A 142564-nucleotide genomic window follows, 5' to 3' on the forward strand; every position below is an offset into this window, starting at 1 on the left:
AGACAGCATTGAATGTAGATTGTAACAGAGGTGAGCAACTTTACCCTCAAAGTGCAATGCAAACAATTCACAATGGGCTTTCACAGGTTCTAAAACTTCATTTCCTTTAGTAGATGTCAACAGACCCTGGACTAGGGTTGCCAGGTTCTTGGCCTGAGACTGATCCTGTATCTTTAGGAGAAGGTCAGCCAACTGCAGGTGTTCTTGCAACTCTGTAATGAGAAAAACCACAAGGTGGAATTCTCACTTCCCCCTGCCCAGCTTTTAAAGATACAGAAGACCTCTTGGAGACCGGGCCTGGCAACCAAGAGGTCTTCTCTATCTTTAAAAATTGTGGAGGAGGGAGGGAGAATTCCACCTGCGCTTGGCTGACCTTCTCTTCTCCTAAAGATACAGGATCAGGAACAGGCTATGGACCTGGCAACCCTAGTCCACAGATATAAAACCAACCATCCCCCATTCTCTCAGCCAATCAACACACAGCATTCACCAACATTCCATCTCCTTTCCTCCCTCTTCCTTAACAAATGACTTACCATATACAACCTAATTCCAACCTCTACCATAAATATATGTACATTGAAGCATCACAGCAACTACTGTCCAGTTGCAAATACCCCCCTTTTAGGGAAGGTGACTGAGGGGGATGTGGCTCAACAATTGCAAGCACTCTTGGATGAAAGAAATTATCTTGACTCATTTCAGTCTTGGTTCACGCCTGATTATGAGACTGAATCAGCCTTGGTCACCCTAATGGATGATCTTTATCAGGAGAAGGACAGGGGAAGGTGACCCTGTTATTCTTACTTGATCTCTCAGCAGCTGACCATGGTATTCTTCTGAGCCAACTTGGAGAGATGGGTGTCGGAGGCATTGTTTTACCATGTTTTTGATCCTATGTCCAGGGTCAGTTTCAGAGAACAGCATTGGAAGATTGTCTTTCAGTCTCCTGGCAGTTATGCTGTGGAGTGCTGCTCTGAATTCTAGCAAGACAAAGCCATTGTGGGTAGGTGGTTCCTGAGTCTGGATAATTATTCAGTTACCTGCTTTGCATGGGGTTGAACTCACTCTGAAAGAGCCGGTTCATAGTCTGGGGGTGCTCCTGGATCCATCTTTGTCACTTGAGGCCTCAGTGGCTAGGAGTGCCTTTTACTAACTTTGACTTGTAAGACAGCTTCAGTTGTTTCTGGACTGGAATTACCTGACCGCTGTTATTCATGCTCTGGTAACCTCCAGGTTGGATTACTGTAATGCACTACATGTGAGGCTGCCCTTGAGGTTGGTCTGGAGGCTGCAGCTGGTGCAAAATACAGTGGCATGTCTATTTACTGGGGCAGGATATTGCAAAAATGTTGTCCCGCTGCTGAAAGAATTGCACTGGTTGCCAATTTGCTACCAGACTAAATTCAAAGTGCTGGTTTTGGTGTAACTGAAAGATTGTCTCACTCCTCATATACCCAGTCAATCACTGGGCTCTGCAGAGTTTCCTGCAGATACCATCTCATCAGGAGGTATGTTCCACACAACATAGGAAGTGGACCTTTAGTGTGGTGGCACCTACCCTTTGAAATTCCCTCCACTTCAATATTAGACGAGATTTGTCTCTGTTTTTTTGGTGCCTACTGAAGACCTTCTTCTTTCAACGAGCCTTTTAAGTAGAGACCTTATCCTAGTCTATATCTGTATTGTAATTATTTTAAAGATGTTTTTAAAGATGTTTTTAGCATTTTATCACTGTTGTTTGCCACCCTGGGCTCCCTTTGGGAGGAAGAGTGGCCTATAAATGTAATAATGAACAAACAAATAAACAAACAAACTGCCACAATAATTTCACATTGTCCAGTCACAGTTAGCAATCTCACTGCCATATTTTGTACCAGCTAAAGTCTGTGGACCATTTTTAAATGCAGGCACATGTTCAGTAGTTTTGCACTCAACACACTTCCAGAGTGTCACAATTTTCAGGTGGGATTCAGTCACATATCAGCAAATTCAGGTTGTACAATTGAAGCTGCCTTGCACAACAAACCAGATCCCTCCCCCCCAAAAAACGTATTTTTTTTTTGTAAGAAAAGTGAAGGGAAATGCACTGGAAATTGTGGGATAAAGATTGCTTGATGCAACATCATATAATCTCCTCACAAATCAATCAGAAATAACCAACATTGTTTAACTTCCCCGCAAACTTTGTACAAACAAAGCAGGATGAATGCTCAGTAAACAGGTTGTCTGAAAGTGAACTTAGTTAACAACGCTTTTTAAAAAAAATCCTGCTGTTTACATCTTAAAGTGTAAGACAACTTGAACTGGGAATGTTATCACTTTGTGATAAAGTTTGTGACAGGAACTCCTTATATAGTTTTGAGGACAGTTATGAACAAAATGCCACTGACTTTTGGAACACATTATCAGTGCTGGGGATTAGCCATTAGCTACTATGAAGCTCCTGAGGTATATTTTCCGGTGGTAGGTCTTATTCTGAGATGGGGGAAATGAAGTTTTCCTGTTGCTTCTAAAGCTAGCTGACCTTTATTCTCCCTGTCTTATATTGTACTTGCAGAAGGTGTGGGTGTAAGCCTTCAAACAACATCACACTTAACTAATTTATTTACCAGTTCTGAGGGGGGGGGAAGTCAGTAATAATAAGAACATGATGCTACCTTCTGGTAAACATCAGTTTCCACTGGAGCACCAAAGGCTATGAAGTCCATCGGTTCCCACGGTGTGATTTGGTGCAAACAATAGGACTAGAAAATCTGTCTTTGCTTGTTGTTCTCTCAAAAACTCAATAATGTGTGAGAGCAGGGGCACAATGGGTTTTAAGTATGCTAATAAGGCACTGCTGGGGGTACTATTTCACTCATCTCTCTCTTGGTCTGCCCATATCCGCTCTGCAGTATTATCTGCGTCAAATACTTCTAAGGCCATACTACGCTTTTTCTTTACAAAGGGAGGGCGGCTTATCTCTCCGGCAATCCAGGTTTTTCAGGCCAAGATTCTCACTCAACTTCTCTATGGTGCTCCAGTTTGGGTTACAGGTTTTAATGCCAAGGTTGAATCGGTTTTATCCTGTTTTTTTAAGAACTATATTTGGTATGCCTAGATGTGCGTCGACCGCTTGCCTTCGTCTGGAGGCAGGCCTTCCTTCTATTGAATGCACGACCTGGCTATTGGCCTTTAGGTTTTGGATTAAGGTGGCCTATGCCGATCCATCTATGGGATATTTGCATTTAATCTGGAAAGATTCGTTTACGAGTTCTTGGTCCAAGACTTTCCAGGAAAAATTAAAACTCCTCGGCCTCTCTCTAGATCTCTTGGCCTCTTTGGGACTGGATTCAGCTAAACTGGCTATTGAGCAACGGATTAAAGACATGGACCTACAATACTCCAACTCCAAAGCAAACTCTGCTTGCTCCCCTTTGTCCCTCAGTTTGAAATTTTCATTTCCTGCTCATGCGGCTTACCTGACAACTCCGAAATTCCGTTTACTATTCACTAGAGCAGATTTAACTGTTTTCCGCCAAAAAGTTTAGAGGGCCGTTTTCAAGGAATCCCCTTAGCAAATTGCCTATAGCCATGCCCTCTTAACGAAGTTGAATCTTTGGCCCATGTATTTTTTGTTTGTAAATTCTATTGTTCTGAACGTGATAGTTTAATTTATCCTATAATTAATCGTTTCCCCGGCAGGTCTTTGGACTGGTATGTGCAATTATTGCTGTCTGATTCTGATAAGTTCATGATCGAATCTGTTGACAAGTTCCTTAACCTTGTCCAGATTAGGTGCTTAAACTCCTCCTCCTCTACTGCATCATATCCCGGTTTTTTAGACTTTTAAGGTTTTAACTATTGTTTTACCTATTGTATGTTTTACCTGTTTTATATCTGCTGTTGCTTTGTTGCGTCTATGACCGAAATAAAATTTGATTGATTGAATAAGGCACTGCTCATTCAGTTCTCTGGAGTTTGTTCTCTGCTTCTAAAATGTTATGTGTGCTTTAGCTCAGGGGTACAGATCCCCCAGCCCAGTGGCTAGATGTAGCCTATGGGCCTCCCAATTCAGCCACAGAGTCCCCTCCTTGGCCTGCCCCCTGCACAGCATTAGGCTCTCCCACTAAAAAAAAGCTTCCATTGGTCACAGTGGAAGTTTATATTGAGCCTAATTGCCACACAAGACAATTGGGTGGGGTCACCCTCCTCTGATAATCAACCCAATGTGGCAGTTAGGCTTGAAAAAGGTGTTCCAATTGTTTTCAGATTTAATTGCCACACCAGGGAGGGAAGAGCTCTGTAGAGATTGCAACTAAGAGGAAGGAATTAACCATTTCTTTTCCATATGCTGTGATCTCCACAAAGCTGGGGATCTGGATATTTTGGTTCATCCAGGGAGGATGGAGAAACTCTTTGCTTGCCCCCTGTGGACACCCATGGAAGTGCTACTCTCTCTCACACACACACTCTCTCTCCTGGCATGTCACTCAGCGAAAGCCCCTGGGTTTCAAAAATTCCCAAACCCTGATTTAGCTGATTTAGTGTGAAACATATTTTACCAATGATGTTCCTGGATTTACACTGAACCCTTACAATGTTGGAGTATATATTTACTTTCTTGATTATAAAATAATAATAAATTTTATTTTTCAGCCGCCTATCTGTCCGGGTTAGGGACACTCTAGGCGATGAACAACAAAAATAAAAACAATACATATAGATCAACATAATCAAATTTTAAGCTAAAAAACCATTCATTAATTCAATTGTAACATAAGTTAATCTGTCCCAATCTTGTAGGCCTGCCTGAACAGCCAGGTCTTCAAGGCTCGGCGATAGCTGGACAGGGAGGAAGCATGTCTGAGATCGAAAGGGAGAGAGTTCCAGAGGGTGGGGGCCACAACAGAGAATGCCCTCTCTCTGGTCCGTACCAGCCTAGCTGTTCTCACTGGTGGGACCGAGAGAAGGTCTTGCGAGGCTGATCTCGTCAGGCAGCACAATCGGTGATTCTGCAGGCGTTCCTTCAGATATACTGGGCCGAAACCATATAGGGTTTTAAAGGTCAACACCAATTGGAAATTCATCTTTCCTTCATTAGGTTACCAGGTCAGAAGTGTCCCAAACCCTGAGATTTCAGGAGCAGGCCCTAGAGATGTCAGGGGGGAGGACCCTAGTGATGTCATGTGGTGGGCCTGAGTGATGTCACAGGGGCAGGCCCGAGTGATGTCATTACCCATGATACATTAAGCATTAACCACAGTTGCTTGGAGCATACTATTCAAACAAAAACATTTCTCTGATTGGAAATTAAGAAATCTTGGCTGAAAGATGGAGCCTGGTTAATCTAGCCTACTTGCTTCAGGCAAAAAAGGTTTAAGTGCCCTCAGGCCAAGCCAGTCACCAGAAGGCCATTGTAGAAAGAAAGGAGCTTAGTATTGTGGAGATGTTAGATGGGAGCACTCAGGAGTAAAGATAGATACCCCTGAAGGCTGCAATTCTAAACACACTTACAAAGGGACTAAGCCCCATATAACTCAATAGGACTTACTTTGGAGTCGATATAATTTGGATTGTGCTGTTGGTAAAGCGTGACTAGGGATCCTCTGCAAAGATATCCATATCCAAGCAGGGTTCGCAACCCCCTGCATGTAATGCCCTGCCCCTACCTTTTAACATCCAAATTTCTTTACCCTTTTCTCTACCCTTTTCTGTCTCTCCTGTGGGCTGCTATAAACTCACTTCATCAGCCAACCCAATTCCAGTGAATATAATTTACAGCTTAGCAGATGCAGGGCATTGTGGTACACACAGCTTGGACCACTCCCTGCCCCATCAGCATCTACCACCTGAGGCTTCTCCCTCACTGTGCCCAATGGTAGGGCTGGCCCTAGTCAGGAAGACTCATACAGGCCATAAGTGCATGGCCTGAGTTTTGGAACACAATTGTCCTGGGTCCCTTAGGTCATTGGGTGTCAACATAGGAAAGCACTAATATTTGTTTCTTTAGTTTATATCCCACCTTTCCTCCAAGGAGCTCAAGGTGACATACATGGTTCTCTTCCCTCTCCATTTTATCCAGCAACCACCCTGTGAAGTAGGTTAAGCTGAGAGACTGTGAGTAGTTCAAGGTTACCCAGCAAGCTTCATGAATGAGTCAGGATTTGAACCCTGGTCTTATTTATTTATTTATTAAATTTATTTATTCAATTTATACCCACCCTTCCTCCCAATAGGAGTCCAGGGCAGTAAACAAATAACACTAAAAACACTCTAAAATATCTTAAAAACAGAGTTTAAAATATATTAAAACAAACCATCTTTAAAAACATTTTAAACCAAACCATCTTTAAAAACATCTTTTTTTAAAAAAAGCTTTGAAAACACCTTAAAAAGCAATTCCAACACTGACACAGGTCCTAGTCTGACACTCTAACCCCTACACCACGCTGTTGGTAGTTAATGCAGCTCCTTGATCTGGATCATCCTCATCTCCTTGGTCATCCTACTCAGAGCATGCATATTGTAGTTGCTTGCAGGACTTGCCATGAAATCCTGATTCAAATCTCACCTCAGCAGATGGTTTCATAAAATGGTTTAATAAGGCAGCTTCAGCCTCCCATATATAATGGAGATAGTCATAAAAAAGTTGTTGCCAGGATTACTAATGAATGTATGTGAAAGGTTTTGAGAAGTGCCAAGTATTATTATTCTCTGCCCTACACCTGTGTCTAAGCCCTTATCCAAGCTCACCGATTCCATCATGTCTATCTTGAACCTCAGTAATGGTGTGCCTATTGGTGTATACTGTCATTAAACTGCTCTCTCCCCCTTCTCAGCACATTTCACCAAGCAAGCCTTACGTCAGGAATAATTTGTTCTCCTGCTGGCTTGTAGTTAATTACATCTGGGACTAATTGGACTGTTCTGGTATCATTGGCCCTGGACTCCCAGTAGCTCTTGTAAAAGGACACCGGAAGGTGTAGCTGGTAGTTTGGTCAAGGTTAGTCTCGCTGAGGCTTCCTCACATGCATCCTTGGAAGCAAGTCCCATTGACATCAAGCCAAGTTGCTTCCCAGGGAACAGTGTAACACAACGTTGTATTTCTGAAACAGCTTCCTTTCCCCTCCTGAGGTTTGCTGTCGGGAATTTCCTTGTCTAGTCTGGAATATAAGAAGCAGCCTTAATCTGTGTCACTCCATTGGTCCATCAAGCTCAGTATTGTCCTCACCAGCCAGCATCAGCTCTCCAAGAAGTCAAGCAGTAAATGCCCAGCCACACCTGGAGTCACCAGGGATTGAACCTGGGACTTTCTACATACAAGGCAGATGCTCTGCCACTGAGCTAAGGCCCCTCTCCAAGGGAAGTTGCCCATACCTAGCCATTTACCCTGGTAGGGCCCGTTGCAGATCTGAGGGGGCCCTGGGTACAAAGTCCTCTGATGGACCCTCTTCTCTGTCAGTGAACCCAGGTGAGATTATCTGGCTCAGTGGCATTACTCCAAGAATCACCCTTTTCATTTATCACAATACCCCATATCAGTGTTAGGTCTGGAGCACTGTGGGAAATGAAAAGATCAACAGCTGTCTGGCAATGCTCGGAGTTATTTATTTATTTTTTAAAGGGGGAGCTGGGACATGCTCCAGCAGTGGGCCTGGGCAGGAGGCAGGGGCCTTGGCCAGTAGCGTAGTGGCAAATTCAGAAGTGAAGGATCCCTTCATGATAATCAGAGCCATACCCTCTTCTAAGATCATACAATCTTCTAAGATTATAGAATAATCTGGCTAGGCTTGAATACCAATTTCTGCTTATCTATCACTGTCACCATTTGACTGTCCTTTCTCACTGTCAGACATATTGCTTGAATTACTCAATTCAGTGTCTACATATTTATGTCCTGCTGCTACCAAACTGCTTGATAATGTAGATGGGATGCTATCATCAGGATTTGCCATCTGTTCTTCTGCAGTTTACAGAATTCTCACTCTCCACAACGTGTCTTGGCTTTCTGAAGTAGGAACTAATAAAGGCTTGCATGCAATTGACACTCCTTGGGGCTCTTCTCAGTGGCTAACACACTCCCCTTTTATGCTAATTGACTCATAGGACGCTGGAAACATAAGGACCCTGCTCCCAAAAACATAATGGGTCTAAGACCCCTGTGGGATCTCAGATGACTATACCTCTGGCCCTGGCAGCTGCCTAAGGATACCAAGGGCTGACACTGGCCCTGTAGCCTTGTCTTGATCCTGCCCTGCTCCCAGTGAATGATTCCCACATCCCTGTGTAACACATTCCAAATCACAATGCATGTGCTAGGTAGGAAAGCTCATAATGATGAAAACATTTCCTCTCAAAGAGACCTTTGTCCACACGTTGCCACTTAAGATGAAAACAAAGCTTTCCAACATCTCCTAAAAGCATTTAAGATTACACCATACTTCACTGGATGTTTAGAAACAGGAAAAATACAGTTCCTGTCCAAAATCCATGGGATCCACCCAACCCAAGGAACTTAAAAATAAAAGTTAGAAAAAAATAGAATATTGTATTTGTAGCCTGGGCTGCAGACAGACATATTGCCCACTTATGGTGGAGTAAGACTCCGCTGATTGTAAGGCAGCTCATTTCTGAGTAAACATACATGCACTTCATGATTATGAACTAGAACAGCCTTCCCCAACTTGGTGTCCTCTTGTGTTTTGGACTACAACTCCTATCAGCCCCAGCCAACATGGGTTGGCCATGCTGAATGGTGCTTATAGGAGTTGCAGTCCAAAACGTCTGGACAGCGCTGGATACAGGAAGAGTTAACTAGAAAGTCCCTAATTCAGATAGCAGTTCAACCACAGACTCCAGTGTTCTTGTAGGCCTTACGGAGATAATGTCTATGAAATTCTTTCAAACCTTGCAATGTGCTACATAAATGCCACACGTTATTTTGATTATAGTTGCCAGAATTTTGATCGCAGATGTGTCAACTGAACTCTTTCATACTAGTTCCCTTTGGTAAATAGTTATGAGTTTTTAAAAGTCTTACACTTTTAGCTATTGCATCATAGGTTTGCCTATTCCTTTTATTTAAAAATTACATACTGATTTTCTATTAAAACATGGTATCTTTAAGTGGCTCACAGCAAAATTCACAGTAAAACAATTAACAGCAGCAAGGACACATGCAAAAAAAATCATAAAAAAGCAGAGAAAGCAATGGAATAAAACAGCATCCACCAATCACCCATGAGAATCCTTGGAGATTAAAAACCATCAACAAACCAGATGTGACGCCACTCACACAAATAGCAATCTTGTCAATGAATGCTTTTTTTTAAAAAAGCAAATAGTTGGAGTAGGGGCCTGATCCAGATTGGCAGGTGATAGGGAGCTTTAGCAATTTGGTCCCAATCTAGATTGGGGGCCCTGTACCTCATTGAAGGAAAGCTTCCATTCACTGGCATGAAGGTTTCCTTTTAATGCAAAAAAATAGGCATGGGGGAAGGAATCTGGATGAGAACTGCAGCAGGGGGACAAAGTCTTAAGACCTCCCTTATTATCCCCCCCAAATGTTTGAGATTCAGATTGCACTCCTCCCACCTGCTTTTTACTTTAAAATATGTACACAATTGCTCATTGGGTGATATATGACATCAATCTAGTTTGGCCCTTAAAAGGACTTGCCGTCACCCAAAGAATATGAGTTGGTCCTGGTTAAACTCGCCTAGGGAGGGCATTCCATAGTTGGGATAGTACTAGTGAAACAATTTTGCCTGACCTCTGAAGGTAGTGATCTCTGAAGAGGTTCTCCAAGCTGTATATTGCATTCCAGGTAGGTTCATGTGCAAGAAAAAATGGGGTATCAGTAACCCAGTTCCCAAGCTGTTTAGGGATTTAAAGATAAGAATTTAAGGTATGCCAAACAGACATCCCCCTTTTCCTGCCCAGGACCATTTATTCCCTCACAAAAATGGGAAAATACTTTTGGGTGGTTTTGGAGGAAGGGTAAATTTCCCACACATTTTCAGAGGGGTGGTTCCCCAGAGGTTTAGTCAACAACTCGGACAAAGGGATTTATTTTTTAAACCAACTACAAGGTCTTCTAACCTGTTAAGAATTACCAGTAAATGTCCACATTCACTGAGTTCATTTACTGTAACATACAGTACAGTAGGGCCCCATTCATACGTTCCAGACCCCCGTTGAAAAGCAAAACCCACCAAAAAGCAGAACTCCTTCAATAAAATGGCGCCCGATACCTGAAAATTTTCATAAAAGCAGAACAAGCACTGTATGAGTGGGGCCTTACTCTAATTTTAGCCACCGTATTAGCAGACCGCCAAAAAGCAGGACCCTACTGTATATAAAATATTTGCACATAGGAATGAGGATTGGAAGGCTAACAGAGTAACTTAAACTCTCTTCTGCCCACTGAATGGGCAGGCAGACGGAAATGCATTCTGGGACCAGAGAGGGGAGGAACTGAACTGGCCTGGGATCCATTGACTCCTGAGCTGGTCACACTGCCATCACATGAGAGCACTGGGCCTATACAGGCCTGATCGCTACTACAGCTTCAGGCTGGCACAGCTATGTGCCTGCTTCCTGGCTCTGTTAGCTATTCTGCTTTCAGTGCTGAAATAAGATTCAGCTTCCAGTCTCATCAGCTTCCATACATGGGATGATGAGAGGGTGTCATCTTTTCCTTTGTCTCAATCAGCAGAATGTCTTAGGCTGGCTCTGTGGAAATAGGTAGAAGTAATGGTCACCTTTTAGGTTACAATCCACTAGGACAGTCGACAATGAATTGGAACTAGGCAAAAGTAGGGATGGAGGGAGGGAGAAATTCAATTCAATATGCATTTAAAGCTGAATCTATCAAATCCACACTTTTCAAAACCATATGAAAACTGAAACATAGCCATCCTTAAAAATTCACATATCTGAATTTTGCGATGCAGTTCTTCAAACAATCAGTGTTTACAAAAAATGCATATATTAGGGGAAAGTGTGCATAAACGCTAATGTAGTCATGAAAATAACATACAATGCATTATATTAGGAGAAAATGCTTGCAAAATGTGTATATTAGTCAAAACTGCCTATAAAATGTGTTTATTAGGAGAAATTCAAACGAAAATGCAAGAAAAAAATTGATGAGGATTTTTAAAAGCACAACAGCCACAAATTGCTGTAGAAATGTGGAGAACTGAATTTAAGATAGGAAAAATGAGAAACAGAGAACCGAAATTGGCAGATCTTTCTATCCCTGCTCAAGACCATAGTTGTGCCTATCCATTCCAAACAGGCTCGTGGAACAGAATGACCTAGGATGTGCCCATGGTCAATAAGTTGTGTCTCATATTAAGGTAAGTTTAAAATGCTACAGAATAAGCACTCTGTAAAAGAGAACAAAACCTTAATTTTTGCTCTATGTTTTATTTCTATTTATAAATAAAAGTAATCAAATAACAAGAAAATAAACATGTTAAACCCAGCCTATTCATGGGACCTTCAATATCATGATAATACCTACATATGAACTGCAGATATCCACTGGGCTTTATCATACTAATTTTCCTGAGAAGGAGAAATGATCGTTGTCCCACAGAAAACAATTCAGGCATCCAAGACTTTAGTGTAGTTGTGGCTGGGAGTAGTGTGTCAGTTCAAAAACAAAATGTAGCAATAAATACAGGAGTGTAATGAGTAATTTTCTTCTAATGTAAACATTTTAAAACGACTCTGTTAATGCCAATGCAAATAAAATTCATAATTATTATATTTATATTACAGGGGATAGGACTATGATTGAGAGAGTGTGGCTAGCCTTGCAAAGCAGCCCAATGTCTGTAATACCTATTTTGCCAAAGTGAGTGGGGAGGTAGTTTGAGACAACTTTGAAATGTATTGCAAATTGTATTGTTTTTATTGTTTTATTGATGTATTACTGATGTTCTATTGATGTATTATTGATGTTTTATTGGTGTATCTTTACATTGTTGCTCTTTTGTAAGCCGCCTTGAGGGCCTTTCGGCCGAAAGGCGGGGTAGAAATATTAAAATCAAATCAAATCAAGTATTGTACATCTTATACATAGTATTTGCACATTTTAGCAAATACCAGCAGGAATATTATATGCTGTTCAATAAGCATTTGGTTCCTACTAATAATGTTGTGTTCACTTTTCTTCTGACTATAGTAAATGCATTTCAGACTCGGAGTCATTTGACTACATTTTCTCCATGGTTCCGCTAGCCAATTTTTCCTTTGGCTGGGCCTCTCTGTTGCCAAGTGTCAAATATGGGGTGTTGCCATAACCTAGTCCCCAAATCCAAGCAGCTTTATTTGCATAATATGCCATCAATGTCTAACTATGCAAATCAAACACATCATTTTATACCCAAATAATGTTAGGGGTGGCCACACATTACATTCAATCTGCATACCTATCTGTACAAATAGCTGAGCTGCACACTCATGCCGTTATTCACATTTAATATTCAGTGAGTGCAGTCTGTGTAGCTGTACTCACAACTGAGCTGTACCAATCAACAAGTGTACAAGCTTTCACACAAACAGTTGCACATGTGTAAAGACTCCTTGTACACGCATTCAGTGTGATGTATGAAGAAGCCTTCTGTGTTTGCTCCTAGGATGTAGTAAAGAAGGTGCAGTGGAAAGCTATCTTTCGTCATCTGTTCCAGTTGCCTTCCTCCTCTGAGCCTGAGCTCAGAGCTAAACATGTTGCGGCCAGATGTTGCTAGATTCTGTGACCCAGTTCCACCCAGTATGTGGTTCTGCACCTGCTCCTCAATTATACAAACAAAGAAATTGCAGGTATGAGGTCCTTATTTTTCAACTTACAAACCTTTGGCAGATTTGTTCTAGTAACAAAGCACCTTGCTTTGGCTCATAAAACTGGACTTCGTTTAGAAGCAAATGGGGTGTCCTAATAATCAGCAGGGAGGAAAATAGGTTGTGGTCCTGCATTGACCTACTTTAAAGCAATTTACACTGATTTCAGTGGGGTTTCAATATAATGTTATGTTATGTTACGTTTTATTTCTAGGCCGCCTTTCGGCCAAATAGGCCCCCAAGGCGGCTTACACACAAATAAATATACAAAATGCAAATAAAAACAATACAATTTACAATAAAAAAAAATCAAACTAACAAAGTCCTAACATCTCTAAAAAAAAAGGAGCAGCAAACCAAAAGCATTAATCTTCCTGGTATAGGGCAGTCCCCAGAAAAATGTCACTAAGAGCAGGGGTGGGGGGCAAAGCAGGTGGAAAAGCATGCCCCTTGATGGTCCCAGCACAGTCCCATCCCTGCAGCAGCATGTCTCAGTCTGCAGCTCTTCCTGATAAGGCCCACGCAGAGGGGTGGGGCAAGACAGATGGAAATGCTTGCCCCTTGATGGTCCCAGCAGTGTCACCCCAACAGCAGTACCTTTCAGTCTGCAGCTCCTCCTGATATGGCCCAGGCAGAGGGGTGGGGCAAGACAGATAGAAATGCTTGGCCCTTGATGGTCCCAGCAGTCTCACCCCAGCAGCAGTACCTCTCAGTCTGCAGCTCCTGATAAGGCCCAGGCAGAGGGGTGGGGCAAGACAGATAGAAATGCTTGCCCCTTGATGGTCCCAGCACAGTCCCATCCCTGCAGCAGCACGTCTCAGTCTGCAGCTCTTCCTGATAAGGCCCACGCAGAGGGGTGGGGCAAGGCAGATGGAAATGCTTGCCCCTTGATGGTCCCAGCAGTCTCACCCCAGCAGCAGTACCTTTCCGTCTGCAGCTTCTCCTGATATGGCCCAGGCAGAGGGGTGGGGCAAGACAGATAATGACAAACCATTCTTCTTGACACCATTGTTTCTAGCTCCAGCCACACTGATGCATTCCCAGACACAGGTACAACAAATAACCAGGCTCACTATGCCATTGTGCATCCCAGATGACTACTCTAAATACAACAGTACTGCAGTAGATAATTTCAATAGACAAGACAGTACATACTGTCCATCCATATACCAGATAGCCACGTCTCATAAGCAATACAAAACTACAAGAACGTTAGGAAGAGCCATGCTGGATCAGGGCAAAGTCCCATCTAGTCCAGCATCCTGTTCTCACAGTGGCCAACCAGAAGTCTGCAAGCAGGACCTGAACACAAGAGCACTCCTCCTGCAGTTTCCAGCAACCAATATTCAGAGGTATACTGCCTCCAACAGTGGAGGTAGCAAGCAATATCTCACTGGAAACTTCTACAGATATACTCTTTTCACAGAGAGTTGACAAATGACTTTCGGACAGGCCTCCTGGACATTTAACAGTTTTCTCACAGAAGTTTAGCATGGCACAAAGATGATATGGACAGCCTGACCTACTTCTGCATGCCAGGTGATTATTATTAAATCACCAGGAAAAAAAGTTGATATCCTTTGAGAATTTCTAGGACAGAGGTGGCCAGAAAATTGACTATGTTTTCACCAGTGGATCACTGCCCATTTTCTGGCAGACCATCTAGATGGCCATTGGTCTCATGCAGCAAACCTCTTGAGCAAGGGTATTAAGTCATATTCAGTTAATACAGATTAATTATTCCTTCTGTTAAGAAACCCTGGGTATCCTGGGAAGGCTAGCAAAAAATGCCAAAGGGTAGTTGTCTTAGACATGTCCAATACATGTCTACTCAGAAGTAAGTTCCATTGGGTTCAATGGGACTTTCTCCCAGGTAAGTGGGATTGTAGCCTTAAAAACAAAGGGTGCTTCTGGATAGAGGGTTAATTTGCAAACAAGTAATTGGCACAAGGCTTTTTTTACTTAACAGATTTTCCCCAGAAAGGGTAAATCCAGATTAAATGGAGGGGGGAAAACAGACTGGCATTTTGATGCCAATGACATTACGTGGAGAATGCAAAAAGCATGTTGACATGAGGACCACTGATCTGACAATAGTACGTGTTTCAAAACACCCAGAGACTCTAGTCTAAAACTATATTGTGGCATAAGCTTTTGTAGGGCAGAGCCAACATTGTCTAATGAAAAGCTTTCTGCAGTTGGCAGATCAATTGATCCATAGATAGAGGTATGGCATTACAAAGTGAGACCAGGTAACTCAGCAATTCAAGATACAGGTGTGTCAAGTTACAATGCAAAAAAAAAGTTCCAGTTCAAATAATAAAAGATCAAATCAGAGTGGGTGTCACACACTCCCAACAGTAATGCATTAGCAAAATAAGATGTGTAGTGTACATCAACATATAAAGGTTAATTACTGTCTGTAGTTAATCAGTTCCTCCCACTCTCAACTGAATCCAAATCTGATAGAGTAAAATCTGTAAATCAGGGGTGAGGAACCTGATGTTTTTAGACTCCAACTCCCATGAGCCGCAACCGGCATGGCCAGCGGTCAGGGATGATGGGAGTTGTAGGTCAACAATATCTGGAGAGCCACAGGTTGTAAATGAATTCAACTCAGCTTCTTCATACTGGAGTTTCCCTTTAAGGTTTTTGCTTCTCTAATGTTTCCAGAACTACATGGGCCATTGTTCTTCTAATACCCTAAACTTGCACTTGTGGCATGCTTAGAATCATGTCATGACTATCTGGGCAATATGACCCCAGACCAGAGACAGCCTACATGGTGCCCTTCAAATGTTGTTGGACTCCAGCTCCCATCAGCCCCAATCAGCATGGCCAATGATGGGAGTTGAAGTCCAACAACATCTGGAGGGCACCCCATTGGCTACCGTTGCCCTAAACATAGAATTTAGGTTATAATCCTATACCTATTTACACAGGAGTAACCCCCTTGAACTCAATGAGACTTACTTTTGAGTAGGCATGTATATCAGGGATGGGGAACCTGTGGCCTTCCAGATATTGCTGTACTACAGTTCCCATAAGCCCTGACAATTGGCCATTGTGGCTGGGCCGGAAGGGAATTGGGAGTACAAGAACATCTAGAAGGCCACAAGTTTCTCAACCTTGATTTATAGACCTACACTGTTATTTTACTTTTAATTATTGTAGGCAGACTATAGGGCCAACTTCAGGAAGGCTGGAATCAGAAGGATGTTTTTACAATTGGCTCAGGTCAAAGGCAGGTCAAAGGCAGGAGACATTTCCAGCTTGGCTGGGCTCCACCGAGAATGAAAGTAACAATGGTGTGGTACTGTGATTCAATGGGCTGCTTAGTGAATCTGACCCCAGTGATAACCTGACCTCACTGACCACAAGTGCCAGCCATGGATCTTCCTGGAAGATGCCATTTAACTGGATGCTTATTAATCTGTCTTCTGACTGGATTTGGGATGGACATAACCTATGCCAGGAATACAACTCTGTAAATTCTCTTGGATCACTTAATGACTTTTGATACCACTGACCAAGGTATCCTTCTGGTTATGTGAACACCTTGCTGGCTTCAATTTTTAATTTGAGGTCCAGAAGGGGACTGGGCAACTACTGCTTCCATTCCCTGCCCCCGGCCTTTGGTACTGCCTCTGGATTAACAGGTAGCAGCAGCAACCACATCCAGAACGACTTTTCAGCATTTTAGAAACTTTAGGTGGGATGCCTGTTGTATCCCTTCCTGGAAAAGTCAGATCTGGCCAAAGTCATTCATGTCCTTGTTACATCCAGGTTGGTCTACAGCAACACAGCCTACTTGGGGCTGTGTTTGAAAAGCGATCAGAATCTTCAGCTAGTTCAAAAAAATCTGCCTTTTTTTTGGTCTGCCGTGAGATATTCTGATCACATCATTCAAGTTCCAGACTTTATTTTCTTCTGTGCTCAATTTTCTTTTAACCCCCCCCCCCCAGATCTTAACACTTAGGGCTCTAAACAGTTTAAAGCAGGGATATCCAATGTGGCACCCTCCAGATGTCATTAGACTCTAGCTCCCATAACCCCTGAATACTGGCCATACCAGATGGGGCTAATGGGAGTTGGAATCCAATAACATCTGGAGGACACTGCATTGGCTAATCCTGGTCTAAAGCCATGATATCGTATGGACTACCTCCTTCCTTATAAGCCTGATAAAGTTAAGTTCTTGATTCTGGAGTTAGTTCCATGCATATGCTAAGCCTGTGGAGGTGGACTAGAACCATATCTGCTGGTTCTGCTGCTACATGTTCCATCACCCCACCTCAGCTATGCACATGTTTGGCATGACGCCTGGCAAGGAGAGTCGACAGTTGTTCACACAAAGACTCCCTTTTGCAGACACTGCACCAAATACATAGATGTGGGGCATAGACAAGACAGGTGGGGCATGCAATGTTGGGGCCAGAGATAGGGGGAGGTTCTCGCTTCCTCCTCCACATGTTTAGCATACACATGGAGGCAAGCACCTGAATGGGGATAAGGATGATACAACTTCACATAAAAAGGACATCTGGTCACATATAAATCAGAGTATTTCTTGCCAAGATGGAAAAATAGCCGGGTTACCTTATGATCTCTGGGGAGTTGGACATGCATTCGTACAAAGTGGACAGAATGGAAGATCAGCCATTTGAGCAGCCATTTGAGCAGCCCAGTTAGAAATAATCAGATATGGTTCTGGTGCTATAACATGGCAGTGTTATCACTGAACACTGAAGGGTTTATTTCCCAGTAAATGTGCATGTTTAAAACGTTATCATGAATAAATAGAGCATTATATTTATTAGATCACAGACCTTCCAGGAACTGTATCCCATTGTTCCAAGATAAACTCAAGCTTGTTCCATTTTGTTTGTCTACTACAGTCAAGATTTTGATGGTGTTTTCCAGAGTTCCTGCACTCTGACACACATGATAGGGTGGAAGTAACTTTTGTTCTATAAAGTGTGGGGGCTGTTTCCTCAGTATTCATACCACAGTAGCACAATCTGTAACCTGAGCTAATTGCCTAACCATTGTCATTGCTTCCTTTAAATATATATACACACAGAAACACACACACACAAATATAAAAAGAAGAATGCTTACTGACAAAGGTGGGTGGTGGCTCATCAAGTGAAGATGCGTGGTGCCTGCTTACATTAAGACAATGTGATTATGAGTATCACAATATATCATACTTCCTGTACAATATTATGGTCATTTTTCACAACAGCTAGCCTGTCATGGAGAAGTAGGCAGTCTACCTTCTTCCAGATGTGTTCCTTCTTTGTTTTGGTATGCAGGAATTTTATTTTTATGGAACAGCATTCAGACAAGTAAATTATCACTTACAACCTGGAGAGATCTAGTCCAGGAGCAGTTCTATAATGAAAGTTTTTCACATCACACATTCCATAGGCTCTCTCACACATGAGCTGTGGGAGAACTCCCCTCAGCTTAATTCTGAACTGGGATCAGCAAACTGAAGTACCCACACCCCCAAAATAGCTATATATATATTCTTATGAACCCAGTTCAAAAATCTGGAAACTCTTGGGCCCTGTCCTCTGTTGTATGATGGAGGCCTACTGGACAGCACACCATAGCTGAGCCTACATAGACTACTATACCAGCAAAATGACACCACAGAGGCCTTCCCTGGATCCCACAGGGTTCCCTTGCCCCCTGAAATTAGACTTAAATGAAGCATTCCAGTGCAGCCAATAGAATAGGTTGTGGGGTGTGTCTGGTCACAGTGGGTGGGTAGGTGGTGCTCACCCCAGTTTTTCCTGTTTGCAAATGTGCCCACATTCCCCAAAAGGTTGGTGACCTCCCTGTTGTGAAGATGACTACTAGATAATGCATGGGAAGAGCTTTGAACACTTGGAAGAACAAAGGAAATGACAATTGTTATTGTTGCTCTCCCTGCAGAGGTTTTTAGGAGTCGGCTCAGTACTGCACAATCCAGCAAGGAGATTAGCCATTGTTAAAATGCAGCTCCCCTCCTTTTCCTCAGGCCAGAATGGGAACTTCATTTAAAGAGAAGCTTAGCTCTTCCATAGCTTACAGAAGTTGGGAGGCTACTCCTAGAAATCTGTGGGTTGGGAAAAGGGGAAAGTGAACTACCAGAAAGTGATCAAGGGTAAGAGCCAACTGAGACTGTGCCAGCTTTCAAAGGTACATAAGGCACTACTGTATATCAAGTCAGGCCATTGGTCCATCCAGCTCAGGATTGTTTACAGTGACTAGCAATGTCTTTCCAGGGTTTCAGGTGGGGGTCTCTCCCAGCCCTACCTGGAGACAAAACCTAAGACCTTTTTACATGCAAAATATGTGCTCTGTCATTGAGCTATAGACCTTCAGCCGACTCAGAAAGGCAACATTCTGTTATGCAGCCACACACCCTGCTCACAGGTGCACTAAAGGAAGGCATCTCAGAATAGGTTCAAACATCAGCAGTGGGAGGTGAGAAATAGAATAGGGCTGCTTGTAAACGTCAGCACTGAGGCTCATAAGCACAGAATGCCGGTGTGGTCCAGACACAGGGTGGAGAGGCGTTCACTCCACCTGAACATGAAAGCACACGCTGACAGAGTCTGCATATCATCCACTGACAGTTTTGTGCTCAAAGAAGCTCCTTTTGATCTGGCCAATAGAAACAGAATCAGCTGATTTGGCCCGTGGATCAAACGTCAAAATATCCCCCTGGCAAGGCTTTGAAGTTTGTGGTGGCTGCTTGAAGGGGCCAAGTTCTTTTCCAAGTAAAGCAACCTGGTATGCATGTATTCCAGGAAGCATAATTATTATTATTAGTAGTAGTAATAACTGAGTAGCGATTATTATTATTATTATTATTATTATTAATCATCATCATCATCAATGTATATCCCACCCTTCCTCTCAAAGGAACCTAGAGCAGCAATAATAAAGTTATGCAACTAAAGATCCAGGGTGGTAGTCAGTGTTAGTCCTACTCAGAGTAGACCCATTGAAGTTAATAGACATGACTAACTTAGGTTCATTAATTTCAATTGCTCTACTATTAGTAGGCCTTAGTTGAATACAACCCCATTTTAAAGCATATTACAAATAAAATAAAAATATATTAAACATTTAAAAACATATAAAATGTTCTAAAAAACAAAAACATCTACAAACAATTTAAAACCACATCTAAAAACAATCATATGCTCTCACAGCTAACACTTTTAAAGTTGCAAGGAACAGTATCTTTCAGACATCAAATGCCTGGGGAATGTTTTAAAAGTTCTCCTGAAACTAAATAATGAGGGAGACTGGTGCACCTCACCAGGGAGGGCATTCCATAAATGGGGAACCACCACTGAGAAGCCCTGTTATGGGTCAATGCCAACTGGGCAGCAGCAAGAAAAGGCACCACCTAGAGGATCTCTGCTGCTGATCATAGGGTCTGCAATGGGTGATATTGGGAGAGCCGTTCTTTTAGGTACTTGGGTCGCAAGTGATTTAGGGCTTTGTATGCCAGTACTAACATCCTAAATTGGGCTGATGGCTTGCTGTCAGCCTCTGCAATGCTTTCAGGATTGGTGACACATGGTCCCAACTTACCAACCAAGCAGCCACATTCTGCACATCCTCCAGACTGTCTTCAAAGGCAGCCCCATATAGACTGCATTACATTAGTCCAGACAAAAGCATGGACAACTAAGGCCAGACTGTCATCACCTATCCTGAACCACCTTAAGGTGGGCATAAGCACTCCTAACCACAGAAGCCAACCGAAACTCAAGTGAAAAGTTAGAATTCATCTAGTTCTCAAACATGGAAATTACTCCACCATAGCACCTTCATTTTATTAGGATTCAGCCCATCTGGTCCATCATTGCTTCCACACACGTCTCCAAATCTCCATAGCCTCTCCAGATTCAGGTGAAATGGAATGATAGAGCTGCAGGTCTTAACATTTTCCCTAGAAAAAACGTAGAGAAAAATAATAATAAACCAGTGCTGAAGCCAATTGTTAGGAAGCTTCCAATCGTATTCAGCCAACACACTTAGAAAACCCCTTCAGATTTTCCTGCTCAGTGCTCAAAGATCAGACTTTGAGCAGATGCATCTAGCACAGGTAAGGACATTGTGGGTGGCGTAGGAGCTCTCCCAACAGACTTTGTTTACATGCAATCTTTTGAATGCATGGAGAAGTCTTCTCTTGTAGCACAATCCTATGTGAAGCAAATCCTATTATATTCTATGGAGCTTATGCTCCAGGTAAATATATACAGCAGGTGTGAGGAACCTTTGGCCATCCAGATGTTCTTGACTCCTATCATCCCTGGCCATTGGCCAGATTTCCTGGGGCTGATGGGAACTGTAGTTCAGCAACATCTGGAGACCAAAAGCTTCCCATTCCTGGTATACAGAGTTGTAGCCCTAGCCCAGCCTTTCCCAACCATTGGGTCCCCAGATGTTGCTGGACTACAGTTCCCATAATTCTTGACTATTAGTCATGCTGGCAGAGGCTGATGGGAGTTGTAGTCCAACAACATCTGGGGACCCAAAGGTTGGGAAAGGCTGCCCTAGCCACTATGCTACATTAGCTCTCTTGTGGCACAGTATGCATTTCTACTCAGAGGTAAGTCCCATTGTATTAAATAGGAATTATTCTCAAGTAAGTGTCTACAGGACTGTAGCCTGACGCTGCAAAGGATTGCACTGCATAGTCTACGTTTTTAAAGTGTGTGCCTAGTAGGGTTGCCAGGTCCAGGGCCTGAGACTGATCCTATATCTTTAGGAGAAGAGAAAGTCAGCCAAGTGCAGGTGTTCTTGCAACACTGTAATGGGAAAAACCACAAGGTGGAATTCTTCCTCCCCCCCCCCCCCCCGGCACAACTTTTAAAGATACAGAAGACCTCTTGGACTGGAGGCTGGGCCTGGCAACCAAGAGGTCTTCTGTATCTTTAAAAATTGTGGAGGGGGAAGTGAGAATTCCACCTTGTGGTTTTCCCCATTACAGTGTTGCAAGAACACCTGCACTTGGCTGACTTTCTCTTCTCCTAAAGATACAGGATCAGTCTCAGGCCCTGAACCTGGCAACCCTAGCACCTAGGGTGATGAGATGCAAAAGAGGACAGGGCTCCCACACCTTTAATAGCTGCATAGAAGATGACGTTTCAGCAGATGTCGCTTGTCATGCTGTCCTCCTTGTCCCTGCCCTCTTTTACATCTCAACCACCCTATGTGCACCTAAAACAGAGATAGCCAATGGGATAAACTCCAGGTGTCGCTAGACTACAACTCCCATCTGCCCGCAGAGAGCATGACCAATGGTTAGGAATTATGGGAGTTATAGTCCATCAATGCATAGAGGGCACCCCATTGGTTATTCTGGACCTAAAATTACAATATGTAATTGAGACAAACATATCTGGAAACACATGTTATGTTACCATTTATTCATATGCTGTTTTTTGACCGAAGGTCCTCCAAGTGCTATACAAAATGTAAAGAAAACAAAAGCAATATAACAACATTCCATAACAGAACACACATTTTTCAAGTACACCCAGTTCTAGAATTGGCTGTAGCATGCTGTCAAGTATACACATTCACACACACAGTTGCAAACCCAGGTTTGCTGCCATGTAATGTGTGAAAAGATCCTTACACTGACATCCTCTTTTCATGTGTATGTATTCGTGGGATCAGGGCAAAAAGCTGTCTAATTCTGGCTGCCAGCCATTACTACAGAAATGGCCCAGTGCACAATGATCTGCCATTTAGGTATATGAAATCATTTTGGATGGTCAACCATGGTGAAGGAGAGAAGAGTACATCAAGGAGAAAGGCACCTGGAATAGCAACATGATGTCATGCTAATTATATGCAATAAACCAGGCCTGGCCCTACCATTAGGCTGAGTGAGACAACTGCCCTTGGCACCTGAGTTTGACCAATATAAAAGGGCAATTAATGGACAGTTATTTGATTTATTATTATTGTATTTTTTATTGCCAGGCAGAGGGAGAGGCACTTGTGGAGTTTTCTGCCTGAGGTATCAATACAGCTTAGGAATGATGCACCTTAACTTGGAGTGGGGGCATTTGTTGCTCTGCCTCATGCATCAAAATGTCTTGACTGGCCACGGGTGTAATAGTTGAGAAAGGATATCTGGAAGCTAACTGGGCCCCTTAAAAACAAACAAACAAAAATACTGCAAAAGGGCTATTGGTACCCTGTACATGCACTCAAAACTCTGACAATGACTGGCTGGAGAAACAAGGGAACAGAAGGGGTTCTCTCAGGCAGAGAACGGTTCTCAGTCCAAACACATCCTGTCATTGGTGTGGCTGGGAAAAAGCATAGTCACCATCCCCCAAAACAGTGACATGCCATGAATCGTGTAGGACAATCCACTACCAATTTGCTACAGAAAACATGGGAACAACCAGCAGCTACAGCTCTGCAAAAGGTACAACTGAAAGGACCCTGTGGCTCTCTCATGAGCTACCAGTCCCAGAGTTCCTTGTGCATAGAGAGAAGGAAGGGACAGCTGGTGGGAGGAATAAAGTACCGTGTTCATCATTCAGAGTCATTGCAAGTCACCACTTGATCCTGAAGTCATCAAGTGACTAACATGCAGAAGCACATCATGCTTAAGAGTTGCACAGAAGGGAAAATTTCACCAGGTGTGGATTTGTTTGTTCTCCAAAAGTTGAATGTAAAAGCTGCAGCTGGAGCAATTCTACTTCCTATGGGTGGTTTTCAACACTACTCCTACTTAGAGTATACCAACTGAAGCTGAAAGACACAACTAATTTAGGTTCATTAATTTCAATGGCTCTACTTTGAATAGGACTTAGTTGAATACAACCCTGTAATATTTGGGGTTCTGGACCCGGCAATTCTTTATTTCCCTACTCATGCTTTACAAGATTACGCTGTAATCCTAACCATGTCTACTCAGAAGTAACTCCAATTGAATTCAACAAGGATTACTCCCAGGCAGGTGGGGTTAGGATTGCAGCCTTAAAAATTTATTTTAAGCAGCAAAAACATAAAAGCACATTGATGTTATTAAGTTACTGCAGAGTTTGATCTTTTTGTAGATTCCTTGTAAATGCAGCTGAGTAAGTTTAATTAGCATTTTACCCAGATGTGGGAGGTTAAGTATGTGATATACAGACTTTTCCAATGTAGCAGACTTCTCTAGGAGAGCTGTAGTGCTATGATGTTTGAAGGAGTGGTACAGTATGTGTATTTGATGTCCTACTAGGCCTAAAAGAAGGTAGGTGTTGTGATACAATGTCTAAAAGACCATATCTGTCTATGTAATGGGAAATAGTATTTGAGGTCTATGACAACTGTTAGCACACTTGAACAGATGGTATTTGGTGCATGGCTTTGAAATTCCTTCATAGGTTGGCTAAAGTAATTGGTTTCTTTCCATGGATTTTTATCTTTTAGCAAACATCTGTCAGAAATAGAGCATAATGAAAATAGTCTCTTCAAGCTCTCTTCCTATTTATGAGTAGTAAAATTGGGGAGCTATTTTACTAACCATTTTCCAGTTTTCTAACCATTTTTCTCCAGGGTAGTTGTCCCCAATGGAAGTGCTAATAATATAGCCTTTTGGTTTTTTCCCTACCCTGTCATACATTTAAAGCACTATTATGCCACTTTAAGAGCCATCGTTTCCACCAAAGAGAATTGCAGTTTGTTAAAAGTGCTGAGACCAAGGTGTCCTATTCCCCTTGTAGAGTTATAGACCCCAAAGTGGCTTAATAATCAATCCTTCTTCCCAGGGAACTCTGTGTGGTACAGATGTGACCTAACCTTTGTTCCAGTTTTGTTGCCACTGTGTTGGTAACCTGGCTGGCTGCATACAGTTTCTATAATGACTCCAGGCCTAGTATTGTGGGTTTGCAATGGTGGTTGATGTACCCATGTGAGGAATCCTGAAGAGAGTTTGTCAAAATATTTCTTCTTTTTCTCAGAGTAAGTAGAAAAAGTGAATATCTCAAATTTTACTGGAAAAAATCTATCCTGAGGCAGTTCAGCATTTTTTCTAATTGAAAGGTAGAAGGTGGGTGGAGAGCAATTTTACAAACATCATGATTTTGAGATACCTATCAAAGATAAGTTTAAGGATTGTATCCAAATAAGTTTTACTCAGAGTACTCATTGAAATTAATGGACCTAAATGAGTTGTATCCATTAATTTCAATTGGTCTACTCTGAATAGAATGTAGTTAGATACAACATTAAGTGCATACCTTCAATATAAGCTTTGAATGCAACAAACATAGGCATTGTAGAGATATACTGATTAGGAAGACCTGACTGAATGTAGCTGTTCATGATAAACCAAGAGCTACATCTAGGACTGCATAAAACAGGTTGGAGTAACAGGGGCAAATAGCACTAAAAGCTAGTTTTGAAGGGATAACTAGGGTCACATTCATACCATACATTTATACTACTACTATTTTAGTAGTTTAATAAATCCAGAGCTTGGAAAAGTTACTTTTTTGAACTACAACTCCCATCAGCCCAATCCAGTGGCCATACTGGCTGGGGCTGATGGGAGTTGTAGTTCAAAAAAGTAACTTTTCCAAGCTCTGAATAAATCAATTGCTCTTCATAGAGAACTCTGACATTTGTACCTCTGTGCGAAGAAAAGGGTGTCTCCTAACAACTCTCAGCACCCTTTACAAACTACACTTCCCAGGATTCCTTGGGGGAACCCAGGATAGCTTAAGGTGGAATATATGTATAGTGTGAATTATATGGATTAGAGCTGTCTAATTGCCACTAGAGGCTGGGGGAGAAGTTCAATTCAGTTTACCTTTTAATGCACACCCACCTACCTAATTCACACTTCCTGAAACAATAAGTGACCTGAAATGCAAATAGCTCTTGAAATGTGAACTTCAGAGTTCTCCAAACAAAAAATGTGTATATAAATGTGAATATTTGGGGAAATGGTGCATAAAAATGCATAGATGTGTGAAAATGACATACATTATATTAGGGGAAATTGGTTATAAACATTTGTGTACTAGGCAAAAATGTGCCTTTCATGAGAAATGCATATGAATTTTCATGTAGACTTTTTTGCAAGCTGCTGCAGAAATGTGACAAACTCAATTTAAGAGTAGAAAAATTAGGAATCCAGTGTAACTGAAATCGACAGATTCATCCATCTCTAACCTCTGCCTTTTTTCCATTAGCAAAGCTCATTTAGGGAGGGAACAGTTTAGAGTGAAGTTGTAAGAGGAATGTAACCTTCTCCACCTTCTCTTTTCCTGTTCCACCAGCATATCTTCTCTACAAAATAATATTAAGTTCTATAACATTCTAAATGTCATGGTTTCCCCCAAAGAATCATGGGAGCTGTAGACTGGTGGGAATTGGGGAGATTGGAGGTCCTCTTTCACCTCCAAACCTTCAATTTTTAATGCAGACGGAATGATTTTTAACAATGGACTGAGTCTGTAGTGTGAACATGTGCCAAAGTGTACACCAATGGATTTTAGCCACATGGCATTTTAGTGAGTCAAAACCTGGATGGGATGTATGTGTAGGCTGAAGTGCTCCCTCTCTTGCTATTTCTTTGCCCTTAATTCTTCTTTCCTGAATAGGCTTCTATAGTCTGGTGGAAGAAAAGCATTGGTACTCTTAATATGGTTGACAGTATATGCTCTTCAGAACTAACACGTACAGTATCTGTATCTTCTGATGCCCTGGTGGTGGGAAGGGAGAGAAACACTGAAGTTTACCAACTGCCTTATGGCTGTTTGATCAGGGCACAAGCTGTGCTGCCACCACGGTGGTAGGAGAAAAACTGTTCCATATTAAAATTGTACACAATGTGTTTTGGGTACTGTGAACTCATTAAAGACAGTGGCTGCTGATGTGCTTTAAATATTATATGCAGGAGACTCTTAAATACACAACAGGATGTGTCTGTATTGTGCCTCTCCCCTGTCCCTGAGTTACCCTAACCATATCTCTAGTTACAGAAAGGGCTAAGAAAATGTATGTTATTATGTAGCTAGGTGACCAAGAGGAAGGAAACATGAGGGTTTTAAAGCTGCAATGGGGAAAAAAAGGAAATAAGTGCAGTGGATGCAATTAAGGCTTTAACTTATGAGCTTGAGTCATCCTTATTTTAGGCTTTCTTGTGCTTCTTGTGGTTATCATACAATGAACCAGGGTGAACTTCCATTCTAAGGGATTGCAGCTTTGCCCCAAAAGTAGTTTCTGCTGGAAAAGCATTTTCAGATGTACTCATCGATTTTACTGAAATTTATAGATTTGTGAAAATGAAGTTCAATTCAGTTTACCTTTTAATGCACACCCACCTACCTAATTCACACTTCCTGAAACAATAAGTGACCTGAAATGCAACTAGCTCTTGAAATGTGAACTTCAGAGTTCTCCAAACAAAAAATGTGTATATAAATGTGAATATTTGGGGAAATGGTGCATAAAAATGCATAGATGTGACTGAAATTTATAGATTTGTGAAAATGAAGTTCAATTCAGTTTACCTTTTAATGCACACCCACCTACCTAATTCACACTTCCTGAAATTTATATGGTTTAGAAGGTGATTGGACAAATTCATGAAGATAGTGCTGTCAAAGACTATTAGATTTTCTGTATGAGACCTTGTCTATCTTAGACCAAATTTTGCAATTCTACTTCTGGGGGCGAGTCTGTGAATTCTAAGCATGTAGCTCAGCTTTGACTGCTATTGCACTTTTTCACACACAATAAAATTGAGAACATAATCAGTATAGGTAGTACTAGTGACCGAGGAGGTATGAGATGCCAATGGTGTACTGGATATCCCTCTCCAGTTGTGTTTATTTGGATGGGGAAACTGTGTCCCTTAGATGTTGGACTCCTAACTTCCATTAATTCTATCCAGAACAGTCAGTGGTCAGAGAGGTGGGAGCTATAGCTACAAACATCCTCATCGCTGTCCTAGATGTCATATCGCACAACACTGTAAAGTTTATGTTCTCTCATATTTTGTACCTAGCAACTAGGGATGGAGGGGAAATTCAATTTTGTTTGCATTTTACTACCTAATTCACACTTTTCAAAATAATATCAAAACACAGTTATCCTTCGAAATTTGCACTGATCCAAATTTGCAATGCAGTTCTCAAACCACACAATGTTCACAAAACTGCATGTATTGGGGGGAAATGTGCATAATAATAAATGCATTAGTGAAAATAGCATATAAAATACATTATAGTAAGGGAACCTGTTTAGCAAAAATACATACAAAAACTACATATGAGGAGAAATTCTCACTCAAATGCAGATGAATTTTCATGAAGTTTTTTTTTTAAGAAAATTCACAAATTGATGTAGAAATGTGGAGGACGGAACTTAAGATAGGAAAAATGAGAATCTGTGAGAACCAAAATTGACATTCGTGTCCATTCACACTAGGGATGTTTGAGAATTTTTCAAATTTTGAACTTTACACTGATTTTTCCCCAGTCCACACATTTACAAGCTTAAGTGATTGACCTTGTTGCCTGTGACCTTCAGCTGATTTTTCCAGCACCAGATTTTGAACCATCACTTTGAATATTACGCCAGTAAGCAGGCTCTCCCTTTCTCTGATTGCTGCATCTGCTGCTGAATCCAGCCTTGCAACAGAAGCTGCTCTCCTCCCTTGCAATCTTACACATGAAGTCCCATGCACCTCACTGCTGCTCTGCTTCAGATCCCAGGCCAGGGATCAACAAAGCTGTGAGATGCATTGCAAACAATGGAAACAACAGCAGCCACAGGCATCAGGTGAATTAGAGATTTAGTTTCGCAGTGCAAGGCACAAAGACTGAGAAGTCGAAAGGGGGGGAGAACCCTTGTTGTGCAGGGTTGTAATCCTAGACAGATGCCACTCAACCTGCGAGGACCGATTTCTGAGTGAATGCGCAGTGGTTTCGTCTGCACTGCTGTAATCCTGTGCACACTTAACTCAGAAAGGAGTCATATCGAAATCACAGGGAGCTGTTTACTTATCGATGAATAGAAAAAGGAGGGGGCTGCCCCCGCCAAGGGTCTGATGAGAGAGGCACCCAGTAGTGTAGTGGCAATTTCAGAAGTGCAGGGTCCCTTCATGAGAGTCATGCCACACCCCCTGACAGCTACACACCCCTTTCCACTATCCCTTGTCTCTCTCGCTCTCCCTGTAATCTTGCAAGTCTACAGTCCACTACAAAAGATGTCCCTAGGAGCCAATGAAATGGGAGGCTGTGTGTTAGCCACTGAGAAGAATCTTCTCAGTGGCTGACTCGCCTCATCTCACTCTGACTGGCTACAATCAGCACGAAAGGGCAATGACTTCTTTCAGCGGCTAACACATTCCCTTTTCATGCTGATTGGCTCACACATAAGGACCTGGCTGGGACCTCGCTCTCAAAAAAGTTCCAGGTCTACAACCCCCCCACCCGTGACCCTGAACAGCTGCATCCCTGGAGGAAACCAAAGAAACAAGACCACTCTAGGGGATTTGCAGCCCCAAGTGACCAGTTTGACACTTCAAATTCAAGGACAGGCAGGCTGGAAATCAGCTGCTTGCAAAGAGGCCGCATATCTCCCTCCCTCTCCCCTTCTTTTTCTTTGCTCTACTCACCCTCTTCCCTCCCCTTTCTTGTGATTGTGTGTAAGGATTTTTTTTCTCTGCAGAGCCTCCAAACAGTGGAAGGAGGGGATGGAAAGGGGAGGGATAAGTCTGTTGCACACACATACTTTCTCTCCCCCACACGTACATGGAGGGGGAGACAAGGAAATTAAAAGGGCAGAAAACATGGTGGAGGTTGCAGATGGGAAGGAGGCAGGTGGGGGAGAGAAGGGGAAAATGGGGGAAGGAAGAGGAAGAAAGGAACTCATAAGTGAGAGGCGCTTGGGTTGCTCCTGCTTTCTCCTGGGCATTTCAATAAAGGAACAATAGGAGCATTGTTATTTCTGGGAAGGGGAAAATGAATAAATAAAAGGGAAGAAAAGTGAAAATGAATATGATCCATGGCCGCCTGCAAGGTGGGCAGAATAAGATCTGAATCAGAGCAGCAGATGCGCTCCATCCCTAATCCCCACGTGACTAATTCATGCTTAGAAACCCTAACCTTAGGAACAAATATGTTAAATGTGTTGCTGCTCTTCAAGATCATCTGAATGTTGTCTCGGGGATCCAAAATCTGACTCGGGCAATCTACATTCTGTAGTCAAATCGTGAACAACTTAAGGTCCTTGTTTGGGTTTATGCAAATCCCATTCCTTTTGTTGGACGTCATAGCTTAAAGGGTGGTGTCCAATGGACTGGCAACATTATTTGTGAACAGTGCTTGAATGCAGCTGGCTGGCTGTGCCATAACTGTGGAGTTCTTTTTATCAGTGGCTAAGTGCTCATCAGTGTTTTGTGCAAAAAGGCTTTGCTATGGCTTCACCATATTCTTTCTTTCTACTGTCCTTTGGACCTTTGCTTAAGGTTGAACTCATCTTAGAGGTTGCATCTGTCTTCTCTAGCTCTTGGTAGGTTGCTTTAGAGCTCTTTCATAATGGACATGATATAATCTCTGAGGCTTGGACAGGGTGAGCAAGATATATACTTAAAAGGCTTTGATTGAAGAATATTCTGAACCCAGTATTTTGCAACTCAGGGGTGGTTAATACATGCACATATATTATTGATTTCTATACATTTTGTTTACTGTACAGCTGATCATGTGAACAGATTTGAATGGAAAGCTTTGTGGGTGTATGGTGACATGTAACTTCTACACAATGTGGTTCATTCATTCAACATACATGTCACTATGGATATTTCAGTCTCCAGAAGATGGAATGTGTGAACCAACTCTAATCTGGGTGTTGTTCATCTATATCTTATATGTTGCTTTCATGAATTTGGAAAGTGATGACATTTCTGCTAGTTTTCCAGTCTGTTGAACTGAGCTTGTAGTTGTAGCTAAGCTACTTCTAAAGAACTGCTAACAAATCTGAACGATGCTCCTGTCATGAGTTCCAGTATGATTCATCAAGGGAGGTCAGGGAAGTTGTCTTTCTCCTCTGCATTCTGAGAAAGTAGTGCTAGGTATGTATATTGACAGTGAATGGCATATATGTGTAGGAAACCACACCAGGTGGTGGTGGTGTTGAGATGGACGCCACCCACAAAGCGGCTTGAAAACAACCTGGTCCGTGCTGCCACTCCTTTGGAAAACACATTGCAGCGTGTGATAGTAGAAAATCCTTGACTAAGGCATGAATGCTGAGATTTTAGTGGAGAGGCCTGATATTCTGAATCCTGAAATGAACTTCTGTTTGAAATGTCTGTGGGCAGAAATGCGGGGGGGGGAGAGATAAGCTTATGCAGGAGATCATACTGTGTGAGTCAGGCAAGCTCTCCTTTGGCCAGATGCAACACATTAGCATATTGGTTCATGTTGTTAAATGACAGGGCAACAAATAGCAATGAAAATGCTTGTTAGCTTTTGCAAATGCTGCCTTGGAAAAAATAACGTGGAGGCACTTTGTATGTGGGATGGTTTTCTCAGTGCATGAACAAACATGAACTTCCTAACTGCTAAAACCTTTTAAAGCCCTGTTTTCCCAAAAAGCAACCTTGAAAGACTCTTCATTCTCATGGTCGACTGTGCACAATCTGCACAGGACAACTCTGCCTCTCTTTGGCCTTCATTCTGGAACGGAAGGGTGAAAGGGAGCTTTTGAAGCACAACTGCTGATTCCTTGCTGTATGAAGAGAGGTAATCTTGAAGGGGGTGATCTAGAAGGGGTGTGCTGCAGGGCAAACCAAATATGACTTCAAGTGTCGTTTTAAACAGAGTCCTTAAGACCGGGCACACTTATTTGTTCTTTTTTAAAAAAAAAATAGTTATGGGATTGGGAATATGGAATGAGAGAAAACTCTTTCCCTCCCAACTACCATTTTCCTGCTAAAATTTGCCTCTGAACCTTATTTGACCCAGTATTTAAACATTAGGGTGCTTTAGTTCAGAATGTTGTAGAAAGGGCTTCAGAAATGCATCATTGCGAAAGGGAGCTGGAATAGCCTTGGACAAGAACTTCCTTTCTGAATTAGGTCAAAGGTCTGTCTTGTTCAGTATTCTGGTTCTAACAGTTGCCAAACAAGTGCTTTCTGGTACATGCAAAGAAAACATGTGAAAATGACAGTCCTACTTTTTTTACTTCCATAGAGGTATACTGCCTTTGTGCATGGAGATACCATTCGTTGGTTGTGGCCCACCGATATGCCTAGTCTCCATGAAATTCTTTTAAAAAGCTTCTCTGAAAACAGCCATCCCTGTATCTTGTGGCAGGGAATTCCATACATAAATGACACATTTTTTAAAAAAGTACTTTTCTGCCTTGAAATCTGCAACAAATCAGCTCTGCTAGGTAAGCCTGAATATAACCAGAAAGAGAATCTTTCCCCATGTTTTCACCAACTTACCTGCCATGTATTCTTTTCCTTTCAGGTGTGTTTCATTTTCTAAACAAAGTCTAAAATGGTTTACCCTTTCCTCATGGATGTGCTGGCAGTAACTCTCCAATCATTTTAGTTTCCCTTCTTTCAATTCTTTCCAGATGCATAATATCCTCTAGCAATTTGAGCAACCAGAATTATAAAAGTATTCTTACTACAATCCTATGCATGCCTACTGAGAAGTAAGTCCCAGTGAATTCAATGGGACCCCAGGTAAATGTGTATAGGATTGCATTCTCCTTGAGTTAAAGGACTAAATGCACATGCTTCCTCTAAGTATTTAGAGCAGGTATGGGGCACTTGTAGCCCTCTGGATGTTGCTGGACTATAGGTTACATTATTCCTGACCATTGCTTAGGGTTTCAGGCCTGGTTTTGGCACACAAACAGCCTTGGTCGCCCTGTATGATGACCTTTGTTGGAAGAGAGACAGGGAGAATGTGACTCCGTTGATTCTCATTGATCTCTTGGCAGCTTTCGATACCATCGACCATGGTATCCTTTTGGAACGACTGCCTGAGTTGGGAGTGGGAGGTACTGCATGGCAGTGGTTCTGCTCCTACTTGGCGGGTCAGCTCCAGAAGGTGGTGCTTGGGGAACATTGCTCAACCCTGTGGATTCTCCAGTACGGGGTTCCACAGGGGTCAGTTCCGTCCCCCATGCTCTTCAACATCTACATGAAACCTTTGGGTGTGATCATCTGGAGTTTTGGAGTGCATTGCCATCAGTACACTGATGACACGCAGCTCTATTTCTCCTTCTTACCTTCTTCAGGTGAGGCTGCCAATGTGCTGAACCGGTGCCTGGCTGCGACAATGGACTGGATGAGGGCTAATAATCTGAGGCTCAATCCAGACAAGACTGAGATGCTGCTAGTGGGTGGTTCTTCTGACCAGATGGTGAATGTCCAACCTGTTCTGGATGGGGTTGCACTCCCCCTGAAGGAGCAGGTTCATAGCTTGGGGGTTCTCCTACAGCCATCTCTGTCACTTGAGGCTCAGGTAGCCTTGGTGGCACGGAGTGCCTTCTACCAACTTCGGTTGGTGGCCCAGCTATGCCCCTCTCTGGACAGGGATAACCTGGCTTCAGTTGACCATGCTCTGGTAACCTCCAAGTTAGATTACTGCAATGCTCTCTATATGGGGCTACCTTTGAAGACAGTTTGGAAACTGCAGCTTGTGTAAAATGCAGCGGCCAGATTGGTAACAGGGACCAGACAGTTCGAACATATAAAACCGATTCTGGCCCGCTTGCATTAGCTGCCTATATGTTTCCAAGCTCAATTCAAGGTGCTGGTTTTAACCTATAAAGCCTTACACAGCTTAGGACCACAATACCTGATGGAACACCTCTCCCGATACAAACCCACCCGTACACTATGCTCAGCATCCAAGGCCCTCCTCCAGGTGCCTACTCGGAGGGAAGCCTGGAGTCTGGCAACAAGGGAGAGGGCCTTCTCAGTGGTGGCCCCCAAATTATGGAATGATTTTGTTGACGAGGTGCACCTGGTGCCAACACTGTTATCTTTTCGGCGCCAGGTCAAGACTTTCCTCTTCTCCCAGGCATTTTAACAGCATTTGAATAACATGTGTTTTTAACTTGCTTATCAGTTTTTATGGGTTTTAATGGTGTAAATTTGTATACTTGTTTTTAATTTGTTGTAAACAGCCCAGAGAGCTTCGGCTATGGGGCGGTAAATCAATCAATCAACCAATAGTCCTTTCTCCCTTTGAGGAATTTCACTAATTTTGCCAAAATGTCTTGTTCATCCCAATTTTTAATATGCATCACTGAAATTTGAACCTCCAAATGTGCCTTGGACAAAACTGAATTAACAGCTCTAAATGATGTCCTTTTTACTATCTGAACAAGGTAAGAGAGATAGTTTCAAAGATGCAGCAGATGCCACTTCCTGCTGACTTAAAGATGACACAGCACAGTATGTTTTGCTTGTCTTTAGCCTATGGGTTCCTGATAATCAGCAAGATCACTTGTGTTTTTGTTTGACGTTCGGACTGCGTTCATTCGTTAGTTTTGTTGTGCATACTAGTTTGAAAACAGGCCACCAAATAGCTAGAGAAATTGGAACAAGACACCGCCTTATCATTCATTAAACTTAAATGTTATAATCCATTGGTATGCTGTTAAGGTGTCAAATGGATGAGCTGCTGCAACTCTGAGTAAAGGGAGAGCTGCTTAAATGGACCAAATCTGGAAAGCAGGCGTCCATTCTCCTTGTCTACAGCAGTGATGCCTGGCCACTAAACTTGAGAGTGTGAAGAATGCAGAGCACATGCACTTTCCCACTTCTTGCTTCCCTAGCCAAGCAGCTGTTCTGTATTGTGTGGCAGGAGCATGTTGTGCCCCCTGTAGCGATTGGAATAACACAGCCAGACACAGGTTTTTGGGTGAAGTAGGGCCACAACTTTATTGATTAGAGCAAGTAAAGTGGGGCTGTCATGGCAGTAGGGAAGGATCTGCTTCATTCTGGCAGCCCTTGCTGCAGGAATGCAGAGTCAACCCAACAAACAGTTAGGAATTACCCTCGGGAGTTGGCCCACTTTAGACCCAAGTGGGGTGTGAACCCAAGGAACCCATGGTCCCGCTGACCAACCAGTGGGAGGGGTTGTGAGCTGGATGAGGCAATGCCCCTCCTGAGCTAGGGGTGTGGCCATCATGTACTCCACTGGATTCCTTATGGAAGTCCCCCTTATGACTGATGCTGCCCATTGCCATTTCTGCCTAAAGTGGTGACAGAGGTGAATGAATGCCTAACAACTGTTCAGTGAACCACTGAAGGAAAGGTGAAAAATCTGCTCAATAATGGGGCCATATTCATTGAAAGGGAAAATGGCCTCATCAACCAGCAACCCAGTTAAACACAGCTCAGTGATGCCCTGAGAGAGGGTGGGAGGGAAAGCCAGAGTGCAAAGAGAGATGCCGGTTCTTAGCAGATTGGGGCCTTTAAAGGCCCAGGTCTGGCTGCGCCCCTTAGCTACTCCTGTGAGACTGCCTGGGATTGTGGGCAATCCCACAAGAGCAGGGCACAGACGGGAATATACTATCTCCTCCCTCCCATCGCTGTCCCACAAGTAGTGCCCCAAGGCTCGGCTTATGCAAGTTGGATTATAGAGCGCACTCTTGACTCACCGGGTAACTCTCTCTTGAGCGCAAGGTGCTCTGGCTCATAGTTTTCTGGTCCTCCTATTTTAGGTTGGGCCAAGAAAGAATCCAATGGTCACAAGATGTGCTTCTGATTGATTTGATTGGTATAGCTACTGCCATTAGTGCCATCTGGTATTTTCTCAAGGGAAAGTGTAGATCAGGAAGCAATTATGGGGTGAAATTTTAGCCTTAAGCTTGTCTGAAAGGCAATATCAACAGTGGCACCCAGCAAGGGAATGTCAGCTTATCTAGGACACATGCATGTCTCAGCTCTCCATGGTAAAGGAATGTAGCTGACAAAGCCAACGTGGTATTCGCTAGCTTAATGACAAAAAAGGAAGCGTAGAGTATAAACAGGAGGAGGAAGCTGTAAGGGTGTGTAATGGAAGCATCTGGTATGGAAACTTTTATTTCTTTTTCCACCTGTGTGTATTTAAAGCTGCATTCACTACCGGCACCTTAATTCTCATGCTGCCATTGTTTCCCATTGATTTCATTGGAAGCCTGTTTCTTGGATGCCTGTAACTTTGGGTTTTCTCCTCTAAATGACTTGGAATTTGCAGGCATTCTATTCCCTCGGGCATCAGAACTGCTACTTCCAGACAAACACAATCAATATGAAGGAGTTTTTGTTTGAATGTAAGGGGGGCGGAAAAGCTTGAGTGTGCATTCATTTTGTTTTTTACTTATTTCAAAATGAATGTGCATCCCTAAAAACACTTGGCTATTACGGCAGGGTTTCAAAGTGGGTTCCAGGTACATCAAGCTACTTTGAGATCAGTAATTGCAAATAAACTTGTCCGCTGCTACAAACGTTGACCTACAGTGAGCAGCTGTACCAGGAGCACTGGGTGTCCTCCATGCTGCATTATTGATTCACACAGGGCAATGGTGAAATTAACAAGCCTGTCTTGTGCTCTGTAGGAATGTACATCCTAGAACGTGACCTAGAATGTATGCAAAGCGACTAATGTGAAGACTGATTAGTATCTAAGATAAAAAGTGTTCCTTGATGGTAGAAAGAACCTTAAAAAAATCAGTGCCTTGGTACACTACTGCTGTCTATTCCATGACAAATGGCAGGAGAGCAATTACTGTTAAGCTCTTCCCAGTCTTAATACTGGGGGCTTCCTTGGGACAGCCTTTGTACTATGAAAAATCTGGCTGCTTAGTCTGCCTTATAGCACAAACAGTGGTGGATGGTGCTCATTGGACTGGTAGGGCAGAGCAGCAGTACCAACAGACATGTAGAAAGGGTCCATTTCTGTTGGTCACAGGGCAAGCAGGGGTCCAGGACTCTTGGCTTCCATTTTTTAAAAAAGTAAGTTTCTAAATGCTCTAGGAGAAAAACATTATAGACCAAAATGTGAGCTGACCCCTTCCCACAGTTTCTGTGAAATGAGCTAGCCAGCTGCTCCAATCCCTGCCCCTTCACGTTTTTAGCCAATGAGTGAAGTCAGAGCTGTAATTTACAAGGGATTTGTTTAACACCAGATAACAGTAACTCCAGAAAAGAGCTGCCTTTTCCTGTTTTTCTACATATTGGTTGATTGTGCATGCACATCACGTGAGTTAAGGAAGCTTATAGTTTTTAGCTGCAGGACGTTTGCCTGCCTGGCCACTTTACTCTCTTTGTGCGTATCCAGCATGAGATCCAGAAGATCAAAGAAGCACACACAGCAGAGCAGGTTCTTGGAAGGCATGCACAGTAAACAGTTTCAGTGATGATGATAATAAAAACTTTGCAAGCAGTTTTTTAATTATTTGCAAAAAATAGGATATTATACATTTTAGCTATCAAATTTTCCCCTCACTGCATGATTTGTGAATATGACATGATATATTTGTACTTTGCATTTCTTCCTGGTCCTCCCTCCCCATTTTATCTTTGCAACCACCTGTGAGGTAGGTTAGGCTGAGAGTTAGGCTGCTCCTATCTTTTTTATGTTTAAAAGCTATCTAATAATTATATGAAAACAATGCCTTGTAAGGGTAGAAACTCTGAAAGTTAAAAATCTGTTAAATTAGTAATTCTCAAATCAAGACTTTGGATTCAAAACAACTGTTAATATTGGTAATATATGTACATAAGTAGCAGCTATTGCTAATAGTTTACTGGGAGATGGGGTGTGGGTGGGAATAAGAACATAAGAGCCTGCTGGATCAGACCAACAGCCCATCTAGTCCAGCATCCTGTACTCGCAACCAGATGCCCATGGGAAGCCTGCAAGCAGGGCCTGAGTGCAAGAGCACTCTCCTCTCCTGTGGTTTCCAGCAACTGGTTTTCAGAAGTATATTGCCTCTGACTATGGTGGCAGAGCACAGCCATCATGGCTAGTAGCCATTGATAACCTTATCCTCTATGAATTTGTCTAATCTTTTTTTTAAAGCCATCCAAGTTGGTGGCCATCACTGCCTCTTGTGGGAGTGAATTCCACAGTTTAACTATGCATGGAGAAGTACTTGCTTCTGTCTGTCCTGAATCTTCCAACATTCAGCTTCATTGAATGACCACGAGTTCTAGTGTTATGAGAGAGGGAGAAAAACTTTTCTCTATCCACTTTTTCCATGCCTTGCATAATTTTATACACATCTGTCATGTCGCCTCTGACTTGCCTTTTCTCTAAACTAAAAAGCCCCAAAGGTTGCAATGTTTCCTCATAGGGGAATCGCTCCATCCCCTTGATCAGAAAAAGTTGCCCTTTTCTGAACCTTTCCAACTCTACAACATACTCTTTGAGGTGAATCAACCAGAACTGTACAGAGTGTTCCAAATGTGACCACACCATAGATATATACAACGGCATTATGATAGCAGTTTTATTTTCAATACCTTTCCTAATGATCCCTAGCATGGAATTTGCCTTTTTCACAGCTGCTGCACACTGGGTCAACATCTTCATCAAGCTGCCAACTAATTCCCCAAGGCCTCATTCCTGGTCAGTCAGTGCCAGCTCAGACCCCATGAGCGTATATGTAAAATTAAGATTTTTTGCTCTAATATGCATAACTTTACAAAGAGTGTACCGGGCCCAGGAAATCCTATTGGCATCCCTGGGGCAGAGAGGTGGAGCCAGAGCCACTGACAGGCAGACCCAACTAATTCTAGTTTTGTCCCCATCCTCCTCCCTGCTGAGTTCTACAGGGGCAATATTGAGACAAAGGAGGAGGAAGCTCACAGCCAGTGTTGCCACTCCCATGGACTGGATGCAAGAAGGGAGGCAGCTGGTGGCTGGCTGAGGACAGACTGAGGTTGCAACAGTGCCTCATTCACCGTAAGGACCAGTCTCCACTGAGCAGAAACATCTGCTGTAGGTGCTTGTAGCAATTTCCAAAACCTTCCTCTCCAAAAGTCTCTTACGCCAACTTTGCTGTAATAAGTCATGATCTTGAACAAGGCTAACACAATGTGCTTCACACACTTAATGCCAACAGTTTTCTCCAGCAGTTCTGTTTACGCATTGTGGAGATAAGTGCAACTTTATAGCAGTACCCCTTTTTATTTTTTTGCTGCTTGTAACTTAGGGCTCATCTACATGGTGGTTTACTTTGTATTTGGTGTTCCTCCCATCTCCTTTAAATTTGCACGGTTCACATGACATTACCAGCAAAAAGAAGCTATCAACACAGATTCCCCCCTGTAAATCCGTACTAACCCAACCCTCTGATAATATGAAAAGGGAAGGGGGGAAAAAAGTCTTCCCTCCCTTTCTCTGTGAAGCCAATAATTTCTTTCTTGCAAACACATTTTTTGAACAACCGAAAAGACTGTACACATGGACATCACCAAATGGTCAATATAGGAATCAAATTGATTATATAATTGGTAGCAGAAGATGGAGAAGTTCCATACTTCCTGCAAAAACAAGACCAGGAGCAGACTGTGGTACAGATCATGAACTGGTAGTATCAAAAATCAGAGTAAAGCTAAAGAACAACAACAAAGCAATCATCATACCAAAACACAATTTAAATAACATCCCAGAAGAATATAAAGATCAAATAAGGAACAGATTTGAGGCTTTAAACTTAGTAGGCAGAGAACCAGAAGAACTATGGAATGAAGTCAGAGACATTATCAGAGAAGAATGCAAAAAGACAATACCTCTTTGGGGGCCACCACTGAAAAGGCCCTCTCCCTTGTTGCCATCCTTCGAGCTTCTCTTGGAGTAGGCACCCTGAGGAGGACCTTTGATGTTGAGCATAGCGTACGGGTGGGTTCATGTCAGTAGAGGCGTTTCATCAGATATTGTGGTACCAAGCCATGTAAGGCTTTACAGGTTAAAACCAACACCTTGAATCGGGCTTGGAAACATACAGGCAGCCAATGCAAGCGGGCCAGGATCGGTTTATATGATCTCTGTTACCGATCTGGCTGCTGCATTTTGCACAAGCTGCAGTTTCTGAACTGTCTTCAAAGGCAGCCCCATGCAGAGCACATTGCAGTGACTAAAAAGGTGAAAATCAAATTCTACATGGTTAATTCTCATCAGGGATGGGAGAGAATATCCGCTAAATTGGACTCTGTACTGGATTATGTCTGTTTGAACGGGCATTGACTTCTTGCAGCAGGTTGCAGCTGTTATAGGCATTTTCTTAAAAATCTACACTGAATTTTACGTTACTGTCTTCGTAATTGGCTTTCCTCTAAGCTGGTGCATTCTTAACTGCTGTCAAGGTGTTTGTACTGCTGCCAGACTCTGCCAGCCAGTGGTGTCTGCCTGCCCTAGGCTATATGTCATTGTCAAATTATGCTGCCTGCAATTTCCTGCGTCAACAAGGCAGCTCTGTAGAGCATACAGAATCTGCCCCATCTTCTTGCAGGGGAAACAGCCCATTACACAACATCTGATTGTATTTATGATTGATGATATGACTGACCCACCACGACCCACCCATGCACCCCGCTTCTGAATAAATGCTGTCATTGCTGTGCTCATCATGGATTGTCTCTCTCCATGTGGTAAATGTGAGTGCTAACTGATGTGCTGTTTAATGATACCCCTCCTTTCACTATTCTTGTTGGAGGGAGTGACAGCAGGCACTCACATTTAATAAGTAAATGTGTAGAAATTGACCATTCTTGATCACTAGCCTTCAAGCCTTCTAGCCCTGAATTCTGCCAAGTCTTCAGTCTACCCCAACTTGAACGTTGTGATGCACCAATTTTTAAGCACTGCCAGGTGCTTGCAAAATGACCACAACATGAATTGCAGGTGTAAGTGCTTAGCAGATCATACAGTGCATGGCTGGTGGGCTGTCTTCAGCTTGGTGAACCATATAACTTGTGAGTTGCTAGGGAATAACAGTGGAAGAGGGCTATTCTGTTCCAGCCCTGTCTTAGGGACCTCCTGGAGGCATTTGGTTGGCCACTGTGGGAAACAGGATGTGGGACTAAATGGGCCTTTTGTCTGATCCAGCAGACCTCTTGTGTTCTATATTTAACACAGTTATGTAAGAATATGCAAAAATGTTTTCTGGGGTTACTTAATTCCACTTTCCTAAACTCTGGCACTATGTGTGTTTTCAACACTTGGAACACGGATTTCACAATGCAGATCTGTATAAGGGTTGCACATGTGTCTGTTATAGTGTCAGACCTGGCTAAATAGCAAATCCCGTTCTGTTTGAAAGCTTGGCTATTAGAGAAGGTGATAATTACTCGTATTTTGCCATCAGAGAAGCTGATCAGAAGTTCAACTGAAGGTGTTGGACTTGCAAGCATAGAAGGAAAGAGAGAGAACCAACTCTCAGCTTTGTTGGGGGTAACCTGAGATGTTTCTGCCGCTCCAGGCACCTGCACCACCCTGTATTTTCATTGGAAGTTGTAATCACTGGTTTTTTAATAATGTTATTTATTTAATTTTTGTAAATTGTATTGTTTTATTGATGTATTTCTATACTTGGGTTTTTCTTGTAAGCTGCCTTGAAGGCCTTTTGGCCATCAGGCAGGGTATAAATATTATTATTATTATTATTATTATTATTATTATTATTAATATGCAGTTTGTGAGGAATTGGTTAATTGTGGGATGGCTTAGTTATCTTGTTACCACAATGATGTCTTTCCTGGTACAAATCCAGTGATACCGTAGCATTCTAGATAAGAATGAGACCCACCCCCAGCAAATAAATGGTGTATTATGGTAAGCATCTTGCAAGTGATCACCACCTAGGGTTGAATTCAACTAAGTCCTACTTGGAGTAGACCCGTTAAAATGAATAACCTAAGTTGGTCATGTCTACAAACTTCAGTGGGTCTAGTATGAATAGGGCTAGCACTGAATACCATCCCTAATGCCCCACAATGTGAAGGGCCAATGAATATAAGGATAGAGATAACAAAACATAATATGCTTTGGAATGTGCTGTGGAGAGGATATTGCCTACTGCCATCTCAAAAGTGTGGCTGTAACCACTGCTTCCTGGCAGGGTGTGTCTATTTGGGATCAAGGATATAATTACAGGGAGTGGCAGCTTGTCACCACAAGCCAGCTACAAGATCTTAATGTCTGGAATAGCCAGTATATTGTGCTTTCATTTCCTCCTTTCTCTACCATACAGTTTCAAAAATGGTAAGCTGAATAATAATTTAAAAATTCTCAAACAGTCCCTTTCCCTTTTGAACTGCATGCTCAAAGGACAAAGGAACCTGCCTGCACCCTAGTCAGGCTGAGAGAGGATCACATAGTACCTTCACTAAGGCAATCTTCATGCTGCTGTGTCTTCCTTCCTTCTGTTTCCTCGTATGGGGGATTCTTAGGTCCTATCGGAACTCATCATCAGTAGGAACCTCTTTCTTTATCAGCTGTTCAGCAGGTTGGTGAGTGGCTAGCAAGTGTGCTGCTTCATCCAGCTCATCTGGTCTGAGCAGATCTCTCTCCTCTTGCTGTGTTGCCTCAGAACTCTAGTGGACTCCTACAGTCTCTGGGCACAACTGAATCAGTCTCCTTGAAAGAAGAAGCAGCTCCACAGGTCTCCACCAGTGCTGAGTTGGGGGGATGGAAAGGAAGAGGACTGGAAGTGATCTTGCTGGTGGGTGCTTAAGAGGCTAGTACAAAGAAGAGAAGGAAGTGGTGTGTATATGTGATCATTTTAAATTAGTACTTAAATAGGAGCTGGGAAAGGATGAATGATGACGTGAAGTGTGTGCAATGATGTGTCCCTTAGCTAAATGCAAAGTGAGATGAATGGCAATCTAAAGTTAGAGTGCAGACAATGAAGTTAGGTGGACTAGAGGGTTTTGAACCTGGTCCCCCTGGCTTGGGACAAGGTACCTGAAAGTTTGGCACCTCCTGTGTAAAGCTGCCTGGACCTTGATAGCTTCTGCTGTTGCCTTCCTCAGGATGCCCTCACAAAATGAGGTGTGGACCGTGGAAATGCGAGATGAGGGCCTTTTCAGTGGTGGCACCTGGAGCTGCAATGCCTTTCCAAGAGGGCTCACCAGGCACCTATGGTGAAGACCTTTTTATTTTTCCAGGCATTTCAATCTTACAACCTTTTTAGTATTTTATCTTTTGGATATTCTTGTGGCTTCTAAGATCAATGATGTTTTGGTGTTCCTGTAAACTTTATACTGATTTTATTTTTCACTGCTGGTTTTCTGCCTTTGAATAGTATTATGATCTTATGCTGTGTTAATCCTTATTGGAAGCTGCCCAGCTTGGGTGGCAAGTAAATACTGGGGTCTGTTCAATGAAGTCATCCCATTTACATAAGATCTTCTGCAACAGAACATCCCATCCCTCCTCCATCCCGTTACTTCCCCCAAATCTGCTCTAGAGAGTTGGGAGAAGTCTCAGAGCAGATTTGAGGGACCCACAAGTAAGAAGGAGGGGAAGTTCTGTTACACAAGCTCAAGTCCTTGTGCAAGCAAGATGACTTTATCCAATACAGCAGATTGTAATTAAACAAAATGGAAATTGGAGATAAATATAAAAAAGGCTCTCTGGTTAATTGAGCACCTGGAAGGGACCAGTGGGTGTCATAAAGGAAGTTCAGAAAAATGTATATTGATTGTTGATAGACCTGACAAACTGTTCTGATACTAGACAATATTTAAGACCTAGGGCTCTTGAAAAAGAAAATTCTGTAACTTTCCAATGCCTTCGAAAATGAAAAATGGTGAGTTTTGCAACTGTGAGCACTCATGACATATTATTGCTGATGCTCCTTCTTGTCTTTAAAGTATCTCCATTTCCTCCCCTTCCCCTACTTAGAAAAAATATGAAGCTTTGCTAGAACTGTTTAAAGGGCTCGTCTCTGCAAACTGTTTCAGAGCAGGATGCACTGTCTCTTGGCTCAAGGTTAGCAGGAAAATATTACTGAATGATGTCCATGGTTGCCTTAACTGTTTGTCTACCTGTATAATATGCTTTTGCTCTGTTTATCTTATGGCAGGGTAGGGGATTGGATTTGGTCAGCAGGCCAGATCCTTATCTTCCCTACCCCCATGGGCCAAGATTGCCAGGTGAGTGGGGTCTCTCTACCTGATGTCCCAGAGATGTCAGGCGGCTTGTTACCCACATGGTTTCAAATTAAAGTATGCAGGGTGTGTGGAGCTTTGAAGGCCGAACAATCTGCTGATCGTAGGGCTTCAAGACACCGTGCAGGCTCTGTGCAAGCACTGACAATCACCTGATTTTTTCAGGGATTGCAAAGAGCCACATAGGGCGCTATGCACAGGGTTTTCCAGGTGGCACAGATCAGCTGGTCAGCAGTGCTTGCAACCCCCTGTGTGCCCCTTTCCTGATGTCATATATGACATCAAGCATAGGACAGGTTGATGTGTCCAAAACTCTCAGTTGTCCAAAATCATCTCATGGGCCAAAAGGGGGGGGGAGCCTGGAGGACCTAATTAGGTCCATGGCTCAGAGGTTCCAAACTGCTGTTTTATGGCAAATGGACAATCACCTGAAGAATAAAATGAGAAGAAAAAGGAATAAATCTTCTGCCAAGTATCTGTCATGCTCAGTATCTCTGGAGGGTAGGTCTTTTCCTTTAATTCCTGTCTTGTATCTTATCCTTTTGCTTTCCATAGTTAGTTTTGGAGCATGTTCATTTTGACAAGGGATTCAAATGGTTTCCTGCAGCACTACGGAGCTACAAAATGTGGCAGTACTCAATTGCTTAGTTATCGCTAAACTGATTTTCAAATTTAATTTACCAAGTGGCATACAATAAATACACAACTAAAAATAAACAGAAGCATTCGAAAAATTAAGCAAGCTGCCCCAAAAGACAGGACAAAAGACAAACTTTATCCCATTTCTGGGAAGCACTCACTGATGAGGTTAATCACTTTGTCCATGGCAGAGTGACTACTGAGAAGGTCCTGTGCCTAGTAGATGTGTTATCACTAAAGTATAAAACAGTCTAGATAGGGTCCGTTTGGGAGATCTTGAAAGCATATGGAGGGATTCATATGAGAAGGCATTCCTTCATCTACTTCAGGTCCAGATTCTGTTGAAGGCTTTCTGTCAAAACCAGTACCTTGAATTCAGCTGATGAATGCTGGAACTCAGTGCAATCGCTGGAGAGAACAAATTTGTTCCCATTACCACTCAGAAGATGGTCACCTTCTGAACCGTCCTGAAGGGGAGTCCCACACAGAATGCACTGCAATAGCCTAATCTTCAGATCACCAAGGCATGAATTGCAGTGGCCAAGTGTTTGCAGCATACCTGGAAAATCAGCCACAGCTGAAAATGGCATTCTGAGTCACTGCATTTCTAGAGGCCTAATTGAAAGTAGACATCTCCTAATCCAGCAGGAGAGACTTGACATGGCCTCAATCGTTTCATCTGAGTTTAAGTCTTATTCACTGTCATCCCAGGCACTAGCGATTGTAGGTGCCTGTCAGAAGTTTTACTGCTCCATCCAGATTGCTTTACCCAGATCCAATGAAAAGGAGAGACAGAGTTAGGTATTGCCAGCGTGCTGATGAATAGGACACTTGAAATCACCTAGAGCAGAGGAGAGGAATCTCAGACCCAGGGACTGGAAGAGGCCTGGAGAGTTGCAGTTTGACTCTTGGAACTCTCCCCTCACTAGTCCTACTTTGCACCCCAAGTATATTTGCCTGCTGGAATCTGTCCTTGAACTCTGATGCCTCTTGTTTATGTAGAGATAGAGAGCAGGTTGTGAGTATGGAGACACTACCCTACTGTACAAAGGTGAAAGCTTCATTTGTTTCTCCACCCGCTTTGCCTCTGGCCCCACCTGCCACTGGCATGTGACCCCAGAAGGCTGCTCAGAAGGGGATGCAGCCCTCAGGCTGAAAATGGTTCCCCATTATCATGCGAGAAAGCATAGGAGAAAAAATTGAGCCCTGAGGAATGTCAAATGGACACCTCCTACAGGGTGTAAAAATAGTCTCCCAGTACTGCCTTTTGAGATTTATTCTCTGAAGAAGAACTGGAGTTGCTACAAAGCAGGGCCCTCAGCCATGTCTCCAACAGAGTCTTCCAGAACAACCCCGTAGTCTGTACTATTGAAAGGCAATGAAAGGTCCAGGAGAATCAGTAGGGTAATAGAATCATAGGATTGTGGAGTTGGAAGGGGCCTATGAGGCTATTGAGTCCAACCCCCGGCTCAATGCAGGAATCCAAGTTAAAGCATACCTGACAGGTAGCTGTCCAGCACCTCTTGAATGCCTCCAGTGTTGGAGAGCCTACCACCTCCATTGTCATACTGCTCTAACAGTTTTTCCTGATGTTCAGCCAAAATCTGAGCCCGTTATTCTGTGTCCTACACTCTGGGATGATCAAGAAAAGATCCTGGCCCTTCTCTGTGTGACAACCTTTCAAGTACTTGGAGTGCTATCATATCTCTCCTCAGTCTTCCCTTCTCAAGGTTACACATGCCAAAAAATTTTGTCTCTCCTCATAGGGCTTTGTTTCCAGTTCCCTGATCATACTTGTTGCCCTCCTTATGCTGTTCTTGGATTCCTGCATTGAGCAGGTGGTTGGACTCAATGGTCTTATAGGCCCCTTCCAACTCTATTATTCTATTATTCATTGATGTGGCTCCAGATAACTGGCAGCATCCAGAGGTCCCTGGAGTATCCTTGACTTGGTGGTGCTTCCCAATATTTGTGAAAGTCCATTTGCAAATGCTGTTGCTGCTAGAGGAGAGACTCCTTTGAACCAAACAACTTAGAGTTCCTGAGTTGTTCCTACTATCTTGGTTCTTGTGATCACATGCTGAGAGTTGTGACAAAAATGTCACTGCAAAGGGAACATCTACGTGCATTGGGTGGTTCCCTCCAGTGAAATATCTGAGACATTTCAAAGGACCCCAGAGTTATAGGGCCAGCTAAATTTCTTAGCAGCTGTGGGGAGAGGTCATTTTTTCCTTGCTGGGATGGAGGGAGCTTGAAAGAGAATAATGTGGTCTAGTGCTGGTAGCTTTTGGGGATGAGGGCTCTCTGGGTAGAAGTAAGAATTATAGGCTAATATGAAGGAAGACCAACTGGGTGGGGAAAAGCCTTGACTCTGCTGGTGATGGACATGAGAGAACTAGGAAAATGGAAGGATGGCAGCCATATTAATTTGGTGTGCTGTTCTTGAGCTTCGACCCCATTACCAAGCCAACCTTTCAGTATAGCAGTAATGTTTCCCTGTGTGTCTTCTGTTGCTGGTCTTTCTCTCTCTCTCAAGTGGTGACCTGACCCAGGTTCTGCATCCTCAGGGTGAAAATCAATACTGTACCCTCCCTCTTTGTTTACCTCCCATGTATGTTGGTGAGGATGAGGTAAGTATGACTGTTTATATTTGCAAAGTGCTGTTTAGACCAAAAGTGCCACATAATTAAGTGCGATAAGCAGTTTCTTCACCCATTCAAACCTGTTCTCCTGGATTGTCCAATCAAATATATACTTAATACCTTGCCTTCTGATTCAAAGCGACTGTACTGTGGGGTGAGAGGACTAGATGCTGGCTTAGTTTGTCTCACTCTGCCATCACCCCTGCTCTGGTTGGTGCTGCGTGTGAAAAGTTGAGGAAAGGATTGCTTGTCCTGAGTTATGACAGTTCTTCCTGATCCCTTGAGGCCTTTAAGCCACTGAGGCATTTAAGTCTCTGCAACTTGCCTCTCTTTTTTTTTTTTGTCCCTGCTGAGGCTGATGAAAGATCAATGGACTTCTGGTGAACTGGGCAGTCTTGTGGTGCCCTAGGTTGCTATAGGGTCGCTACAGCAACCTAATTTCTCTGCAAATAAGGACTCAGCAAGCTTTTCTGCAACTCTACAATTCCTGTTGGTAGGGCTGTTGAGAGAGAGAGAGAGTTCATCCATCCTTCCAGGTTTGTTGGTATCTTCAGGCAGTGATGGTGCAGGCCCTCTACTAGTGGATCAGTTTGTAGGGATCTGACATGCTAGTGAGCTATGTTGACTGGAAAATGGATGTAAAAGCTGATCTAGAATGTTAGATTTCAAAATGCAAGGAGGCTTCTCTTGTGATAACTTGTTTGCATGTGGACTTGGTTTAATTTTCTGTACGTTTATTGGTATTTGGGGGAAGGTGTCTATTTTAACATCAAAATAATGCTTGGGTCTGGACTTATAGCTAATCATATATACAGTATGCATTTGTGCTTTTTAAAGTAAAGCAACTGTAAAGAGTTTGAGAAGTGTCAATATCCTCATCCAAATGATGTATTTTCACTTTTTTCTAATTCTCTATTTGTGTAGCAACGTTGTCAACTTCTCTTTTAGAGCTAAATGGTTTCATCTGATTAGTTTCTAAAGCTAAGAGGTACATAATGCAATTGACACTATTGTCTATCTTTATAACTCTTGTATGCTGCAATTCTAAATATGCTTGCTACGGAGTTAGTCCCATTGTATAATCTATGGGACTCTTTTTCCCCTCTTGTGTAAACTTGGATAGGGTTGTGCAACACAAGGCTTTCCCCCTTGCTTCTAGCTTTATTCTCTCCCCTCCTCGCCCCACTTTCTCCATTATAATGTGGACATACTAAATTAAAAGCATGAATAATAGTCCAGTATTTTGAAATATACAGCTAGATTACCAGGTGAAATAAACAGCATGTATGGACTCATCCTCTTGCTCAACCTTAAAGGGGTGTCAACATTGTGCTTTCCAGATGCTATGGATTTAGGGTAGCCAGGTGTCCAGTTTTTGCCTGGAGAGTCTGGATTTTTGGGGTCCTCTCTGGGTAAATTACCTTAATCTCTGGACTCTCAGCTTTCATTTTTTTAAAAATTAAGTTTCGGTGGTCTGGTTCTCGAGATATACACCAAAACATCAGCTGCCCCCCACAATGTCTGTTAAATGAGCTCGTAGCTGGCTTCTCTAAACCCGCCATTTCAGGTTTGTGGCCAATAAGTGTTGACCTCCAGGCAATACCAAGATCACATTGTAAGGCCTGAAAACTGTTGTTCCATAAATTGAGTAAGTATATAGTTTTCAGTCTTTTTCTCTCTTGTGTGCAGAAGTCAAACAAGTTTAAGTTTTCCTGGGCTGTTGAAGAGGGCAGTGTTTTGAAAACCTTCCCAATATGAAGCTTTAATCCAATACTCGCTTTTCTGGGAGTAAACCTGCAATGCTAATCCCACATACCCAGAGTAAACCCCATTGAATTCAATAGGACTTACTTTTGAGTAGACATGGTTAGGATTGTGCTATAAATTAATGGGACGTTTGAGTGAACATAGCAAAAAATTATCTTTATGTTGTAAATTTGTCTCCCCCAATCTTATTTTTTTAAGTAATTAGACAGGGCTTACATAGGTATCACTGCTTTTATTATGTAGGTAACTTAATACTGATTTTTTTAAAAAAATAGTTCTTCAATGACCAACTGGTTTTTACAATAAACTATTTTATGGGGTCTATGTATTTTTACATCTCCAGCGTGTGTGTGTATATGGAATCTTCCCAACAACCCTGTGAGGTAGGGTTGGTGATTGGAAACCAAGGCAGCTCTCAACAAGAAATATATCCCTTTAAAATTAAATAACCATAACAAGCATAAACAGTTCCAACACAGCTTAAAGTGGCATGATTCTGAATTTTGAGACAGGTGAGTGAAGTTTATCACTTGAGACTGCAGTTCTGTGCATGCTTCCCTGTTTGAGTAAGCCCCACTGAATACACTGGGACTTGCTTCTGAGTAAGCAAACATTTACAGGTTGTGTAAATAATAAACATATTTGACAGTCATGCTTATATAAACATTCCTTCATTTAAAGCACATGACTTCCCCTAAAGAATCCTGGGAAGTGTAGTTTCCCCTCACAGTTATAGTTCCCACCACCCTTAACAAACTACATTTTCCATGATTCTGTGCTGGGATTCATGTGCTTCAAATGTGTGCTGATGTGCTTTAAATGAATGGTGTGTATCTGCCCAGGTATGAAGTGCATTCATTAGTGAATTGAAAAGAATTATTTTAAAATATACTTTTTTAAAACAGGGAAGGGCTGTAGCTCAGTGGTAGGGCATACGCTTTTCATGCAAAGGTCCAAAAATCAATTTCTGGAGAAGACTATTGCCTGGAATCCTGGAGAGCCAATGCTAGTCCATGTCATCAGTACTCAGCTAGATGGCACCAAATGGCCTGAATCGGTATAAGGGAGATTCTTTTGTTCCTAAAAGAGGAAAAAGACCCAAGGGCCACAGTAACTCCAACATTTATTTATCTATTTTATTTACAACATTTATATACCACTTTATTGTAAAAAATCTCAAAGCGATTTACAGAACAAATTAATAAAATTATTGGCAGAAACAGTTAAAGACAGGTATGTGGTGTAGTGGTTAAGGTGTTGGACTACAACCTGGGAGACCAGGGTTCGAATCCCCACACAGCCATGAAGCTCACTGGGTGACCTTGGGCCAGTCACTGTTTCTCAGCCTCAGAGGGAGGCAACCCCCTCTGAATATCACTTACCATGAAATCCCTATTCATAGGGTCACCATAAGTCAGAATTGACTTGAAGGCAGTCCATTTAAAAACACTAAAAATAAGAAAACCAACGAGTTAAAAACAGATGATAAAAACACAAGAGCCTGGGTAGACTTTCTGGGTAGATTTCCCTAAACAAAAAAGTTTTTAGCAGATGCTGAAAATAGTACAATGAAAGTGTCTGCCTAATGTCAATAGGCAGGGAGTTCCAAAGTGTAGGTGCTGCCACACTGAAGGACTGATTTCTTAGAAGAGCAGATCAAGTACTGTGCGGCACCCATAACATGGAAAGCAAACCTTGAACTTGGCCTGGTAGCAAATTGGCAACCATTGTTCTAATTGATGGCTGGGAACCAGGTACATCTTTTCAGCATACTCCATCACTGTTTAGTTAACAGTCCTCTTATTAGAGGGATGGCAAAACTTAGTAGCGGTGCGAGAAAACCCCCAGACTGTTTGACTATTTGTTTCTTCCTTTTTATGGAGACCCTTTTGTTGCTGAGGCTTTTGATAAGGCTGCATTTTTTTCTTAATATACGCACCTGGCAGGGAGACAGAGGAATATTGCCTTTTAAAGTATTGAGGGCTATCTCTGAGATTGCAGCAATGAGATCATCTGATGCTGCACATAAAATGGCTTTCCTCTGATGTGGAGGAGCCTTAATAAGAAGATTTAAGAGAGGGAGGTTTCTTTTTACGCGGCTGGACATGTTGACCAACTGGCTAACGAGACTCAAAGAACACAGAGCGGTTAAGCTACCGCCTTTTGTAACCACGAGTGGCCTTTTTCATAGTGTATACAACAGGCCAGTCTGGAGGGAAGAGCCCTGATCTTAATCTGTAAGATTCTGGTGTGGAGGCATTTAAATCAACAACCAGGTAACCATAAGGTTTTTGTGTTGCATCTGCAAAAGCTTCCATGAAGAACTGTGCATTTCTAGGGTACATCTGCCGTGCTAAAGTTGCAATCTGTAATTTATCTCTGGGATTCTTAAACACCATATATTTAGCGTTTAGGCTGATGGTGCGGTTGCTTTTTCCCTTGCAGAAAATATTCTGCGTAATGAAAAAAATACTCAGATTTCTATGATGTACGTACTGTGACGCACAATTCATCAGATCATCAATAATAACATAATTTGTTTTATTAGGAGGCAGCAAATTGTCATCATCAAATTTCTCAGGCAAGCCCTTCACAAAATTAATAAAAGGGTATTTACATAGTAATTCCTGATACAACGGTTGCCAGACATTGTAAAACCATACAACATTATCAGGCATAGCTGCAAGTACGCTGTGAGCATTGTCCATCATGTTTTTTATAAAAAAACTTTTACCGCAGTTACTAGGACCTGCTAGAATGGCCGAGAAGGGGTGGTGCCACCGTGTATCCATTTTAAAACCTGTAAGGAATGGTTTTAAACCCTTTGGTAATCACTCTCTTGTCATAGACAACCTTCTGGGTTTTCTTGAGAGTTTTAGTTTCAAGAGTCCAGGACCTTTTGTTTCGAACAATACCCTGTTGCTGCACTACTATCTCACGCTGTGGCAGCTCTTTACTGTCTGAGACGTGGGCAAAAACTAAGTCCTTCAGACTATCGAAATTAATTTTTGTACAGTTATCAGCCGTTAAGGTTATTCCTTTGACCTTCAGGCATGCAGTCCCTCCTGACAATTTGTAACCATACGTTTTAGGACCTGCTGAGACATACTCTGTGATATATTGACCTGCAGGGATTTCACTTGTGAGTTCCCCTAAAAAATCACCTAGAGGTGGAACCCATTGTCCCTTCTGGCTCACAAATATAACAGAGTCTGTGTCATGATACAAACAACGCTCCTGCAACTTGTCAAGCAGGCTGTAGAGCTCTAGGCGAGCATAGGCAGTTGTAAAACATGCTATGAACACATTCTTCCCACCTGAGACTGTCATACGATCTTTTGAATTTTTCCAAGTCACACAGGCAGCATCATCAATAAATTCACACATCGAAACCTCAAAAGCATCAGAAAACAGAATGTTAAACAAGTCATCAGGATCTCTCAACACCTGGGTGTTAGCCAGATTGGGTTTCTGAGCAAATTTCCCCCACAAACAGTAGTTCCATGCACTCAATTCATCCCCCTTAAACCCACTGATGATTTACCTTGTTGGTTACATGATGGTTTGTTTCTTGCCCAATAGTGGTAAAAGAGAATTCACGTACTGGGAAGTGTAGCTGCAATTGCTGTTGTTCCCAAGCTGCTGCTGTGAAGGTAGACCAAACCATGTGTATTTTCTCTCTGTCAATTATTACTCACTGGAATTGGGTTGGCTATCAAAGTGAGTTTATAGCAGCCCACAGGGTAGACAGAAAAGGGTGGAGAATTTTCTTACTCTTACTCATTCAAATCAAATATTTTAGTCCGGAGGAACATGGGTGATGCCACCCCAATATCAGTGATCATGGGTAGAGGGAAATATAGCCATTGGGATGTGGTGAATTACCGTAGAAGACGAGAGCAAGGCTATCTGCTCCTTGTTCCTTGATGCCACTCCTCTCATGGATGGGTTCCACATTGCTCATCTGCTGTGCCCACTGACCTGTGCGTGTTGTTGTTTAATGCCAGATCGGTACACAATAAGACCACTCTCATCCATGATTTGATTGTTGATGAAGGTGCCAGTTTGGTGTGCATTACTGAGACCTGCGTGGGTGAGCTGGGAGGAATTGCTCTGACTCAGCTCTGCCCACCTGGATACTCAGTGCAACACCAGCACAGGCTACAGGGACAGGGGGGAGGAGTTGCTGTGGTCTACAGAACTTCCATCTCTGTCACCAGGAAACCACTCGGTCTTGGAGCTGGCTGTGAGGGCCTGCAGCTGGTGTCGGGCCGAGGAGACAGTAAACTGGGGTTGCTGCTGGTGCACCATCCACCCTGCTGCCCAGCAGCTTCTCTGACTGAGCTGGTGGAGGCCGTCTCAGCTGTGGTGTTGGAGGAGCCCAGGACAATAGTGCTGGGTGACTTCAGTGTCCATGCTGAGGCTGCCTCTAGTGTTCCGGCTCGAGACTTCATGGCTTCCATGATGACCTTGGAGTTGTCTCAAGTTGTCACTGGCCCAACTCATAGGGCAGGACACACTATCGACTTGGTTTTTGCTCCAGATGGAGGAAGGGGTGGTCTGGAGATGGGTGGTGGTGGATGTCACCACATTATCATGGTCAGACTACTTCCTGGTGATGTTCAGACTTATGGCTCTGATCCTTCCCTGCATGGGTTGGTGGACAGATTAAGATGGTCCACCCCAGAGCCTAATGGAATCCACTGGATTCCTGAATATCCTGGGGGAGTTCCCAGTAGATAGAGCAGGTGACCCTGTTGAAGCCCTTGTCATGCTGTGGAACAGTGAGGCGCATCGGGCTCTTGACATGGTTGCCCCCGAGCGCCCTCTCCGGCATTGTGGAGCCCGGTCTGCACCTTGGGATACCGGTGAGCTAAGGGCAATGAAACAGGCTGAACGACGGCTAGAGCGCAAGTGGCAAAAGACGTGCTGTGAGGCTGATCGGGCACGAGTAAAACATTATAACTGTAACTACTGTGTGGTGGTGAGGGTGGCGAAGAAGGCCCACTTCTCTGCCTCCATCACATCCTCAAGTAGCCGTCCGGTGGAGCTTTTCCATATTGTCAGGAGTCTGTTGACATCAACTCCAGGAAATGGAGTTTTAGACCCTTCGGAGACCCACTGTGAATTGTTTGCTAGGCACTTTGAGGGTAAAGTTGCTCGCCTCTGTAGCAGTCTTGATGCCCCCTCCACATCTACTGTAGTCCCCAGTGAAGTGTCCAGTGCAAAGGCTGCTGCAACATCTTGGGAACGGTTTCAGTTGATGCGGCCTGATGACGTGGACAAGGTGCTTGCAATGATGCAGCCTCTCGACCCTTGCCCTTCTTGGCTTATTAAAGCTTGCTGAGGGGGGTTGACTGAGTGGATCCAGAGTGTGATCAATGCATCATTGTTGGAGGGAGTGGTTCCGGGCATCTTGAAGGAGGTGGTGATCCAACCACTCCTGGACCCATTGGTTTATGACAACTACTGACTGGTTGTAAATACCCCCTTTTTAGGGAAGGTGATTGAGAGGGTTGTGACGTAGCAATTGCAAGTACTCTTGGATGAAACAGATTATCTTGACCCATCCCAGTCTGGGTTGAGGCCTGGTTATGGGACTAAATTGGCCTTGGTTGCGCTGATGGATGACCTTTATCAGGAGAAGATCAGGGGGAGTGTGACCCTGTTATTCTTACTTGATCTCTCAGCGCCTTTTAATACCATTGACCATGGTATCCTCCTGGGCCGACTTGGTGAGCTGGGTATTGGAGGAACTGTGTTACAGTGGTTCCGATCCTTTCTCCAAGGTCGCTCTCAGAGAATAGAATTGGGTGACTGTCTTTCGGCCCCCTGGCAGTTGTGCTGTGGGGTGCCGCAGCGTACCATCTTGTCCCCCATGCTGTTTAACATCTATATGAAGCCCTTGGGAGCAGTCATCAGGAGATTTGGGACAAGGTGTCAGCAGTATGCTGATGACACCCAGCTCTATTTCTCCATAACATCTGAATCAGGAGAGGCCATGCAAGCCCTGGACCAGTGCTTGGATTCGGTGGTGGGCTGGATGAGGGCCAATAAACTGAGTCTGAATCCTAGCAAGACGGAGGCGCTGTGGGTTGGTGGTTCCCAAGTTCGGATAATTGGTCAGTTGCCTGCTTTGGATGGGGTTGTACTCCCTGTGAAAGAGCAGGTCCGTAATCTGGGGATGCCCTGGATCCATCTTTGTCGCTAGAGGCCCAGGTGACCTCTGTGGCTAGGAGTGCCTTTTACCAGCTTCAACTGATAATACAGCTGTGGCCATTTCTGCACCGGGATAGCCTGACTACTGTTGTCCACGCACTGGTAATCTCTAGGCTGGATTACTGTAATGCACTCTATGTGGGGATGCTCTTGAGGTTGGTCCGGAAGCTGCAGCTGGTGCAAAATGCAGTGGCGAGACTGCTCACTGGGGCAGGGTATTGCCAACATGTCACCCTGCTGCTGAAAGAACTGCACTGGCTGCCCATTTGCTACCAGGCCTAATTCAAGGTTCTAGTTTTGGTGTACAAAGCCCTCTACAGTTCGGGCCCAGGATACCTGAAAGATCATCTTACCCCTTATATACCCAGCCGATGACTGCGCTCTGCCGGTGAGGGCCTCCTGCAGATGCCATCTTATCACGAGGTTTGTTCTGTACAATATAGGAAATGGACCTTTAGTGTGGCGGCACCTACCCTGTGGAATTCCCTCCTCTTAAATATTAGGCAGGCGCCATCTCTGCTATCTTTTCGGCGCCTTTTGAAGACTTTTCTTTTTCAACAAGCCTTTTAAATTGAGACCTATCCCAGTCTGCGTCTGTGTTAGAATTGCTTTTAATATGTCTTTTAATAACTTTAAACCTTTTTTTAAAAATATGTTTTTAAAGTTGTTTTGTTTTAATGTATTTTAAGGTCTTTTAATGAAGTTTTAAAGTGTTTTTAGTGTTTTTGCTTGCTGCCCTGGGCTCCTGCTGGAAGGAAGGGCAGGGTATAAATAAAATAATAATAAATAAATAATAAAATAAATATTTTATTTGCATTAGCCATGAGCCATTGCAGTTGGAATATATACAGTAAAAAAAAAAAAGTGGATATACAGCTTAATCAAATTATCCTGCTAAAATTCTAGCATTTATATAGGATACCTACCGGCCTATAAAAGTGATATATATACAAAATCCATCATTGTAAGAGAAATGGACAAGTAAAACTATCAACTAAAAAAGAAATGGTATCAGATTAAAACTCAAGGTGCCATTGTAGATCTTGTTCTAATGGCACCGGCTAAAAATTTTGCAGACATTTCTGTCACCCTCTGCTCTTGCTCTGCAAGAGGGAAAACCGTACAGAAGTTAGTTGAATGCCCTGGGAAAGATGACAGCAGTCGGGTCATCAGCTCACTTTTCAAATCTCTATAGAAAGAGCAGAATAGCATAACATGGGCTCCTGTTTCAACACTACCATCTGTGCATGGGCATACAGGATTTTGTAGCGGAATTCTTTTAAAACTCCTTTCTAATATGGCTGATGGTAGTATGTTCCATCCTGGAGTTAAAGCTGTTACTAGTACATTCATGTTAGCTGGAAAAAAACAAGCTGACCCTCCTCTGGTCCTCCTACCCTTAACGGAAGGAGTGGCTGCCAGAGAATAACATCTGTAACCAATATAGTTTCATTATATCATTTCTTGTAAAAGTATAACATCAAAACAGTTTATAACATCCAAAAATTGTTTGTCATGCTGTTTTGAACGACATCCTGCTATGTTCCATCACAATGGTTTAAATCCTAGATCGTTTAAGGTCTGACCTGCACCTTGCTTAGAAATCCTGTCTTGTCTAAAAAAAAATATCCATTCTTTATAATAGGAACTTTCCTTTCCAAGGTATCTATGCCGTTTCCAATTTCTAATGGAGGATTGCGTAGCTCAGATGGAGTTAGAGCTCGATAACTCAACCAATGGTTAGAGGTCACGCTAACTGACTGGACCTAATTCCAAAGAAGGTTGAGTTTGCAAATCTGCATCTATAAATCTGAATTTCCCAGGATTAACTTCTTTTTTAACTATGCATTTTGGTGAGATGACTTTAGCATGAATAGCTTGAAAAGCAGCTGTTCCCCCTATAGTTTGTGGACTATGCTGCTGCGTTTGGCTTGGCTTTTGCTGTAGCTTAGCTAATTTATTTGTAATTTTACATTTGTAATTTGCTTGTGAAGTTTGGAGAGAGAGGATAACAGTTCATCTTCTGCTGGCTCAGGTCAGTCCAATGCATCCAAATCAGAGCTCCTAAGGGCTGCCTTACTGGAGTGTAAATCTAATTGAGTAGCCAATTTAGAATGTTTCTGAGTGGCCTGTGCACCTCCAATAGCTGCTGTGTAAGTGGTTCATCCCACTGAATGGGATTTTGAGTTCCATCACAACAAGTGGTAGGTTTGGGTAGAGAAATCTTCTTCCCCATGACCCCCTTTTTAGAAAGAAGTAGAGGTCTTACTGCTGTAGCCTCAAAATGTTGGTAAGGGACCACCCCTTTTTGGACTAACTGGACTTTCCTTTTCATAAACAAAGCTGGGACTCATTGAGTACTAAAAGAAAAAGAATTTTCAGAAATTGTTCATTGGTAGAAAGTCTCTTGATTGATTTTAAGTCTGTTTTCAGAGGTAAGACCTAGTAATAATTTCAGATGTCATTTCACCCAGAAGATGGAACCCCAGTTAGGGAGTGGCCCCCTATAAGCATAGTTCCCCAAACAGTTCATCTTTCCTATCCGGTAGCCTCTGTTCAACAATTGGGGTGGGGGGGGGAAGACGTATTGCCTATTTTCCCTTCCTCTTCAGCTCTGGGGGATATGTGTTCAGTCACTTGTTGCACAAAGAATCAAAGCGATTCTGAACTGGAATTGTAAATTTGCCAGAACCTGACATAACTTCGGTTGATGAAAATTTTTTATCCAGTCTGCTCTGCTTGATGTTTGGTAACACAGAATTTTCAACTTTATCTGAGCTCCTAGGTCTTTTAAGTTTCCTCATACTTCTGTTCCTTTTACTGCTGCCAGATACTGTGGAGCTCAGGACGAAGCATGTCACCATCTTAGAATTATCCACTCTTACTCATTTCTCAAACCTCTTTCTGAAGTGAAGGGTCAAATCGGTAAAGAGGTTTGGAGCAGCCATGTTAAAAGGTAGGGCAAGGTATTCCAGGCAGTGGGTTGCCAACCCTACTTTGATATGGATATCTTTGCAGAGGATCCCTAGTCAAGCTTTATCAACAGCACAAATCTAACCATATCTACTCAGAAGTAAGTCCTATTGAGTTCTATGGGCTTAGTGTGTTTAGAATTGCAGCCTTCAGGGGCATCCATCTTTACTCTTTGAGTAATCCCATCTAACACCTCCATGACACTAAGTTCCTTTCTTCCTACAGTGGCCTTCTGGTGACTGGGCTGGCCTGTGGGCACTTAAACCCTTCTTGCCAGAAGCAATAGACTAGATTAAATGTCTCCTATCCAGGCTCCATCTTTTAGATTTTAAGATTTCTTAATTTCCAATCAGAGAATTGTTTTTGTTTGAATTGTGTACACCAAGCAACTGTGCTTAATGTATCATGCTTAATGACATTACTCGGGCCTCGCCCTGCGACATCACTAGGGCCCACCCCTGAAATCACAGGCTTTGGGATGATTCTGACCTAACAACCCTATGTGGACGACAACTCCAATAATATCTGACTCGGCTGGCTGTGGCTAGGAATGGAAAGATTTGTCAGTTTAATTTCTCTGTTTTTCATTTTTCCAGTCTTAAATCCAGTTATCCACAATTCTGCAGCAATAAGTGGTATGTATGTCAGCCTAAAGCACTTTGACTTGGGCTCAGAAGTAAATGGGCCACAAGGGCAGATCTTTCAACTCCAGTGGAGTGTGACTTTGACCAGTTGTGCCCAGGAGCACTCTGGCTGCTGCGTTCTGCACTAGCAGCACCTTGTGGAGAGTGTTCAAGGGCAGCTTCATGTAAACCACGTTGGAATGATCCAGTCTGAAGTCATCCAAATATTTGAAATAAGTCATAGCACAAGCACATTCTGGAGGAGAGGGCAGGTGGAATAAACATTTTCAAAGTCCAAATTGCTTTCTCTCGTTTGTGTGCATATAAAAATCCAAGTATCCAATGCTGCTCCCTTGCAAACAACTAGCCTGGCAAATGACACTTCAGTCATTATAGAAGTCGAGAAGCTGGTTCCCTGCTTTGCCTTCTAGAAAACCTTGGTCTTCTCCTTGGCTCTGATTTTCCCATTTCCCCCCTTGCCTTTTTTGACATATTATCATATTAACTTGCTAAATTGTTTCCCGCTCACAATGGGAAATAATTCATTGGACTTTGAACAGCTGTGTACACGTCTACAGAGCGACAATAGCCTATTTCCTTTTGGCACTTTCATTCCAGAGGTGTGTGATTACAAGCCTATGACAAGGCAAGGGCTTGACAGAGCCCTGGCTGGAACGGTCTGCAAGGATGCCTTGTTTATGTAGCAAAACAATGGCCTTGCACGCATGTTTACAAAGCTACTGAAACTGTCCAACTGGAACACAAACTTGGAACATCTTATTATGCTGTGCATGAGGGAGAAGCAGCACTGGGTGTGACTCTTATTAAAGGGGCAGCTGATCTACTAAGGAGTTTCCCTTCCCTCTTCCTGGCCCTTGCCTTACTTGGATCAGCCATTCAACTCCCTTCTTGCAAAAAAAGCGACTGTGTTGGTACAAGGTTATTTGGTGGTATAAATAGCCATGAAATAGCAATGCAAATCCACTGAGTTTTCTGACAATATATGGAGAAGTGAAATAAACTCCCACCCTATGGCTTATGGATTTTGTTTGTCAGTAGAAGGGTGTATTCATTTGTCCTATTGACAACATTAGACTATGTCTTCAACCTGTCTCTCTCCACCTCTTGTAAATAAGTGTTTCTCCTCTCTCTAGAGGTAAGGCATTTCTAATGTTTGTATTTTGGATCTGTTCAAACATATTCAATATTAGTGAATGATAACTTGTGAGGCTCTTTGGAACAAATTCTTTTTGTTATGTGGAAGATTTCTGGCTATTTAAGCAGCTTCAGTAGGCTTGCTCTGGCTTTTTGTTTGGTTCTGTGATGATTTTAGACAATTGGAGAAAGTAGGTTGAAGCCTTTTTTTTAATAAAAAAAAATTCTTTTCTGACTTTTGACCTCCCCCCGAATACTCTTTTTTTGGGGGGGTGGCAAATCTTTCTTGGGTTCTTGTATTTAACTTTGAGTGAAATTTGGGTTCAATATTGGACAGCTTCTGTTTAATGGTTGATACTTTATTACTGACAATTTGGCAAATGAGACGGCATATCTGTCTGCTAGAGCAAGATGTGCCCAGAAGTCAAGAGCCTTTTAATTTTGAATCCAAAGCTTCATTCCTGTCAGCAATCTGGCTGTAGCATTCTGCACTAATTGCGGTTTCCAAGTCAAGTGCAAGGGAAGCCTCATGTAGAGTGCATTGCAGTAATCCGGTCATGAGGTTTTCAGTGCCAGTACCTTGGTTAGAGTGTTGGACAACGACCTGGGAGACCAGGGTTCGAATCCCCACACAGCCATAAAGCTCACTGGGTGACCTTGGGCCAGTCACTGCCTCTCAGCCTCAGAGGAAGGCAATGGCAAACCACCTCTGACTACCGCTTACCATGAAAACCCTATTCATAGGGTCACCATAAGTCGGAATCGACTTGAAGGCAGTCCCCCTTGAAATGAACCTTGAAAGGTGCATACTTGTGAATTTTTCTCTCTTGGTGTAACAGTAGTCGGCATTCTCATATGACCTTCAACTGCAGTTATCAATAACCTTGTTGCTGTCTGAAATGATACATTGAACAGTTGTGTAATGACAATCTACATTGCATAAACCTGAAGGATAAGCCTAGATTGACTTTTTTTTTTACACAGTTACAACAGCAGGGAATAGGAGTTTAAATAGCTGGAAAACTTTCCTAATAACTCATTGCAAAAACTTGACAGTAGTTAGGAGCACTGCCTTATGTTAATGATATAGTAGCTGAAAACTGGATGTTATTTTGGAACAAGCTAGTTGCATCTTGCTTTAGGATGAACAAAGGGATTCTATATTGCTGCCATTCAGTAAGGTTGTCTTGATTATGTCTTGAAGAGGATAGCTAAAATTGGATACATCTCTTGGCATACAGCAGCAGTATTTCAAACTTTTGTTCTGGGAAACACAAGGTTCCTCAGTGAGAAGATCAGTACTGTCTTTCAAGAGGTTGGTTGCCACTATATTCCCCTGCAAGTGTGCAGCCTCAAGGAAGTATTGGACACATACTAGGAGGGAATGCCTTCTTCATGGAACCCTGAGCCCCAATTGATGTAGCTAGTGGTTAGCGCTCTCCATGTCAATTGGCCAGGCATCCTAGAGCATACCCTTAAAGCAGCAGCCTTTTTGACTCACTAGATTGGGAGGGGAGAAACAAGCCTGCATTTTATAAGCCTCAGCAGCAAGAGGAATTTCTTCTGCTTGCAGCTGAGCCTTGCGAAACGCAGCTTTCTTTCCCCTTATCACTTGATTTGGAGGGGGGAAGGAAGCGCTTTGCCAGCCCTATACTTGGTGTTTTCTAAAGCGCCGAGTAGAGAGCTGGCAAAGCCTTCTTTCTAAAGAAGCCTGCATTTTGCAAGCATTGGTGGAGTTTGGGAAAAGTCTCTCTTGCAGCCAATTCCTGCAAAAAAAGGGGGGTTGCTTGCCTTGGCCAGTAGGGATCAGGCATATGCAGCCCACTGAGCAGGATTTAACCCCCACTGGTCTGATGAGAGGGGGGTGTTAAATCTTGTTTTCTTTGTGCGCACATGTTTCCTCTTGGCAGAATTGAGTGATGTCATCTGGTTGACAGGTGAATGTAGTTATGGGGGGGGAATGGCCTCATCACTAAACCTGAAACTACACTCAAATATCTCACTTCTCTGCTACATGCAACATGGCAGGGTAGTAAGATAACTAGATTCTGGATTGTCTTGATGCTATCCTTTATATTCCTTTTTAAATAGAAGCTTTCCAAAGAGGACACCATGTATGTAATATTCCATTACATTCAACAGTTAGATAGGGCTACTGTACAACATGCTCTGGGAACTTCCAGATTGGATAATTGCAATGCACTCTATGTGGGGATGCCCTTGAAGATGACTTGGAAACTTCAGTTGGTACAAAATGAAGTGGCCGGATTCTTGGCTGGGATTCTATCTAGAGGTGATATGAGCCGTGTTTTTAAATAAGTGCATTGGCTCCTGGTTCACTTCCAGGCCCAGTTCTGAAGGTGATCGCATTACTGTTTAACACCCTGAACAACTTAGGTGTCAAATAACTGAAAGGCTGCCTGCTTCCCTGCAGACCCTGTCAGGTGTAAAGATCAGCAGGGTGGGCTTCTTGGTAGTTCCACCACCCTCAGAAGTTCAGATGGTGGCAGTCTAGGAGAGGCATTTTCTGTGTCAGTCCCTAAGTTATAGCACTCTCTCCCTGCAGAGGTGTGTCTGGCACCTTTGCTTTACAGTTTTTATTGAATGCTGAATACATAGCTCTTTACCCAGCTACTGGCTTTTGTTCTGTATATTTTTAGGACCCATCCTATTGTTGTGACTGTAATTTATTTCAAACTACTTTTAATGTATTTTAATTGTGGGGCCCACCCTGTGAAGTTAGGGTGAAGGGTAGGTAATAATAATTATTAATACTTACTAATATATTCATTAGGGATAGAAGATCTTGGTTTCTCATTTTTACAATTGTAAACTCAGTTCTCCATATTTCTGCAGCAATTTGGGGATTTTTTCTAAAAAAAAATCCTTATGAAAATTCTTAAGCATTTTAGTGCAAATTTAATTCTAACATACACATTTTTGTATGCAGTTCTGACTAATATACATGTTTTTGCAAGCAATTTCTCTCAATCAGATGTGGTTTTGTATGTTATCTTCACTTTTTTTGCACATTTCCCCCTAGTATATACATTTTTGTAAACACTGGTTGGAGAACTGCAACACAAAATTCAGAGACGTGTGAATTTTGAAGGATGGCTGTGTTTCAGTTCTTGTTGTTTCAGAAAGGGTGGATTTGATAGATTCAGCCGTAAATGTGAACTGAGTCAAATCTCTTCCCTATCCTATATTTTGATTTGATGGGGAAGGAGTACGTGGCTAGTGCAGCAAACACTTTAGAGGCAGTATGCTTCTGAATACCAGCTGCTAGGGATCCTGATTGAGAGGGAACTAGCACACTCAGGTCCTGCTTGTGGGCTTTCCATAAGTATCTGGTGGGCCACAGTGGGAACAGAATACTACACAAAATGAACATGAGGGCAAGTCCTGCTGGATCAGACCAATGTTGCTACGGTAGGGATATGGGGGGGGAACTGATGTAGTCTTTCAGGGTCTCGGGCTGTTAGACCCTTACATTTTTGGGAGCAGGGTCCCAACCTCTCCAGCATCCTATGAACCAATCAGCATGAAAGGGGAGTGTGGTAGCCACTGAGAAGAGTCTTTTAACTTGTGTTGTTGTTGTTTTCTTCTTATTTGAGCCAACTTATTTATTTTTATTTATTATTTGATTTATATCCCACCCATCCTCCCAGGGCAGCAAACAGAAGCGCTAAAAACATTTCAAAACATCATAAAAACAGACCTTAAAATACATTAAAACAAAACGTTAAAAACATTTTTAAAAGCTTTAGAAACATCTTTTTAAAAAGGGTTAAAACATTATTTTAAAAACACATATTAACAAGCAATTCTAACACAGACACAGACTGGGATAGGTCGCAACTTAAAAGGCTTGTTGAAAGAGGAAAGTCAATCAGAATGAAAAGAGTTCCTATTAGTTCCTACTTTAAAAAGCCAAGTTGCAGAGGGTGACAATTCGGTAACTGCAAAAGTGACAGTGAATCCTAACAATAGTATGCCATCTAGATCATCAAGCAGTTTGGATGCAGCAGGAGATAAACTTGTAGACACTGAATTCAGTAATTCAGGCAGTATCTCTGACAGTGAGAAAATGGAAATGGACTGCCTTCAAGTTGATCCTGACTTATGGCAACCCTATGAATAGGATTTTCATGGTAAGCGGTATTCAGAGGGAGTTTACCATTGCCTCCCTCTGAGGCTAGTCCTCCCCAGCTAGCTAGGGCTTGCTCGGCTTGCCACAGCTGCACAAGCCAGCCCCTTCCTTGTCTGCAAGTGCCAGCTGGGAGGCAACTGGGCTCCTTGGGACTATGTAGCTTGTCCACAGCTGCACAGGTGGCAGGGCACATAACCCCTGAGCCACTCACTGTGGGTGTGATCTTTAGCTGGCCCTTAAATTGGTTTTATACTGGATTTTATTGTATATGTAAGTCGCCTAGAGTGGCCGTTAATTCGGCCAGATAGGTGACTCACAAATAAAATTTTATTTTATTATTATTAACACCCAGGAGACACGAACGGGGATTTGAACTCACAGACTCTGGACTCCCAGCCAGGCTCTCCTCCCCACTGTGCTATACCAGCTGAGAAAGGACAGTCAAATGTGACAGTGATAGAGAAGCAGTAATTGGTATTCAAGCCTTGCCAGATTATATTATAATCTTAGAAGGTTGTATAATCTTGGAAGGGGACACGGCTGTGAGGGGCCATGGGTGTGACTCTCATGAAGGGACCCTTCACTTCTAAATTTGCCACTACGAAACTGGTGGGAGATTATATTCAGTTCACATTTAAAGATGATCCTAGGTACACATTCTGAAACAATATGCTAACTATATGCTTTTTAATATATTTTTAAACCTTTTTTAAAAAAAATGTTTTTAAAGCTTTTAAAAATGTTTTTAAAGATATTTTGTTTTAATATATTTTAAAGTCTGTTATGATGTTTTAAAGTGTTTTTAGTACTTGCAGCCCTTGGCTCCTGCTGGGAGGAAGTGCAGGATATAAATCAAATAAATAAATATATTTTTTAAAGAACTAGCAAATTGATGTGTGAAACTGAAGACCGGAAAAACTAGAAATTGACACTGGCGTTGAAATTGAATAGATTTGGCCATCCCCGCCTTCGTGTGTGTGTGTGTGTGTGTGTGTGTGTGTGTCAGTCAGGTGTGTGTGTGTGTGTGTGTGTGTGTGTCAGTCAGTGTGTGTGTGTGTGTGTGTGTGTGTGTCAGTCAGTGTGTGTGTGTGTGTGTGTGTGTGTGTCAGTCAGTGTGTGTGTGTGTGTGTGTGTGTGTGTGTGTGTGTGTCAGTCAGTGTGTGTGTGTGTGTGTGTGTGTGTCAGTCAGTGTGTGTGTGTGTGTCAGTCAGTGTGTGTGTGTGTGTGTGTGTGTGTGAGTCAGTCAGTGTGTGTGTGTGTGTGTGTGTGTGTGTCAGTCAGTGTGTGTGTGTGTGTGTGTGTGTGTGTCAGTCAGTGTGTGTGTGTGTGTGTGTGTGTGTCAGTCAGTGTGTGTGTGTGTGTGTGTCAGTGTCAGTCAGTGTGTGTGTGTGTGTGTGTCAGTCAGTGTGTGTGTGTGTGTGTGTGTCAGTCAGTGTGTGTGTGTGTGTGTGTGTGTGTCAGTCAGTGTGTGTGTGTGTGTGTGTGTGTGTGTCAGTCAGTGTGTGTGTGTGTGTGTGTGTGTGTGTCAGTCAGTGTGTGTGTGTGTGTGTGTGTGTGTGTCAGTCAGTGTGTGTGTGTGTGTGTGTGTGTGTGTCAGTCAGTGTGTGTGTGTGTGTGTGTGTGTGTGTGTGTCAGTCAGTGTGTGTGTGTGTGTGTGTGTGTGTGTGTGTGTGTCAGTCAGTCAGTGTGTGTGTGTGTGTGTGTGTGTGTGTGTCAGTCAGTCAGTGTGTGTGTGTGTGTGTGTGTGTGTGTCAGTCAGTCAGTCAGTCAGGCGCACATACATACACATTTACCAGCTGGGCTTGAATTGTATGAAGCAGGACTTTGGATTCTATTAAAAGGCATGTTTATGCCTTGTTATCAACATGTGCACAAATCATGTGCAAATATAATAAAATAGCTATTTCAATCATTAAAATGGTGAACAAAAGACCTGGAAGAAATGGGTTGTGTTCTTCCAGTGTTATATAATGAGGACGTCCTGTCTGTCTGTTCTGGCAAATCAGAGTTCTGTTCTGTGCCTCTGAATTCAACAGGATTTCATTTATCCTTTTAATGCTCAGATAATGTTAAACTTCCAAGTCAGGATAAAGATGAGTGGTTTGGAACAAGTCTGTTATAGACTAAATTTGCTGAATGCTTGAACTTATGATATATGCATATATAACAGGAGAGTATTAGAAGATGTTGTAAGGCTGGGCTAAACTAAGCTTTTTAGAAATTTGCTGTTGACTCCAAATTAGCGGCTACACCTCTAGCTGGTTCTAATGGAGCTGGATTTCACACATGGTAGCAAATTCAGTGGATTGTATTCGACTAAGTCCTACTCAGATTAGACCCAGGGTTTATTCTAAGCTTTTTCCCAATACTGCCCACTCCCAAGCTAGTCAAGTAATTAGTCCCATAATATACTATTGACTGGAAGTGTTCAATATACATCCCAATTCCAAAGAAAGGGGATCCCAGAGAATGCAGTAATTACTGAACTATAGCCTTAATACCCCATGCAAGTAAAGTAATGCTCAAGATTCTACAACAAAGGCTCCTACCATATATGGTAGATGTCCAAGCTGAATTTAGAAAGGGAAGAGGCACCAGAGATCATATTACAAACATGCGTTGGGTAATGGAATGGGAGGTAGGTAGAGAGTGGATGTCATTCAATGAAACAGTTGAATGGAGGGGGGTAACCCAGAATGACGAAAAAGCGTAAGTAAAAAGTCAGTTTTATTCCATTTGTGTAAATTAAAATTGTATAAAAAAAGCCCACCGCGTTTCGGCTAATCTTATATAGCCTTCATTCACCCTGTGCTTTATAGATTACAGCAAAGCCTTTTACTGTGTAGATCATGAAAAACTATGGAATGCTTTAAAAGAAATGGGGGTGCCACAGCATCTGATTGTCCTGATGCACAACCTTTACTCTGGACAAGAGGCTACTGTAAGGACAGAATATGGAGAAACCGATTGGTTCCCATGGGAAAGGGTGTGAAACAGGGTGTATTTTATCACCCTATATATTTAATCTATGCACAGAACAGAAAGCGGCATTGGAGCAAGATGAAGGAGGTGTGAAAATTGGAGGGAGAAATATCAATCAATCAATGAATAAAGAGAGCTTTGGCTATGGGGCGATATATAAATACAATAAATAAATAAATAAATAAATAATTTAAGATATGCAGATGATACCATACTACTAGTAGAAACCAGTAATGATTTGAAACGAATGCTGATGAAAGTTAAAGAGGAAATCACAAAAGCAGGACTATAGTTGAACATCAGAGAGACTAAAGTAATCACAACAGAAGATTTATGTAACTTTAAAATTGACAATGAGGACATTGAACTTGTCAAGAATTATCAATACCTTGGCACAGTCATTAACCAAAATGGAGACAATAGTCAAGAAATCAGAAGAAGGCTAGGACTGGAGAGGACAGCTGTGAGAGAACTAGAAAAGGTTCTCAAATGCAAAGATGTATCACTGAACACCAAAGTCAGGATCATTCAAACTATGGTATTTCCGATCTCTATGTATGAATGTGAAAGTTGGACAGTGAAAAAAACGGATAAGAGACATATCAACTCATTTGAAATGTGGAGTTGGAGGAAAGCTTTGTACAAACCATGGACTGTGAAAAAGTCTAATAATTGGGTGTTAGAACAAATTAAACCACAACTATCATTAGAAGCTAAAATGATGAAACTGTGGTTATCATACTTTGGACACATCATGAGAAGACATGATTCACTAAAAAAGATAATAATGCTGGGGGGAAAAAGAGGAAGGCCAAACAAGAGATGGATTGATTCCATAAAGAAAGTCACAGAACTGAATTTACAAGATCTTAACAGGGTGGTTCACGACAGATGCTGTTGGAGGTCACTGCTTCATAGGGTCGCCAAAAGTCGTAGTCTGCTTGAAGACACATAACAATATAATATTAAAATAAGATTATCAATATTTTAAAGGAACCAATATTTATCTTCATTTACTATTTACAATTTCTCATCTATTTCTTTTTAGAAACTACCTAGCTGCTTATTAAATCCCAACTGCACAGTTTTTGACATTGCAGAAAATGCATCTAGCTGCTCATTAGAATAAACCCTGAGTTAGACCCATTTGAAATTAATAAACTGAACTTAATCATGTCAGTTAAATGGGTCTACTCTGAGTAGGACTAGTGTTGAATACCACCTAGTGGAATATATCAAGCATCTTTGTAGAAGCATATGGCTGCCTAAAGTAACTGCTCTCATGGTATACAAAAGTACAGTTTGGAGTGTGTATAGTCATAATCTCCAGTATGGTATTTGAATCTTGAAATTAACTTTAAAAATAGATTTTAACTTCTTCAGCTCCTTCACAAGAATTGGCAGGAGACATTTGGCAACCCACACTGGTCTGGAAGCAACTTTATACTTGTGATAGGCTTCTGTGGAAACCATTTCAACAGTGATCTTGAAAATAAGTATGCAATTATCAGTGTGTGTCAGGGTGTTCCTCGGTGTGTATCCAGGGAAACTTCATAATCAGTGCTTCAATATTTTTCATTTTACCCTTATTAGTAGTAAAGCTGTAGTATATAGCAGCCTTCCCCAACCTTTGTTGGACTAAAAGTCCCATTATCCCTGCTATTGGCCATTCTGGCTGTGGCTGATGGAAGCAGTGGTTTTAAATATCTGGAGAGCACCAGGTTGGATATGGTTCAAACTGGTAAGTGCCAAATATCCAGGTCATCATGATAAGAACCCATTAATATGTATGTATGATTGATCTGCTGAGGAGCATAGCAATAGATAAGGAAAGGCGTGTGCAGATTATATTACCGTAGTTCAGAACTGCACAGGCAGGACTTTAAATCATTACTTAGGCACAATGCATTTTCAGTGGAGTTGATCTGCGTGTTTAGCTGCCAGCCAGGCGTTGAGTGGCTGTGTGAGGTCCGGTATGTGAACCTGCCCCTCTGAGAATAATGTTTAGATAAATTTTCTATCTGATGCTTCTTGACCAAATCTTGGGAATAGGACACCTTGTAAAGGGAGAATCAGGCAACCAGTTTAGTCCTAAAGAGTCAGTGATTAGCCTTTGATTTCTGGAAATGCTGTACCTAACTATGCCTGAATATTTGCTGTGCTTGAGTACTTACTTTGCTCTTATTATGAAATAGAGTGAAAGTAATTAAACCAGAACTATCACTAGAAGCTAAAATGATGAAACTGAGGTTATCGTGCTTTGGACACATAATGAGAAGACATGATTCACTTAGAAAAGACAATAATGCTGGGAAAAACAGAAGGGAGTAGAAAAAGAGGAAGACCAAAGAAGAGATGGATTGATTCCATAAAGGAAGCCACAGACCTGAACTTACAAGATCTGAACAGGGTGGTTTATAACAGATGCTATTGGAGGTCGCTGATTCATAGGGTCGCCATAGGTTGTAATCAACTTGAAGGCATATAACAACAATATATAATTGAAATCTCTGGTATAAATTGCAAGCAATAGACTAAGTGTCTGTGCGTGTGCTAAACATGTTTTTTTAGATGATGTTAAATGATATTCCCAGCCGTTGTTCATACTGTACTTCGTACTTTGATCTCTTTTGAAAGTGTGTTTAGGTCCCTGCTACATTTGAGGCTCCTGCGGGCAAGAGTGGTGTATGTGTGCCGTGACGACAAAGCTGTAAGGGGCCCCAGAGGCAGAAGAAACTGCAAGCCTTCCCTGACCTGCATATTTCCATAAAGAAGAATGGGTTGTAACCAGAACTATTGCCTGCTGAGTGGTGCAATTATAGGTGCAGTTCTAGCCATCTTTGGAGGTGCTCTGATCCCCGTTGGAAACTATCTTATTGAGAAGACAATAAAAAAGGTAATGAGCTTCTATAAAACCTGTATCTTTGGGTATTGTTTTAATGACCACCTTGGTCTCTTTTTAATATGGTTACAATGTAATCCAAAACCACATCTAACCCTTCTAGTGATTGTAAAAAATGGCTAGGCTCACATTAGGCATTTTAAAAACAGTACATCTAACTCCCATTTGAATGTAAAATTGTATGAAATTGTATTAAGAATAGTGATTAAGAAAGAGGTACAGCATAGGTGGGCAGACAGTAATTAAGGATCTATTGGGTGATCAACTGACAATCAACCAGAGATCTACAAGGATTGCTGACTTCCAGTTGTTTTACAATAGCAGCAATTACTCCCACCTTCCTTCAAAAACCAGGCTGATAAAATGAAGAAAGCTTTGGGGAAAATGAAAGTGAATTTTTGTGTGAAAAGACTAAATTCTATTCTGATACTAAAAATGAACTCCTGGGCTGAGATGTGTGCAGAGATGCTCTTAATTCTTAGTATACGTCCTCCCTTCTTCCTGGACCACTTCTGTGCACTTAGCTTGAGCTGGCAGACTTTGGGGTTCTAGGAAAGAACAATGATCCCACAAGCTTGAAGTCATCTAAGCCCTGCTGTCTGGAGATGGTATTGGGCAAGGGTCTATAACAACACCCCATCTAACTTTTGTGTGGTCTCAGATCCCTAACACATGGATAAAATAACTTTTACCAAATTAATCTACACATATGAATAATGAAGGGATAAATTGCAAATACTGCCTTCTTTAAAAAGGACTCCACCACACAGGAATCAATTAGGTCTTGTATTTTTTGGGTGTGCTGCAGTTTAAACTTTGGTTTACTTGCCTTACTTCAGCTGTATTTGCCCCCTGAGCTGCCACCACCATAATAATGCATAATAAATAATAGATATGTGATACACCAAAGACAATAAAGATCCCTTTGTTGAGACAATACATGTAAACTTAAATAATATAAGATGTGCATGTGTGTGACATATTTTTGTACCCTTTGAGGCATGTGTGTATAATCCCCAAAGCAGCATAGGAGAGTGAAAGTGATTATGCACAGATTAAAGAATTTCATGTGGTAAGAATTTAGTCTTAAGTGAAGGCTGCGTTGTGTATAGCACTTTGGATTCAGTAAAAAAAAAAGTGAGGGATAATTGATGTCTATTTTTGAAAAAGGAGCTGTGTACAAATTGCTAGTTTGCACCCTTCTTCCTACTGCAACAGCTTCTGATGTGTGTTCTGGGTTGTCTCTGTGCATTGCTGATTTTATAGATGCTGGAGGTGATACTTGAAAAGTGGCTTGCTTGAAATCTTTAAACTTGGTAAAATGAGACATTTGAGAGGTTGAACGGTGGAGTATATAAATCACTTTACATACATTTTTAAAAACTGCTAAACACATGTTTATATACTGCTGACTGTTGTGTGTTGAATTTGTCTGGTGTGTTGGCCGAGATCCAAAACTGCATAATGCCACATAACTTTATTAGTAGCTAATATTTAAGATGACATACTCTTTGGTCAGCTGTAAGACTCAATAAAAACTATGTAGCTTGATTTTAAATATAGCTTAAATGGGTAAACCTTGCATTTGATTTGGGTGGCTTGGTTTGGGTAGGAGAAGATGGAATCAGTTGCTGAAATACTGTGTAAAGTGAGATCTTGCTAAATATTAGCTGTGGCAGGATCATTACATGTGTTTTTCCCAAAAAGTACATTTTTACTTCAAGGACTGTGCTTTTAGAACAGCATATATTTGAATGTACTAGATTTTTAAACCGTTGAGAAACTTTTAGACTTTAAAGTCAGCCCAGAATCTATAATATTGCTGCTATTAATAGATAGCCATGTTTGTCTTCCTGCTGTGGAATATTCATTTCCAAACTGTGTCCCAAGAAAGCCTGGACTTATTCATCCCTTTTGGGGTTCCTCCAATGATAAGATCAAACGAGCTTGCCTGCTATTACTAGTCGTCTTCTCTAGAGGATTCTGGGATGTATTCTCAGTTTATGTAGAAGTTAGGCTCAGTTCTCCACATGAAATGTGTGTGTCACCCAGATCGCTTGCTGGGGGTTTCCACAGCAAAGCTAACTACAAAAATGTTATTGTGGAAATATATTTTGGAAGGTAGAACACCTAGAGTGCTCCCAGATTGTGGGGTGGAGTGGGAATGGTGCTCCTAATGCATTCAAGTTTTTTAAGCATCCCTACAATATTGTATCCCTCAACCACCACCACCCCATTTGAATATGTATTTAGTATTTGTGGGAAATCTGATAAGTAACCCAAGCACACAGACAAAAAACACATGTTGCCAATGACTCATTTGTGATATGTCAATCTCAGTGACCCATTTAGAAATTTAAGTCCACGTTTAGAAGCACCTACTACTTTAAAGAGGCTTTAACTTGGTTAACTGCATCTGTACCCTGGCGTCACTAGCTTTGCTATTCCTAGGATGTAAGGGGCTGCAAGCTGTCATAGTGACGTGTGCTGTTGGAAGCCTATGCAATATTGCCACTGCACAGTCTTCCAATGCTGTTGCTGATCAGCATTCTATCTATTCTGCATGTTACCATGATAATACTCTCAAGGTGTGGAGTGGTCCACTTCAGATTTATGCCATTGCTGGACCAAGAACTACTACATATTTGTTCCACATTTGGATATGGACTTCTGGTTCTGCATGTGGCAAATGGAGTTGGGGCCAACTCAATACAATGAGACAGAAGACACAATGGGTGGCAACCACATCCACAAGGAGTGAATGCTTGGGGAGCAGGATCAGTGGCAGGCTCAATCTCAAACTCCATGATTTTTTTATAAGACTGAACAGATCTTCTGTGCATGTGTACATAAAGAGTCAGTATATGCAAGATGCAGAAGCCTCAGTCTTGCCTACATGCATACAGTTGCCTTTGTGTTTAGCAGGATGTGTAAAACAGTACGTCTTAAGTGGGCCATCCCTAGATGTGTTGTATGAAAAGGACTAATGCCTAATATATTTGGTTATATCAGCTCTAAAACTCCGGGCTGGCTCACGTTTTTCTACTGATCAGAAAATGTGAGTTGTCTGGGAACTAGAGAAATAAAAAGTGAGCATTCCTTCACTATATATTGCTGTAATGAGTTTCATTATTGTGTGATTTTTAAAAAGGCAATATTCCTGAATGGTGCTCAAATTTCTTGGCACTTTAAAAATATTTACTGTGGCCCACATGAAGAGCAATCTTTCACTGTTGGAAACCCCCCCATTTCTTCAAATGTGGATTGACAGCATTGTTCAGATCTTTTTTGCTGATTATGTTCGTGCTCTTGAACAGTCACTCAGTGAATGCTTTTGAAGTGTTGCCAAAATACTGATGAAACCGAGTTCTTTGGGGACCAACTTGTAATCTTTGCAACTTAAATTACTTTTTATAAGTTTAATATTTGTAGGGTAATGTATTTGAAAACTGTTTGCATGACATGAGCTTGCCTACCAGTGCAAGCCAGGGCCTGTTTAGCATGGGATAGAGAACAACGTTTGAGGGAATTAGGGTCCAGTTTTGGAGCCCATTGTTTCTATTCAGAATTATTCAGAATTCCTCTGGGACATCTGTTTTGTCTTTCCCCTTCTCTGTTGAATGTCCTTAACTGTTCTGTTGGTCTGCTGCTATATTCGTTCTTTTTCACAACACCGTCCCTAAGTGACCTCCCCATAACTTTTGCTGATGTGCCAGGATGCCTTCACTCATTCTACCCAGTCCTGCATCTTCAACTGCCTCTCTGAGATTTCTGCTTGGATGTTCAGTTGCATCTTGAACTGTCTAAATGTAGATTATAAGTTCCACAGAGCAGGAATGAGACTCTTTGCTTAGGTATGCAAATTCTCTAAAGCACTGTGTATTCTGATTAGTGCCACATACATCGTATTCTGCATTCATTCTTCTGAGAATCATCTTTGGTAAATCCAGGCAACACAATCTTCTGAGACTTTGCAAGACTTGACTGTGTTTGAACAAATTCAATATGGCAAGCTAGAATAGAAGCTTCTGTCTAAACCAGGACCCAGGGGCAACTAGGGTAGGGTAAAACTAATTTTCCAGGTAACTATGTTAGCAGTATAGAGTATGTACACTCCAAGAATGCAAGGTATGTCTGTGTCTCCATTGTTTCAAGAGGCTGAACTGCAATTAACCTTCCCAATAAGAGGTAATTTTCATCAGCCAGCCTAGGTTTTGGATGCTGGTGACAGAGAATGTATAGGGAACTGGAAGTGGTTAATTTTGGAAGTATGGAAAGAGACCGCCAAGCGGAAATGCCATAAAGGTTTGAGCTAGATGAACAGAGATCCTGGGCTCTGTTCTACAAATGGTTTGACAAAAAGGGCTTTTTAACGTTGCATTTCTGCCATACTGCCAAGTGCTAAGTCCAGAATGAACACTTGGTGCTTGGGCTCCAGAGAGCCCAAGTTCCTATCCTTGATCTTGGTCATTCTTTAACAGTACTGGAAGGCATGCCAATAGCATTGGAGAGGAGGTGATGCAATTGTATCAGTTTCAGCACCCCTTTTTATTTTAAATAGTGGCTTACTTAGACTTGATTATCTTCTTTTGTAGATGACCAGGGGCAGCATGGTTCATGTACTTTAGTTGCTATACTAATACTACTATTTTAAGAGCCGCACTCTAAAGTACATGAGACACAATGAGAGATATTATCCATGGTAATCTTGGATCAACTTCTTGATTCTCTTATCTGATAGGCATTGTCTTCTTTTTTGCAAAGAAAGCAGCTCTTTAGAAAAGTTTCTTCCCCACACTGATACCTGCTGCTTTGAAAAGTGACCTGACTGTGCCCTTAGCTAGAATAAATAAAATGACTGCAAGGCATTCTGGAACAGAGACTTACATTGTGTAATCAGAGGAGCTACTCAGTTGGACTTTAAAATAATGTAGTTGAGACAGCCCTGGCAAACCTTGTAACGGTCACTTGTGCTCACACTTTAGAACAGATTCAACTGGTAGTTGCAGCTAATGAGAATCCTGCATCAGACTTCAGATGCCAGAAATATTGTTGTGTGTATTGTTATGGAAACAAAAATGGTCAGCATCCAAAGAACCACAAAGAAAAAGAAAAAAAATCTCCAAATGCTGAGAGAATTTCTTAGGAAAGCCCAACGCGTTTCAGCCTCTAGTATGTTGGGCCTTCTTCAGGGCATACGATTATCTGTAGAGATTTCTAATAGCAAAACTGCTTAAATTTTTAATGGTAATTGCCATTATTCCTAAGAAATTAATTTTCTCTCAGTGTTTTGGGATTCCCCCCCCCTTTTTATACATAATTCTACGTAATAGAATTGTGGATGATCTCCCTGCTATTTCATCTCCAGTCATCCCTTATGCTAGGATTGTGCTTAATGTATCCGGAGCCAGGCCAGGGGTTGGGCAGGAGAGCTGTTTGGCCTGGGCCTGAAGCTCCAAGGGGATCTCAGATTTAGACACTTGTGAAACTTAGCAAATGCCAACCAAATTAACAACTTCTTTTTATGAGCACTGGACTAAACAGTGACATACACATACACGTTGAGCTTAGAGCTATAGGCAAATGAAAAATGTTATTTGGTAAATGATAGGTCTGACTCCTTTTCTTTTTTGGTGCCTTTGAGTCATCATTTTGAATGTTTGTTGTGGCTAGGTGTCTCAAAAGTTGGAATTGGCCCAGGGCTCTCTGGTCCTGGGCCTGAATGCATCTGTTAGATCATTGGCCCAAGTTACTATCTTACCCAGTTCACACATTACATTAAACCATTGTTTAAAACAAGTTGTGGTTTACTGTGAACAATGCTGGTGCGTGATGCTCAAAAATTCTCATACTGTTTCTCCTCCTGTCATGCTATGGACAAAACAACCCAGAGTCTGGTTTGTGTCTGAAGCTGAGTTTCTTTCTCTCCAAGTCATGAGCAGGAAACCGAAGTTTGTTCTTGGCTTACTACTCATGGCATGTTTTGGGGATCAGGTTCAGATGACATGATAAACCAGGCTCTGGCTTGCTTCATCTGCAGCATGGCAGGAGTGCTGTGGGGATTTTTGAGCAGCATGCAACAGTATGCTGCTGCTTCACATTAAACTATAGTTTGTTTAAAAACAAACATGCACCACTTTTATGTGATCTGCAAACCAGGCTGCTATACTCATTTCCCATACTGTGTTTGTCTGAGTCGAACTTGCAGGGCTGTACCAAATATTCTAACTCAAACAGTGTATTTGGAAAGTGTGTGCATGGAAACTTGCCACCACTGGTACTTAAACCGTGCAAACGCTCACTTAAAGACCTATGTGTTGTCATGGTGGCAGCCCACTGCTACATCGGCAGTTTGACCCAACTATGTGACGATGCTGATGCTGAAGCCAAGTGAGGACGAATGATTAAGTTAATGGCTAAATGTACATTTTTACAAGACGCATCACAGCATTGCTGTTTTGGGCATTGCTAAAAAGGTTTGAAAAAAAGTTTTTGAGCTGACTCTTCCCCTTTGAAGACTAGATGGCTATGTTGTAGAAATAAGTCAGGTGAAAAAAATTGCTGAACCGTTGCATGATCAATATGCCCGAAATAAACATTGTCTTTATCACCTTCCTAGAGCAGCCATTTCAATGGCCTGCTGTTAATTTGACAGGAACATGGGAAGCTCCCTTGCAGTGAGTCAGACAATTTAGACCATCTAGCACAGTATTGTCTACACTGATTGGCAGCAACTCTCCAGGGTTTCAGGCAGGGGAGTCTTTTCCAGTCCTACCTGGAGATGCTGGGAACTGAACCTGGGATCTTCTGCATGCAAAGTAGATGCTGTACCACTGAGCTACGGCCCTCTGTCCCCCCCCCAAAAAAATTCCTTATGACCACTTGGCTTAAACAGCAAATTAGAATTATTTTGGCATGGTGGGGTACTTTTCAAAATAACCTAGTCTACAGCCATGCTGTCGGTAATACAATATCACTTCCCAGTGCAAGAGTACGTAGAGCTGAAAGGAAGGGCAAATCCAGTTTGACTGCACTTCTCACAAAGTCAAGCTGCATAAACCACAGCATGCCTCAATCAGAGAACAAGGAGCGAATAAGGAGAACCCCAGAGGCTCTCTTGATAGAGGGTGACTCTCCTTGAGCCATACACTGTAAGGCTTTTGGAGTTTGGCTAGAAAAAAGAACAGCTGCATTGCTCTTAGTGAGTTTTGTTGCATGTGAAGCACTGAAGTGGGTCATGAACAGGGATGGGGGGAAATCTACTTTGGTTTGTGATTTAATGTACAAACTGAAAGGCAGGGATCCGTCACAATTCCCGCGTCTGAGTTTGGCAATGCTGTTATCCAACAAAAAACACAGGTACAAAAATGTACGTGTATTAGAAGAAAGTTTGCATAAAGAATAAAAATGTGTAAACTAGTGAAAATAACATACAAAATATCAGGGAAATTGCTTGCAAAATAGGTGCATTAGGCAAAAGTGCATACAAAAATGTGTATAAAGAGAAACGCACACTAAAATGCTGGCAATTTTCATGAGCATTTTTTTTAAAAATTGTGGTCTGATGCAGAAACTTGGTGAACTAAACATAAGTCAGGAAAAATTGAAACTGAAACTGAAATGTATAGATTCATCCATCCCTATAATGAGATCCAGTTCATGAAATGGCAATATTCAGTTCTGTCTCAACAGATTCTAGTGAAGCCAATTGTTATCTTTTGCCTGACAATACTTTTCAGGGCGACTTAGCTTCTTGCATCAACTTGGACGACCTCCAAAGCTTTTCTTGAAAGTCTGTATATGATTTGATGTGGCTGAATACAGGAAACAAAGGTGTGCATCCAAGGGAAAAGGGAAATGCTATTGCAGCGGTTTCCTTAGATGTGTGAACAGGAAACATCTCGTCTGTAGCTGCTTTGATGCCTATTGTACTGTGGCAATGGCTCTGCCTCAGAAGACCAGGAAATGCTCTTTTCCAAGTGTAGAAAGTGGGAGGAATCTGGGTATAGTTCTGGACAGTGGTGGCTGATGGGACCCGTAGAGCGGAAGGCAGGGAGAGACCTACAGTAGGAGGAGCCAGAGCCAATGACTGGCAGAGCTACCCCTGGTGTTAAGTAAGAAGGAGGCAGGTGGAGGCTGGCTGAAAGCAGTCTGAGGTTGGTGGGGCAGTGCCCGTTCACCTAATAGACCAGCCTTTTCTACTTCTGGATCTGGCCCTTCTCAGGTGGGGTATATAGCCAGGAGCACTTTAAAAAACAACACACAACAACAATATCCAATATCTTCTTGTTGGTGTGGAGTTCCACCACTTTCTTGCATGTGCTGGGTACTGCTCATCTTGACTGCTGTAATACACATTGTGTGGGGCTTCTCTTGAAGACCTTTCAGAAGCTTCACCTTCTACAAAATGCATAAGTATGGCAATAAATAGTTCCACAATAATAAATAATAATAATAAAATTTTATTTGTTAGTCGCCCATCTCTCTGACTTAACAGACACTCTGGGCGACTTACACAATATAAAATACAATTTAAAACATATTCATAAAACAGTCACCATATTAAACAACAATACATCTAAACCACCCGTTAGTAATACAACATAATAGCCTAACCCACCCCAGAAATCCCATAGGCCTGCCTGAATAACAAGATCTTTAAGGCTCGACGAAAAGCCATCAGGGAGGAGGCATGTTGAAGGTCAAAAGGAAGCAAGTTCCAGAGGGTGGGGGCCACGACCGAGAAGGCCCTCTCTCTGGTCCGCACCAGCTAGCTGTTTTCACCGGTGGGGCCGAGAGAAGGTCTTGTGAGGCTGATCTTGTTTGGCGGCATATTTGGTGATACTGGAGGCGTTCCTTCAGATAAACTGGGCCAAAACCGTTTAGGGTTTTAAAGGTTAATACCAACACCTTGAATTGGGCCCGGTATACAACTGGCAACCAGTGTAGCTCCATCAACACTGGGGTGACATGATTCCGGCGACGGCTTTGCTTTATTAAGCGTGCCGCCGCATTCTGTACCAGCTGCAATTTCCGGACCGTCTTCAAGGGTATCCCCATGTAGAGCGCATTACAGTAGTCTAATCGAGAGGAGACCAGGGCATGTATCACTCGTGGAAGCAGATGTATAGGAAGGTAGGGTCGCAGCCTCTGTACCAGATGAAGTTGGTACCAGGCTGCCTGACTTACTGCAGATACCTGGGGCTCCATGGACAATTGAGAGTCCAAAATGACCCCCAGGCTGCGGACCTGGTCCTTTAGGGGCAATCTCACCCCATTAAACACCAGGTCAAAGTTTCCCAACCTTCCCTTATCCCCCACCAGTAACACCTCGGTCTTGTCGGGGTTCAGCTTCAGCCTGTTCTCTCCCATCCATCCACTTACGGACTCCAGGCAATTGGACAAGGTTTCCACAGCCAACTCTGGTGAGGATTTAAACGAGAGATAGAGCTGCGTGTCATCCGCATACTGGTGACACTGCAGCCCAAAACTCCTGATGATAGCTCCCAGCAGTTTCATATAAATGTTGAATAGCATGGGGGCGAGGATAGAGCCCTGTGGCACACCACAATTAAGGGGCCAAGGGTCTGAAACCTCATCCCCCAACGCTACTCGTTGATATCTGTTGGAGAGATAGGAACGGAACCACCGTAAAACAGTGCCTCCCATTCCCAATCCCTTCAAGCAATTTAACAGGATACCGTGGTCAATAGAATGGCATTGCTTCTGATTGGCAGTGCTGTTTATTTATTTATTAAATTTATTAGTCGCCCATCTGGCTGGTTGTCCAGCCACTCTGGGCGACGTACAAGATAAAAAACAATACATTAAAACGTTAAAATTTAAAACCATAACAGTAAAAACCTAACCCACCCCAAAAGCCTGCCTGAAGAGCCAGGTCTTCAAGGCCCGGCGGAAGCTCATCATAGAAGGGGCATGGCGGAGATCATTTGGGAGAGAGTTCCACAGGGTGGGGGCCACTATTGAAAAAGCTCTCTCTCTAGTCCTCACCAGTCTAGCTGTTTTAACCGGTGGGATCGAGAGAAGGTCTTCTGAGGCTGATCTTGTTGAGCGGCATCCCTGACGATGCTGGAGGTGCTCCTTCAGATAGACTGGGCTAAAACCGTGTGGAGTTTTAAAGGTCAAAACCAACACCTAGAATTGGGCCCGGTAAACAACCGGTAGCCAGTGCAACTCCTTCAGCACTGGAGTGATGTGATCTTGCCGGCGGCTGCCTTTAATCAGACAAGCCGCTGCATTCTGTACCAGTTGCAGCTTCCGGACTGTTTTCAAGGGTAACCCCACATAGAGCACATTACAGTAGTCTAGGCGAGAGGTGACCAGGGCATGTACCACCGGTGGGAGCAGATGGTTGGGAAGGTAGGGGCGCAGCCTCCGTATCAGATAGAGTTGATACAGCACCGCCCGGCTCACAGCCAAGATTTGAGCCTCCATGGACAGCTGGGAGTCAAGAATGACCCCCAGGCTGCAGACCTGGTCTTTCAGGGGCAATCGTACCCCATTGAGCACCAGGTCCACATCCCCCAGCCTTCCCTTGTCTCCCACAAACAGTACCTCGGTTTTGTCAGGGTTCAGCTTCAGCTTATTCCTTCCCATCCAGCCACTCACCGACTCCAGGCACTTGGACAGGGTTTCTACAGCCAACCTCAGTGAAGATTTAAATGAGAGATAGAGCTGTGTGTCATCCGCATACTGATGACATTGCAGCCCAAATCTCCTGATGATTGCCCCCAGCGGCTTTATATAGATGTTGAACAGCATCGGGGAGAGGATAGAACCCTGTGGCACCCCACAAGTGAGAGGCCAAGGATCCGAGACCTCATCCTCCAATGCCACTCTTTGGTACCTACCAGAGAGGAAGGAATGGAACCACTGCAATACAGTGCCCCCCATGCCTAACCTCTACAGGTGGTCCAGGAGGATAACGTGGTCAACGGTATCGAAAGCCGCTGAGAGATCAAGGAGGACAAGGAAGGTGCATTCACCCCTATCCCACGCCCTCCTCATATCATCTACCAAGGCGACCAAGGCTGTTTCAGTCCCATGTCCAGGCCTGAAGCCCGGTTGAAATGGATCCAGATAATCTGCTTCCTCCAAGTGCGCTTGCAACTGCTTTGCTACCACCCGCTCAACCGCCTTGCCTAAGAATGGCAAATTTGAGACTGGGCGAAAGTTGTTCAGATCTGGGGATCCAAGGAGGGCTTCTTTAAGATTGGTTTTATTACTGCCTCCTTGAGCGCTGATGGCATTACTCCCTCTTCAAGAGATGTATTTACCACCATCTTGATCCCCTCACCCAGTCTATCTTTGCAGCTCATAATGAGCCACGATGGGCAAGGATCGAGTAAGCAAGTGGTTGGCTTTAAGGTTGAAAGCACCTTGTCCACTTCATCAGATGGAAGAAGCTGGAACCGATCCCACACCACCAGAGCACCACTGGTCACCTCTGGCTCGCTCACTGTGTCCACAGCGCACGGAATAACACTCTTAATACGATTGATTTTCTCCGCAAAGTGTTTAGCAAACTCGTCACAGGAGGCCTTAGCATGTTCCATTGGTTCCGGAGCAACTGGACCAACCAGGCTCCAGACCACTTGGAACAGTCTCCTGGGACAGCATTCTGCAGATGCAATAGAGGCAGCATAAAAATCTTTTTTTGCTGCCCTTATTGCCACATGATAGGCTGCCGCAGCAGCTCTAACGTGTCCGATTGTCGTCAGAGCGAGATTTCCGCCACCGGCGCTCTAGCCGTCTCACCTCCCGCCTCAGAATTTGCAACCGTGGGGTGAACCGTCAGGGGGAGAGGGCATTTCGGAGCCACCTGGTCTAATGCCCCGGCGATTGCGGCATTCCACCCTTCCACCAGGGTCTCAGCTGAGTGGCTGTGTGCATGCTCCAGAGAGTCCCCAAGCGCATTCAGGAATCCATCAGGATCCATCAGACGCCTGGGGCGGACCATCTTAATAAGTCCTCCACCCCCACAGAGGGTTTGTGGCACCAAAACGTCCATCCTCACCAAGTAGTGGTCTGACCATAACAAGGGGGTGATGGATGTACCCCCAATTTTCAGATCACTCCCCTCCTCTCCCGAGACAAACACAAGGTCGAGTGCATGACCGGCTACATGGGTGGGCCCCATTGTAATAAGGTGCAGCTCCCAGGAAGCCATGGTTTCCATGAAGTCCCGAGGCGCCCCAGTAAGGATGGCCTCTGAATGTACATTGAAGTCCCCCAATACCAGCAGGTTTGGGGACTGTACACGCACAGCCGAGACCACCTCCAGCACCTCGGCCAGGGAGTCCGTTGTGTAGCGGGGTGGACGGTACACAAGCAGAATCCCTAGACTGCCCTTTGGGCCCAACCTCCAGTACATGCAGTCTGCCACCTTGGTCTCACAGAGAGGAGGTCTGGTGAGAACCAGGGACCTTCGGTAAATAACCGCCACTCCCCCTCCCCGACTACCGACCCTCGGCTGCTGTGCATACGAGAACCCAGCTGGACACATGGCCGCAAGGATAGGAGCAGCAGCCTCATCCAGCCAGGTTTCCATAATACATGCCAGGTCCGCGCCCTCATCCAATATGATATCATGAATGAGGGATGTTTTTTGGGCAACAGACCTGGCATTGCACAGCAGCAGTCGAAGGCCAGAGTATGGAGTCAAGCATCCCCCAGCTGTCTGTTGGCTCTGGACAGGCCCTGGACAGGCCCGGAACAGGGGACAGATATTATGCATCTCTCCCTAGTTCCTCTTACCTGACATGACCTGCCCCTAGCTTTCCACCAGCATCTGCCGCCCAGCCTCGGTATACATTGGCCTCCCACCCTTCCCCCATCACTCCCCTGTGATTGACACATGCCCCGATGTAAGCTTCCACCACTCAGGCAGGCACCCAACCTTAAAACAACCCCCCCAAAAGAAAAGAAAAAGAAAAAAAAAAGGATGACCCACAACCAGCACACAAAAAACCCAGGCCACCTCAGCCAGCCGGCTTATGTATCCCTCCAAAGAGGGACAGGTGGTGGAAATCAGTCACAGCTGGCTGGGTACCTGGGGCCTGGTCCTGCAAGATGGATGTCTGCCAGGCAGAAGTCCCACAGGGAAGGGTGGTGGAGGTGGTGATCCAACAGCAGCAGCAGGCTCTCCTTCCCTGGGCAGCGATGTTCTCCTCTTCCTGCAGGCACTGGGTCTGGTTTAAATAAAGAACAGCCCTGAAGTGCTCTTTTAAATTTTAAAATGAGCCTACTCTCTGGCATTGTGTAATTTTAGTTCAGGGATGGAGAATCTATGGCTCTCCAGGTGTTGGTGGACTTCCGTTCCCATCAACCCTGACCATTAGCTATGCTGGCTGGAGTTGGAGTTCAACAGCATGTGGAGAGCCACAGGTTCCCCATCCCTGTTTGAACCTAACAAGGGCTGTAGAAAATAATGGTCCTAGTTTGTTTCTCTTTGAGAATTCCATTGCCTGTAAAGCATTTTTGTGCAAGAGGCTGGCAGCATTTAACCTAACCACAGGAATGCAAGCCTCAAAATGTTTGAAACAGTAGCAACCATTACTGGCACTATATTTTAGAGTGGTGTATAAGTAACTTCCAAGTAGAGTATAACATTATTTTTACTGTTCTGTCTTACTACATAGAAGTGCTTCATCTTGCAGAATATGAAAAGCTCCTTTGCCAGGAATTGCAAGGCCACACAATTTCCCCCTTCCCTCTTTTTCTTGCACTGTGGCTGATGGGGATGCATAGGAACTGCAAACGCATGTGCACGCACAGAAGGATGCCTTGGATATGATCCAACCTTTTTATCTATCTGGAGTTAAGATGAGGATTCATGAGTGTGTTGCTGACTTGACCAATTCATTCATGCCCCAATGGCAGGGCGGATGTCTTATTGAGCACTGGTGGTCTCAGGGTCAAGCTGAGTGCGACTCATGTCTGAAATACTGACTCAGTAGGGTTGCCAGGTCGGAACCATCCAAAAACCTGAGAAAACAGGGGCGGGCCCTAGTAATGTCACGGGGTGGGCCCTAGTGACATCACAGGGTGGGCTCTAGTGACATCACGGGGTGGGCCCTAGTGATGTCATGGGTGGGCGCTAATTATGTCATTAAGCATGATACATTAAGTATCAACCACAGTTGCTTGGAGCATACAATTAAAAAAAAATTCTCTGATTGGAAATTAAAATAGAAATCTTACCTAAAAGAGGGTGTTCCCAAGTCCAGCTGAAGTGACAAGGTCATTCCTTCTCACAAGCTTAGGGAGCATGGATGCAAAATGGAAATGGACTGCCTTCGTCGGTCCCGAATAGGGTTTTCATGGTAAGCGGTATTCAGAGGTGGTTTACTATTGCCTTCCTCTGAGGCTGAGAGGCAGTGACTGGTCCAAGGTCACCCAGTCAGCTTCATGGCTGTCTGAGGATTCAAACCCTGGTCTGCCAAGTCATAGTTCAACACTTTTAGGGAACATTTAATCTAGCTTACTTGCTTCTGGCAAGAAGGGTTTACGTGCCCTCAGGCCAGGCCATTATAGGAAGAAAGGAGCTTAGTGTTGCAGAGATGTTAGATGGGAGCACAGATGGATGCTGTAGTTTGTCATGGGTGGCGGGAACTCTAACTGCGAGGGGAAACTACACTTCCAAGGATTCTTTGGGGGAAGTCATGCACTTTAAATGTGAGTTGGATGTGCATTATTTCTTGCTGTGAGCTGCTTTAGTTTCCTCTAGAAGCTAACAAGTAGGGCCCCAATACCAAAACAAAAAAATAAAAATTAACACATGGAAGGAATACACCAGGCATAGGGAACCATAGGACTTCCAGTTATGCCTCTGGTCCTGGGGAGTTGCAATTCAGAGCCATCCAGAAGGCCTAAAAAAAAAAAACAAGCAAAGCCCCCCCCTTTTTTTAAAAAAAATTGAAATAAAAGAACATAAGGTTGCCAGTGGTAAACTTACCAGAGCCAAACCCACAACATTTTAAAGGAATTTATACACCTACACACCTGATCATGTGTAAACAATTAAATAGCTGAAGTTAGTTCAAAGCTTGTAACTAAGCTACAATCCAATACACACTTACCTGGGAGTAAGTACCATTGAACCCAATGGAGCTTACTTCTGAGTAGACATGTATTGGTTTGTAGTAAGAAGTGGGGGATGATTATATTGGATGGCAGTGGTGAAAACAACCCTTAATCCTCTGCTGAATTTTCCTCTGAGTAGCTGCTTTTTGTGTTTATTTATTTAAGGCATTTATACCCCACCCTTTAGCCAAAAGGGCTGGGAGACTGTTACTTGCGTCTGCTGTATAATGGCCAAGGGTGTTGCTAGCAGCAATGCAGTGGCAAATTCAGGAGTGCAGGGTCCCTTCATGAAAGTCACAGCCACACCCCTCCCACCTTTCCCTTTTCTGCTGCTGGGTTGAGAATGAGATCCTTGCTAATGCATTCTTCCACAACAGAGGTCCCTAGGAGCCTATAGGCATGAAAGGGGAATGTATTAGCTACTGAGAAGAGTCTGCTCAGTGACTTACCTCCTTTTACTCTGATTGGCTCCAATCAGCAGGAAAGGACAAGGATGCATGTTAGAAGACTCTTCTAAGTGGCTAACACACTCCCCTGTCATGTTGATTGGCTCATAGAATGCTGGAAACACAGGGATTCTGCTGAGACCCTGCTCCCAAAAAAGTAAGGCATCTAAGACTCCCCGAGACCCTGGACGACTACACCCTTGTTGCTAAGTTCTTGAAAAACTTTGGGCAACAATCTGCATAAATGTATACAGTGCTTCTGGGCAAATTAAAATAGTGTGTGTACACACAATATATTTAAAGCATGTTTCTCCTTCCCCAAAGAATCCTGGGAACTGTTGTTTGTTAAGGGTGCTTGAAATTTTAGCTGTGAGGGGTAAACTACATTTCCACAATTCTTTGTGGGAAGCCGCACACTTTAAATGTACGGTGTGTGTGCAGCCTGGGATCTCACTGGCACTGTAGTTTGCTGCCCTATGAGCAAAATAAAAATAAACTTGTTTTTAAAAAGTGGGGAGTAGCAGATCTGGGTCTAGCAGAAAAGACCCAGGGCTCAACCTCCCCTGATAATGCCCCTAGCGATTGCAGATTATTATAAATAATAATTAATGCAGTTTATAGCAAGCAAAAAAGACAGGTCTCTGCCCTGAGATGTTTAGAACAGAAAAATAAGATGAAGTCTTTCTTCTGGTTGACCCAATTCATTTTAGAGGAAAAGACTCTAAAGCCCATCCCAAGCCTAGTTACTCCAAAGCAATCCTCACGAAATTCAGTGGGCTTTCTCCCACCCAAGCGTGTTTAGGATTGCAGTCTTCATCCTGGAGGAAGAACATGCTTTCTTGGAAGTAACTATCATAGGAGGTTCCCAAAAGGGGCACAAGGCTGCAGCAAGTTTTTCTGAGTAAATGAACACTTACAGAGAAAGAGAGAAAGAGAGAAAGAGAGGAGAGCAATTTCTGGTTTCACCAGCCCATGTATCTCCACCCCGAGCAGAGAGTGAGTCTGCTACAGGCTGCTGGTGCTTGGGAGAAAAAGGCTCCCAAGCATGCAAGAGAAGAGGTGAGGGAGCCCTGGGATCAGTGAGGGAAAGAAGCGGAAGGGGGGATAGAGAAGGGGGAGGGAGAGAAATACCAATGTTTCTCACGCAAAATAAAAATAAATAAACAGACAAAGAAATCAAAGGGGGAGGGGAGAAAGGGGAGGGAAGTCAAGGACAGGGAGAGAGGATGCCTCTAAATGCAGGGGGGGGAAGGTGGGACGCTATCCTGGGTGAGCTGGAGCTGGAAAAGAGGCAGCGCCCGATGCGTCATCCTCTTATTGCCTGCTCTTGGAATGCCACTGCTCCCCGGCCACAGCTGCTCATCAGCTCTAGAGCAGCTAGAACTCCCTAAAACCCTCAAAGCCGGGGCATTTGCCAGCCAGCCAACTCACCTCCTACTTGCTCCAATTTGCTCCACGCCACGGAAGAAGCCTGGGTTCGGCTCTCATTGGGCCTCAGGGGCAGCCAATGAGAATGAGAGGTAGTGCTTGGGAAGGCAAATGGAGTCCTTCCCCTGAGGTGTGCACGTCTGCATGCAAAGGAGAGAGAGAGAGAGAGAGAGAGAGGAGGCAAAGCAGATAGAAGAAGCAAGGGGAAAATTGGCGTCTGCATGACTGGCTCCTCGCTCTTGGGAGTCCACAATAGCCGGAGATTAAACAACATGGGGGCAATTCTGGCCGGAGGTGAGAAAAGCAGGGGCAGGGCCGGAGTCTCCGGCTGTTTGCCGGAGACCTGGCATCGCTATGACTCAGCCATTGGTCTGACTCTATGGAAGGCACATACATGGCTGGAGGATTCTCTTCACTAGCATTTTGGTGCCTCAAGCTTGGTCACTTGCCCTGCACATCTATCCTAATTCTCTGACTTAAACAAGGATTTTAAGTTGACTATTAAGGAAGGGATGGTGTCTGACTGTGGAAGAGGCTTGGCATAGCACAAAACCTCAGTGAAGGTTTGACACAAGGATGTTTGCAAAGGTGGGTCTCTAGGCCAGTGCACCCCTACAGCTTGAACTTCTTGCTTTCCCTCGTAGTCAGGCTGATGAGCAAGCAAGAGGTGGCATGGGTGAGCCACGGAGGAACAGTCAGGATAGCCTGGGGTAGCTCCTCGTCAACCATCCTGCTGTGCTGTTCCTGCCCCACCCACCCCACCTCATTGACAGCCTCAATGGTAGAAGGCAAGGAAGGAGGGAAGCAGAGAGAGAGAGAAGGATGGTTGCTGAGGCACTGCCCCAGCCACTCCTCACTGTTCCTGTGTTGCTTGCCTCAGCAGGCCGCTTCCCTCCTCCTTACAAGAAAAGGTCTAAAGGGGAGGAGAGGAGGAAGCTTAGTGATCCATTTGAGGGGGGGGGAAGAGTAGAGCAAGCTTAGCAACCCATTGAGGGGAGGGTGATCTTTTTGGGAACTCCTGTGGTGTGTATGTGTGTGTTTGGGAGTTCTGGGGGAAGGGTTGGGAGTCTCTCTCTCTCTCTCTCTCTTTGTTCCTGAGTGTGTGGGAGTTCCTGGGGGTATGGAGGGAGTCCTTGGTTGAGATACTTCATATTGCAGGTCTCTTTGAACAAATGTAAATCTCTGCACGTAGAAAATAACTCTGGAAGAAAGCTGCTCTCCCTGACATGCTAGTTTTCTATATGTGTATCATCTGAGAGAGCCTGAGGTCTAACCTGCAGCTTGAAGTGGGAAACCTAGGTCTCAACGATACCATCGCAGAACTCTCACTAAACAGGATGATGGAAGGCTTATAATTTCCTGCTCTGCCTTAAAGCATGGTGAGGGAAAACATTTCAGTGGTTTGTTTTGATGTGTGTTTCAGGGATATGATCTGCATGGCAAGTGTCAACGTGTGTCAAGTGGCTTCACAGTGATGCCATTAACACCCTTTTAACCTGTTTGTCGAGGTGAAGAGCTTTTTTCCCTCTGGAAATCTCAGGGAGGACTTTGCCAGAGGCTGGTTTTGAATAATGAGCTTTCTTCAGAGTGGTGGCTGTTCTCTCCCTTTCCCTTGTGACCCAGATCACTCTGCCAAATGCGTGTACCAATCAGCCTGTCTTTTCACTGAAGCAATTGAAGGAAATGTTTGGCAGCTGTTTAGCAACAGTTACTGCCAGTGGTCTTTGTGCTTGTGTCTCATAGGTCATGTGAAGAAGGCCTCATGAACATCAAAACAAACTTTCTCCTACTTTTCTTGCAAGCGCTTTCCAAAGCCTTACGGAAAGTGTGTTGATCTTTCCCCTGTAGATCCTTGCTTTCTGTTTCTATTCCTCCTCTTCACCACTCCCCCACATAACCCTTGGCCTCCTGGGACTTGTGCAATGCTAGAAGGCTGCAGATGACGGAAACGGGACATTAGCTGTAGGAGAGTTAGTGGACAAGCAAGTCCATGGCCGTTGGGCTTCTGTCTTCTTCTAGAGTACTTCAGTCAGATCCTGTGGCAAAGGCCTTCAGACCAAAGTGGGCGGCCTATCTTTCATTTTAAGATCATTATATACCTTAAAAAAAAACCTTTCTGTAGACCGGCTCTCTTGAAAGGGACAATGCATTCTGAAATGCAGTGGTTCCTGCATTTGATGGAGTTGTGGCATTTGTTTAGAAGGTTTTGACAGCACTGGGATGCATAGGGGGAGGGGGAAGTACAATAAACTTCTTAAGGAGGAAATCTTTTCAGGGCCAGCGGATCCTAAATCCAGATGCTAAGAGCCTTAGTAAAGAGCTTCATTTGGCTGTCATAACAGAGCGTTACATGTTAAAACTGGCTGCTTCTACGTATTTGTGTGTATCTGCACATGACACAAAATACCAAATGAATGTTACTTCGCAGAAAGACTAAATAGCTTTGCCTTACTCCAAACAGCTTAAGCTTGGCTCACTGCAGGGTGTTCCTATTATACAAATATGGTCCTTCCTTGCTCACAGTTCTTAACAACTTTGCTCCAAATACATACTCTGAAGTGAAGGGCAAAAGTTGAGTCTTGCTATTTGACCCTGGCATCAAGACTGAAGTGATTTCCCAGAGTAGCCTTATAATGACTTGCTCAAAAGCTAGTCTTTTGGAAAGTTTGAAAATGCAAATGAAAGCCTGTGCTTTTTTTATTCTGACTTTAAGACTTTGTTTCCTTTCTTTTAAAAAAGCTTCATTTCCTATTTTAAAAATAAACAATAATTTGGACAAATGGTTTCTGATTGAAAACATCGTTTGGATTCGTTGCTAGTGGGATAAAAAATTAAAACCTCATTTTCAGGTCAGAAAGATTATCGTGGGTGAGAGATCAGCGAAATAGATATAAAATAGGATTCTTTTTGTTGCATGTCACTGAAATTTAGCAGGTCTGTTCCTTTGGAAGGATAAAAGCCTCAAATTTCATGCTGATTGGATCTAAAAACAAATGTTGCAAGTAGGGATGGTAGGATCTGTCAATTTTGGTGTTCGCCATTTCTTAGTTTTCTGGCCTTACATTAAGTTCTCCACATTTCTGCAGCAATATGCAGTTCAACAAAATCACGAAAATTCTTGTGTTTTAATGCAAATTTCTCCAAGTAAACACTCTGTGTACAGTTTTGATTACGCATTTTTGTAAGCAGTTTCTCCTAATATAGTGCATTTTTGTATGTTATTTTCACTGATATATTTTATGCACATTTTCCCGTATATATATCTATTTTTGTAAGCGTTGGTTGGGCAACTGCATCTCAAAATTCAGATAAGTCCAAATTTCAAAGAATGGTTCTATATTGGTTCTCATAGTTTTGGAATGTGCAGATTTGATAATTTGGCTTTAAATGTGAACTGTATCAAATTTCATCACCATCCCTTGTTACTGGCAGGAAGTCCATTGAAATAAAGGAGAAATGAATGTGAATGAAGTTATCAGTTATGAAAATGAATGATTACATAAACTATCTTTTCCAGTTCACACCTCCCTGCCATTACTTCAATTATAGCTCAAACCAAAGGCAAGATGAGTGTGCCAAAATTCTGTATTTAATTTCTGAACATATCTCTAAACTAATGCTAAGGCCAAAGCCTTTGTTTGTGTTATCTCTTATGTCTGCACAGAAGATTCTGGTCTGCTACTCTCTGATAATTTAGAAATTAGGTCTGATTAACTTTCAGGCAAAAACCTAAATTCTACTTGCAAAATCATGGATCTAGGTTTTCGCAAAGTGGGGTTTTGTAATGAGCTCTGCCCATTACTAGTATAGATTCTTCAAGATGTTTTGTAACACGCTCTGTACATTACTAGTAAAGTTTCTTCATGACTTTTTTATTGTTACCTTTCAAATCGTCTTTGTAAAGTGTCTTTCTTTGGCTTGGGAAAGGCCAGTGCTAGAGCAGCTTTTGTAGTTTACAAGCACCTGTTTGGAAAATGTCAATGAAGAAGAATCTATTTTATGTCAGATGCCAATATTACATATTGCCATACGAACCTGACTTCACTAGAAGCTTATCTGGGTTTTTGGTGCTTATAAAGGCATCTTCCCCTTTTGTCCCTTTCTACATATTAGTCTGGAATGGAATGGAAAGGAACTCTGTTTAAATCTGCACCAATAAATGGAACACTTAGCTGAAATGCTTCTTAAGGTCTCCTAGGCAAATATCAGTTTGAGTAAAAGGCCTCTGTTTTAAGAACCTCTTTCACAATTCTTGGGTCTCCTTCTTTTAGGTAAATATTTTTTCTAAATCTTGCTGAAATGTACAGAGGTTCAGGCCTTTAACTTTATCTGAGTGAGTGCAGCACACAACACTCCTTTTCTCCTTGCTTTTTACAGGAAACAGTAATTGAAAATGGTACAATTGCATATGAGAACTGGGTTGTGCCAGGGAGTCCGGTCTATAGGCAGTTTTGGATCTTTGATGTACAAAACCCAACAGAGGTAATGAAAAATGGATCAAAACCAATACTCAAGCAGAAAGGCCCCTACACTTACAGGTAGGCAAAGTCTTGTGGATTAAATGTGTGTTCTGTTAATTTTTTTTTTTTTTTAGGTGTGTTGGTGGACCAACCTGGGTATTTTCAGTCTACTAATCACAGCACTGTGCCAAAGATCAATTTTTCAAAAGTCCTCGTCCGCTGTGAAAGAAGATTCAATTTTATTGCCTTGTTCCTGGGGTAATTTTAAAATTTTGGTGGGTGCAGGATTGAGCTCACCTTATCATTGTGAAGTGGCCATAGGTAGTTTTGCGTGTGGCTTTCTTTCCACTAAACATTTATCTAGCCATCCTGACTGCCTGCATTTCCTGATTTTTATTTTTTTTAAAGCTCCATGAGAGGATATGTCATCTTCCCTGAGTTTTAATTGAAGCCCTGCAAGCTGGCTACTGAGCACCTGAGACTGACTGCCTTCTAAAAACTTTTTTATGGAAGCTCCTATTATCTTAATCTTTCTACACTGATTTGTTTAAAAAGTGGCAAAGGCTTCACTTAATAAAAAACAGCAAACAGCTGTTGGGTGCACCGTAGGCAGAGCTTGGAAAAGTTACTTTTTTGAACTACAACTCCCATCAGCCCCAGCTAGCATGGCCACTGGATTGGGCTGATGGGAGTTGTAGTTCAAAAAAGTAACTTTTCCAAGCTCTGACCGTAGGCAGCCTCCCTATCTTATGGTGTATATAGGAAAGCCCAGCTAAGGATACTATGGGTTTTTTTAGGAAGTGCACACATGTGGGAAGGCTCAGAGTGCAGACCACTGGAGAGATGTAAAGTTAAACACAAGAAACACCCCTCAGCCACCTCAAAAGTAGTTAGGTTCAGCAAATACGCTGCTCCTACCCACATCTATGAGAATTTCACCACTTTTATCTCTGCTTTAATTTTATCAGTGCAATTCCTTTTTCTTATTAATGGATCGACAAAAAAATGAAAACTAGCATGAAAGGTTGTTTTTTTGAATGGCTCTAGCTAGTAAAGATCCCCCTCCTGCACTTAGCACCCCAAACTATACTTACTTGCTCTGAACTTTTATATGCTTTACTAATGACCCCAGTTCTGGATCTGGAAAGGTCTGACAATGACAGCTTCTTCAACATGCTACACTGAACATGGGTACAGTTTTGGTGGCCGCCCCTAGGCTATGGAACTCCCGAGTGAGGTGCGATTAGCTCCCTCCTTGCCGTCTTTCCGGCGACAAGTAAAGACTGTTTTATTTCAACGGGCATTTGGGATAGAGAATGGCCAGGATTAAGTGTCATAGGATGGGTGACTACATTATGATCTTATTATTTTAAATTATCTGCTGTTCTTAAACGTACGTTTTATAGTTTTTAATTTTTCTCATAGTTTAATTCTATTTTTAATTGTATACATTTCTATGTTTTCATGGTGTGTTATCTTTTAGCTGTAAGCCGCTCTGAGTCCTACTGGAAAAAGGGCGGGGTAGAAATAAAGTTTATTATTATTTATTATATACCAGTGTTTGTGTGAAAGAGTCTACACTTGTTGACTTGTACAGGTAAGCTAATGGACACACAGACAACACTCATTAAACATTACATCCCTACCACCTGATTGCAGGGAGGGGAGTGCTCATCCTAAACCGGTATCTGGAGGCTGTGAAGGGTTGGATGTGGGCTAACAAACTGAAACTTAATCCAGACAAGATGGAAGTACTGCTGGTCAAGGGAAAAACTGCACCAGGGATGGGGTTGCAACCTGTTATTATTATTATTAATTATTATTATTAAAATTTATTTATACCCCATCTTTCGGCCAAAAGCCCTCAAGGGGCTTACAAGGAAAAAACCTGTTCTGGATGGGATTGTACTCCTCTTGAAGGAGCAGGTCTGCAGTTTGGGAGTCCTCCTGGATCCTGCCCTGCTGCTTGAATATCAGGTGGCTGCGGTAGCCAGGAGTGCTTTTGGCCAACTCAAACTGGTCTACCAGCTGCGTCCGTTCCTGGAGGCAGTTGACTTGTCACCAATGCATGTGTCACTGTGGCCATCAAGGCTTGATTACTGTAATGCACTCTATATGGGGCTGCCTTTGAAAACAGTTTGGAAATTGCAGTTGGTTCAAAATGCAGCAGCCAGAATGTTAACTGGAGCACGGCACAAGGAGCATATCACCCCTGTGCTTTATTAACTCCACTGGCTCCCAATTTGTTTCCGGGCCCTGAATCATTTATTACGGTCACAGACCAAAATATTAAAATTAGTTTTTAAAAGCCACAAAAATTAAAATACATATAAAACACAACTGCTGATAATTACTACAAATCTAAGAAAGACAAATTAAGTAGTTTGTTTGGACTGGCAGCATTTTTTGCAACACTTTCGGTAACAGAGGGTAAGACATCCCTTAAACAGAACTCTACCAAATTTGCAGAAATACCCCTAGGCAAAACAGTTAATAAAAAGGAAATGTTCTTCTTTCTGCATTCACTGTACAAATTACAAGACAGTAAAACATGTTGAACAGTTTCCACTGCACCAGCTCCGCAAGGATAGGTGCATTCACTAGCTGGGATTTTGTTAAATCGTCCTTTCAACAGTGCCGATGGCAACACATTAAAGCGGGCAAGAGTACATGCTCTGCTATACTCACTGACTATTCCAAAGTACAAGTATGAAGCTGCAATAATTCTGCAGTTGTTAAAATTATAGAATAGTGGTGAGCAGGATTTATTAGCAGCAGTTTTCAAATGCTGCAAGTCTAAGTCCATTAGTCTTTGGGTGACAGAAATCTGGGCTGCCTTAAGCCCGTAATTGCCCAGCACTTCGGGGAAAAGCTCAGTTATTTTCTTCTCCATCTTGCTCATCCAGCGACTCACAAAAGAGGCCGAGAGCAGTAAAGATAGCTACCAGGAGCTGTTACGACATGTAGGTGTAACCACCATTTTAGGGCATCAATCCAGACTTTACAGGACTCCAGCTTGTAACAAAGGTGCTTTACAGAACCAGGGGTTAAAAAAGGTGTTGCATCACTTTTTGCAGGTGATGTAAGTGTAGTCATTTTTTTGTTGAACATATTTTCTCTGTGGTGACAGAGAAATCCAAAAGCAAATATTGAAAGAGACCCTACATATTAAGTGTGTTGGAGTGGAGGGACTGCTTTGTCGCTCATAAGGGATACTAGTTCAGCTGGCTAGTGCAAATTCATCACTTTCAAATTCAGGTTTTGAAGCTGATTTTCTTCCTTCATTTCTCAGGATGCGATATTTGCCCAAACAAAACATCACTCAACATAACGACTCAACAGTGTCTTTCTTCCAGCCAAATATTGCTTTCTTTCAGCCAGATCTATCAGTTGGGCCAGAAAACGACACTGTCACAGTAATCAACCTTGCCGTTGTGGTAAGTAAACCAGGCAATAATGTAATTCTATAATCTGTTAACTTCGTTATCTTCAGATCATCCCTTTTTTTCTCTTCCCAAATGCACAGGATTAATAAGCACACAAAGCCTCCCGCTGGAAAATTAATAAGTTTGGCAATAGTTCACTTTGTCATATCTCATTTTTGTTTTCATTTTGTTCCAGAAAAAACACTGTGCAGAGCTGACATTATACTGGCCATACTCTGCCTTTCTGAGCGTTCTTTGCCTTAGTCAGTGGGGACAGAGACGCTTTCTCAAATCCCTTGTCCACCCTATACTTGGCTTTCTACAACAAGGCTGCTAACAATGGTGCCAATTAGTGCCAATGTAGTAGTATCTCCAGAGCCATCCAGTCCTACTGAGGTTGTAGCTCTTAAGAAAAGCACATTGCACAACCCCCTTGGGGCCTGATCTGTAGAAAGGTATAGTACTTGTTTGCATCAATTTTAAATTTAGTTTATTTCCTTGTATGGCACACGTGGGGAAACTTTGGTCCTCTAGATGTTGAGATGTTGCTGAACTACAACTTCCAAGATCCTCGATTACTGGGGATAATGGGAGTTGGAGTTCAGCAACATCTGGAAGGCCAAAGGTTCCCAACACCTGCTATATGGGAAAAGTGTTTCATCCTCTTCTTCCATAAACTCCATGACTGTGTCACATTGATACTTACGCTTTTAGACTTGACTGCTAAAACAGTCTGTCTAGATAATGTCTAGATTTTATATTCCCAGATTGGAATTTGAGATTAGGAATCTGAGGATGGACTGAATCTAATGATCACTGTTCTTCATGTACTGATGTCAAAGCTGTGTTGTTGTTGATGATGATGGGTATATTAACCTTGTGAAGACCTTGAAATTTTCTCAGAAATCATGAGCATCCTTGTAATAGGCCCATTCTCTCTCCTTTTTCTTCTGAGGCTGAGAATATAGTGCATTGTGATGGAGGTAAGACTAGAACCATCCACTGTGGTTCACCCTCTTGGCCACTACTCTGTACCATGTTTCGATTCTGTGTTCCTTTCCCCCCCACTTACCGTGTTGATGCTATAAAAGAAATAGGGGTTCCACAACATCTGATTGTCCTGATGCACAACCTATACTCTAGACTAGAGGCTACTGTAAGGACAGTATATGGAGAAAAACGATTGGTTCCCCATCGGAAAGGGTGTGAGACGGGTGTATTTTATCAGCCTACTCGTTTAATCTATATGCTGAACATATCATACGGAAAGCAGGATTGGACCAAGATGAAGGAGGTGTGAAAATCGGAGGGAGAAATATCAACAAGAAGATATGCAGATGATACCATACTCATAGCAGAAACCGGTAATGATTTGAAAAGAATGCTGATGAAAGTTAAAGAAGAAAGCAGAAAAGCAGGACTACAGCTGAACATCAAGAGGATGTAATGACAATAGAAGATTTATGTAACTTTAAAGTTGACAATGAGGACATTGAACTTGTCAGGGATTATCAATACCTTGGCACAGTTGTTAACCAAAATGGAGACAATAGTAAAAAAATCAGAAGAAGGCTAGGACTGGCGAGGGCAGCTATGAGAGAACTAGAAAAGGTCCTCAAATGCAAAGATGTATCACTGAACAGTAAAGTCAGGTTCATTCAGACCATGGTATTCCCGATCTCTATGTATGGATGTGAAAGTTGGACAGTGAAAAAAGCAGATAAGAGAAAAATTAACTCATTTGAAATGTGGTGTTGGAGGAGAGCTTTGTGCATACCATGGACTGCGAAAAAGACAAATAATTGGGTGTTAGAACAAATTAAACCAGAACTGTCACTAGAAGCTAAAATGATGAAACTGAGGTTATCATACTTTGGACACATAATGAGAAGACATGATTCACTAGAAAAGACCGTAATGCTGGGAAAAACAGAAGGGAGTAGAAAAAGAGGAAGGCCAAACAAGAGATAGATTGATTCCATAAAGGCAGTCACAGACCTGAACTTACAAGATGTGAACAGAGTGGTTTATAACAGATGCTATTGGAGGTCACTGATTCATAGGGTCACCATAAGCTGTAATCGACTTGAAAGCACATAACAACAAACCATGTTGATTTGCTCCACAGTTCACTGTCTCCTCACCTCAAATACTTCATCAGAAATACTCCTTTAGGAAATTTAACACTCATTCTCTCTTCTATAGAGGCAGAAATGAAAGGTGTAACTCCCTCTTCATTGTGCTATGGATAGACAATATGGTGTAGTGGTTAAAGTATCAGACTAGGACTGGGCATGCCAAAGCTGAAATCCCCACTCAGTCATGAAGCTCACTTGGTGACCTTGGACCAGTCATCATTTCTCAGCCTAACCTATCTCACAGGATTGCTGTGGCAATGCAATGGAGTATGTGAGGAGAATTGTACTAGTTAGAGTTCTTGGTGGAAAGGTGGGGTTTAAATGTAACCTAAAATAAATTAGGCACACTTCAACTACAAATATGTTAACATTCTTGACTGTAGCGCCTTCCCTTCAAAGAATCCTGGAATCTGTCGTTCTGTGAAGCCTGAAAATGTGTTCTTTAGAGAAACCTGTTTTGCAGCTTCAGTCTTCCCTGGGAGAAGGAACGGTGATTCAATGTGTGGTTGGACTTACTGTTTTCCGAATATAGGGCCAGAAGAGCACTTATATTTTTTGAATGATGACCAGCCTTTGTAATACAGACCATAAATAAATTCTATAACAGACAAGAGAATTGCAAAGCTGCATACAGAGGGGCTTTACACTTAGAGACTTAAATCTCTGTTTTCTCTTTCCTTCTCACAGATTAGATACCCAGAACATAGGCCACCCTTCACCACATCCTATCATACCTAATAGTGTTAAACCATGTCAAGCAATTTTGTTTATGGTTAAGCTGTCCCACATGCTTCCTCTTTGCTATTTGAGTTGTGTAAATTACTATTTTTTTGTTCTGTGCTTTTTATTAACAGTGGCTGTGTACACACGGCAGTTTATTCTAGAATCAATGGGGACCGAGTACTTGCTTCTTCTACGGAGTCCATACAAAGTCTACATCTATTGCATGTTTTTTTGCTCCAGAAAAGCACTTATTGAGAAATTGGTTTTATTCCAAAAATCAAAGTTCATTTCAGATTGCTTCTGCATAATCCTCCAGTGTGTCCATTTGAAGATAGATGTAAATGGTCCTGCCAAGTTGAAACACGTGCAGGTTTGAGTGGGTTGTACCACTTCAGATTACAAGTAGGGGAATCGGAAGTTAGACAGCTCCTAGGTTTGTTTGTTTTTTAAACCCAGCGTGTTCATTCATAGAAAATGAGGATATTAGGGTAAAGTTCTGGTTTTCTTTACATAAACAGGGCTTTTAAAACATGGGGGAGTGCTTAAAGATTTCCTTCCACAAAGCTTCAAAACTGAAATATTGCAGTGCAGCAAACATTGCATCATATGGCTGCTCTGATTTCAATCAACCAAATTGCTTATTGCTAATATTCAAAAGTTATAATCTGTGATCTGCTCATTAGCAGGGTTAATTACAGTTTCCTGGGTTACACCTTGATTGTAAGAGGTTAGTCACAGGTAGTGTTTGTGTTTGTGTTTTTCACAGGCTGCACCTGCTTTGTATCAAAGCGGCTTAATACAAACAATGTTGGACATTTGGGTGAAGTCATCAGGATCACAATTCCTTCAGAACAGAACTGTGCGTGAAATACTCTGGGGCTATGACGACCCTTTCTTGAAGAAAATTCCATTTCCAGTTGAAACAAAAGTTGGCGTATTCCTTCCTGTATGTATGAATCCCCAAGGAAAATGCATTGCTTATGATGGTGTCCTGTGTGGAGGAAGGTGTTGAGACTAAACACATCCCTTTAAAGGCCCTTAGAATTTAAAGAGTACATAGGTTTAGGACTGGAGATTAAAACCCTTGTACGCCAAGAGTAAACTAGGTTGGATCTTGTTCACAGGTTATACTGAACACAGGGACCAACTGTCTTGTGTTTGTGCAAAATACACTTGTCGTTATTTACATGCAGGGTTCAACAAGTGTACAAGCCAGCTGTTTGTGTGCATAAGTACACAGATCATACGTTGAATTTAATGTGTGAACACCCCTTTTGACAGCAAAAAAATCAACATGAGCCAAACTTATTTATTATTTATTTATTATTTAATTTATTAGTCGCCCATCTGGCTGCTCTGAAAGAATAAGCATTGTAGACAGCTGCCTATTTCATCACAGGCTGGAAGGAAGAAGACATGGTTGCAAAGGCACTAACTGGAATAGTCATAGTTCAAACTACTTCATGATTGCGGGGGTAGGGTGGATGTCCTGCATTCTACTCCACTGGGAGGATATTTTCACACATAGCTGAAACAGTATAGGAGCCACTTCTCATTATGTGATTTTAGGCAGCTCCAGTGTAAATACAGGAAACACCCACACAAATTTTGCCTGTCTTGATGGCAAAGATACCATGCAGTTGTTGCTGTGCACAAACTTTAGAGTATTTGCATGCATACTGCAGCTGTGTGGGACAGCACATGCTATGGGGTAACATTCTTGTGTTGCTTTGGGTGCAGGTAAAATTAATCTTTTGCACAGAGGGTTTTAATTGGAGCTTCAGAAAACATCCTCTTGGATCTCTGACATGGGAATTATCCGATATTCAGAAGTTGATGTATTAGGATTCCACCATTGTTCTGTGTCTTATTTTCCTGTTTTGTAAAGTGTTGTGCACAGGTTTTCTTGGCATGGGTTAGACATCTCCAAGAACTTGCTTCTTTTAAAAATAACTCACATAACCCCTAATATTGAGCTTAAAGCCCCAGGTGACATGATCAACATGGTGGCACAGAAATGATGACCACCCTTATGTTACTGATGCACAAATGCACATTAATGAAAACACAATGACAGAGATGGCTCTTACACTGTAGCTACCAATATGAAGGGTAGCTTCCCACATTTTTGTTTGTTCGATGCACATATGAGCATAATGTAGTAGTAGTAATTCACTAATAGGCAAAAAAAATAAAAATAAACCTTGTGGTTTAAGAACATACCTATAGCCAACAAATATTTCTATCAAACTTTAAGAAGCAGGGAAATTGGGCAGCTATAGCGAATGTACCAGAGGAGCAGGAGTCTCTTCTCTTGAGATTGTACTGCCCTACGAATTTGTCAAAATGCAAACACAATTTGGGTTGGTCTTTCACAGTCCAATCCACTTCCTGTGTAGCTTGGAAGAATTTGGTAAAATGTGCCTCTGAGCACATTTGCATTTTGACAAATTTGTAGGGCAGTCCAATATCTCAGAGAGGAGGTCAGGTCTTCTGCTCCCCTGGTGCATTCGCTGTAGCTGCCTAATTTCCCTGCTTTTTAAAGATTAATAGAAATATCTGTTGGCTATAGGTACATTTTTAAACAGCAAGGATTTTTTGCCCATTAGTGAATTTCTCTGTTTTTTAATCTAGGAGGTAAGAAATGGGATCCTGTGCAAGCTTGCTGAGAATGGATTGATCATTTGCATGCTTAATGAGTTCAATGGGATTTACTCCCATGCAATCTTGCTTAGGATAGGTGAAACTGACCATGGGGGTGGGGGAGGAGGGGGAATGGGAGCAGTGGGGAGGGGAAGGAAAGAGTACAGGTTTGATCATTTGCATGCATATTGAGTTCAGTAGGATTTACTCCTGTGCAATCACGCTTACGATAGGTGGAACTGACCTGAGGGAGTTGGAGGGAGGAGGGGAGGAGATTGGGTAGGTGGGCACTGGGTAAAGGGAAAACTGCTTTCCTTTCTGAAAGGAAAACATTTAACATTGAAATCTATTATAGTGTTGGGCATGCTCAGTAAGAACCAACTGTCAGTGTTCTAAAAGCCAAACTCACAGCTATTTGACTTGGGTAATCAGGTGGCTACACCCACCTCAGACCAACAATATCATTTTTTTCAGGGTTTCCCCCACCTTTTTATTCCACAGGAGGCCTATGTAGTCTCCCACCCAAATTTAAACTAGATTTGTCCCTGGCCACATCCACACCGGACCTTTATTTTACTTCAGACAGTCATGGCTTCCCCCAAAGAATCCTGGGAAGTATAGTTTGTGAAGGGTACTGAGAGTTGCTAGGAGATGCCCTATTCCCCTCATAGAACTACAATTCCCAGAAGAGGGGTTGACTATTAAACCACTGTAGGAACTGGAGATCTTTCAGGGGAATAGGAGTCTCCTAACAACTCTAAGCACCCTTCACAAACTACACTTCCCAGGATTCTTTGGGGGAAGCCATGACCGTCTAAAGTGAAATAAAGGTCTGGTGTGGGTGTGGCCACCTGATTAGCCAAGCCAAATAGCTGTGAGTCTGGCTTTTAGAACACTGACAGTTGATTCTTACTGAGCATGCCCAACACTATAATAGACTTCAATGTTAAATTTGTTAAATTAATTAAAAATCAGCTAGGCATTTTTTTTACAACTTTTAAACTGCAGAAGATGAAGGTGAGAGTATGGGGCAAGGTCAGTAATAGGATTACAGGCACTCTGTGAACATGGCTGATTTTTAATTAATTTCAACAAATTATGAGACCACTGACAGAATAAAGTCCAACAAGGGTCTGTTTTTTCTCTCTCATTTTATACTTTGAATCCTTGATTCTCTCTGACTGTTTTGTGTATTGCCATGAAAATTTAGAGGGTTGTTAAGCAAGCGTTTCTGAGTTCAGGACTATAAGTTGTAAGCTTTTGTTTTGAAATAAGCTTATGGGAAACATCAGAATGGCATGGTGGTATTTTCAACTTAACATTACAGATTGTGAAAAAAACATGCTGGCTATAGTATATAGTCACTCTCTTGGCTGTATAATATCTGCTCTTCTCCAGCAGGTCCCAGGATGGGTTACAGCATTTTAAAATTGGATATTAAAAACAATTAAAACGAATTAAGATCAACAGGAATAGGATTTTGGTGATGGGGACAGATACAAATGAATGGTAACAACTGAAAGCTGTGGCAAATCACCAGTGATCAAATTTCAGGACTTAATTTTAAAAGCTCTAGTTATTCTGAAGTTCAGGAAGACTGGAACTGGAACACAGAGTGGTGAAGATGAAGAAATAGAATGGGAAAATGCCATATCCAAAGTATCCCTCCCCTCCAAAGCATAAAATCCTCTTATCTGCAGACTGAACTGGTGAAATGCTATCCCTCTTATTAATTGTTTTAGCTAGATTCATGGTGCCAGACTGAACAGTGATTGTGTACCCAGAATGGTTCCAGTCAGCCTCCACCAGCATGGCCAGTGGTTTGGGGATGGTGGGAGTTTAAGTTCAACAATATCTGGGATGTACCATGTTGAGTATCCCTGAGGTAGGAGGAGCAGATTGCCTGGTTACCTCAGTCACCACCCTAGAGAAAGGGATAGGATGATGGGCATTTTTGTGTCACCCTGTTGATGATGTTACCTGGGGCTTTAAGCTTAATATTAGGGTATTTTTTATAATCTTGATTTGGGTTATTTTTAAAAGACACAAATTCTTAATGTCTAACTCCTGCCATTTTAAACAGATATTTTGTTGAACTTAACCGTGTGCTTGCCTTTCAGTCAACACCATTCTAAAGTATGGATTTCCTATCTCTATGCAAAAAAGTGTAAAAAAAAAATACTGCTAAGAAACATAAAAAGAAACAAACCCTGGGATTTACAGCCCAGTCTCTGGAATTATTTGGTCCATTTATGGCTTGTAAAAAGAATGAATTCTTCATCTTGATTACCAAAGCTGTTTGTACTGAAAATTGTGCTTTCTCCCCCCCTTCTCTCTCTCTCTCTCTCTCTGTCTAAAGTACAATGGTACATTTGATGGCCTTTATAGAATCTACAATGGGAAAAATGACACAAGCAAGACGGCGATCATCCATAGTTATAAAGACAAAAGGTACCATGTATTTGAGAAAATGTGTGTGCTTTAAAAAAAAAATTTTTTTGAAAATGATCCAGTGTGGATCCCTTTTTTGTCTTGCTGTTCTAGACTCTCATGTTTTTGTGTGAAGGTTTCAGCTGCCTTATGGGAAGCTACTTAGAAAAGCTTGCAAAAATGTCGTATTAATCTAGATTCCTTCTGTGTTCTGCAGAGGATTGCTGCCCTGGGCTCCTTCAGGAGGAAGGAGGAGATGTAAATTTAATTTAAAAAAATAGACTTAGCCTTCATGAATTTGTCTGTCAATGGCTACTAGCCACAATGGACCTGTTCTACTTCTATTGCTGAAGGCATTATGCCTCTGAATGCCAGTTACTAGGAACTGCAAGTGGAGAGAGTGCTGTTGCGCTCAGGTGCTGCTCTCAGGTTTCCTATAGGCATCTGTTTGGCAGCAGTGAGAACAGGATGCTGGACTAGATGGACCATTGGCCTGATCCAGCAGGAAAAGCGAAACATCCCCCCTAAGCTTGGGAGATGTTCTGTTACGTAGGTGTAATTGTCAACACACTTGTCCAGGACAAATCCATTCTGTTGGTGTTATAAGAAGGTAAGGATGGGCCTGAATCCCTTCCTTTCTTGAAACTTTGGAGATGCATGAAATTCACCACTGCCAAATGTCTAGTGCCAAACTACCTTTGGGCAGATCACTACTTCTCAGCATAGCCTAGCTCACAAGATAGTTTTAAAGATAAAATCAGATGCCTTATGTATGCCTTCCTGACTTCTTGGTTGCTGGTACAGATGAGACAAATTTTATCTGCATGGATCAGCAGCACACTAGACCTAGAGTACTTGAGTTCTTGCACAACTCTACTCAGGTGACATAGAGCCAAGGCTTAGTCTTGGCACTAGAACTCTTGACAGTGGTAAGCAGTGATGTAGTGGCAAATTCAGAAGTGTAGGGTCCTTTCATGATAGTCACAGTCATGCCCCCCTTTTTTGTTGTGGGTTGAAAATGAGATCTTTGTTATTGCCTTCTCCCACAACAACAGGAGCCTAGGAGCCAATAAGCATGAAAGGGGAGAGTGTTAACTACTGAAGAGAGTCTTCTCAGTGGCTGATTCACTTCCTTTCACTCTGACTCCAATCAGCAGGAAAGGACAAGGAAGCACACCAGAAAACTCTTCTCAGTGGCTAACACACTCCCCTTTCATGCTGATTGACTTGCAGGGTGCTGGAGACATGGGGACCCTGATGGGACCCTGCTCCCAAAAAAGTAGGGTATCTAAGACCCCCTGAGACTTCAGACAACCACCCCACTGGTGGTGGGTTTCATAGTTCTCAAAAGCCAAACCAGTACCACTCCTTCCTGCATGAACCTCCATTGGCCCGTAGAGCAGGCCCTTGGACTAAAGCAATGGCTATAGCATTTCTAAATATAACACTACATCTGCTGTTCCACTGCATAGGTTTGGACAGGTCTGTTCTTGTTAACAAACACTTTGATTACACTATTACACTACAGTTATTCCAAGAGGAAGAAGCAAAGAGGACAGTGGGGAGATATCGCATTGAAATGGCTTTCCTTCACTATCAAATAAGATTTATAGAATGTCTCCAAGTGAGAAGGTTGAAACAATGTGAATGAATATGTAATCTTTTTTATGAGTATATCATATACCATTCCTCCATGTTTAGTTGTGCCTGAGGCATGGCGAAGGTTGCCTATTCTTGGCTGGCATGGTGTTGCCACTCAGTGTCAGCCAAGCTGTGAGTCCCGCAGCAGCCTTATGCTCTGGCCTTTGACTGCATAAGAAAATCCTGCTCAAAAGAAAATGCTGTGGCATGAATCAGACTCCTACACTGGTATAGCTAAATGTGTAGCTAAATAGATCTTTCTCTGAGTTCTGTGACCTGACCTGGATCATCCCCCTCTTTTTTTTTTAAGCACCCTTCCATACTGGAAGAAGTATTGTGATATGGTCAATGGCACAGGTAAGAGTGTGTGTGTGTGTGTGTGTACATTACTGATATTCAGGACTAGTTCATTACTAATAAGCTTGATCCAAAGAGGCAAGAACACAGGAGGTGTTCAGCATAGTTCAGACACTTCTGGTACGTTATGATCCATGCCAGAATGTATCAATTCTGTAGAGAAAGATCTGCCTCATGTTGCTGCCGAGCATATTTTCACATGTTGCAGCTTGAAGATAAAGACTCTCTGTTCTACAAAAGCATTATCAACTCCATGAGATTCTTCTGTTATTTTGGCATAATGGGATCTTCTGTAGGTCTTTATGGGTGGAAGGTAAAGTAATGGATCTGCAAAAAGATCTTTAGTAAAGGTGATGTGCATGAAAAACTGATATTCCATGCATTGCAGAGGTTTACTTGAAAGTAAAAGTGGGGAGCGTAAGAGTGTTGGGCTGCAACTCTGGATTTGGGAATGCAGGAAAAAAATTCTGCTGGAGTTCTGCCCTCTCTTGCTCTAGTAGCCCACCTCCTATCACGTGTCTGCACTTTGATAAAACACTGCTCAAAAAGTCTTCATGTGATTTATTTCTTTAGTAGGTTTCTATCCTGAATTGCTGTTTTAACGGTATTGTGTTTTTATTTGTGGTAACCGGCCCCAGGACTTTCTGATGAAGGGTGGGTAAGAAATATTAGTACAAAGTTTGGCACTGAAGACTCACAACGGTCTTCAAGGGTTGGAGCTGCTCAGCGAAGAACAGCATTACCTTGAACTACTGTACAGAACTTTCTGAAGTGTCTTGCTTGTTTGTACCTTTCCCTTCCTATTTTGGCTTCTGCTATATTCATCGGGTCACCGTAAGTCGGAATCGACTTGAAGGCAGTCCGTGCATGAATTCTCCTGTTACACTAAAAGAATACAAAGAGAGCAAAGTAGGTAGAGGAGGTAGGCACCTCAACCGTGGTGTCGTGCCTCCTGTCTCAGGTGCTTCAACAAGCATGGTGGGGGGAAGGGGGGAGATAAAAAAATAGAAGCAAGATGACTAACTAAATGAGAACAAATGCCAGCAAACTAACTATGTGAGATTTTATTGCAACAACATCTCTGGGGAACTCCCCAAAACACTGCTTTTCTGTAAGCCCATATACTGGAGGGTCATTCCTGTGGTCCGTAAGCCTGTGAGAATTGAAAGAGTGCATGTTTGTTTGTCAATAGAGGGACCGTTCCTTCTGCCATGGGGCATATAGCTGGCAGCTCTCTTATAAAATCATAGGAAAGATTCAGGTTCAGAGATCATCAAGTGAGGTGGTGCTACCTTTGCAAGTCATTTATTTAAACAATAATATTAGAGTACAACTTTCCCTTGATATTAGTTCAGAGTGCCTCTGATCTAGAGAGTAATAATTGTTCCTGCTGTTGGCGCAAATTATGAGCTGTTCATACTCCAGTAAAACAAGTACCAACAAGCCTGGTTCAAAGCTCCAATTATTTGTAGGAATGAGGCAATTAGGGATGCTTATGAAATTTCTACTTAATTTCTTCTCCTACGTATTTCGGATTTCTGAACAATCTAATCTTGTTTTTGGGGAGGCGGGTGGGAGAGTTGTGCCAGTAAGTTGAAATGCCATTATCTGGTGTCATCTATGCTCCTTCATATGCTGTAGATTGTTTTCCTCTATGTGTATGTGTATGCTGGGTCATGATGGCTTGTTCCTCTGGTTTTAGGGGTGTGTGTTTTGATCTTCCTGCTCCATTGTTTGACTTAATCATAAAACTCTTGCAAATACTAGCACGGTATGGTCACCGTTGCTCTCCTCGTATCCTAGAATAAGGATGACTGGGGGTGGATAAATGAGTGGAAGTCGCTTGTCATTCTGCCTGGTGTTATCATTTGAAATTGTAGCTGTAGGGCCAATTTCTTCTGTGTTCAGTGGATGATTTCAAGGCACTTTTAACCAGCTTTTCTCCTACTTACACCATGGGGCTGCAAGCTGTTCCTTCTCAGGTTTTTTTAGTTTCTCCCTATCCTGTGATTACTTAATTCAATGATAGATCTGAACCTTGAAAGTCTTTGATCTCTTGCAAGGATCCAACCAAAATCCATGATTTTCAGATTCCTGGAGCAAACCCCATCTATTTTCAGTAAGAGAGGGGTTTCCAGATCAAAGCAAGAGATTTCTAAGCAGCTGTCATGAATTTATGATTTTGGCTTGACATGCAACATAACTTGGAATGAGGGAAGGAGCGCAATAGTTTGGAGTCTTGAACAATACCTTAGTGTACCTCAATACCTAAATAACAGGCCGGTCAGCATTTTGAACAGGAAACAATGCAGTTATGCTGGGGTGTGTGCTAATAGTTCACACATGGGTAGCCAATATGGTGACCTCCATGTGTTGTGGACTGCATCTCCCTTTATCCCCAACCAGCATGACCAATAGCCAGGGATGATGGGAGTTGTAGTCCACAATAACTGGAAGGCTATCAAGTTGGCTATCCTTGCTTTAAACAGTTGACATGTGTGTAGGATTTTCTTATCTACTTTTCTAGATTAATGTCCCAGGCATGGGAAATGACTTTTTCGCTCTGTGAAGTATGAAGTAGAAAAATAGGGGAGTATGTTTCATCCCCAGTTGCTAGAGCCCCAACTGCTAGTAAACAAGATGAGTTGTATTGTAAATGGCACTCTGCATCTAAAGTCCAACACAATTTGATCTCTCCTCTGCTGTGGACTCCACATAAGTTTAGGTGACATTCTATATCTAGATGTCAGTTCGGCCTTTGGGTGGTTTCCAAAGGTTTTAGGAAAAACTTTGAAAAATACTATAAAAGTAAACCTGAGATCTTGCCTTCCAATTCTAAGATGTTAAAAGCTTCAAAAAGATGTCAGAGGTATGTTTATCTTGCTTTCCTCTGGAAGGTCTGTCTAGAGTGGCTCCTAGTCCAGCTGGTACAATTGACCAGGTGAGACAGGAGGATGCAAGTGAAATGGCAGCGGACTTTTGCACTTAAATGTGTGTTGTGTAATCAAATGCAAACCTGAATGCAAGCTGGGAAGTAAATCATTTATATGACACTTTTGGTTTTATTTACAGACGGGGCCTCATTTCCCCCTTTCGTCCAAAAGAATGAAATACTCCATTTCTTTTCTTCTGATATTTGCAGGTAAAAAACATTGGGAACCCTTCATAGCCTAGAATATAATTTGTATATCTGTATATTTGAGTTGGGAAGAATAGCATTTTTAAAAATAAAATTTTCTGTCTTACTGTTGGTCTGCTGAAATGTTGAAAAGAACCAACACCACCAATATGACAAGGCTTCTGGATTATTTGGGCCAAATTTGTACATCACACAAGACATCAATGACCAATATCTTCCATGTTTTTTTAAAAAATGTTGTTTTGTACCTCAAGAATCAGCTGTTGCACCAAAAGCTTCCATTAGTGTAACTGTTGCATTGGTTTCCTTTGTTGTGCAACCTTTAAACTCTGCCATCTGGTAGTGCAAGAGCTCTTGGATTACCAGACAGAGAATGATTGTTACACTGCAGCCAACTCAGAAGGGACAGGAAGGGGGGAGGCATGAGTTTCAGGCACCTCCGCAGATTTCAGAAGAAGCAGAGTTGGGGATTGTTGTGTCTGAGCAGGAGCGAACGGGAGGGGGGCAGCCTGCTCTTCAGCCATTTCCCATGAGTAACGCCCTTCCCGAGGAGCCGAGTGCGCCGCCCCCGGTTGATGCAGAGAACGAGTGGGGGGAAGTTTCAGAGTCAGTGATAGCTCCTCCTTTTCCAAGCAGTTCCCAGGAGGATTCCAGTGCGGCACCACCCTCTGACCTCGAGCCTGTTGCTCGCGAGCAGGTGTCTTCTGATGAGCAGTTGGATGCGCATCCCCTGTCTCTTCGTTCCCGCCGGTGTGAGAAATGGACAGGGCAAAGACAGGAATTACGAAGGAGTCAGAGATTACGTTCAAAAACATTTCCTATATAAGCCTGCCGCCCGCAGTGGGGGGTCATTGAGTCAACTTCCTTCACACGCTGCAGAGCATGTCTAGAGTTTAGTTAGAGATTTCAGTGAGTTAGCGTAAGGTTTCCTATGAAGCACAATGCCTTTGATGTATCCATTACTCTAATAAAACGAGATTTACTCGCACACACACTCCAGCCTCATTCTTTCGGCTCTGGACAGGACAATGATGGATATGCCCCTCATGCTTAGAGATGTATGAAAATAATGGGCATAGCCTTATATCTAGTTGAAATCTCAGATTTTAATCAGATTTTAATTTTGCAGATGCTCACCAAATGTATGGGAAATATTTGGATTCCAGTTTAAGTTTAGATAGTTGACATCACAGGCACCTATGCGTTTGCTCGTAAATTAAGATGCTGCCTCTGTATCCCATTTGATATCCAGATCAATCTATGGCTACTTTGACAGTGAACAGTATGTGAAGTACATCCCACTCTATCGCTTCATAGTACCTCCAGATGCTTTTGCATCTCCTCTTGTCAATCCTGATAACATCTGCTTCTGCACGGATAAAGTGATGTCCAAGAACTGCACATTAGCTGGGGCATTGGACATCAGTTCTTGCAAACAAGGTATCAACATGCATTTTTAGATTAGCATGTGTTTAATGTGAAGTGAAAATTTTGGAGCACTGGATAACGTGAATTTAGGAGGAAGTTCTGTCACATGATGCACCCTCAGTTGTCCCACTGATTTCAAAGGGAAAGTTTAGAACCGGATCCAACCCTTTCTCTGTAGCAATACTGCTAAAATGGAGGATTTTTCTCAAAAGACATATTAAAAGCTGCATCTAGGCTCATATACCTTCTTGTGAAGGCATATTGTGATTGAGGCTTTATTATGTAAACCTGAGCAAAGTTCATCTACATGGAGTAAAATAACTAAAAAGAAGTGAAATATTTATTGGCATTTTATTTTAAAAAATGCATCAGATTTTAATCTCTGTACATAACCTTTCCATGATTCAAATGCATAGTTCACATGTGTGCGCATCTGCTTTGTAAAGGTTTTCCTTGCATATGCAGTAACCCATGCAAGATTACTCACAAAAATCGCAGGTGTCCCTGGGCTTCCACTGGAGGAAGGTAGTATAAAAGTGAAATCATACGTGAAATCTTGACTGTTTGATGTTAAAAGATGTACACCTGTCCTGTGCTAGCAGTGTGCATTCAAAATGTGTATCTGACAACATAGTTTGCACAAAATAGACCTGAATAATGTCACAGGCAGATTATCTGTGGTTGTGCATCATGTTTATGAATGGTATAGACCGATGTAGAGCTGAAGCATCATTGTTGCACAGGGCATCATCTTGCATAATGTAAGTAGCGAAGTTACTTAAGACTGGTAATGCTTGCCTGAAGTATGCCCCAAATCCTTTCCCATTTCAGATTTTTAACATGAGAATAATTCCAGAGCTCCTTCCTTTTCTGCCCCAGTTTTGATCCTACTCTGTCTCTTTAATTTGACCATTGCTGGCACTCTAGCAGCAGCAAGCCTGAGGAAACTGGTCTTAACTTCCCTTCTGACCTGGCATGCTGCTACACACTACCACTTGGTAGTGGCCCCTGGAACAAATGTCATTTTCCCCATTGGTTCACTAGCCCAGATGGGAAAATACAAGGTGCTGAAAAGAAAAGTGGGGGACTCTTGCGTGCTTGCTTGCTTGCTACCAGGAGATTGTACTGGTTTTTTTCTTCTCCATAGGAAAGCCAGTAGTTATTACACTACCCCACTTCTTGTATGCAAGTAAAGAGCTTACTGAAGGGGTTGAAGGAATGCACCCAAATTTACAGGAGCATATGACCTTTTTAGATGTGGAGCCAGTAAGTAATTGCATTATACCTTTTCCCTGTTCCCCTCCACACCCCAAATATGAGGTTCAGTTCTGTTATATGACTATGAGTAATTATGCATTGGCTACAGGGTAGAGCTCAGGCTGGTACGCCTGGGTTTACATGCAGATCACATTTAAGTTATGTTTTCTTGACTGGTCCAAGAAACTTGGCTGTCCCAAGTGTCAGCACCACATGAACAGATGAGCCTTGACAGCCCTCTTGTCCACCAGCGGGGATTGCTGCATTGTGCACACAGAGGGGGATCCCGGCAGCTTCTCAATTGTTGCACAGGAACTTGGGGCCACCACTCTGGTGCAGTGGTAGCCTATAGTCTCTTGATGCTGCATGTGACCTTGGGGGTAACCTTTTGGGTTTGTGAAAGGGGGGCAGTGTTTGCCTTGGGAAAAGCCCTCCAAGTGATGTCCTTGTGCATTTGGGTGAGGCCTAGATAGTTTTGGATGGATGTGATTCAAAATGGAATTCTGACTTTTAGCAGCCAACTATGTGATAGGTGGAAGAACTTTTCTCCATTCTTGGCAGAGCTGTCTCTGCTCCTGCTTCTAGATATGAAGGAACTTAACGGAGCTGCTTTACACTGAGTCAGCTCAGCCAGTATTGTCCACACTGACTCCTCATGGTTGCAGATGAGAAATATTTCCAGCTCTGCTGGGAGATGCCAGGCTTGAATCTACAAGCAAGTCAGATGCTCTGCCGCTTCTCCCTATTTTTTAGAAGCGTAATGCAAACCATAAAGGAAACTTTTAATCTTAAAACTGGCTGGTTATGACCTCAGGGCTGTGACCAAATTTGCCGTTGCGGCTCAGTTGTCCAGTCAGTTTGACTGAGGGTGAATTGACCTAATGGAGGGATGGCAAGCGTGTGTCACTCCAACTCCACCTTACTTCCAATTAGAGCACTGGACTCCCAGCCTGGCATTATGATTGAGGTGGGTAGGGGAGCAATTGTTGCCTATGCTCTCCGTCCATGCTGTACCAACAGCAGGAATGAGTAAGCAAGCAAATGTGTGTTTGGTAACATGTAGTCCGTGGAGGTTTGGCCGCCCTTGAATTAGCCCTTGGGCCACAAAAGGGGTTAGCTGCCCTGGTGGCATTTATGATACATAGTCTCCATCTGAAGCACTGTAGCTCAGGTAGCTGCAAACTAGCCAAGCCACGGAATATGGCCACTTGCTATTCATTTACAGCCACTAGGGCTGTGCGCAGCTCCCCCATCCCGAGGCTCTGATCCAGGGGGTCATCAGGCCAACCTGCCCTGGGTTGATGTGGGGGCCACCACCCCACCCAGACTCAGCTCAGGGGCAGGGCTAATATTTAATTAGGGTTTTAAAACTCTAACTAAACATATAGCCAGGAGAGGGACGGGAGAGGGGATTAATTTGATGCCTTAGCGGAGGCATTGATGCGGGGAGAAGCATTGCAGCACCCTGCAAAATTGACCCCTCCACTAAACAGCAGAATGAGCGATCCTGTGCAGGTGATGCTCTGCAAACTGCTTTCCTAAGGGAAGTGCCTTGCAAGCACCCCCACCCCTGGATTGCTCCCTGGACTCAACAGGCAATGAGCCAAGGGATGCTCCTGTGTGATGCAAATTTGCAAGGCACTTTACTGCAGGAAACTAGTACTGGCAGTGATCCTGTGGGGGGGATGCTCAGGCAGGAAGGAGAGCAGCCACTGCCTACCCTCCCTGCTTGATGCCCTGCCCACCCTCCCTGCTTGATGCCCTGCCCACCCTCCCTGCTTGATGCCCTGCCCACCCTTCCTGCTTGATGCCCTGCCCACCCTTCCTGCTTGATGCCCTGCCCACTGCCATCTCCCTGTCGCTCAGGCTCACCAAATCTGACCCATAGTGATCTGTGACTGTCGGAACCTGACTTAGCTGAGGGACTAATTTGGCTTGGGACTCAGCTGAATCTGGGACACGTCTCTACTAGCTACTCTTACACCGACAGAAACTGCCTGCAACCGAGAATCCAAATAAATGTCTTTTTATCATTCAGTACTGTTGATTCATTTTTTATGGAAGTTTACATTTATTTGTTTTGTGTTTTTAAGTTAACAGGATTCACCCTACAATTTGCCAAAAGATTGCAAATAAACTTGTTAGTGAAGCCTTCTTCAAGAATTACGTAAGTTGGAGTATATGATGAAAAAAGCTGTGTGTATGCTATCTTGTAAATTCACATTTAGGTTGTCAGTGCTGGGCTTTAGTCTCTGACACTGGTGATTTTTTTCTGTCAACATAGTTTGGATATGATTGAAATGATCACTCTGTGTGTGTAGCTTTATGGTAACGTCCCTAGTACCCAGCTGATCCCAAGCTCCTTGCACTCCAAGGTGGAGATGGAGGAAAAGGAAAACGACAGATGTTACATGGTATTTTGGCTCTGTTCTGAAGAACATGAGATATTTGAGTAGGCATTATGGGCTTGAATTATAAAAGCATGCAATTTGCAGGGCTCAGCAAATTTCATTAGGATGCTGCTTTCACCAGCAAAGGAGCGATCTTCTCTTTGCAGTGGAGAACAGGCATGCACCCCTTTCTTCCACAATGCACATAACATAATATTATGGATAGGGATGAAAGAATCTGTCAGTTTTAGTCCTCTCCATTTCTGCAGCAATTTGATTCTTTTTAAAAATCCTCATGAAAATTCTTCAGCATTTTAGTGCAAACTTCTAATAAACACGTTTTTATGTAGTTTTGACTAATGTACACATTTTGCAAGCAATTTATCCTAATATAATGCATTTTTGGATGACATTTTCACTAATATATTTTTATGCACTCTTCTCCCTGATATATGTTTTTGTAAACATAATTTGTTTGGAGAGCTTCATTGCAAAATTCAGATAAATGCACATTTTTAAGGATGTCTGTATTTCGGTTCTTGTGTTACTTTGAAAAGCTCAAATTTGATAAACTTGGCTTTAAATGCAATCTAAGTTGAATTTCTCCTCCATGTCTAGTTATGGATAGAGTGGGGGAGATTTTTTTCCAGTTTGCATTTAAAGGCAAACGTATCCAATCTGCACTTTCCAAAACACTACATGAACCAAAACACAGCCTCCTTTGAATTTCACACTTTGCCGAATTCTGCAACGCAGTTCTCCAGCCAAGTAAAGTGTATAAAACTGTATATGCTAGGCTAAAGTGTGCACATATTTGATTTATTTAATTTGATGTATTTAATATAAATCTATTTATTAAATAAATTGAATAAATAATAATAAAATATTGGTGAAAATAACATCCAAAAAATGCATTACATTATGGAAAATTGTTTGGCAAAAATGTGTACGTTCAGAGAAATTAGCACTAAAATATTGATAATCATTTTTGATTTATTTCTATATCACTTTTAGGCCAAGGCCCCCAAAGGCATGAATAGTATAATGCAGGAGAAAATAAAATGGTGAATGCTGTTGAATTTTCATGACCTTTTTAAAATGGCAAAGCGATGTGGAAATGTGGAGAACTGAATTTAAGACTGGAAAAATGAGAAACCAAAATGGAGAAATGTAGGTTGGGTGCTTCGCGCTGAAGCCAATGTGCATAGACAACTTGGGATGAACAAATCATTTATTTCTGGCCTTGGTTGCCGCTATTCACCCTCCAGCATGTCTTATCCAATTTCCACCTAAATCAGATTATCTTTTAAATAAAATCCATATAAACTTGAATTAAATGTTACTCTTGAAAGCACTGACACATAATTATTTTGAGGTGAACTGTGTCTGAACATTCAGAAAATGAGAAAACTGGTGGATAATTCATTTGTCCAAAAGGTGCAGACCATAGAATCATAGAATAGAGTTGGACAGGGTCTATAAGACCATTGAGTCCAACTCTCAATGCAGGAATCCAAGTTAAAGCATACCTGACAGGTATGCCTCTTGAATGCCTCCAGGGTGGAGAGCCCATCACCTCCCTAGGTAATTAGTTCCATTGTTGTACCACTCTAATGGTTAGCAAGTGTTTCCTGCTGTTCAGTTGAAATCTGGCTTCCTGTAACTTGAACCCATTATTCCATGTCCTGCGCTCTGGGATGATCAACAAGAGATCCAGGTCAATTCAGAATCAGAGAGCGGTATTCAGTGCTAGTCCTACTTAGAGTAGATGTATTCAAGTTAATAGGCATCACTTAGGTTCATTAATTTCAGTAGGTCTGCTCTGAGAAGGGCTTAGCTGAATGCAACCCATATTCCTCAAGCACACCTATTGGAAGCTCAAGTTGCACAAATCTTCCCTCTTCTCCGCCCCCCTTTGGGTGTATGTGTTTGATAAGAGGAGGAGTGGAATTTGCGTCATTCAAACTTGTGTTGACAGGCACTATGTAGACTGTATATTTCATATGTGTACCTGTTGTGGAGGAAGTAATACCTGTAGCATCACTGTCACTTTAAAAACCACCCTGTGCCCTTTTTGTGACCTGAAGTTACCTTCTCCATTTTTAATTCTGTTCTGGTACAAACTAATAACGTTCTACAGTCTTTACCTTGTGTTTGATGTTAAAAAAGCTGGACAAATGAGAGTCAATATAGCGCATTGATTTTTGTCAGACTAAGACTGAGGAGGTTCAAATTGTCAGCCTAACCTCACCTCACAGGGTGGTTGTGAAGATAAAATTGGGGGGGGGTAGGTAAACCATGTATGCCACCTTCCGTTCCTTGGAGGAAAAGGGGAGATGGTAAATGTCATAAATGGCACTAGCTGTACAAATAAAGAAGTATTTTACAAATGTTTCTGTAATGTGAAACTATTGCTCAGTTGTTCAGGAGATCCCAGTCAGCGTGCAGCTGACATGCACAATCGGCTAGTAGCAGTGGTGATGTAGGACCGTCCTGTACTCCATGTCATTGACCCCTTACATTAGATCATCGGTAGCTAATGTGGTGCCCTCCAGACATTACTGGTTTATAGCTCCCATCATCGCTAACCATTGGCCCCATGCTAGCAGGGACTGATGGGAATTGGAGTCCAACAACATCTGTTCGCTATGCTTGCTTTAGATTTTCCACTGGACACAAAAATATGAAAAGAAGTTGTGTTTCTGTATTCCAAAATGGAGATTATCCTCCATTTTGGGGGAAATACATTGGGAGTGTTATGCATATTTGTACATTCCCACCAGATTTTCTAAAGTGAAATTTTGAATTTTTTAAAGTCTCCCCTCAGTAAAAAAATGTGAGGAATTTTGTAACAAACTTCATAAGTCTTTTCTGCTATGCAACCTTGGAGGTATATCTAGGTCTATTTTTAAGGACAGCGCGCATGTCAATATTTTCTAAAATACAATAGGAAGTGCAGATCAGCATCTGTAGCTTTACATACAGGCCTGATTCTGATGATCATATCTCAGATTAATAAACCATATAGTTAAATTATTTACAAATTTGTTTTTTTGTAAATAAACTGATATGAACAAGCCTTTTGCCTGTGCACAGGCGCTTTGCTCCTCCTTCACAGCATGAGTAATCAAGCCAAAAAGCCTCTATAGCCATTGTTTCCAATTCCAACCCAGCCAGGAAACTATGGTTACCAGCTTTGGAACAAGCCAAGATATTAAACTCTCTGGTTTGAAGTTGGACTAATATCTTGGTTTGTTCTAAAGCTGGTAACCATAGTTTCCTGGTTTCAGATAAAATGGATGCTAAGGTTAGCATGTTCCTGGTTTGATGTCTTGTACTGAGAAGGGGCTATATGTGCCGGCAAAAGACTCCATAAACTGAGATGTAATAATCTGAACATGCCCTGATGCAAGTGGATCTTTGTAGGTTAATTCCTGTTGAACATGGAAAACTGCTGCATAAATCCTATTTAATAAATATTAAGTGATGTTATTGAACTGCACTGAAGCCAACGAAAGGATCTTTGCCCCTCTTTTCATTATAATTCTATTTTCATATGTTTTATTACAGGGCTCTAAAACAGATTAAGGTTCCCTTTGTCTTTCCTATTCTGTGGCTGAATGAGGTAAGTTCTGGTTTTCTTCTTTGCTGTTTAAGAACATCAGGTGTATAAAACCTGTTAGAACTAGCAATATCCCCCCACTTCTTAAAACACATGAGCATATTTGAAGACTTGCCACCAACTGTGCTTTCTATCACAGTTAATCTGTATAATGTATTTGCCCCACTTCTCTGGGTGGTGGCAAGTTCCAGGGATGCAGCAGGGTTTAGTTTAATTTTATAATCTTTATTTACAAATATATACCCATTGAGCATAGTGGAGGTGCTTAAGCACTCCCAACACCTGCCCCACCTCAGAGCTTCAGAGAGGCAGCCCTCCTACAAAAAGTCACCCTCCTGTGCTTCTCTCATGTCTCTCCCAAAATCTTTCTAAGGTGTGTTCTGCTGACACCTACTTGCTCTGTGGCTGGAGGTGGGGAATAAATCTGAGTCATCTTCTCCAAGCATCTCCTAAGCTGCCTTGGTTCACTTACTTGTAATTTCCCAAATGGAAAATGTGCCTAGTAATTTCATCACACACGGAGCACCTGGTGGCATTAATCTTCTCCTGTGCAACCTGCAGTTTCTCCACTCCATTGTGTGGAATGAGTGGCAGAAACTTGGACTCTGCCCCTATCAAATGCGAGGGTTCATCTTCTTTGGATGCTCCATGTAGCAAACCAACTACTCCATTAGAGAGGCTTACCACAGCCTTCTTCTCTGTGCATTTCCTTGCTAGATAAAACAGTGGGAGTCAATGTGGTGCCCTTCAGATGTTGCTGGATTGCATTGTCGTTGACTCTTGACCATTGGTCATATTAGCTGCGGTGGATGGAATTTGGGAGTCCAACAACATCTGAAGTGTACCACGTTGGTGAACTCTGCGTCGCATATGAGATTGGAAAGTGCAGGGGGTCATAACTTTGCTGAAGCCAAGAAAGTTTATTACATTTGTGTCACACCTTTCCTCCAAGGAGCTCAAGGTGGCATACGTGATTCTCCCCCTCCTACATTTTATTCCCACAACAACCCTGTGAGATAGATTAGACTAAGAGACGTGACTGGCTCAAGGTCACCCAGCAAGCTTCATGGTGAGTGGGGTTTTAACTCTAGTCCCTCAGGTCCTAGTCCAACAATCTACCCACTAAACCATGCTGGCTGTGTCAGTACCTGGATGGGACATCACCTGGAAAACACACACACACCACCATGGATTCCATGAAGGAAAAAAATGAAAGTAAATGTGAAACTATGACTCTCCTCTCTGCACTTTCTGGAGAATGTGGTGGAAAAATCATTTACAATGGGTACATAATGTCTGAAGTCCCCCCTTCCATCTGCCATCATTGGCATAGTCCAGGGGTGGAGAATCTCCAACATGCAGACCTAATTAGGCCCACCAGGCCTCCCATATGGCCCACCTGGCCATTTTGGCCAAGCCACACCCACCTGCCCTATCCCTGACATCGTATATGACATCTGGTACGGGACAGGTACAAACCTGGCTCAGCCAAAAGTGGGTTTGCAGGCCCAAGGTAGTTCTTTGAAAGATATATCTGAAGACCCGGCAATCAGACAATTGTTGGTTCTTCAGAAGCCCTTTTCAAAACTATCGTAGGCAGTGCTTTGAAAGGGCAATGGAGTTGTCAGGTGACTGACAGATGTGTGGCTCCTCCCACCTGTCAAACATGGCCCAGGAGGGGTAGAGGGAAAAAAGGATCTGGCGCACCAGCCTGTTCCAATTCCTTGCCCCTGACAGAGTCCCTCGCTGTTTGTCCGATTCTCTCCTTTTGTTCCTTTTCCTGTCCTGTCACTGTTTCATTCCGTTGTTTGCAGTGGAGCTGGGTGGAATTGGTGGCATATGCAGGTCCCTTTTTATAGCTCCAGTGGCAACTGCCAGATGAGAACTGCTTTTGTGATGGCCCTCTCCCTGTTCAAAAATAACATGGTGAGAGGAAATGGCTTGTGTACTTCCGTGTGGAATAATGTTGCTCTTGGTCTCTTCCTCTCCTTTCTCCAGACGGCTGTTATTGGTGATAAGAAAGCAGAATTTTTCCGATCGAAAGTGACTAACAAGATCAAACTGCTAAAGCTGGTGGAAGCAATGGCCATTATTGTTGGCAGTGTGATGTTCCTTGGATTCCTGGCCTCTTTTTTAATATGCCGAGCACAGAAAGTAAAATGAGTAAGCAAGCAGTTGTTGCAGGAGCATCTTTTGATGATGACTTATGTAAATCTTTGAGTGTGCAAGTGATTTTTTTTAACAAATCGTACCACAGATCTGTATATGAGAGCAACACTGCTAACTACTTTATACACATTGAAGTTGAGGCTTAGAAAAGATCAGCTGGCTTTTATCGAGCGAGTTTATAACTTGGCTGAACATTGAGTGTGGTGTCATCTCTGATCCCAGACACCGGATGGTATATCCAATGAAATTGTACTGTCAATAGCAATTCCTTCTTTAGAAGGACTGTATGCAAATGTTTCTCACACATCAAATGCTAAGTGGTATTTTAGCCTGCCAACAACCTTATGAGATGGGTTGAGGCATCCCCAGTGACCCAGAACCCTCTTCACACAAACCTTGTAGAAGTACAGCTAAAAATGTTTGTTATTTTTCTATACAAATTTAACAAAGAAGCAAAGAGAAGTCCAGCTAAAGTAATAAGCATCCATCTAAAAAAGTAATGTGTGAATGCAAGAAATGTGGTGTTTCCCATCACACGGGGAAATGATTAGAGGATCCTAACTTGCTGCAGTTATCCAGTGAGTGCACTCAATGGCAAATCAAAGTTTTTGCCTCCTCATAATGTATGAAGTGATCCCAAGCCCATCACTCTTGCCCTCATCACTGGCTTCAAGAAGTTCAGTACAGACAGTAGCGGTCGGCGGGGCAGCAATGCTTACCTGACCTTCCATCACCAGCATCACTGTGACCTACTGGGAGGGAAGGGAGAGGCAGCAGTGAGTTCGACAGGATGGAAATGCACCAGTAGGACCACGGGATTAGCTGTGCAAGGGCTTTTGCACCATATTTGCCTTTGCCCCTCCTCTTCTCCCTCCTGGTAAACCACAGTGATGGCAATGATGGGAGTTCAGGCAAGCAGCGCCACTCCATCAACTGATACCAAGTACAGCAGCCACTAACTGCTGCTCTTGATATATAATTCTGTATGCGTGTGGCCAGTCTTGTTCTTGGGATCTCCTGCAATGCACCAGACCCTGGCCCGTATGGAGTGCTAACATTCAGTTTTGTGGCTGAAAAGTCAGATAGCAAGTCATGGTTTACCATGAATGGTGAAGATCACTCCTTATGTCCTCCTTCACACTAGCTAGTGAAAGCAAGTAAACAAAAACCAACCCACAATCCTTGGTTTATTGATACATCTGAACTGGGGATTGTGGTTCCAAGCAAATCATGATTGGTAAGCCAACAGCAAACCTTGGCTTCAAATCATGGTTCGGTAAATTGAAACAAACCACAATTCCCAGTTCAGATGAAACACTCAATCAAGGATTGTGGAAGTTGCTCCCCCTCCCTGGGAGGGAAGAGTGAAGTGGGAGAGATCTGCCCATTCATGGTAAACTGTTTCCTATGACATGAAATGCAGCCATTGGCTGATCTCAAAAACATGCTTTAACAGAGTTTAATCAGATTTGCCTATAGTATGAAGGCCCTGCAGAATATAGTTTCAGAAGAACCCCTTTCCCAAATGAATGTTCCTTTTCGCCAATAGGTCAACTGCTAACCCAATAAGTAAGATGCAAAGTATGCTATCTGATGGTTCTGATAAATGACCAAGAGACTTTATGGTTTCTATAGAACTTGGGGTTAGCCACTAGCTCTGCTAGAAGATCAACTTGGTCAGACTGAGATGCTATAGGCCAGTGTCCTAGTCCTACCAGTTGTTGAAGAGGCCTGCCAGGAAGGTTTTTATGAGCAAGGTACTGCTCAGTCCAAACTTCTTTCCCTCTAGGTTATGATCTGGAGGGTCATATCTGGTTGGTGGCTTCCAGTTGCTGATCCCATCTGTAGAAATTTTCCCTTACCCATTACTAGTGGAATAAACATATCAGCCGACTAAGGTTTTTGTCTAAGATGCATCTAGAGAAATTGTACCACCATCAACCTGAGTCAATTGAACTAACTTGTGATGTTTTCTGTTCTCAGTTATCAAGGTGCTGCAGATGTAAGCAACAGTCACTTCAGATTTCAAGCAAGGGGGGTGATGAACCTTCCTGATGAACCTTCCTAATGGCATTGCTGGACTGTGCTTTGTAAGTGGCAACTAACCTGTGGAAGAAACCCCACCTCAGTGCGGCAAGTGCAGCGTGTGCTTCTTGTCTACCAGAATCCCAAGGTTATTCAGAAGAGCTATTCTAACGTCGCTATAGAGACTATCATGAAATCTGAACTTCTGAAGTTCTAAGAGCCTCTTAGTAATTCATCTACTTTAAAATGAAGATCTGATCTGGAATCAAGCCTCTGCTCTCATTTATGGAGCTTGCTGCTGCCATAATCTCCCACATACACACACACACTGCTTTCCACCTTGGGAATTCAAGAATGGGAATAGACAGTCTTGGGCTAAACTGCTTATTGAAAGAACAATATACTGGCAATATCCTGCTCTCAAACGTGTTGCAATCCTCCCCCCCTCCCCCCGGGAAAAGAAGCTTCTGAAGTCAAGTGGCTGTTCCAAAGATGTGATTTTTTTTTTTAAGAAAAAGCTAAATGTAATACACCATTCATTTGTAGTATATGGATGTCAGTAAAGGAGTTGTCAAAAAGACCTGTTGTATTCCCTTGTTTTTGTACTGGTGCAAGTACATGCTCAGCCACACCATGCTCATTGCCACAGTAGGGATGGGTTAATCTGTCCATTTCTGTTTCTCCCAGCATTAAGTTCAGTTCTTGCATTTCCACATCATTTTTCTTTTTTAAAAGGCCTCATGACAATTCATCAGAGAATTTTTCCTCATACACACATTTGTGGGCAGTTTTGCCTATCATGCACATTTTTGCAAAGTAATGTTCCCTAATATAATGCATTTTTGTGTGCTTTCACAAATATATGCATTTTATGCACCCTTTAGTATATGCCGTTTTGAACACATTACTTTGATGGAGAACCACACTGCAAAATTTGGAGTAGTGCAAATGTTGAAGGTTGGCTGTGTTTCTGTTTGTGTATTGCTTCAGAAAGTGCAAATGGGGTAGGTTCACCTTTAAAAGTGAACTTAATTCTTACCCAACTCTATGCCACAGTCATGAAAAGTAAACTTGCTCCCATACCCAGTAGCTCCTCTTCATTGGAAGGATAGTACAAAGGCACAGCGACCTTAGAAAATAGTTTCAAAATTCTCCCTGACATGGTTGTGTGTGAAGTGAATGTTGCAACTATTCCTCTGTGATGACACATGCTTGCACATATGGGAGACGGGGGCATTAAACCCTGACATTGCTGGAAGCCTTAGAGAAGGCAGATCAAGTGTCAGTGGTGCAACTGTCCTTCCCTTGTCCTCTCTTGCAGGCTGAGGATTGTTATGAAGCCAGGGATTCCCACACACACACACCAGTGTTTTGGACCACATCCCACCTATTCCTCAGGAACACCCGAATCTTCCTTATGATGAGGTATAAAAATGTAAAACTCTCTTAAAATACAGTGCTGTTTGTTTTGCTTTGCGTGTTTGTGTTTGCAATTGAATCTCAGACTATATCCAAAAGTTGGCTTTTGAATGTAGCTGTGACCTTGCCCCCTACTGAAAGCTTTGTGCCTCAACTACAAAACGGCGTCTGTCCAACCATCTATGCATCTGCATTAGATCTTATAGGTTCCATGCCTTCTGCAGCCCTTCTCATAGGAAACTAGGTGAACAGTCTGTCATACGTTATACAGCCAAAAGAGTGGCTATATATACCCTAGCCAGCATGGATTTTTCGCATTCCACCATGACAAATTGAAAATACCCTCCATGCTTTTCTGCTGCTTCCCATAAGCTCATTTCAAAACAAAACCTTACAAAACTTGCAAAATAACCCTCTACGTTTTCATGGCAATACACAAAACACTGAGAGAATTGTCAGTTTAAAGTTTAAAATTAGAGTAAAACAATCCAGACCCCTGTTTGACTTTTTTCTGTGAATGGTCTCATCATTTCTTAAAATTAATTAAAAATCAGCCATGTTTACCATACTCTGTCCTTCACTTTCTGCAGTTTAGAAGTTTATAAAAAATGCCTGGCTGATTTTTAATTTAAGAAATTTGTTGTTATGTGTTCTTTATTATTTGATTTATATCCCACCTTTCCCCCCTGCAGGAGCCCAAGGCGGCAAACAAAAGCACTAAAAACTTTAAAACATCATAAAAACAATCTTTAAAACATATTAAAACAAAACATCTTTAAAAACATCATCTAAGATTAAAAACCTTTTAAAAAAGGTTTAAGAACATATTAAAAAGCAATTCCAAAGGCTTGTTGAAAGAGGAAAGACTTATGGCAATCCTATGAATCAGTGACCTCCAGTAGCATCTGTTATAAACCACTCTGTTCAGATCTTGTAAGTTCCGGTCTGTGGCTTCCTTTATGGAATCAATCCATCTCTTGTTTGGACTTCCTCTTTTTCTACTCCCTTCTGTTTTTCCCAGCATTATTGTCTTTTCTAGTGAATGATGCCTTCTCACTATGTTTTCAACGTATGATAACCTCAGTTTCATCATTTCAGCTTCTAGTGATAGTTCTGGTTTAATTTGTTCTAATACACAATTATTTGTCTTTCTCGCAGTCCATGGTATGTGCAAAGCTCTCCTCCAGCACCACATTTCAAATGAGTTGATTTTTCTCTTACCCGCTTTTTTCACTGTCCACCTTTCACATCCATACATAGAGATGGGAATACCATGGTCAGAATGATCCTGACTGTAGTGTTCAGTGATACATCTTTGCATTCAAGGAACTTTTCTAGTTCTCTCATAGTTGTCTCCATTTTAGTTAATGATTGTGCCAAGGTATTGATCCTTGACAAGTTCAATGTCCTCATGTAAAGTTACATAAATCTTCTATTGTCATTACTTTAGTATTCTTGCCATTCAGCAGTAGTCCTGCTTTTGTGCTTCCCTCTTTAACTTTCATCAGCATTTGTCAAATCATTACAAATCATTACCATGCTAGTAGCATGGTATCGCCTGCATATCTTAAATTGATATTTCTCCCTCTAATTTTTGCACCTCTTTCATCTTGGTCCAATCCCACTTTCTATATGATATGTTCTGTGTATAGATTAAACAAATAGGGTGATAAAATATACCCAATCTCACACCCTTTCCAATTGGGAACCAATCGGTTTCTCCATATTCTGTCCTTACAGTAGCCTCTTGTCCAGAGTATAGGTTGTGCACCAGGACAATCAGATGCTGTGGCACCCCCATTTCTTTTAAAGCATTCCATAGTTTTTCATGATCTTCACAATCAAAGGCTTTGCTGTAATCTAAAAAGCACACAGTGATTTCCTTCTGAAATTCCTTGGTCTGTTCCATTATCCAACATATGTTTGTGATATGGTCTCCGGTGCCTTTTCCCTTTCTAAATCCAGCTTTGACGTCTGGCATTTTCTCGTTCCGTATAGGGTAAGAGCCTTTGTTGTATAATCTTGAGCACTACTTTACTTGCATGGGATATTAAGACAATACTTCGATAATTACAGTAGGGCCCCACTCATATGGCGGGTTATGTTCCAGGCCCCCGCCAAAAAGCGAAACCTGCCAGAAAGTGGGACATTGTGCGCGATCATCTGATCATTGTCAGCTGGAGTGCTGCAGCTGGAGCTCCCCACATTACAGCTGATAGTGCGCTACAGCTGAAGCATGGGGAGTTCAGCCGCTGCGCTCCAGCTGACAGTGCTTGACCCCTGAAGCGCAATCAGCCGTAGCGTGGGGAGCTTCAGGGGCCAAGTGCTGTCATCTGGAGCTCAGCGGCTGGAGCTCCCCGTGTTACAAGTGATCGCCCTGCTGGCACCGTATTAACAGTACGCCAAAAAGCGGGGTGCCACTGTACTGCATTCCCTGGGCTCTCCTTTCTTTGGAATTGGGATGTATATTGAACGCTTCCAGTCTGTGGGCCATTGTTTAATTTTCCATATTTCTTGACAAATTTTTATCAAAATTTGGACAGATTCAGTCTCAGTAGCTTATAGCAACTCGATTGTTATGCCATCTCTTCTTGGTGATTTGTTTCTTCCAAGTATTTTAAAAGCAGCTTTCACCTCACATTCTCAAATTTCTGGTTTTTTATTATACGGATGAACCTGTTATCCTGGCATCTCTTTTCTATAGTTCTTCAGTGTATTGTTTCCATCTTCCTTTTATTTTATCTTGGTCAGCCAGAGTGTTGCCCTGTTGATAATTCAACATCCCTACTCTTCGTTTAAATTTCCCTTTCATTTCTCTAAACTTTTAGAATAGGGCTCTTGTTCTACCTTTTTTGTTGTTCTCTTCTATTTCTATACAATAACTATTGTCTCTTTGTCCCTATGTACTAGTTTCTGTATTGTTGCATTTAGGATTCTAACCGTGCTTCTGTTTTGCTTTTACTTTCCTTCTCTCTTTAGCCATTTTAAGAATTTATTCAGTGATCCATTGAGGTATTTCTCTGTTTTTAACTAGAAGTATTGTCTTTTTGCATTCTTCCCTGATAATATCTCTGACTTCACTCCATAGTTCTTCTGGTTCTCTGGCAACTAAGTTTAAAGCCTCAAATTTGTTCCTTATTTGATCTTTATATTCTTCTGGGATGTTATTTAAATTGTGTTTTGGTATGATGATTGCTTTGTTGTCGTTCTTTAGCTTTACTCTGATTTTCGATATTACCTGTTCATGATGTGTACCGCAGTCTGCTCCTGGTCTTATTTTTGCAGGAAGTATGGGATTTCTCCATCTTCTGCTACCAGTTATATAGATTTGATTCCTATATTGACCATTTGGTGATGTCCATGTGTACAGTCATCTTTTTGGTTGCTCAAAAAATGTGTTTGCAAGAAACAAATTATTGGCTTCACAGAGTTAAATAAATCTTTCTCCTGCTTCATTTCTGTCTCCTAAGCCCCATTTCCCCACAATTCCTAGTTCTTCTCTGTTCCCTACTTTTGCATTCCAGTCCCCATGATTATCAGCACATCTTGTTTGGGTGTGTGATCAATTTCTTCCTGTACTTCCACGTAAAATCTCTCCAATTCCTCCTCTTCTGTGTTTGCCGTTGGAGTGTAGACTTGGATGATGGTTATGTTAATAGGTTTCCCATTTAATCTCATTGATATCACTCAGACCTTGCGTTGTAGCTCCTAATTGCTTTTGCTACATCATTTCTCGCTATTAAAGAAACCCCATTTCTTCTTAATTTCTCATTTCCTGCATAAAATATTTAGTAGTTGCATGATTGACAATGTCCCATTCCCATCCATTTTAATTCACTCACACCAAGTATTGTAATGTTGATGTGTTCCATTTCTTGCTTGACAATTTCTGACTTTCCTTGGTTCATGCTTCTCACATTCCATGTTCCTATTGTGTGCATCGTACAACTCCAGTCTCTCCTTTCTCATTTGTGCGCATCAGCCTCTGGGCTTCCTTTTGTCTTTGACCCAGCTGCAGCATTAGTCACAGCGCTAGTCATACTTGTCCTTTGTTCTTCCCCAGAAGTGAGTGCTTTCTGACCTGGGGGTCTCATCTTCCAGCACTCTCATGTTGCATTCTTTCCATAGGGTTTTCATGGTAAGAAGCATTCAGAGGTGGTTTACCATTGCCTTCTTTTGAGTCTGAATGCATCTTAGTCTGGTGTCTCAGCTTTTACCATTCCACATTGGGTGCCCCTGCTAGGAGTCTAGCCTCTTGGTCTAGACTCCTGACGGCATTGCTCCCAGCTTCTTCAAGAGTCTCATATTCCCTCACTACATTAAGATGTGCATCCTAGAGGGGGATTTAAGAAATTAACATTGGTCTATGATGAGTGCAGGCATGCTCAGTAGGAACCAACTGTCAGTATTTTGAAAGCTGAACTAACCGCTGTTTGGCTGGGCTAATCAGGAGACTCCTATTTCCCTGGCAGAGCTCCAATGGCCAGAGTGGCTTCAGTCAGTCCCTGTTCCCAGAGAATTCTAGAAAGTGGAGCTCTGTGAGGAAAACAATGGTCTCTCAGCACCCTTCAAAAACTATACTTCCCAGGATTCTTTGAGGAAAGCCATGACTGTTTAAAGTGGAAAAATGTCTAGCGTGAATATGGCTGGAGACAGCTTTGGTTTAAATTTGGGTGGGAGACCACATTTGTCAGCTGTAGAGTAAAAGGGTGGGGAGAACCCTGAATAATAATACTGTTCACAATATTTTCCTTTTGGAATGGAAAGGGGCTTTCCTTCTGCTCAGTGCCCACCCACCCAATCTCCTCCCCTCCCTACCCCTACCCCTCCCCTCTCCCCTCTCTGTGTGCTCTCCCCCACATCAGTTTCACCTATCATAAGCATAATTGCACAGGAGTAAATCCCACTGAACTCAATAAGCGTGTAAATTATCAGATTTGCCCTCACCCTCCCTATTCCCTGCCCTCCCTCTCCTTCTCCTTCCCATGGCCAGTTTCACCTATCTTAAGCATGATTGCATGGGAGCAAATCCCGCTGAACTCAATAAGCATGTACATTATCAGATTTGCCCTCACCCTCCCTATTCCCTTCCCCCTGCCTATTCCCTTCCCCCTTTCTGCATCCCCTCTCCTGCCCTCCCTCTCCTTCTCCTTCCCATGGCCAATTTCATCTTTCCTAAGCATGATTGCACGGGAGTAAATCTCACTGAGCTCAATAAGCATGCAAATGATCAAACCTGTCCTCCCCCTCCTATGACCTCTGCCTTGCCCCTCCCCTTCTTCCCCCTCCCCTTCCCTCTCCAGCCTTCCCTCCCCCTTTTCCTCCTCCCCTGTGCTCAGTTTCACCTTTCCTAAGCATGATTGCACGGGAGTAAATCTCATTGAGCTCAATAAGCATGCAAATGATCAATTCATTCTCAGCAAACCAGCAATATGACATTGACCAATAAAAAAGCTTTGGAAAAAATAAAAACACATTTGACATAGATTTCTAGAATGAATAAAGAGTGAAATGTAATCATTTAAGTTAGATTCTCTGTAGAAACAGTAATCACATAAGAAAGAAGCAAATAACACAAACATATAAAAATATTTCTCCATCTTTGGAAATGCAGTCCTGACTGCAGGTGTTGCCACCACTCACCATATGCTCAAAGATACATAGTACCAAATTCTTCTAAGCAATGCAGGAAGTGGACTGGATGTGAAAGACCAACCCAAATGGTGTTTGCATTTTGACAAATTTGTAGGGCAGTACAACATCTGAGAGAGGAGGTCAGGTTTCCTGCTCCCCCGGTGCATTCACTATAGCTGCCCAATTTCCCTGCTTTTTGAAGTTTGATGGAAATATTTGTTGGCGGTAGGTACGTTCTTAAACAGCAATAGTTTTGTTTATTTTTGCCTATTAGTGAATATTATATAGTCCATCTCAAAAAACATTTCCCAGATATGTTCAGTTGCATAAATAATCTCATTTGCTACTGTCAGAAATAGGGTGCTGGACTTAGATTGGCCTTGGGTTAATCCAGTAGGGGTCTTACACCTTGTCTTTGTCCAGGGTGTCGTCACTAAGAAGGCCTGCTGCCTGGTAGCCACTCACTTATCTCATAGTGAACTACAAAAGTTAAGATAAAATTTGAGCTGTCTAACTGTTCCTACTAATGCACAGCTATAATTCACTTCTGTGCAGTATAGGTAGACTTGATTTCTGTTGCCTGAGATTCTTGGAGTCCATGCACTGTGGTTTGCATGCTTAAGAACTTGAATCAAATCTTGGCCTCAGTTGAAGTAATTATTGTAATTAGATGTTTCATATCAGCAAAACATAGCTTACTTTGAACTCTCATTTGTGTGCTACCTGAAAGTGAAAATGTAGAATATGTGTAACTACAGCAATGGCCACCAGGTGGCAATATTGCATTTAAAAGCCAACTATTTTGTTCCCTAGTCAGCTGGATTTTTTTCCCTAGAAAGATAAATAGCAAAGGTGGTATCATCACGTCAGTGAAATGATGAGGTAGAAATATTTGGAAATGCTCATGCTGATGTGCAGATTCCAAGGGAAGTAAAAGAGATAGGATTATTACTAAGAGCTAATGTAGCATACCAGTTAAAGCTAAACAAGTCCCTGATTGGAATGTTTTGCCTCTCCCATAATCTCACTAAAATGCCTTATGTCACCTTCATACTGTCAGTGTTTTGTGAAAGGGGTTCCATTACTTACCATAAATTTATGTATGTGCAATTAAAGTAGAACAATTAATTAACTCTGATGCAACAAATACATTTTTTAAAAAAAAAGTGATGGAGAAATGCCCTCAAATGTGTGGGATAATGACTGATAGGAAAGCATATAACCTCCAGGCAAACATATTTTCAATAAATGTTCAATAAAGATCAGAAATCAGATAACATCCGCATAAGCATTCTGCAAACAAATTCGGATGGGCATTCGATAAACAGGTTGACTGAAGGAGTCCATAGGCAATCCATGAGTATGGTGCATAGTAACAATACTGACTTGGCTTTAGAGATGGCATCTGTTTGCCGGTGCCGGTTCGAGAGCATTCTATCGACCAAACAGGCTGATATCAATTCAAGTTCGTTCTTCATCTGCAAGCCACTGCTTTTATCGATCCATTTTTCCTGTCATAAAATATTTATATTAATATTGATATTTTATAAAGAACTGTTGATATATTAAAAGAAATACTGATAAATCCAAGTAAATAATATTGATATTAATATCAGTATTTCAGATGTGGATTTAAAAATAAAAAATAAAAAAATTGCTGCATAAAAATCCAATCCGCAACAATAGCAAACAAGCGAATTAATGGAACATTTGGTACCAAATCCAAACTTGATGGAATTCTAGCATATCCCTATGTTGAGTTGTAAGGTTTACAGTGAGATAAACCATGAGAAGGGCTTTTAAAGTGTTTAAAGTGCTACACAAATGTTAAGTAGTACTGTGTATATTTGGTAGATTGTATAATTTTTATCATGCCTTTTTGCAAGCTCTGAAAGATATTTTAATCCAAATTGTTAAATTATATGCAATTCAGTCCAGGGTCAGGTTTGTGCCAATAATATACCTAGTACTATAAGGGTTATGGGCTTGTATCAAAACAGTACATGGTTCCTCCAACATTATCTCGAACTAGTTTTTTTTAACTGACCCATTGCCTAAAGCTGAAGGTCAGCTTCTTGCATCTGATATCCGTGTAATTCAAGACTACTTTAAAAGATTGGATGTATTGTACAATATATTGTAATGGAATGGAATTTCTTTACAGGAAATACTGGAGCTGTAATGTGAGTTTCCATTATTAAACCAGAGTCCAGCATTTTGCTACTCTCTCTTCTTTTTTTTTAGTTCTGCAGCTTGTAAGCTTGGTGACGTTCAAAATCAGTATGTGTTCAACCTACAGTTGTAGTGCATTTCCTGCTCTGACAGAGGGTTGCACTGGATGACCTTTTGAGATCCCTTTCACTCTTTAATTCTAAATTGGAGCACATCTGATGGTTTTAACCGCATCTGTTCCAACATTTACTTTACATAACCTCTTTAAAGCTTTTCAATACCTTCCCCTTTTTAAAGAGATGGCAATGGTAAATACTGTGTATAATCTTATAGGTACCTTTTATACCCTCACTGTTTTTGTCCCAAGAGTTTGTGAAATTCTGCAATGAATGGAGGCATTCAGCAGCAGTATCTCATAGATTACGCTGGGATTTGGTAATTGCTCTGATGCTTCCCGATCTGTAGTTAGTCAAGGCAAAAGATTGGATTGAAAAGATATCCCCCCCCCCCCGTGGAAGATATAAGGACTAGGAGCCTGATGCAGTGATGTTGACTAGCTGGAACAATCTGGGTTTTGATGTGTTTATTTCAGAGCTTTTATACCCCTTTCTTCCTCTAGATTGGAGCCCACAGCAGCTTACAACTTGGGATGGGCAAATCTGTCCATTTTAGTTTTTCATTGTTCCAGACTTAAGCTTAAATTCTCCACATTTCCACTTCAGTGTGCTTTTATTATTATTTTAATTAAAAGTCCTAATGAAAACTGATTGGTATTCTAGTGTACATTTCTCCTAGCATACACACTTTGCATGCTGTTTTACCTAATACACCATTTTACAAAGCAATTTTCTGTAACAGAATGCTTTTTTGTATGTTGTTTTCTCGAATGCATGCTTTTTTAATGCAGACGGCACCCTAGCATTTGCATTTTGGTACACATAACTCAGCTGGAGAGGACTGCATGGCCAAATTTGGAGAAGTGTGAATTTTGCAGGATGGCTGTGTTTCAGTTATGGAGGGGCGAGAAATTAGATTCAGGTTGCATTTCAAGCTGAATTTATCAAATCCGCACTTTCCAAAAAACAAGAACAGAAACACAGCCATCCTTCGAAATTCGCACTTATCTGAATTTTATGATGCTGTTTTCAATGCCACTCTGGGCCCGTACTGGGAGGAAGGGTGGGATACAGGCATACCCTGCTTAACGTTGCCCTGCTTAATGTTGCCTCGCTATAATGTACATGCACCATACGTCCCCATACCCCGCTTAAAGTTCGCGCGCTTCGCAATAATGTACATTTTATTGGCATGACGTCACTGCCATCTAGTGGTGATTGCGTGCAGTACAAATGAAGACAATTGCTTCCCTTAAAGTTTATTTTCGCTTAAAGTATACTCTCTGGTCCCATTGCGAACGTTAAAGCGGGGTATGCCTGTATAAATCTAATAAATAAATAACAATAATAAATAAAATCAAGCTATGTCATATGAGGGACATACATGCATAAAAATGAATATATTAGTGAAAATAACATACAAAATGCATTACATTAGGAGAAATTGCTTGTACATTAGTCAAAACTGCATATAAAAATGTGTTTAGTAGGATAAATTCTCCCTAAAATGCTGGAGAATTTTCATGAGGGTATTTTTTTAAAAAACACAAATTGCTGCAAAAATGTAGAGAATTTAATTTGAGACTGGAAAAAAAATTATATACGGAGAGAACACAAATGGACAGATCCTTCCATCCCTAGTTTCGATTCATGTATTGTTTTGAAAGTGCAAATTGAGTAGGTTTCCCTGTAAATGTGAAGTGAATCTAATATCTCCCCTTGCCCTGCTTACAACACAAGCTACGTAGTGTTAAACACTCCCACATTTCTACTCAGTGAGAAGTTCCAAGACAGCACTACCCGTGTTTGGCTTCCTTTTCGGAGAAGAACTCATTGACCTATGGTGTCTTTTGTAAATGTTTGATTTATTTACAAATATACAAGTAGAGCATGGATGGAGGCAAGCAGAAGCTGCACTCCTAGTAGGCAATAGATTCCCTGCCCCACATCACATTTCCAGAGAGAAGCCCCTGCATCCCAAGGTGCAGTTAGTTGTCAGTACTCTCTAAAACTGCAAGTTTTCCTTCCACTTTATACAGACCTTAAGGCACACACATAGCTTGGGGTGTGCGTGTGTGAGTAGAAAGATAAGTCTCCTTCCCAAAATGACACTTTTATTCCAGGGATATCTTTGTACCTCATCCATTTTCTTATAATCTGCTCCAGTTAAAGAGAAATCCACTAACCAGCAGGGATGAGAGATGTTGGCTGGTGCCAGTCTGAAAGCGTTTTGTAAACCTAACAGGCCAGTATCGAGTTCGCTCTTTGTCCAAACACCCTGCTTTTACCAGTCTTTTTCCCCCTCACAAATACTATTGATATTAATATCAATAAATGAAAGGAAATATCAATATGAACAATTTTATTGACATTTTAGAAGTGGATTTTTTTTTTTAAAAAAATCTGTCTTTGAAAATAGCTGTGGAAAATTGCTGCATAAAAATCCGATCCCCAACTAGAGAGAATAAGCAAACTAATGGAGCATTCAGTACCAAATCCAAATTCAGCAGAATTCTAGCAAATCCCTGCTGACCACTAAGGAACATGAACTAGTCATGGTGGCCCATTAGCACAATGTTCACCCAGGCTGTTCACCACAATTGGCATGCTCACTACTGTCATCCTTCTTATCCATACCAATGAGTGTCCCTAGCCATGTGTGGGCTTGGCCAAGTCATCTCAGGCTATTAGCTCTATAAGCCTCCTTTGGCACTGCACCTGTTTTCTGTGGCACCCTGTAGTACAGCACATGGTTTTGGATCTAGGGTTGATTGCGCTACTCCACAAGTGATGACGAGATGGCCTTTTAGCCGTTCTCCGGGGCAGTTGCTGTGAAACGGTAGATTATCATTAGCTAAGTAGATGCCAGTTGATTTCATGGGAAAAAGGGAATGTTCTGTTTCTGCTTTACCTAGTGATGCTTAAAATGTCCAGAACAAAGAGGTTTTGAATCTGATTGTTTGCTGGCATTAGCTAAAATTCAAAATAACACTCTAGGAGAGAATCGATTCCTTTGGAGAGTGATCTATACTTTCATTGAACTGTGGATTTATGAAAACACACCAGCTTTTCGCATCTGGAGTAGTAGGAGTCCAAAACAAATTGTACGCTTCGCATATTGTTTAGCTCTGGTGTGGTCATTTGATTCCTGAGAAATGAACACATTCGGCATGAGCAGCACAAACTCCTAACCCCCAAGAACTGCCGTCTAGCAAACACCAGCTGCAGAGTGTGTTCAGCCAACTGAAGAAGGAGGGGGAAACCCAAAGGCTGTGTTCACAGCTGCATTAGCGCTTTATAATAAAGATACCTTTTTAAACACTGACCAAAACTGGCCTTCAGGGATTAAAGAATTTGGATCTTAGAACAGGAGAATATGACCTGGTTTTGTGACAAGCTCATTTGGATCACTGGGCTCGCTGCCTCCCTTTCATACGGTTGCATCGCTGTCCCCAATGGATAATAGACCTCTCTCTTTTCTTGTGGGCTCGGTTTTGACAGAATGGCTTATGTGTTTCTTTCTTTTTTTTTTTTTTTTCAATAATTTTTATTCAGATTTTCATAAAACATACAAGACAAAATCATAAAACATTCAAAGACAAAAAACAAAATCAAAAATAGTTAAACAAAAAGAAAAAAAGAAAAAAAAAACAAAAATAAAAAATAAAGAGTAAAATATTGACTTCCCATTTGTCAAAGATCAAATCAGTTATAAGTCTATAATATATAACAATCCTGTCTCTTAAGTCATATTATAAAATCACTTTCCTCCAGTAGTTATCTTACTTAATCATCAAATCTCATAAACATTACTTTATTCTTTCCACAAAAAGTCAAAGAGAGGTTTCAATTCTTTAAGAAATATATCTATCAATTTTTTTTTCCAGATAAGCATATCGATTAATCCATCTCATTACTAATTATGATAATCTTATTGTCATAACCATAGTCAAAATAAACATTTCAATTAATCCATCACATCAGAATCTGTTAGGTTCAATAATTTCAGTAGCCATTGTTCTATTATCTCTATTAGTTCCATTTTCCATCTTCCATCTTCAGTAGTCTTGTTAAGTCCAGTAATTTCAATATCCAATCTTCCATTATCAGTATTCCATAATAATCTTGCTGTCAAAGCCATAGTCATATAGTAAGAGTCTGATGGGGATTACCTCTATCCCAAATATTTTCTTGCCATCCATTCTGAATAGGTTGCTGAAATACTGCTGTAAAATCATATCTCTGTTCTTTTTTTCAAAATACACTGGGTCATCTCTTAAAAGTTTTTCCATTGTCACATGGCTGCAGTTAATTCCATAGATTTTCTCTATATTGGGCTCCATCACATCATTCCAGTCCAGAAGATTATCCATGCCATTGATAACTTTATCTCTAGAATCTTCATTCATTTCTTCAGAGATAACATTGAGTTCCAAACAATAGATTTTATTTCTAAAGTCCATAGACTCCAAATCTTGTTCCTGTTCCACGTTGGTTCCAATCTCCGGGATCTCCTCTCTCACAGGGACCCCTATTCCAGTCTCCAGGGTCACCTCTCTCACAGGGACCCCTGTTCCAATCTCCGGGGTCTCCTCTCTCACAGGGACCCCTTCCAGGGTCACCTCTCTCACAGGGACCCTTATATCTTTAATCTCCTGCTTCATTTTACTCAATTCAATTTTCATTATCTCAATCTCATCCATTATTTTCTGAAACATAGTTATTTCCAGATTTTCAGCCACTTTCTTAATTGCCATTTTAAAAGAAAAATATAGGAAAACCACTTCTTATTTCAGCAACAATTGGGTTAATACTCCAAACTTGGTGACATCACAGTATAAACAGAGCAGACAGCCTTATCTCTCCAATAGTTAAGTAAACAAAATGCAGTTCCCAGGATCGAAACAATTAATGGCAATCGTCAAGAAACAGATTCGTCAAAATAAAATAGACCAAAAAGAGAGTAGTCTCAAAACAGTATAATATTTTTCAAAATAAAAATCTGGAATAGAAATCCCTCTTCTGTGTATATCTTTAGAATGCAAATCCAGGACAGCTTTTTGCAACAAAAACAGAGATAAGCTATTAATTAGTGCGTAGCAGAGAGAAGTTATGGCTCCCCAGTGAGATGTCAAAAACTGATCAATCTGGCAAATCTCTTTTAAACAGCAACAATTTAAGTCAAGTAAAAGAAAAATATAGAAAGAAGGGTGCTTGCCTGTTAGTGCGTTCTCTCTTAGAAGATAAGGTGAACGTTCGCTTTATCAGATAGAGCTTGCTGTTAAAAATCCGTCCCACCTTCGTCGGCTGGACCTCGTCCCATAAATTAATGAGATCTGGTCGTCCCAACAAAAATAGGCTTTGAGGTTAATCTCTTCGTTTCTCCCTACCCGGGAGAAGTTTAATCAGTCAAAAAAAAAAGAAAAAACTGACTGATATATCTGAATAAGCTTCTTTTGAGGCAGGAGCCCGTCTCAAAAGCAGGCACAGGCTAAGTCACCCTTCCCGGAAGTGGCTTATGTGTTTCTTTCAAGTAACGAACATAAGGTCAGACAGGTGTAATGATCATGCTCTTGATGACATCAACTGCACTACATTCTGAGGCCAGCCGGCCTCTGCAGCTCTCATTGATTAGCTGTTCAGACTAAACTTCATTCTATGTGTGCGCTCTGTCTGTCTGTCTGTCTCTCACTCACTCACAGAGAGAGAGAGAGAGAGAGAGAGAGAGCAATGCCACCCTGCTACTGGTGGAAAGGAGATTCACACAGGATGACTGCATATATCTGCTTTCACCACCACCCCTGTGTAATTAGGGTCTAAAGGCTACCTGTGTGCATTTTTCTCCTTGCTGCCCAACTGCTCCCCCTTTGAACAGCTCTGGTTTGCTCCAGGGGGACCTGATCTGACCCAGGGCAATCCAGGGCTTCTTCACACAACCGAGCTGGCCATATCCCTGGGTGATCTGAATCAGCCCAGTTTGGTTCGGGATCTGGCATTCAGCCAGATCCAGGGCACAGCTCTAGAAGGGTAGCCCTGTTCTTCTTGCCAACCTGTCCACTGGCCATGTCTGGCGAGCTCTATGCCTGCATATTAATACGTACATAGAAAATCCTGACATGCTTGGGGGTTCGTAGGCCCCTCTTCTTGCTTTCCATAAGGCTAACTTTCCAGTAGGGAATCTGAAGGAGGGGCTGTTCCAGGGATGGTCTCTTAGTCTAACAGCCTTACCAAAGTTCCAGGATCCCTGGAAACAGCACTTGCTGGGGTTTCAGTACCCTGAAATATATTAGCAAAAATCCCCCCCCCCATGCCTAACATGTACAGCAGGGCCTTGGCTGGATTTTAAGTATTTAATTGTGCATCAGAGAGGCATGTGATGCATCAGGTGTGAAGATGCAATTTCCTGTAGAGGATTTCCCCCCAGCCTTTTTGCTGAATCTCTTGGGAATTCCTTGTTTGCAAAGAGTGTGGCAATGTTGTTCCACGCAGCTGCTACATCTGTATATTATTACCTGAACAGACCTTTATTTAATCTGCAGGACTTTTTTCCTTCGAATGAGAATTCTGGTCTGCCATCTGGGAAGACGGGAGTCTGGTTCCATCGTGTTTAACACCTGGTATTTTGCAGCTTTTCTGCTGGGATGAGCTTGTTGCCAGGATTTTCTGCTTGACATTAACATAATGAAGGCAGCAGACGGCAATCTGCATCGCCTTCCCCCCCCCCCCCCCGTTTTTGGTAATAGTGCTAGGACAACAAAGACTTAAAGTAACAATTCACATAGAAAACTTTCTTAAAGTCCCTCTTCATTGTATAGGCCTGTAAATAATATTTGCTTGCCTTTCCCCCAAGCGGTGGGATGTTGAGGCAGCTGTGTGTGCCTATGTGATTTGCAGGTCAAACATCCCCAGCAATGTAACAGTGTCTTTTCAATTGTGGTGGTTTGATATAAGGTTATTCCACAAGATTGCCTTGAAGATTAAAGGTGTACATAGGCAATGAAATATAGACTGCAGTAAACTAGTTATTCCCATTTGTTGTTGTTATTTACATTTATATCCCACTTTTCCTCTAACAAGCTCAAGGTAGTATACATGGTTCTTCCCCTCTCCATGTAATAATAATTTTACACCTTTTGGGCAGGTACTGATTTTTCTTGTGGCATGTACAGTGGCATGCACATTTGATGGTGCTATATAAATAAATGATAATAATAAAATGATAACATTGCAACAATCTTATGAGATAGGTTAGGCAGAGGGACAATGACTGGCCCAAAGTCAGCCAATGAGCTTTATGGCTGAGTGAGGATTTGAACCCTGGTCTCCCAGGTCCAAACACTACACCACACTGAACAATGGATGGCTAATGATGCAAATCCAGAATCTGGCAAACTTCAAAACAATCTTGGAAAGTCCTGTCTGTGTCTTACTTGGAAGTAAGTTCAAGTAGAATTCAATGTGGCTTACTGCCAAGTGAATGAATATTGGATTGCAGTCTTTTTTCTTTTCAAGAGTAATTACACTTATTTATTATCTTTTTATATATAATAATACAGTAGAAATCATCACATTAATCAAGAAAATAAAAATAACCAGTAATCCATAGTTCATTCATTTAGAACCTCCAAAGTTGATATATGTGGAATGCTTTCCCCAGTGAGGTCCACCTGGTGCCTTCCCTGACATCTGTTCAGCACCAGGTATAAAGATTTATCTTTTTATTACGCCTTTGATGGACTGAGCTGATCCTGCTATATGGTTAATGTGCTGCCAAAGTTTCCTATGGCTGTGGGGGGAGGAGAACTGTTTTGATTTTAGTATGTTGTGTGAAGATGTTAATGTTTTATATGCATTTTTCCTTTTTTGTGGTATAATGTATTTGTTTGTCTTTAAACATAAGTCTCTTGGAGACCTTTTATGTAATAAGAGACTAATAAGTTTAGATGATGATAACATGAATTAGTTTTTTTAACCTTTCCAAAATTCTCCCCTCCTCTTTATTTTTATTTTAAATAAAGAGCTTAAGCTTTGAACTAGAAATTGAAGGTGTGAATGGTGCAAATCCACACTTTTACTCAGGGGATGGGAAGAGGATACAGCTCAGTGCAACCTGACAAATCTTAAAGATAAATCCATGTTTGTCACAGGAGATTTAATGCTGTGTGTCCTAATTTATTGCTTAGTTAGTATTTGGAAAGCTACCTGTTCAGTTTTTAAAACTGCTTCTGAGCAGTGGCTCAAGTTTAGCATTTGGCTTCAGCGCCATCTAGAGACTGTTTCAAGAATCACATTTCCGAACTTGAAATGTGCCAAAAGCATCCAAAGCATCCTTACTGTTCTGCCCAGTGACTCAGTTCCAGCACTGCTGTAGCACAGCTGACTAAGTGGCTATATTGACCTGATCAGAAATCTGGGTGGAAGACTATTGGGAGGTCTATGTACCCTGTGAGATCGAAATATATATTATTTAATGTATACTTTGTTGCTATATAAAAAAACTTTTTTTAAAAAAAAGGTTCACCCAATTGCAAATGCCATAACATATGGTAGAGTACCAGACACATGTATGGTCTTCCCATCATACAATGTGTGAGATGGATATATATCCATAAATCTGGAAAACATATGCCAAATTCCTATGATCTTTTCCATATCTCTTTAAGGGCAAAGCTATGCCAAATACGTAGTGCATATTTGTACAAGGACCCCTTCCACATCACAGATATGGAATCTCCAGCTAGCAATGATGTGAACTGGCCCAAACTGTAACCATGTAAAGTACCAAACAATTAAGGGCATCCTAAGAACCTGCCCTCAACACATAGATGCCCCTCTCTGCTAAAGTGGATTTATGGGATTTATCATAAGGACACTACTGCTGGTAAAATGAGACAATGACCTACTCCTGTATCTAGTCTTGATTTGGTAGTTTGATATGGGACCTACTATGTAGCACTTCGTTCATTCTTTTCAAATGGAGAATCCAGACATCACTTTCACATTGTTGCCGTTCAGTATTTTTATGTGTTGTATCATATTTTTTCAGAAACGATTTGGAAGCTGGGGCAGAGAAATGTAATTGCAGCATGGGGATTTTCAGTGGGGGTGAACAAATTAATGTTTCAGGGCTCCTGTGCTTTTGATTAAAAGTTTCCTATTGCAGGTGTTTTCATGTTTATTGCTTCCTGTTGATCATATCTGGAGCAATTTGTGATGAAAAGTCCCAAAGTCAGTTTTGTTCTCATAAGGGTGGAGGCGGTTATATTGGTTTCCCTATATACTTTTACTCCAATATTTTGCTATGCAATGTATTTTAATAGAAACATAGAAAGATAGCTATGAATAAAGCCTTGCCTTGCCTTGTGGGAACAAACTGACATTGGGTCTATTCATCAATAATGCCTTCAGCTGTGAGCAACACTGAACCAATAAAAGGTGTGGGTCCTGCAAACAAGAAATTTTAATTAACATTGGAAAAGGACCTTTGCTCAGTGGGATTTACCTGTGAGAAACATTATAGAAGGATCTTAGTCATGGGGAAACACATTGTTGGTTAATATAGCACTATGCTAAGTGCTGTGTGAAACCTCCAGATATGTATGGAAAAGCAAAAGTCAAACATCACTGGGGAATTGAACCCAGAAGCACTTGGATAGCCAGTTCAGTTGTCAGAGATCAAGCTAATATGTTCCTTTCTTGCCCAGCCAAAACATGGTCTGCGTTTATGAGCAATAGTCTCTGGACCAGAGATGGGGAACCTGTGGCCCTCAAGCTGGACTACGATTTCCATGCTGGGTGGGGTTGAGCGGGGCTGGTGTCCAGCAACAACTGGAGGGTCAAAGGCTCCCCATCCCTGCTCTAGACCAATCTTTGCCATTTGCCCACTCTGCTAATGAAGATTAAAAGGACGTGGTGGTGGTGGTCAGATGCTTGATATCCTTTGGGCCAATCAGCTCCTTGCAAAGGAGTTGCAAATTTCACCAAGTTGGCCCGTGATACTAATATTTATGGCTTCTTGTACCACTGATAATGGTCTGAAACTCTGTGTTGCTATGTACTGGCTCCGGTTCAGGACCTCCCATCTAAAAGTAGTCGTTTAGAGACAGGCAACACTTTCATCTTTATTTCAAGCTGTTGATTATTTTGGCAAGTACTTGCCATAATGTGCGAGCTGTGGGTTAATGTACTGCCTACATCAGACAAAATCGGGTTTCAACAACAAGAACCAGCTTGGTTGGTGATTATTAATGTAAAGGTTTTTGCCCAGGAGGTGTTTTTTTAAAAAAACAACAACACACACACAAACTCTTTGCATTACACTCTGAGAACTATCATGAGGCCTGACTTGCATAATTTCCTAGAGTGTCGCTGGCTTGAGTTTGGAGTTGGCTGGAAACACGCAGAAGCAGTTTCTGTTCAGCTTCTTTCCCTCTCCCACTCTCCAATACGATACAGCTCTTAATTCCTCTTGAATGAATAACTGGCCTTGTTGACAGCAAAAAATTAAACTAGCAAGGTGGCTCTTCACCAGGCTAACGGCAATGCTAAGAAATGGCCTATAACTGACCTTACCACTCTTTTCGGTGAAATTAGTACCATTCTAGTATGCAGCAGCCAAATGGCAGCAGGTAATTCTCATGCGTCTGTGAGCCCTTCCAGACTGGTGGTTTTATGTAAGTGCATTCTGCAACATAGTATTGATCCATGATGTATGATTGGTGGACTTACACTGGACTGTCTACACATCATTTTACTTTATTAGTGTACCCAGTGCAGTACTGCTATCTGGAGGGACACTCTTGAACTAAAGTGCACCCTAACCAGGACAAACTCCCCTCCCCCCCAATTGTGGTATGAAAAGCTACAGGATTTTCACAGGCTGTTATGGGATATACACTGATTGGACACGAAGCAATAGGTCCACCCTGAAACTTCTGCAAGCTCAAACAGCAGGATCACATACTGCCCTCATATCATCAGGAGCACAAATTATCATAAATGCACAATGAAAAGGGTATCTGGAAGGATCTTGTGATCCTTCCCACTCTGGATAGAGGTTATGCAGCTACATCATTCTTCCCCAGAATGCAGTGGCCTTGCTTTTGCTTCCTGACAAGGCATCAGCCAAGAGCTATATCTTAGGAGACAAAGAGCCAGGCTGCACCCAACTGAAATGTATAACTTCAGCCTGCAGGTGGCAAGAGATTATATCTTTGAATGCTGCTCCTATATATTAAAGTCTTCCTGAATGTAGAAAACTAGCATGTCCTGGACCAAGGTTCTAGCAAAGGACCAGATATACTATTTTTCTATAGCCAGAAACATCTTTTTAAAATGAGGGTGCATTCTTACCTATAAGCAGTAGTGAAGTGGCATATTCAGAAGTGCACGGTCCCTTCATGATAGTCACAGCCATCCCTCCTCCCAACCTTTTTTTTTGCTACTGGCTTGAGAATGAGGTCCTTGCTAATGCCTTCTCCAACAACAGACATCTCTTGGAGCCAATAAGCATGAAAGGGGAGTGTGTTAGCTACCTAGGAGAGTCTTCTCAGTGGCTGACTCACCTCCTTTCACTCTGATCAGCTTCAATCCACAGGAAAGGACAAGAAGTATTTTAGAAAACTCTTCTCAGTGGTCAATGCACTGCTGATTGGCTCGTAGCATGCTGGACATTGGGACCCTGCTGAGACCCTGCTCCTAAAAAAATAAGGGGTCTAAGACCCTCTGAAACCCTGGATCACGACGTCCATAGATTAGACAAATCTAAGGCTACTAGCCATGATGGTTATCTTCTACCTCCACTATCAAAGGCAAAATACGCCTCTGAATAGCAGTTGTTTTGGTCTTTCAAAAAAAGAAAAGCTCTGATTTTCTTGGTCTGAAAAGAGATAGAAAAATCATGGGGAAAACATTGAACAATGACTGGATGAGCATGTCAAGTGGATATGCCATTTAAAAAGTATGCGAACGAAGCATAGAAATTTCACAAACTTGTGCCTAGTGTGCAAGCCCCAGGGATTGGGGAAAGAGGAGGTGATATGGAACAGACAGGTGAACGGATGTGGCAACACTTAACAAGAGTGTTTTCTACCTCACCCAAACCCAGACCATCACCACTGCAGCTACAAAACATAATTAATTCAACACATAGACAAACATACACGTGCCAACAGTGACATAGGATTATGTCAGGTGGTGGTGCTGGTGGTCTAGCCTCTTTGCTCAGTTGGAATCCAGATGTTATAAAACTTCAGCCCCTTAACTTGGATTCCTGCATTGAGCAGGGGGTTGGATTAAGTAGCCTTGAAAGCCCTTTCCAACTCTATGA

At 42.2% G+C, this 142564-nt stretch overlaps 1 protein-coding gene across 2 annotated transcripts; it reads left to right on the forward strand.

The window, feature by feature from the left end:
* The first annotated feature begins 23999 nt into the window (after positions 1–23999).
* On the forward strand, positions 24000–121475 carry CD36 (CD36 molecule). 2 transcript variants are annotated; one of them, XM_061582152.1, is made up of 14 exons: positions 24000–24115; positions 69805–70063; positions 91426–91586; positions 94801–94945; positions 98561–98740; positions 102797–102888; positions 104819–104865; positions 107938–108007; positions 109257–109444; positions 110580–110698; positions 112783–112856; positions 116650–116704; positions 118700–118864; positions 120854–121475. In XM_061582152.1, the coding sequence occupies exons 2-13, from the start codon at positions 69944–69946 to the stop codon at positions 118862–118864; spliced, it is 1416 nt and encodes a 471-aa protein (XP_061438136.1). In that variant the 5' UTR covers positions 24000–24115; positions 69805–69943; the 3' UTR covers positions 120854–121475. The 2 variants fall into 2 exon arrangements, with proteins under 2 accessions (XP_061438136.1, XP_061438137.1); XM_061582153.1 differs by lacking the exon at positions 24000–24115 and adding an exon at positions 59863–60033.
* The last annotated feature ends 21089 nt before the right edge of the window (positions 121476–142564 follow it).

The sequence above is a fragment of the Rhineura floridana genome, chromosome 8, assembly GCF_030035675.1.
Source record: "Rhineura floridana isolate rRhiFlo1 chromosome 8, rRhiFlo1.hap2, whole genome shotgun sequence".
NCBI classification, from domain to species: Eukaryota; Metazoa; Chordata; class Lepidosauria; order Squamata; family Rhineuridae; genus Rhineura; species Rhineura floridana.

Bases quoted from the DNA above. Each gene is read 5' to 3' on its own strand.
- CD36 (XM_061582152.1), top strand. From the start codon at position 69,944: ATGGGTTGTAACCAGAACTATTGCCTGCTGAGTGGTGCAATTATAGGT. The intron at 98,741-102,796 runs GTATGTATGAAT...CTCTGTCTAAAG, and splicing joins AAGTTGGCGTATTCCTTCCT to TACAATGGTACATTTGATGG. The intron at 104,866-107,937 runs GTAAGAGTGTGT...TTTTATTTACAG, and splicing joins TGATATGGTCAATGGCACAG to ACGGGGCCTCATTTCCCCCT.